This window comes from Acinonyx jubatus, chromosome B4 (genome assembly GCF_027475565.1).
Source record: "Acinonyx jubatus isolate Ajub_Pintada_27869175 chromosome B4, VMU_Ajub_asm_v1.0, whole genome shotgun sequence".
Lineage (NCBI taxonomy): Eukaryota > Metazoa > Chordata > Mammalia > Carnivora > Felidae > Acinonyx > Acinonyx jubatus.
The window spans coordinates 43,801,920-43,946,098 of record NC_069387.1 but is presented as its reverse complement, the minus strand read 5'-3'; the positions used below and the strand labels follow the sequence as shown (position 1 = coordinate 43,946,098).

The window sequence follows — 144,179 nt, the reverse complement described above, 5'->3', positions numbered from 1 at the left end:
TGCTTTAAAAGGAGCACAGTCAAACCTATTTAGTGTTTTAAACATGTCTCTTTCTTTCTGTCCTAATTTTTATTATGTAAAGACTCTGTTTCTTCAGGCAGTTTAAAGAGGACACAAGAAGTAAGTAGAAATGTGCTATTATTCAAATCATTTTTCTAAATTTTTATGTATTTAGATTTTCTGTAATATCTTAAGCAATATGGCTATCCTTAGGGCGTTTGTTAAAAATAGTCCAAAATTTGCACACATTTTATAATATTTATACATATAAATAGTAAAAATAAAGCTATTGGTAACTTAACTTCATTCTATAAAAAGAAAAAGTAAGAATCATGTCAGTTGAAGTGGATATTTCCCTTTTTATTTTTATAAATTTTTACATTTATTGTTAAGCATTACCTAACCTCATGAGATTTTGAGAATGCTTTTTTGTTTTTATGCTTCAAGGTAACTGCTAAAGCTCAGGTTTGTACTGATCCACAGAATGTCTGCAAACTTCAGCATTTGAGGTCTCTAGGACTCCTGTCTGACACAGAGTGCAGGAGTAAAGGAGACCCTGAGGCCAGTGGAAACCATGAGGGGGAGTATCTAATGTCACATGGCCGACGGCTATCTTTCTCCTGACACGGTCTCTCTGAGAGTCAGTCAAGCACGTCAACGAGTACCTTCTGGAGTCAAAGCAGAGGCGAGAGGCCCCAGAGCCAGCACATCATCGTAGCTGTGATCCTGACCAAGCTTTTTTCTGGCTGTGAAATCCCAGGTACGGATGAGGTATTGCAGCCAGCGAGGTTGGGTGACCCGTGCCTGTGCTGTCACATTGTCCAGCAGAGAAGGATAAAGTAGCATTTGCTATGGGAAAGCTGTGGACAAAGTTGGGAGGGCTTTGCATTGTTGCCCCAAGAACTGACTCCTGGATCCGTGTTAATCCATATGGAACGTTAACTTTATTCTGCAAATGAGGAAAGGAGTGGATCAGAATATTTCTGATGCAGAATATGATTTTTTTTAATCCTGAGGTGTTTTAAGGAGTATGTGATTCTTTTTTAGACAGTATAAATCTGTGATTTTTTTCCCCTCTTATCTCTGTGGGTGTTACCTAACTGGTTAGCGATGAACTATCCAAAGGTGAAATTCTCTCTTCTTTTAGTTAAGTGTAATACAAAAGTTTGAAGCTTTGACAATAGGAGTATTTTTCTAGCAAAATAAATCCGACTTTATATTTCCAAGTTTAGTTTCTTATTATTTTGTTATACAGATACTCAATTAAAATACCACTAAACAAAAACCAGTTAGCTAGGAATACACGGCCTTAAGACAAGATTTATAATTTGGCACTTTTGTAGAGAGAATATTTATTGAAAAACAAATGACAGTGTGTATATACATTTTATCATTATTTGATGATTGTTCAAGTTTCCCAACAGTATAATGTAATTAAATGGTGAAATATTAAGATCTTTTAAAATCCAAAATCCATATCTATTGAGGAGAACCAGTTATCTGATTCTTTCTACACTTACCAAATCTATTCTTTTGGGGAAAATGTTTCCTCCTCTTTAACCACTGTGTATTTTATTTCTAGGGGAGAGAGATTATTATGTATTTTTTGTGAAAATATTATTTCTATAAACCAAGTGTAGATGAAGGATCATATTTTTGGATAAATATAAATAAGCTATTTTTATGACATATATACTTGAACTAAGTATATATTTATATTTCCCATTTAAATATAACTTAATATTTTGACATATATTTACTTGAACTAGACTATCATTTAACATATTTTATGCATGTTTATTTATATATATTTATAATATAAGTTTATTTTAACTGAAGAGTATCATTTACAGTCTGATATTCCTTGAGGCTCAGTTTTCCTCATCCACAAACAGAAAAGAAACCAATCACCACCCTCATTTAATGTTACTTCCTAAACTCCCTTTCCTTGAATCTCATGATTTTCATATTTTCCTCATACTTGAAAAAGGAGTCATGATCCACTGACTCCAAAGTTCAAGGGATAATATGAATGAATGAGTGGGGTCTGACATAAGCAATGTAGCAGGCACAGTGTTGGCCAAATTGGTGTGTGTGTCCTTAGTAAGAAGGGCTTACTCTATTTGGTGTCAATATAATTGCCATTTGGGCATAACACAGGCACTAAGTGATCAAACATAATTTTCAAAAGGTGATATAAGCCTAGAGGTTTAGGTACATATGGAATATATCAATTATTAAATTTTGGCCATGAATTCAATGATTTTGAAAGAAGTGAATGTTTAACATAACAAGCTCATAAATGGCCATGGACCATTATTTAATTGTGTAGAATCTCTGTTGTAAGGCATTATAAAGATGAAAAAAAATTTTCCCTAATATTCCCAGATACTTGCTTTAACCTGTTTATTTCAGATGATCATGCTTATCATTCATTTAGCTGTCCCTGTTACGTAATGATAAATTTTGCCATTTTAATGCCTCAGGCCACATTGCACAGGATTCGAACTGTGTTCTTTGCCTACAGTCCTCAAAAATGAGCGAGTAGAGAGCGACGTGCATGAATCTGATATCACCCCTTTCAAGGAGACAGATGGACGAAAGATGTTCAAAGGATGAAAGGAAAGGTAAAGTTTTTTGTTTGCTTTCTTATTTTGTGAAAATATGATTTCAAGTAAGAAGAAGTGAAATCATGATAATTGGGTTTCTGTATATTTGACGTTATTTGTCCGGTTCTTCATAGATCAAGGGGTATATGTAAATGTAAAATTCAAGGATATTTGTAATCACAGTAAAAAGGGATATTCATTTCCAATTCCAGAATGAATTTCCATTTTGTTCCAACTCTGAGGGCTTTCCTAAGCTCAATGCTTACTATATATTTTGCTTTCTGAATCTGTACAGAATTTCCGCGGCGTAAGGTTGCATTAACCCTGGGAGTTCCATGTTTTTTCCTCCTGCTGGCAAGCACAGGCTTGAGATATATGCGTGAGTATCGGGCACACACATGTTTTTTTTTTTATGAGAACAAGGAGCAGCGTGAAAAATGAGATACCATAATTGAACTTCTGCTGAGCCTTTGTAAACTATAGAGTCCTATAGAAATGTTAGTAATCATGATGGTGTTTATAATATCGATGACGATGATTTTGCTATTTTGCCATCACTTAGCTTTTATACCGCACGAAATAGTGTATGTCATGGCTGTAATGGCACAAAATTTTGCTGAAATGTACAGTGAGGTTTACATATATATTCATCTTTATATTTTGTGAAGGAGGAAGTTTTCCATATGACCAGAGAATTGGAAAAATCTTTCTTTGAGTATTACACTCCTTATCATACTGCAATACTGCTTAAATCACAGAGGAATATAAGGTTGATCTATTTTTATATCACTTTTTATATTTTTCACATAGATTGTTGAAAATGTATAGAAAACACTTGTTTTTAATATCTTCTTCGTGAATTTTTAATCCTTTGGTTCATTAATTCCACAACAATTTTGAGTATCTTCTCTGGGTCAGGGATTATGTATAATAGATACTAAAGATACAGGAATTTTAAACAGTCAGCACTTAATGAGCTCAGTATAAAGGGGATTTTTTTCAAAATCAAAGTTATTCTTTTTTCAAGATGAGGTTTGTTTGTTTGTTTACTTTTGAGAGAGAGAGAGAGAGGGTATGCAAATGGAAGGGGCAGAGAGAGAGGGAGAGAGAGAGAATTCCAAGTAGTCTCCTCACCACAGATGCAGAGCCTGGTGCTGAGCTCAAACTCATCAACCGTGAGATCATGACCTGAGCAGAAGTCAGATGCTTAACTGATTGAGCCACCCAGGCACTCCTATTTATTTTTAATGTCTTAGTTATTTTTGAGAGAGAGAGACAGAGAGAGAGAGCATGAGCTGGGGTCGGGGGCAGAAAGAGAGGAAGGCAGAAGATCCTAAGTGGGCTCTGGGCTGACAGCAGGGAGCCTGATGAGCAGCTGGAAATCATGAACCCTAAGATTAAGACCTGAGCCGAAGTCAGACACTCGGCTGACAGCCTCCCAGGTGCCCTGTAAACAAAGCAGTTTTTAAAATAAAATATTATTAGTGCTGGGGTAATGGCTTCAAGATATCAGCTGAATAGAATATTTCATGCTGAGGGCCAGAAAACTTTCCTCCAGGAGATAATAATTGATATGATGTAAAGGATAGGTAGGACTCAATCAGGAAGCTTGGGGTAGAGAGACTACTTATCCAGGCATAGAAAACAAGAACCAAAGAACTGAATGCTTTAGGAGAATTAAGAAGTAGCTATAAATAGGTTTGCCTAGGTATGCACGTTTTGATAATTTTAATGTCTTAAGGAATTTTAGATTTGTTCTAAAAACAAAAGAAACCACTGAAAGGTGTTATGTGAGGGAAAAACATGACTCCTGTCCCATGAGGCGATAGGGATTTGAGAAAGGTCAATCTCAACATCCGGCAAGTGGGTGGAAGGGAAAGATAACAGGATGTTTCAGGAATCAGTGTTAGTTAGAATGACTGAATTAGTGTTATGAAGAAGTAATGAAGGGTAGGCACCATATATGAGAAATCTTCAATAAGAAGAATTGCTAGAATATGAGTGCATGAGGGAGACATTTGAATCGGTGATACCATTTGACATGAGGCTTACACACCTTGGTGAATGTATTCCACTAAATATTACAGAGAACACAAGAAGAACACTAAGTATGGTTCGGTGTTTGCGTAGGTGTGCTAATAACGGTAAGGAGTGAGGTGCTTGGATATATCAGTGGAGATGACCAGAAAGAATGAGATTGGTCTTGTGTGTTAGAGTGGGTTTTAACAGCAGACACAGACCATCAGCACGTACACGGTGGTATTAAAAGTCTGGAGATCAAGGAAGATGCCTGGATGAAAGATACTGGAAGATATCATAGAGGAAACTAGAAGTTGGACCATGCTCTACCTTGTGAAACCAGGGAGAGTAGATTAGGCTAGAAGAACAAGGGTGAGGTGGAGGATTCTTAGGGTAAATCAACATTTGGATGGAGGTAAAAGATGAGTAAAAACAGTGAAAAGCCACGAATCTTGGTTAAACAAGTAGGTGGGAGTCCAAAACATTATGGTATCATGGAGAGAAGGCAAAGGTAGTCAAGGGTTCCAAATAGTACAGGAGGATCAGGTATTATAATGGCTAGAGATATGCTTATTAAATTTGGCAAGAGAGAGGCCGAAATGATATTTTCTAGAGTAGCTCCTGTGGGATAGTGGGTATGGTCAAAGCCTGACTGTAATGGCTAAAACTCATTCAAACATTAGGAAGCAGAGAGGGTGAATACAGTGAATACAGATCAGTCAATTCACAGATCAGTGAATACAGAAAAGTATTTATTTTCATTGTGGCTAAGCGAAACATTTACCAAGACTTGAAAGTATGTGGATCTATATGATCTCCAAGGTTGTTAAAGGCAGTATAACCGGATACAAACACTTAGTGAGTTTGGTACTGTCTTCTACAGCTCAACATGATTCAGTAATTCTCACCCTAAGTGTATATCCAACAGACGTACTTGCACATACACAGAAATGAACTTCTACAGGACAGTTTGTAGCAGTGCCATTCACAACGTTGAACATCTCACAACTACTCAAATGATCATTAATGGGAGAGTAAATGAGATCTCTGCAATTGATTTACCAATGGAATTTATGTGATAGTCAAGACAACCACAATGGTATCCAGCAATATGCATGAATTTTAGTAAGAGCATATGAAATGGAAAAACAAAGCAAGAGCACAAAAGTTTGTGCATGTCACAATACACTTTTATAAGATGAAACAGTGCAAAACAAATACAATAAAGAGTAATATTTCAGGAAATACACAAAGAGGCAATAACACTGTATATAAAATGTACGGAGGGAGTAATTGAAATGTGTATTAGTTACAGAGTGTGAGAGGTGTAGGGAGATGAGATGAAATGGCTATCAAAGTAAATAAATGTAATGCTTAAGGTACTGGCTACAATGTGGGGTAGCTAACAACTTGCTAACTAAGGAAGAAAAACCAGTTCTGAGAGCAACGTGGTAAGTGTCTCATGAATGCAGGAATGTGAACAATCTTATGTTAGCACCCAATCTGAGAGTAAAGAAAAAAACTCTGTTACAAAAAAATATGAAAAAAGAGGACAGGAATTTTGTGGGAAAGCTGACTTGAGATGATCATATGCAAGAGAAGGGAACCACGAGAAGGAAACTGTGGAGGGTTCAAGAGAGAAGTTGACAGTAGGAGATCAAGATCACCAAAGATTCGATACGGGATGAAATCCAGACCAGGGGTGAGAGTTTCACACTTGTTCAATGCAAAGCCCATTTTTTTCTGGGGTAGAGTGAGAGATACCTGTGTATCTATAGGAGGAGGTGCAGGAAGGTGAGGAGAAGGTATCCATGCTGGTGACGGTTTCCATGCGAAGGAGCAGATGAGGCCATGTGCTGAGAGGGAGAGTCAAGGAGGTGCTCCAGATAATTTGGGCAAAGTATAAATGCTTGAAATAGCTGTTGAATTGAGAAAAGAGTGTGATTCAAGAACTATACTGTGTTGTAATGAGAGGGGAAATGGTGAAGAAAATCTAAGCGTTGGTCAGCATTAGTTTGTATGTGTACAATTTTGTGATCTTTTTTTGTCACTTGAGTTTCAGAAACTTGAGGGGAGATGAGATGGTGAATGACAAGTGTGCTCCAAAATTGGCTATTTTATACATAAAAAAAAAATTTTTTTTTAATTTTCAAGGAGGCTCCCCACCCAACTTGGGCCTGACCTCACGACCCTGAGATTAAGAGTGGCTTGCTCAATGCAGTGGTTAGCCAAGAGCCCCAGTGAAGCTGGCTATTTTTAGATGTGCATAAAGACTATGCTGCAAGCTTCTTGGAGGTCCTGCCAAAATTAGTTCTGTACTACGTGTCCTTGGATGGAGAAAAAGGAAAGGACAAGGGAATTGATTGGTGCCGAGAAATGGTAGTATTTAGGTACAGGAGGTCTTAATGTGGGTGGTTTTTTAAATGGTTGTTATTTATGGTTGAGAGAAAGAGAGAGAGAGCACAGGAGGGGTGGGGGGTGGACCCAGGGAGAGGGGGACAGAGGATCCGAAGTGGCCTCTGTGCCGATAACAGTGAGCCAGACGCGGGGCCCAACTCATGAACTGTGAGATCGTGACTTGAGCCCAGGTCAGACGCTTAACCACCTGAGCCATCCCGGAGCCCCTTAAGGTGTCTTTTCAATTCAGATCCAGTATAGGAACACTGGAATGGATGACTGAGTTGAACAGGGGTTATATTTATTGCAATGGAGTACATCAGGAGACTGTGAAATTGATGTTGGAGTTTTACAAGGAGACGTTGCATTTGGTTCAGTGGTGGGTGGTAGAGAGCTGGAAATGACGAATCCTAGCTGCCTAACAAATCCTTAAGGGACCTTTCTTTTCGTGTTTGTACACTTAAAGAGCCATATACTGCGTGATTTTACACTTTTTTATTTGTGAGTTTGGAGAAGATACTGCCAATTTGCTCAGAGATTTTTCACTTACTTTTTGCATATTAGAAGTCACCATGTGTGCTCTTCCTCTGTGTATATTCAGTGAATTAATTATAAGCTTGTACTAGAGGAGAGTCAAATCCCTGGTGTTTAGCTTCCTGTGCAAATACTACATGCTAAATAAAACACTGGCTACTTCATTTCACCAACTTTGTAATCATTATTTGAAGAGTAGGTGGCATAGAAACTAAAAGTATATTTCATTTCCTGTTTACATTTCTGTTTTATAGAAGTTGATTCCTCTCTCACGCACTTCCAAAATAATGTATAGCAAGTTACCATTTTATTTAAAAATCTGTTTTATGTTCTGACACTTCGACATATTTTAACCTGGCATTTTCTCTGATCGTACTTTCATGTAGTCAGCGCCAGTCACTGTGCCATTTAGAATTAGAGTAAGTGATTATAATAAAATGATCTATTGCAAGCATTCAAGACCTTATTTTTATAATATGAATTGAAGTTTTTCACAGGTGTTCTGGAGAAATCAGGCAAGATATGAAAGCGCCAGAAGACAAGAATGCTTCCTTAGCAGAAGTTGAAGATCGCTTAATTTTACTACCCACTACAGGTATGTACTGAAGGATTATAGTGATGGTTTACAGTTTTTTTCCTCCATGGAATTATCTCATTCTGTTCCATTTTAATGTATCGTTTTAAAACTTCACATTGTATTTTGTCAAGTCCTTTAATTGTTCTCACTTTTTAAAATTAAATCCATTGTCTTTCTTCTAGCTAATTGAACTCTTGACTTTCACAAAGTGATGTTGATTTGATTGAGTAATTTCTGCTTGTGGATGAATTTTCCTCAGTCTAGATCTCTTGGAATTAATAATACCATCCTCTTATATTCATTGAGGTGGATTTCTCCCGAAGGGAGAACTGGTTCCCATTGGAGCAGTGTATCTGTACTTGGGAAGTCAAGATTTCTCAGTGTCATCTTAACGATGGTCTGACGACTGTCAGTCTCTGGCAACACAATTTGACCCCAAAGCTATTCTCAACATGAGGCTTTTGGGACACAGGAGAACCACCTATTTTTTAGTCTTTCAGTCTGCTGTAAGAAAGATGTATGCATACATGTATGTATATATATATATATATTTATATATATAAATATATATATATAAGTGTGTATATATATTTATATATATATAAGTATATATATATAAGTATGTGTGTGTGTATATATATATATATATATATATATATACACACACACATAAAGCAAGCATACGTCTCTAAGTGGTCTTGTGGTTGAGGATCATGTGGCTTTGGTTTCAAGATAAAGACCATGACGCATTACTTTTTCAAAAAAATATTATTAAATCCCAGCTGGTTAACATATAGTCTGGTAATTCATTCAGGAGTAGAATTTAGGAAATTATCACTTATATACAACACCTAGTGCTCATCCCAACAATGCCTTCCTTAAGGCCCATCACCCATTTGGCCCTCCCCTCACCCAACAGCCCTCCAGCAACCCTCAGTTTGTTCTCTGTATTGAAGAGTCTCTTCTGGTTTGCCTCTTATGGTTTGCCTCCCTTTATTTTTTTAGCTTATTTTTCCTTATCTTCCCTTATGTTTATCTATTTTGTTTCTTAAATTCCACATATGAGTGAAATCTTATATTTCTCTTTCTCTGACTGACTGATTTTGCTTCCCACAATACACTCTACTTGCACCCACATTGTTGCAAATGCAAGACTTCATTCCTTTTGATGGCTGAGTGATATTCCATTGTAGAATATACCGTCTTTACCCATTCATTGGTGATGGCCATTTGGGCTCTTTCCATGATTTAGCTATTATTGATACTGGTGCAATAAACATTGGGGTGCAGGTGACACTTCAAATTAGCATTTGTGTGTCCTTTGGCCAAATGCCTAGTAGTGCCATTATTGTTTCTAATTATAGGGTAGCTCTATGTTTCAGTTTTTGAGAAACAGCCATGCTGTTTTCCAGAGTGACTGCCCCTCTTGCATCCCCACCAGCAGTGCAAAATCATTCCCCTTTTTCCACATCCTTGCCAACATCTGTTCTTGCCCAAATTGTTCATTTTAGCCATTCTGGCAGGTGTGAGGTAGGATCTCATTGTGGTTTTGATTTGTATTTCCCTGATGATGAGTGATGTGGAGCATCTTTTCATGTGTCTGTAGGCCATCTGGATGTCTTCTTTGGAAAAGTTCATGTCTTTGGCCCATTTCTTCACTGGATTATTTGCCTTTTGAGTGTTGAGTTCCATAGTTCTTTATAGATTTTGGATACTAATCCTTTGTCTGATATTTCACTTGCCAATATTTTCTTCCATTCCGTCCATTGCCTTTTAGTTTTGCTGATTGTTTCCTTCGTGTCTCAGAAGGTTTTTATCTTGATGAGGTCCCAACAGTTCCTTTTTGTTTTGTTTCCCTTGCCCCTGAAGACATGTCGAGTAAGAAGGTCTTGCAGGTGAGGTCAAAGAGGCTGTTGCCTGTTTTCTACTCTAGGATTTTGATGGTTTTGACATTTAGGTCTGTCATCCATTTTGAGTTGTTTTTGTGTATGATGTAAGAATGTGGTCCAGGTTCAGTCTACATGTTGCTGTCCAGTTTTCCCAACACCATTTGCTGAAGAGACTGTCTTCTTTCCATTGGATATTGTTTCCTGCTTAGTCAAAGATTAGTTGGCCGCACATTTGTGGGTCCATTTCTGGGTTCTCCGTTCTGTTCCGTTGATCTGTGTGTCTACTTTTGTGCCAGTAACATACTGTTTTGGTGCAAACAGCTTTGTAAAACAGCTTGATCCAGGATTGTGATGTGTCCAGCTTTGGTTTCCTTTTTTAACATTCCTTTGGCTATTCAGTGTCTTTTGTGGTTCCGTACAAATTTTGGGTTTGTTCTAGCTCTGTGAAGAATGCTGGTGTTATTTTGATAGAAATTGCATCGAATGTGTAGATTGCTTTGGGTAGTGTCAGCATTTTAACAATGTTTGTTTTCCAATCCATGAGCATGGAATGAAGAAGACACATTTCAAGGAAAATGGTACTGCCGTGGGAAAAGCTGTTACCACTTTTCAAAAGAGGAGAAAACTTGGGAGAGGAGCATGGTGTCATGCCAAGATCTGCAGTCTAGTCTCCTGAAGATTGATACTAAAGAGGAGCAAGTATGTCTACTTTCCTAAACCTGAGTAAATGCTTTGAGTATGCAATGCATGTCTGGAGTTCAGATAATTGTTTCAACTTTCCTCCAGTATTATTTGGCATGTTGTTTTGAAGCACTTTGTTAACTGGTGCAGATTTGTCTGTGGAAGAGACATAGGTGTAACAGTGACCAAGAAGAACCATTGATTTAAATCAAGAAAAACAGCCATTCTGGGCATGCCATGGAATGATTATCAGTCTTTAGTATTGTATATATTGCATCTTAACACTTACTATGCTTCAGACGCCTCAGCATTATCTTCTCAGGGCTAATACAGGGCAAAAGAACAACTGCTTCAAGGGTATGAGCCTTCTAAAGAGATACTTTCTCATTGTACTGAGTTCTTTTGTTCCTTCATCAGTATATTGGAGGGATTCAACTTCAAAGGAAAGATGAATCTCTCCCTTCATGACCATGGGAAAAGAGGTTGAAAAATGAAGAGGTTGAATGTATCTAGAATGATTTGTTTTTTTAAAATTATTTTTTTTAACATTTATTCACTTTGTAAGAGACAGAGAGAGACAGAGTGCGAGTGGGATATGGGTAGAGAGAGAGGAAGACAGAATCTGAAGCAGGCTCCAGGCTTTTACCTGTCAGCACAGAGCCTGACGCAGGGTTCGAACTCACATACCGTGTGATCATGACCTGAGCCAAAGTCAGACACTCAACCGAGAGAGTCACCCAGGGACCCTGGAATGATTCTTTGGAAATGATTTTTTTCTTTTGCTTATAATCCAGAATGACAGAGAAAGCCTCTCTTTTCTAGAAGAGAAAATGTAGATCACATTTGCCATTACTTTTAATATTTGGCAATATAAAGTCAGTAGAATGGATTCTGTGGGGTTCCTTCTAATGATTCCATAAATATTCCATGTAGGCACTGAGTTCTAGTTACACGATCTAGTTCTATCAGTGATATTTCTATTAGTGTCTTGTGAAGGATGAATTAAAAGCCCTATGTTTTCAAAAAAGAAGACGAAATAAAACCCAAACCAGGCCAATACTCAGGGGCATGTGGTTGGCCCAGTTGGTGGGCCATGTGCCTCTTGATCTGTGAGTTCAATCCCATGTTGCATGTAAAGCTTACCTAAAACAAACAAACAAACAAACAAAGTCCTGTGTTTCTTGTTTATAAAATGCTTATTAAAATAATGTATTGAATATGAATGATTCACTCATAAGTATGAGAAACAAATGAAGTACACATTAGCACATTGGTTCAAACAAATTTTAAAAATCCAGGACCTAATAATCCAGGACCTAATAATCCAGGACCTAATAAGTACCTTGATTAATTTCAACCTCAGCTGTTATGAATCAACTCAAATGGCTGGAGTTTTCTTCTTTCACAAATTAAGTTATTTTTAATCCGTATTTCCCCAGTCATTTCCAATTCAGTTTTCTTCAGTTTCAGTCCTGCCATTGAAGTTTCTGGACTTCAGAGTTTCAGTGAAACTTCTTATACAGTTATAAGAACAGTTATCCCTGTTTTTCCAGGAACTATCTAGAGCCTTTGAAATTTCCTGAGACTTTTGCCATTGTTCAGAGCAAAATCTGAGTTTCATAGTCTAGCACCTCATTTGATGAGGGCTTGGCTCTCAGTATCTTAACTGGGCTGCTGGTACACTCTCTGAACCGGAGATCGACTTTGCTACAGAACAGCATTACTCTGACACTGGTGGTTTAGGATTTGCGATGTTTTGCTGCTTTACCAAGCCCAGGAGTGTAATGACAGCGGAGCTTAAGTCCATTGATACTGCAAACTGAAATTGGGTTTGATACCTATGCATACCCCTACCATCTAGCAAAATTATGTGAGCGAAAGAATCAAGGGTCATTTAACATTTCTGTTTATTCGGAGACTTAGAAATGATAACATCTATTTTTGCCACACTTCTATAATTCCCATCCGTTTTCCTTAGGCATTCAATATACACTCTTCAAATTTTTCTGATACAATGTAATTACTGTGAAGAAATATTGATGCATGTGTGTATTTTTGGGTACATTTGTGTTTGAGAGAGAGAGAGAGACTGAGAGAGATTCAGTTATATTGCTTATAGCCAAGGACATTGATTTGTTACTTTCCATTCAATATGCCAATTGGAATAATGATTACAAAGAACTTACAGAATTTTTATGGTAGAGATATTTTAGACACTGCATGCATTATTCAGTGCCCACACTGTTAACACAGACTGTATGATATCCACTGCATACAGAAGGAAAATTCTCAAGGAAGCTTTATTTCCTGAGGTGTGTAGAGCAAATTAATGGGATACAGAGTTTTACCGCTTGTAGCTATAGTCTCTTCCTTTTCCCTGCTGTATAATATTCCCCAGTGTGGCTAAGAATCTCTACAAGATGGAAGTTTGGGTTGTTTCCACCTTTTGTGGTTAGGAACAGTCCTTCATGAATCATTCTTAGACATGTCTCAGTGCAAAAGTCTCTTGTGTGTCCTCACTTCTCTTGACCACAAATCATCGTAGGAGTGAAATCATTGGGGACAGGGTTCCTAAAGGTCCATTTTCATGTGATAATTTAAAATTACATTTCAATATGATTTTAGCAACATTTTGAAAGATGGATTTGATATCTACCATCCCACAAAGTTGGTGCTGTTATTTTTAATTTCTGCCAATTAAATACTAGTAAAATATATCCTGGTGGCTTTGATTTGAATTTTCCTGATCTCTAGTGAGCTTGGCATCTCTCTCTATTTCTTGGCTATACTCCCCATTTATTTGAAATATGTTTTCATTTGTTGTCCATTTTTTTTCTTATTGGATAATTTTTTTCCTTGTTTATTTCTAGAAATATGTATTTGTTCTGTAAATTATTGCATATATCTCCAGATTTGAGGCTTGTCTTTTCACAGGCTGTAAGGCGTCTTATGAAGAGGAGAAGTTCCTGATTTAGTGCAATCACATTTATCTCTCTACTTTATCATATACGGAGATTTGTTTTTTTCTAAGTCCATCCTGCCCCTTTGCTGATATCTTGGATCCAGTCACAAAGACTTGAGTGAGTCCTTCACTGAAGCATTTCCATTCCTGTGTCTTCTCTACCCCATGGAGAAATGAGCCTGCCTGTTCCATTTATCATAAAAGTGTTTGAAGATAAAAGTGCCCAGTGTTTTATTTATGAGTCCTCTGTGGGTAAGATGTTTTCACTGACGCTATGAATAATACTAATAATTCCAATTTTGTCACAGGTCCTTATTCAATCAAAAATAAAATACAATCATTGGATTGGATTAAGTAGAGTTCAAGAAAGCGGGTATCACTGGAAATGGCTGGATGGCTCACCCCTATCTCAGCAGCTGTAAGTTTTCATTTCATGGCCTTGCTTCCTTTCCTGCTCAGTAACGGATTGGTAGATTATTGGTGAAGAAGAGGAACACATCCTTGAGGACTTAGGGAATATCTTTCATTCCATTTGATTTCATTTCTTAGATAGGCAACTGAATGCAAATCTGAGACCTCAAGAGACCCAAAGAGCATGATTTATTCCATGTTCTTTAATGGAAGGTCCTTCCAAACGCAGTGAAATGGCATTTTGCTTTTGTATCTTGTATGTCCTATGATACAAGCACGTCCACAGATATGGTTGCAGGAAATGGTAAAAAGATAATGAGGAGAGAAAAGTGGCTAAGGCAGCCTCCTCTGTATGTGAAATTTGTCCCGTTTGCTTGGTATCATTCGAGAACAACAACAACAAAGAGCTTTTTCCAAAGGAGTCATTTAGTAATCTTACAGCTCTAATGTGGTGTTTAATATCATACATGTTATTGTCTAACACATGTCCACAAGAATTTCTGCTAGCCATGTTTCAATAATCAATCACATATGTTTGTCAGTTGATGTCTACGAAATGAGTTTAGAAAATGAAGAAAAGTGATCCGTTGTAACTAAATCTAGCTAACATGGGGGACAGTATGGGAAACATGGGCTACTTAACAGGCTGTTTATTGATGGCCCACAATGTGCCAGGCACCCTTCTAGCCACTGAAGCTATAGTGGTGAATGAAACACGCTACAGTCTTTTGCCGTTGTGGATAGTACATTCCAATGCAGGCTTGATGGAGCTCTTGGTGATGAGCGACGACAATCTCAACGTGCCAAGTGAATTTCATGGCACATTAGGGGGTGATATATGCTATGGAGTGATGTGAAATCTCTCACTTTTTGCTACAGTGCAAAGTGCCTTTTGTGTATGAAGGAAAGAGGGAGAGATTTCACTGCTTTCAGTGGAGTGGTCAGGACAGACTCCTTGAGAAATGAAGTTCGCACAGGATCTTGAATGAGCTTGGGATGTGGGTTAGCTGATACAAATGCATCCCAGCAGTAACAACAGCTGTGGTCCAGACTCAGAGGTAGGAGTGTCCTTAGCATTCCTGAGGAAATAGCAAGAGGGCCTGGGATGCTGGAGCAAGGGGAACGAGGTGGGAGAGAAGTAGGTCAGAGAGGGAACGACGGTGAGAGCATGTGGGGATGAGAAAAATGTAAGACCTTGGATTGGTTCATGAGGGTCATGAGAAGCTATTAGAGGGTTTTAAGCGGAGGAGGGACAAAAGCTGGCTCCTGCTTTGGAGACGCACTCTGGACAGTCTGTAGAGCTGAGATGGCCATGTGGCCAGATTCTATACTTTTTCCAAAGATGTGTGTGAGAAGGACAAATGAGGGATGGTGTCAAGGTTTTGGTCCAAAAGTGGTAAGAATGACGTTCCCATTAACGTTAATAGGGCATATTTGGAATTCAGGTTTAGATACAATGGTAGTAAAACTGTTAAGCATTTAGGTATGTACGGGGGTGTTGCATGGGCCTTGTGATAGATGATCATGCCGATCAGGTGAGAGGTCTGTGCCTGGGATCCAAATGTTGTGTGCAGCAGTGAATAGACTGTGTGACAAATGCGAGGCTGGGTTGATTCTCGGGAATCTAAGGGCTGAGCCCTCGGACACCCTCATGTTTAAGTTCATGTTAAGATAAGGGGACAAGAGGATAACCAGAAAACATCACCGAGAAAACTGCTTCAAGAGACAGAAGGAAACCCATGAAGGGGCAGTGAGGGCAATGGAACCCCCTACAAAAAGTTCTACTGAAACAACAGCTGAATGTAAAAAGTTGGGGACACCTCCATTTTATTTCTTGAAATGGTTACTTCCCATCAGATTCCTGAGGATTTGGGTGAAAACTAAAACTAAGAAACATTTTTTTTCTGGACAGTGTAGCCCAGCCTTCACATTTAAAATCCAGGTACCTCATTCTCATTGCCCAATTTCACCGAAGTCTAATGCTTCGTTTGGTGTGGAAGACATTAGGCTCAGTGGAGAAAAAGTGCACTCTATTTTAAGTGCAAATCAACACCTTTTTTTGCTCAAAGTGAGGCTAGCAGTGGAATTGCTTGCTCTGGGCACATCAATCTGAATTATAGGCGCTTGGAAATATGTTTATATGTAATTGCATTGTATCACTTCATACACATTCTTTATTTGATCACTTCCCAGATGTGTCAGGAGTCTTAGGAGCATATTTCAAGTGTATATGTATAACTCCCTCTACCTTGCAGTCTACACTACCCTTTGTAATACTTCACTAGTTCCAATGGTCCATTGGCAACATTTCATTAGGTTTAGATACAATTACGCTTCCTAATCTTCACGCTATATGACTCTCTCAACATTTGTAAGGCCATTGAAATAAGTGCACATATGTTTTCAATTTGTGATAAATTTTGCCTGAGAAATGTCTTTCTAATGAATTTATTTTCTGGTGCAGGAGTTTCCGACAGAGTTTATCTCGTGTGAAATGTGGACACATGAGACCATCAACAATTTATACTGCTGACTGTAGTAAACTCTTCCGTTACATTTGTGAAAAGGAGTTCTCTGGCCCTGATAATTAAAGAAGTGCTGTGACCAAATGATCACTATTTTCATTCTTTAACAGCGGTAAGGAAAAATACAGGGTATTCGCTCAAATTAGTCAACTCTGCATGGCGTATGAAGGATTATGATCTTTCACACATCCCTCAGCATGGATAAAAGAGTAAGTTTTAGAAATAGTAAAATCAACCATCCAGAAATGAAGCTTCTTTTTTTTTTTTTTTTGAAATTTCAAGAACCATTCCATCAGAGAATGTGAAAAAATTTTCAGGGTAAGACTTTACATTTAAAATATAACTAAAAGATCTTGATTTAAATAGGTAGTGAATACATTTGCAATGTTCACAGTAGAAGATGTCCTAAACGATGAACACATGCTCCCAACCATCTTGTCCTCTATTCACCTAGTTGCCACCTCAGAGGCACACATGTAACTGTTTTATATAGTATTCCAGAGGTATTCTAGTAAAGTACAAGTATACACAGGCCATCTGCTAAACAAAATGTTTTGTGGCTACAAAAGACAGTAACGATCCTTTATGTTTGTGTTGAAAATGTACCACGCGTGTGTTCCACATCAGTACATAGGTAGCTGCATTACTTTGTATAAATTTCTGCAAATGTCACACTGATAAATGTTTTATTTTCAATGGATGTTTAGGTTTGTCCCAGAATTTTAGAATTGTGTGAATGAAAGCACTTAGTACTGTATTACTTGCCATAGAGCGTATATATAGGGTAAATGTCTAGCAGTGTCATTTCTGTGTCAAAATGTGTTCACATGAAATTTGCATAGACGTTGAATTTACAATAGATGCTCTACATCTCTATCTGCAGTCAGCAGCATTCAAGAATTCCTGCTTCCTTACTTGGTTACCAGCGCAACGTGTTATCAGTCTGTTTGAAATGCCAATAAAATCTTCACCAATTAAAAAAATGTTTATTTGATTCACTTCAATTTACGATGTCCTGTTGTTTGTGTCTCTGAGCATGTGTTTATGGTATTTCTTTTCATTTAAAGTGTCTGTCCGTGTCTTTGTGGATTAATATCACAAACTTAAGTTTGAGCAAAATGAAACCCAGACACAAAATCGCTCCTCCTATAACAATCCAGTTATTTATAAGGTTCTACACCAGGTAAGTCTAACCTATGCTATTAGAAATGAGGACAAAATTTCCTGCCATATGGATTTATTCCTAAAACGAATGGTAATGGTAAATGACTAATCTTTAACATGGTGCAACGTTATGCTTGGAAAGAAACCATGTCCAAGGTGCATCTCAAGTGCTGATAATATGGAGTGTAACAATCTGGGTGCTGGTTACAGGGTGTTGTAGTGATCCCTTGGGCTGCCATGACAACTACCACAACCTGGGTGTCTTTGAACAACATACATTCATTTTTTCATTGTTGTGGAGGCGAGAAGTTTAAAAGTGAGGTGGCAAGGTCAAGCTCTGTTTGAAACTCTTTAGTTTACTCCTTTGGAATAAATTCTTCCTTGCCTCAGAGAAAGTCATGAAGAAAATTAAAAAAATGTTTTTGCCGTTGTTTGTTTTAAAGGATAAATTTGGCATAGTTTGAACTGGATGAAAGCAAATCATCAAGAGATCAAAATATGTGGAGGCAATCATAATCACAACTTCTGCCTTGAGAAAGTAGAATGAGGAAAAGACATAAAACCCAAATCAAATAAAGGTGGAGATCACAAAATGAAGAGCAGAAATCAGTGAAGTTGGAAATAAAAGAAATAATAAAACAAATATAACAGTGAGTTTTGCAAAGGCCGACAACAGTGATAAACCTCCGGCTGGACCGATCAAGAATAGGCATAAATGGCCAATTTGAAGCATGAATGAGCAGCATTATTACAGACATTGAAGGATTTACTGATGATCATAAGGGAACATGATGAAGAATTGTTTGCCAATGAATTCTAAAATCTAAAAGACATTGATTTCTGGAAAAAATTGATCTTTCAAAACACACTTAAGAAGAATTTGATAACTTGAACTCATTGTACATCTAAGATGAGCTATTCAATTTGTAGTTAAAACATTCTGGAGAGAACCACAGATGGGTTCTCTGGTGAATTCTGGTAAATATTTACTGAATAAAGAATAAAATTTAAAAAGGAAAAAAAAACGTGTTCCAGGAGACAGAAGAAAATTGAAAATGTTCCAACTTTTTCTGTGAGGCCAGTGTTACTTGGATAGTGAAACCAGATAGCCAAGAATCCACAGCCCATGTGCACCAAACAAGCAAAAATTCCTAACAAATAGTTGCACATTGAATTGCATAGAACAATTTATTGAGAAGATTATACATCATGATGGAGTGGGGTTTATTCCACATGTGCAAGATTAATGAATTGGGGTGATTTACCTGAATGACAGGCTGAGGAAGGAAAACCACATGATAGCCCTAGTGGATGCAGATAAAGCACCCCAAAGTAGCCATCATTTCATGATAAATCGTCTCAGTAAACTAGGAATAAGTAAAGTAGGAATAAGTGAGATTTTCCTCAATATGATAATGACATTAGAAAGAAACAAACCCTCCAGTTAGTAATCTACTGAGCAGTGAAAGATTGAGTGCTTTCCCTTAACACCGGTAAAGAAGCAAAGATATCTGGACTCATCACCCCTCTTGACCATCCCAAGGGAGGCCATTTCAGTTCGATACGCAAGAAATAAAAAAGGGATACAGATTGGAATGCAAAAAAGAACGACCCCCATTTGCAAAGGACATAATTGCCAACATAGAAAATCCCAGCGTTTCGCCTCATTCCTCTGACGTTAATATGTGAGTTTAATTTGGTTCCAGAACAAGGACAGTATGTTAAAATTCAGTAATGTGTCTATATGCTAAAAATAAGCTATTGGAAATTGAAATAAAAATACCATTTACAGTGGTATTGTCACATGCTAGACCCTAAGACCTGACCTTTACTGCCCACCAGCTTATACTCCCCGAACTTTGTCCCACATTTTCCCTTAAGGGCATCTTCTTTCCAGTTTCTCTCTTAACTCTGGCAGGTGGAAAGCAATACCACCCCCCAAGCAACAATGACTGTTCTGACAAAAGCTTCAGCCTGCTAGATCCCTCGAACCAGTTTGAGTGTTACCCTGACTCACACCTGCTCAGATGGACCATGGAGTGACCTCTAGAATGATTGATAATATCTGTACCTCATAATACTAAAATCTCCCCCCAGTGAAGAGAACAAACCTTATTTACACAACACACAGTGTGTGTGGAGGCCTGTTTCCTTAAGGTGCATGTGTGACCTCATGCCCTCCTCTACATATGGTGATGTGGATCCTGTTTTTCATCCTAAGTCTAAAAAAAAAGAAAGAAAGAAAAAGAAAGAAAAAGAAAAAAGAAAAGCAACCAATTCACCCTTGTTTGGGGAGTCACGACTTTGGAAGTTACTCCCCATGATCTCCTTATTTGCTGCAAATAAAGTTTCCTTTATGTGCCAACTCAGTGTAATTTCCTTTTATGACTCACCAAGGAGCAAACTCACATTGATTTGGTTACAGTATCCCATTAAATTAATAGTGTGTATGTGCCAAAATGTATGTACCATCTATATGCTGGAAATTAAAAAAAAAAAAACACTTATAAGAGAAATTAAGACAAGTAAATTGATAACTATACTATCTATGGCCCTGGATGGGAAGCTTCAAAATGGTTATGATTTCTCTTCTCTCCAAATTGATCTAAGATTTAAGGCATTCCAAATCAGAAATCCAGTAAGATTTTTTTGTTGTTGTTGTCACTTACATTCTGATTTTACTTTTTTAAATACACTTTATTTTTAGGACAATTTTAAATGCACAGGAAGAAGATGCAAAGATAGTACAGAGTTCCCAAATATTCTGCACTCAATCCCCTATATTAACATGTCATATTAGTATTGCATATTTGTTATAATTAAGAAGGCAAAACTGATATATTTTTTGTTATTTAAAATGCATAATTTACTCAGATTTTCTAATCCAGGATCTCATCCATGTTACCACATCACAGTTAGCTGTCATGTGTTCTTAAGTTCTTCCTTGGTGTTACAGATTTTCCTTGTTCTTGGTGATCTTGATAGTTTTGAGGAGTACTTTCCAGGTATTTAAAAAATATATCCTTCAGTTGAGATTTGTCTGATATTTTTCTCATGCATAGACCGAGGTCCTAAGTTTGGGGAGGAAGCCCACACAGGTACAGAGGCAGTTTTATTATATCAAGAGTGCATGGTATGGGGGCGCCTGGGTGGCTCAGTGGGTTGGGCATCCGACTTCAGCTCAGGTTGGGCGTCTGACTTCGGCTTAGGTGGCTTAGGTGGTGATCTCAGGGTTCGTGAGTTCAAGCCCCGTGTTGGGCTCTGTGCTGACAACTCAGAGCCTGGAGCCTGCTTCAGATTCTGTACCTTTCTCTCTTTGCCTCTCTGCCACTAACGCTCTGTCTCTTTCAGTCTCTCAAAAGTGAGAGAAAAAATGAGTTAAATAAAAAAAATAAAAAGAGTGCATGCTATGAATATGGCCTGTCACTGTTGATGATAACTTTCTTCAGTCCGGTACTATTTGTCAGGTGTTCCATGGTAAAGTTATTCTTTGTTTCCCCTTCCATATGATTCTATAATGATTTTTTGGAAGGAAATCATGATGTGCAGTGTGTACTTACAGAGCGAGGAGTTATGCCCCTCTCCTTGAAGCGGGAGTAAAATTATACTTGGAATTGTATTGGAATTCTTCATGCAAATTTTGTCTCATTGCCCCCATGTATTTATTTGATCAATTCTTTTATACTGTTATGGACTGATGGATATTTGTTTTATATTTTGGTTTATAGTCCAATAGTACTTTATTTATTTTGTTGCTTAAATTGCTGTTGCTTTAGCCATTGGGAATTCATTCGTCTGGTCTCTCGATCCCTTTGACACACCCCGTTCTTTGAAGTACTCCCCTATTTTCTAGCAGTACACATGCTCCAGGCTCATATTGTATATTCCTACCTCTCACTTAAAAGCAACCATTTCTACAAGGAGCCAAGATTCCTTTAACTGGGTATTGGAATTATAATAAAATTATGGCCACTAACTGACCTTTTTTTTTTTAATGTCAAAGAGAAAGACAGATACCATATGTTTTCACTCTTATGTGGATCCTGAGAAACTTAACAGAAACCCATGGGGGAAGGGAAGGAAAAAAAAAGAGGGTAGAGTGGGAGACAGCCAAAGCATAAGAGACTCTTAAAAACTGAGAACAAACTGAGGGTTGATGGGGGGTGGGAGGGAGGTGAGGGTAGGTGATGGGCATTGAAGAGGGCACCTTTTGGGATGAGCACTGGGTGTTGTATGGAAACCAATTTGACAATAAATTTCATATATTAAAAAAAATTTGAGAAAGGACAAAGTAGGAGAACTCATATTACCATACTTGAAGACTTCTACAAAGACACAATAATCAAGATATTGGTAGGGCACCTGGGTGGCTCAGTGGGTTAAGTGTCTGACTCCTGATCTCAGTCTAGGTTTTATCTCAGGGTTGTGAGTTCAAGTCCCACATTGGGCTCCACGCTGAGCATGGACCCCTATTTAAGAAAAAAAATGATATTGATGAAAGAAGATAGATACTCAGATCAATGGAACAGGATAGAGAGTTTCGAAATAGATTCACAAATAAGTGGTTGATTGATTTTTGACAAAACCGCCAATGATATTTCAGTAGGAGAACGCTGTTTTCAACAAGTGATACTAGAATAATTAGACATTTATATGCAAAAGTTTAAAGAAAGGAAACATGTCATATACAAAAATTAATTTGAAGTAGAGTGTACAATTCACTGTAAACTTACAGCTTTTAGAGACCACATAGGAGAAAAAAATTCAACTTCAGGTAAATTGAAATTTTCATAGGACCAGAAACCCCTAAGAAGTCATGACTCAAAAAAAAATGATTACACTTTATCAAACTAAAACTCTGCCCTTCTTTTCTTCTAAAACTTCTAAGGACAATATTAAGAGAATAAAAGATAAGAATGAGAGACTGCAAACAATATTCATAAAACACATGTCTGATAAAATATCAGTATCAAACATATAATGAACTTCCATTACTCATCAACAAGAAAACAATGAAATAACAGTAGGCAAAAATTTGAATCAATATTTTACCACAAAAGATACATGATTAACAAAAAAACACATGAAAATATGGCTAGAATTATTCATTAGAAAAATACAAATTAAAACCATACTTAATTATGCTGTACCCTTACGAAACTGGTTTTAAAAACTGGCAGCATTAAATGTTGGAGAGATTCAAACAAATGGAATTTCATACCCTGCTGATAGGAATGCAAAATGGTACAGCCACTTTACAAATGCAGTTTGTAGTTACCCACTGATGAGGAAATTATGACCCAGAAGTTTCAAGTTGCCAGAGGGCACATAGCTAACTGAGACTTAAATCTGATTCGAGATCCTATTGCTTTCTAGGATACAACACAGTCTTCCTCTTGAAAAGGAAGGAATCAAATAGAAATGCATACGCATTCATAGAGAATAATCCTTGTAATGACTGGTGGCATTGATTTCCAGACAAAACGTGCATGATGGTGACTGAAGTTTGCGGGATTCCTTCCTAAATCCGTGTGAGTTGTAGAAACAGTATGGAGAAGTTTCCTTCTTAATCCTCATCAGGAAAGCTGATACTCTCTTACTCCACCAACCTGTGCTCGTAACGTGGCTGTCTCCACGTGAAAGGGCAGAGGTGAGGGGTCTGATGTCGCTCACGCTGGTGCACCCAATATTCCAGCATCATCTATGCCAGAGGCTGGCATATTGGTACAGGCCATAAAAAAGCAAAGACATTCTGAAATGAGAGAGGAAGACTCTAGGACTTTAAGAAGTCTGGTTCTTTACAAGAAAAACTATCGTCCTTGTCTTTTGTTGTTCCTATTATGAGGTAGCCACACAGGGAATTCTCTTCTCACAAGTAAAGGGCAGGAGTTTGTAACAGTCAGAAGCAATCATCCTCATTTTTGTCATAATTGCACAGTTTCCACCTTTTGTCTCTTTCCAGTCACTTATCCTGAAATAGGAACATATAAATGATGTGAAATATACGCGGATGTAGACAGAATAGAAAATATTGGTCCAAAATTAAGGTGATGTGTCTTTTCTTTCCTTGTAGAAACTGTCCCTTTACACCCTAGGCTATCCCAGAGTAACTGATAAAGAAGAAAGCATAAAGTTGGAAAGCCTCTCTCTCTCTCTCCACATACTCATTGCCTGAACATAAGTCCTTTGGAAGTGTGTGTGTGTGTGTGTGTGTGTGTGTGTGTGACCTCTGTGTGTGTGTGAGTACACATATATGTGTGTATGTATGTATGCCTATATATTTATGTGTGCATGTTTTTCCTATATACTTTCAGAAATGTAAATGCACATCTGTGATTATAGAACCTACTAGTTACTATCTATTCTAGAAACTTACACTTGGAGAAAGGGATTTGAGTTATCTTCCCATTTCCATGACATGCTGGTTCCTTTACGGGAGAGCCCAATCCAAGTGTACAAGTGCATCTGACTTCGAATGAAGTTCTGTAATAAAAGGAACATATTTTATGACCAAAATCTTTTTATGTTCCTGAATATAAGCAACAATCCTGTTATTATTATTTTATTGTTGTGTATAACATAAAACAGAAAATTAACTTCATCCCGATTCTATTTAAATTGTAAAATAATGAAATCTCAGTTATTGATATTTTATTAAATACCGAGGCATGAAAGAAGACTCTCTTCTCTTCGCTATGTTTATTTTTTAATTTCTTTTCATAACTTATTCCTGTAGCTCAAAGATGAGTTCTGAACAAAGTCTGATTTTTACCTTGGAGTGCAGGTGTGATAGATATGACTTTCTTTTTTTACCAATGTTGTCTTATATTTTTGTTACACAAGCACCACATTTATTTCTTGCAAAATGGACATCTTGAGGAAGGAGTACTTACCCCATCAAATGACTATTTCTATAGCTGGCTGGAAACTACTTAGTAAGTATTAAATAATCGATATTCACCTTGTACTTTAATTTTTACAAAGCATTTGCACATGTATTGTCTTCCTTGATCTTCCTAATTGTATTGTAAGGAAAATGCAGTCTTTCACAGGGGGGTTATAATAGGTCACTCATTTCTTTTTTATTTATTTGAAAACAGTGGACACACAATTATTGATTTAAGGGGTACAGTAAGTATAGCAGTTCAACTTTCCACACGTTATGCTCTGCTCACTCCAGGTGTAGTTACCATGACAGCCAGTTTCATTGCCTACTCTCCACCTTTTCCAAGTGAGGAGACTGACGCTCTAGTTGATTTAGTCACACAAGACAACAAGTGAAAGGGGGTTAAATTGAGGGTTTCTGGCCGTACTTTCTATTTTTCTCCATTCTGCTTTAATTTTCACCCTCCGTTTTTATTTTTCTGTTTGTCTTCTACTCCTTTGGGAAGATGATGAAAGCTTAGTCACTCTACCCAGAGATGTGTGCATCTAAATACAAAGCTTTGGCATCAATTTCAGGGTTTGCGTATATATGGCATTAATTCTCAATGAAGATAACCTGTAGGAAAGATACAGTTTCTAGATCCTGAAACTCATACTTGGACCCTCTGTATAACTGTGAACCCCAAGTTGAGATTTCTTTTGTCAACAGATGCATCACCTGTGGGTAAGTCAAGAGAGGATTAATGAATACATCTTTTACAACGTTCTGAAATTTCTGTAAGCCTATGGAAAGGCTGAAGATGTACTCAGTTACGGAATACACACTCATAGTTAAAGCCAGAGTTACACAGGCTAACACATCTCACGTGTTTTCCAGTGCTTCTATAATAATTCTGGTTAGGATGAGTATAGTTATATAATTGTGAAAATGTGGTCACTATTCATGTATATTCTATAGTTCTCATCTAAGAAGATGATAATGTATTTTGTCACTTAATGTGCTTATTAATTTATGCTGAACAGATTTCACATTCACTTTTATCACTCTAACATCTTTTCAATATATTATATTTTTATATAAATTCTTTACCATTCTGTAATCAAATTAGGATTTAAAAATTTATCCTATTGGGGTGTCTGGGTGGCTCAGCCGATTGGGTGGCTGGCTTTGGCTCAGGTCATGATCTCACAGTTCATGAGTTCAAGCTCCGTGTCAGGCTTTGTGCTGACAGCTCGGAGTCTGAACCCTGCTTTGGATTCTGTGTCTCCCTCTCCTTCTGCCCTTCCCTTGCTCACACTGTCTCTCTCTCAAAAATAAATAAATATAAAAACATAAAATAAAAATAAAAATTTATCCTATTAATATTACAATTATAATTTTCTTTTTTTAAATCTGAGATATAATGGACATATAAGATTATATTAGTTTCAAGTGTACAACACAATGATTCACTATTTGCTTGTATTAATAAATGATCACAGTAAATCTAGTAAACACCCTTACCATACATGCAATTTTGTATTGGAGTAAAAAGGCGATTAATTCAGACTCTACAAATGTCTTCTTTCTGGATTCCACATTTGCTTGGTTTTGTTGATGATTTTCAAGTTCTTTATATTTTTATAGCTGTTTTAGAGCAGTTGAAAGCCAAGTATATGGACAGTTGGACTAGTACCAAAAACCGAGTGATTTTTACAGTCAATCTATATTTGAGAGGATATTAAATGATTACCCTTAATTTAGAATGTTAATATATATTAGCTCTTTGGTAGAAATAATAGTAAATCATTTCAATATTCAAAGCAAGGCATAATGATAAGGATTATGAAACATTTAGTTTGGTTTTTTGGAAGCTAATATGAGTTAATGTAATATGAGTTGGAATGAGCTGATCTTCAATTTTAAATTTATATAGAGGTTTTCTTTTACATCAAGCTCAGTGACAATGCTATATTTCTTGATTTTGTTAGAGGTATAATGATTTTTCTCAGAGAGGCTGAAAATAAATTTCTATGAAATTGTTGGTATGGGATATAGAGTTATCTGTGATAAAGTAATATCCTTTAAAGGTAAATAATTTCTGTTTTTAAAGTTTATTTATTAATTTTTAGACACACACACACACACACAGAGCATGAGTGGGGGAGGGGCAGAGAAAGAAGGAGACAGAGAATCCCAAGCAGGCTCCCCACCTGCAGCACAGAGCCTGATGCAGGGCTTCAACTCACTAACTGTGAGATCGTGACCTGAGAGAAATCAAGAGTCGGATGCTTAACCGACTGAGCCACCCAGGCGCCCCAAAGATAAATATTTTCTCATTGCTTCATGTGTGACTTTACATTTGCTATACTGTGGAAATTCTAACTGTGGATGAATCAGTTGAGTTACATGAACTTTTAACCTCATTTCAATTGGTATGTCTCACTTTAACATGACCACTGTCTGGATCCGAGTTAGCTGATGACTCTTCAAATCACTCGAATATTATTGAGCGCTAAGATTTAACCTACCTACAACTAAGGGCTAGACAAATACAGTGTGGGGTAGAAAACAGAACATATACATCACCAGTTCTTCTTCATCTTCTATCTTAACAAGTGTGGCGCCCATATTCTTGCAGATATTCTTACTGTCTTGAAAAGTGTTGAAATCACGTGAAAAATGGTAACATTTATCTCCACGGCATGACCATTGAGTTTTACATATGTTCCTCTTGTGTCCTTGAAAACAAAAGATATCGCCCGGAGACCACTCGGTAAGTACCCTCATAGGCACCCCTGGGCTGAGAGATTGAGTCCTAGTTAATTCTAGGAACATTTATTCTATGAGACTGATGGGCTTTATTTCTGCTTTCTGAAAAGAGCCATGACTTGGGAAGAGGGTCACATATCTTACAAACATCCAAAAATCTCTAGGAAAACCTTCTAAAAAGATTGGCATTTTCCCTCACAACCGCTGCCAAAAGGACTTCACAGTGGGAAAGTAACCTCTGTATTTTTCAGACAAGGAAAATCTGTAGGTACAAAGCTCATCGTAACATAGTACCTGACTACGTACCAGTATTAAGGGGTGTGATAATGATCAGAAAATATGATAAGGGAGATCTACAGGGTTTTTTTTTTGTAGAAAAAAATACCATTTTGAGAGATGGTGATATAGTACATACTGAAAAATCTAAGCTCTGGGAAAGACTGAGTTTTTTCAGTTGAATAAGATTGAAAATGGGGCTCTAGTTCGTTTAATCTGTGAGAAAATCTAAGTGAGCAGAAAAGAAGAAGATTGAGGGAAATAGAGAAGAAACCTGTTGGTCTTATTCTTCAATCCATTCAGATTCATACCTGTGTTAAGTGGAAACTCTATGATAGTCGTGTTTTTAAATGTGGACTCGTCTTGCTGGGTCCTATTGTCCAGTGGAAGCTTCTGCGTTTCATTTGTCGTATGACCCTGGAAAACTTTATTTTATATCATTAGCTTGAAGGAAACCATATGGGACTGAATAAAAGACAACATTATAATTTTAATATGTTAGTTAACGTTCAGGACTAAGGACCATTTTTATTACTGTGCTTTTTTTTGGGCAACTCTTCTCTGCATATGATTTACAGACTTACACCTCATTTAGGGAAAATACATTAATTGATGACAAGACAGCTTCCCACACCGTGATAAGTGAGAACAACAGCAACAGTGAGAAATGAAAAGTTTCTGCCTTCAAGGAACTCACTCACTATAATGGAGATAGTATGAGATTAGAGGACTTTATATGGTGGGTGATAGAGCAAAGAGCTACTCTTAGAATTCAGCAAAGGGTTGACTGGCTAAAGGTAGGTTCTAGAATAGTGTGACAGGTCAGCCAGACCTCCCATATTAGTGTTCATCTTAAAGTTGCTTTTTGTCTATGGATCATACAGAGATAGTAGAGTGAAAAAGGTAGACAATAAAATTCTAGATCTGTGCACTCAATTTTCTAAAGTAGACAAATGGTGACAAAATGATGCATTAACTTGGTTCAATTAGTCAGTACATCCAGAAGATATGCTGTGTATAAGGGATTTTAGGGGTATAAGGCTGTAAACGAAAACAGAAAGCGCATCATAAAAAACCCCTTATATGGACGTTAAGTTATTAATATAAGAACGGCAGTCTAAATGTTTTTAAGTTCCACAGTTCACTTGCGAAATATCAGTAATGTTCAATATTCTGCTAGTTATGTTAATGGCCTTAATCGTTATAACGACTGCTTCACTACTGCTCCTTGAGTGTCATTGATATGGGGGTTGTTTAGCTTTTGAGAGCCAGTTAAAAGGAAAGCCAAATAATCAGATTTTAAAACATCACTTGATTGCTAAGTAAAGGATGAGTACAAGTGCAAAGATATGGGAATCATGAAGAATAATTCAGAGGCACAATTTCTTTCCCAAATTTTCTTATGCTGCAACCCTACCACTATAACATTACTAACTCCATACTTGGCTGTTAGTCACTTTGAACTCAAAAGTTCTTATACAGCTCAATGTTTCTCATACAGAAACATTTTCTGACCAGTTCACTTCTGATTCTATCTAAGGAATATCCTTGCTATGCTACTATGATAAAAACTTCCCTGAACGGTTATGTGGTTTAGTTTTCATTATTTTTGTGTTTTGATTACAAAAGGATAAAAGCAATATTTGATTGTTTACAGTGCTACACAAACTGTTTGTAATACTTGATTATATGAATTCTTCGATATTTGCAACAACGTAGAATGTTGGTCCTGGCCACGCGATAAAAGTACCTTGACGAATTTATTAATTTTGTTCAATAATATTTTTGGTTGTGGTTAGCCCTACATGTCCCACTTACTGAGGTATGCAAAGGGTGATTTTCTACTAGAACCTTTAAAAATATTCATGATGAATGCTTACATTTTAATTTTTTAAATTTTTTTAATTTTTTACAACTGTTATTGAAATATTGTCGACACATAATTTCACGTTACTTTCAGGTGTTGACAATTCTATCCATTATGCTATGTTTACACAAGTGTAGTTACCATCTGGCACTTTGCAAAGCTAATATGATACCACTAACAACATTCTTTATGTTACACCTTTCATCCCCGTGACTTACTCACTCCATAACTGGAAGCCTGTACCTTCCACTCCTCTTCACCCATTTTGCTCTCCACCTACCATCTTCCCCTTTGGGAACCGTGAGTTTGTTCTCTGTATTTATGGGTCTATTTCTGTTTTTTGGTTGTGTGTACTTCTTTAAAAAATTCCACATATAAGTGAAATCATTTGGTATTTGTTTTTCTCTGGTCTTGTGTCAGGCTCTGTACTGGCAGCTCAGAGCCAGGAGCCTGCTTTGGATTCTGTGTCTCCCTCTCTCTCAAAAAAATAAATAAACATAAATATAGGGGCACCTGTATTCATTTGAATTAGTGTTTTGTATTTGTTACAAACCCCAGTCATTTATATGCTACATGAAAATTTTTGCTATATTTTTACTCAATCCATATAATTATATAAACAGTATTTTCTGTTAACTATTTTTCAACTTAAGTAAATTTACTTTAAAGGAAAAATTAATACCACCACCATAAATGGAGTCCTATATTTTTCGCCACAATGAATTTCAAGTAACCTATAACTAGTAAAAAATAAATTATATCCATTGATCTTCAAATCGTTTCAAGTTAAGGATGCATGCACTATATTTTACTTATTTTATTTTTAAAAAATGTGTATTTATTTATTTTGAGAGAGAAGAAGTGCGGGTGCATGTGAGTGGGGGAGGGCCATAGAGAGAGGGAGAGAGAGACTCCCATGCAGCCTCCATGCTGTCAGTGTGCAGAGCCTGATGTGGGGCTCAATGTAATGAACTGTGAGATGAGGACCTGAGCCGAAATCAAGAATTGAATGATTAACTGGCTTAAGCCACTCAGGCACCCCTATGCACTACATTTAAAAAAAAAATTTTTAATGTTTATTTTTATTTTTGACAGAGAGAGAGACAGAGCATGAGTGGGGGACGGGCAGAGAGAGAGGGAGACACAGAATCGGAAGCAGGCTCCAGGCTCCGAGCTGGCAGCACAGAGCCCAACGCGGGGCTCGAACTCAGACCGTGAGATCATGACCTGAGCCGAAGTCTGACTGAGCCACCCAGGCGCCCCGTCTATGCACTACATTTTAAAATGATCATACTATGATGTATTTACTAAGCTGAATTTGTGAAAAACAATAAAATAAAAATAACGTTGGCATGAAACTCATCTCTCAGAGCTTGAAGAAAGAAAAAAGTGGAAAAAAAATGTAGCTTGGAAATTCTTCTAGGTGTTCATTAATGAATAAGGAATAAAAAACTTGCATCATGGTATTGTGAGGCACTCTGATTATATCAGTTGAATCATGCCGAGGTTGTTTTTCACTCTTCTTTCTTTGTTCTTCACCCTTCTCTCTTTGCTGTATTTGTGTGAGATTGTTTGGATCTCTATTTCAATCCAGAAGATACTAGATAAGCATCCATTATGTGTAAGTTGTCATGAAAGGGGTTGTGTCTAAGGAATATAGAGGTTTTCAAAACTTCTAAAGAGTACATTAAAAATACACATAGAGGAGTGTTTCTGCCAGAATGGTGGCATGATTAGTTCCGTGGGACTGCTCCTTAGCAGAACAACCGTAATGAATGAAAACAATCATTAAAAAAATCAACCACTTGGGGTGCCTGGGTGGCTTACTTGGTTCAGTGTCTGACTTTGGCTCAGGTAGTGATCTCGTGGTCCATGGGTTCGAGCCCTGTGTCAGGCTCTATGCTGACAGCTCAGAGCCTAAAGCCTGCTTTGGATTCTGCGTCTCCTTCTCTCTCTGCTTCTCCCCGCTTATACTCTGTCCCTTTCTCAAAAATAAATATACCTTTAAAAAAATCAACCACTTAAAGTCTTTGAAACTTGTGTTAAATATTTATTTAAGAAAATGAACTAAATCTTGATAAGAGCGGTGAGAGTCTATGGCACTTGAGCTATGAACTGTAAAGCTTAAAATTATTTGGTTGAGGGGCGCCTGGGTGGCTCAGTCGGTTGAGCAGATGACTTCGGCTCAGGTCATGATCTTGCAGTTCGTGAGTTCGAGTCCCGCATCAGGCTCTGTGCTGACAGCTCAGAGCCTGCGGTCTGCTTCCGATTCTGTGTCTCCCTCTCTCTCTGCCCCTTCCCCGCTCATGCTCTGTCTCTCTCTGTCTCTCAAAAATGAATAAACGTTAAAAAAATTTTTTTTAATTATTTGGTTGAAATAAGATTATGATTCGTGGAAACAAAGGTAAGTAAGGAGGGAAATTTTAACATAAATCAGGAGTGAATAAAAAAACTGCTAATGGTTTCTTGGCACTTGGATGACATGATCTGAAATTTTTTGGCAGTTTCAGTAGGAATTTGAAAGTCTGTTGACTTCAGAGTTAATTAGCCGGCGATTGGAATAGTACAGGAGACATGTATTAATGATTGTATGAAACGTTTATGAGAATAAACAATTTAAAAAGTAAATTTGAGCTGCCAACCAGAGACATGGAGGTAAAGCCAACAGGACTGGAGAGTTCATTGAGAGGAGGTGTCATAGAGGAGAGAGAAATTTTCTCTACACCCAGCACGATTTATCATAAACGAAACCTCAAAGGCAACCTTCCCTGGAAACATCCTGAATACGATCCAGGCTTTAAGAGTAAAGCTTAGAGCATTTTTACTTTTGGCCTGGCTAGATTTTAATTCTTTTATCAACACAGAAAGGGATTTTCTGGTGTCTTCTATGCTTTTGTCAACCCAGCTAGTATTCTTATAATCGTGGTTTCAAATTCTAGTTCAGATATCCTACTTATATCTGTGTTGATTAAATCCCTGGCCATCATTTCTTCCTGTCCTTTCTTTTGCAGTGAGTTCCTCCATCTTGTCATTTTGGAGGATGAAAATAAAAAAATTAAAAATTAAAATTGAAAAAGTAAGAACAAAACACACACACAAAAGCAAATGAAGGAGGCTAGTTCCTAGGTATGCTTTGGTCTGCTCGTTGAAAAAGGCTATGTAGAATAGAGAAAAAGAGAAAGAAAAAATAAGTTAAAAAAATTGAAAAATTAAATGATAAAATAGAATAAAATAAAAAAATAAAAGTCAATTAAAAAATAAAATAAAAATAAAGAATTTGCTCTTTCTGTATCCAAGAAAGAGAAAGAAAAAAAAAAACAAATAAAAAAGAAAACAGCGTAAACAAAAACAGAAACAAAGAAAATGAGCAGATAAATGAACCAGTAAACAGAATGACCACTCGATTGAAGTCATGTCCAGTTTCCCCTAGTTCGGTTTCCAGAACTGAAACTGCAGCACACTGTAGTTTGTAGACTATAAGCAGGTGGAAGGGATTTTTGCCGGTCTTCTGGGGGATGTGCCTGAAGGGCACAGGTGGGCAGGGCTTGGTGTTATGACTCAGTTCTCCACTTGGTGGCTCTGCTTTACTTACTGGGGTCCATCTGTGTGCGCACCATTTCACTAGAAGTGAACATGGCTTCACCAAGCTTCATAATCTCTGGTGCAGGAACCACATGCCCTCACCGACCTGCAATCAAGCACACCTCCCCTTTGACTCAGGCCTCTGTCTGATCCTTGCGTCTCTCCTGTTCATGTCCAAGTTGTCCGCTTGCCATCCAGCACCTCCCTCCAGAGTTTTATCTCAGAGGGGGCTGTGTTTCAAAACCCTGAACTTCAGAGACCCCTGTGGCTTGGACCCAAGCCAACTCTCTGGGGGAGTGTCTCACCAAGCGATGGCCAGGCACCGGCTCTTCCCAGAAAAATGCTCCCGCAATCACACAGTGGCAGGGTCCCAGAGTTTATGGCAAATCACAACACACAGCCCGTACCAGGTTTTGCTGCCCTCCAGTGCCTTTGTTCCAATATCAGTAAATGTGGCTTACTCTCCACAGGGTCTGCCTGGACTTTTGCCTGTAGGGAGACCACATGGCCTCTACCAAATGAACTCCAATCAGGGGAACCACTTTTCCCGTTGTGGAACATGGATCCCTCAGATAGTGCTGCCTGCTCCTAGGGATTTGTCCTACTTCCTCATCAGACACTGCCAGGCACTGAGCTCAAGACCTCAGACTTATACTCCACTGTTTATAGGATCCTGGCAGGATTGAAACCCTCTCCTTTCTCCCTGTGAGTGGTTTGGGGGGACAGATTTTTTGTCCAGTCCCTTAGAAGTGTTTTCACCCTTTCACTCACTCTCTCTTTCTCTCCAACTACTTTTGGGAGTAGTGCTTTTCTTGCATGATCCTGATGTGCTGCATTCTCTCCCTTTCTCTTTCTCTCTCTCTGTCCTCTCTCCTTGAAAACGGCTCCTTATCCTTGGATCCATGGCTTTTCACTCCCCCAGTTCACCTCTCTGCACCACATACCTGCCAACTTCTCTGGCTCCAATTACTCAGATTGTTGCGTTCATTAATCTTCAAATCAGTTTCCTAGGTGTTCAAAATGATTTGATGCTGTATGACAAAGCTTTAATAATCATCAAGACAGTATGGTACTGGCACAAGAACAGACACTCAGATCAATGGAACAAAATAGGACCAGAAATGGACCCACAAACGTATGGTCAACTAATCTTCTACCAAGCAGGAAAGAATATCCGATGGAAAAAAGTCAGTCTCTTCAGCAAATGGTGTTGGGAAAACTGGACAGCGACGTGCAGAAAAATGAACCTGGACTACTTTCTTACACCATACACAAAAATAACCTCAAAATCGATATAAGACTTAAATGTAAACAGGAGACCATCAAAATCCTAGAGGAGAAAACAGGCAGCAACCTCTTTGACCTCAGCCACAGGAACTTCTTACTAGACATTATTCCAGATGCAAGGGGAACAAAAGCAAAAATGAACTATTGGGACCTCATGAAAATAAAAAGCTTCTGCACAGCAAAGGAAACAATCAGCAAAACGAAAAGGCAAGTGACGGAATGGGAGAAGATATTTGCAAATGACATGTCAGATAAAGGGTTAGTATCCAAAATCTATAAAGAACTTATCAAATTCAACACTCAAAAAGCAAATAATCCAGTGAAGAAATGGACAAGAGACATGAACAGACACTTTTCCAAAGAAGACATCCAGATGGCCTACAGACACATGAAAAGATGCTCCATATCACTTATCATCAGGGAAATACAAATCAAAACCACAATGAGATACCACCTCACACCTGTCAGAATGGCTTACATTAACAACTCAGGCAACAACAGATGTTGGCGAGGGTGCAGAGAAAGAGGATCACTTTTACATTGCTGGTGGGAATGCAAACTGGAGCAGCCACTCTGGAGAACAGTATGGAGGTTCCTCAAAAAATTAAAAATAGAACTACCCTATGACCCAGCAATTGTACTACTAGCTATTTATCCAAAGGATACAAAAATGCTGATTCAAAGGTGCACATGTACTCCAAAGTTTATAGCAATACTATCAACAATACCTACGTTATGGAAGGACTCCAAATGTCCACCGACTGACACATGGGTAAAGGAGAGGCGGTGTATATATACAATGGAATATTACTCAGCCATCAAAAAGAATGATATCTTGCCATTTGCAACAACGTGGATGGAACTACAATGTAGGACGCTCAGTGAAATCAGTCAGGCAGAGAAAGACAAATAGCATAAGATTTCACTCATCTGTGGAATTTAAGAAACAAAACAGATGAACATAGGGGAAGGGAAAGAAAAATAAGGTAAAAACAGAGAGGGAGACAAACTATAAGAGACTTGAAAATACAAAGACCAAACTGAGGGTTGCTGGGCAGGTGTTGAGTGGGGGGATGGGCTAAATGGGTGATGGGCATGAAGGCGGGCACTTGTTGGGATGAGCACTGGGTGTTATTTATACATACGAGATGAATCACTAAATTCTACTCCTGAAACCATTATTACACTATGTGTTAACTAACTTGGATTTAAATAAAATTAAAACAACAACAACGACAGAAAAAAACTAAAAAGAGTAAAGGATACATCAGAAGCTTCTGAGGAATTTTGTAAATGGCCAAGTAATTACATTAGTGGTGAAGGTAGAACGGTTTCCTGGGTAGAACTAGAGATCATAGCTATGGAACCCCCAGAAAAAGAAAAGCAGTAAAAATTCCTGGGGTATTGCTAGGAATGGCTACTGGTTCAGTCAGTTGAGTGTCTGACTCTAGATATTGGCTCAGGTCATGATCTCACAGTTTGTGGGATCGAGCCCCACTTCAGGATCTGTGCTCAGAGCACAGAGCCTGCTTGGGATTCTCTCTCTCCCTCTCTTTCACTCTGCCCCTCCTCTGCAAACGCGCTCTCTCTCTCTCTCTCAAAATAAATGAATATTTAAAAAATTCTGTAAAAGAAATAGTAATTCTTAAAGCAGGAGATATTCAGTTCAGGGCACAGATCCTGATTAACTTACCAATGGATCCCAAGACTGCAGTTGTTACAAGGAGAAGGAAACAGAGGATTCCAAGAATCACTACAGCGAGACACCAGACAAATGGCACTGAAGGCCCTGGCCAGAGAGAAAGTGAGACACTGAGGAGGTCAGCATAAAAAAAAAGACTGAATTAAAGACCAGGATTTTGAGGGAGACTTTCCCGTAAATTCAAGGCCCTAACTCTTGAACGTCCTCAAACTGGGAATTATAAGTTGAGGAGAACATTGATCAGTCGGAAACAATTGTGAACCAAGAGTAACACGTCTGTGTTCTCCTCCCTACTCTGTTACCAAGCATTTCTTAGGGAAGTCACTTATTCTCACTTTATTAAAAAAATCCCCTGATTTATCTCAATGGTTTAGGGATTCAAAGTGGAATATTAGATCTACACACTTGTTTTTTTTTTTTTTTCAACGTTTATTTATTTTTTGGGACAGAGAGAGACAGAGCATGAACGGGGGAGGGGCAGAGAGAGAGGGAGACACAGAATCGGAAACAGGCTCCAGGCTCTGAGCCATCAGCCCAGAGCCCGACGCGGGGCTCGAACTCACGGACCGCGAGATCGTGACCTGGCTGAAGTTGGACGCTTAACCGACTGCTCCACCCAGGCGCCCCTACACACTTGTTTTAAAAATGTAAAAATGCTTCTAAAATATATCACTTTCATACATAAAAGTAGAAATCCCTTTTATTGACCCACAATCAGAAGATATTTATTAGTTTGTAATATCATATGTTTTCATACATACATAAACATCCGCAGTTTCCTCACTGGAGTCTCACTACTGTTCTCATCATTAGGAACAACCATTGCCATTACGTAGAAGAAATCGTAGGGGCGCCTGGGTGGCTTAGTTTGTTAAGCCTCCGGCTTCAACTCAAGTCATGATCTTACAGTTTGTGAGTTACAGCCGCACGTGGGGCTCCTGAAGCCTGGAGCCTGCCTCAGATTCTGTGTCTCCCTCTCTCTCTGCCCCTCCCCTGCTTGCTCTCTCTCTCTCTCTCTCCCTCTCAAAAATAAATAAACATTAAAAAAAGAAGAAACTATAATCAGAGACGTGAATCAAATAATGTTAATCAAGTGTTATTTCTTGAAACATCATAGAATGAGTCAGTAGTGACATCAGGAGATTCAGATGTTTCCAAACAAACTGAAAAGAAATAATTTCCATCCTTGCCTCAGTAATGAATGTATGGCTATGGCACCCACATGACTTTAATTCTCTGGAATATACTAACCACGGGTATCGGTTTTTCAACACGGCTTTTTCTTTAGAGTATAAGACACAGTTGAAGCAATCTTGTGAAAGTGGGTAAGCTGACTCTTGGCACAGTGGCTTTTGTTTTATGTTACTTGAATCACATACACATAGGCTAAGCAATGGGAAGCTAGGTCCTCTACGGACACTTTACCTTTTTCTATAGAAGATTCCATTCTCATTACCTTTGTCTGATTGGAACTTGAAGTGTAAGTTTTCACTTTTGAGTAAACTGGGATGTGGTCACCACTTCATATTCTTATTATTTCTGAGAAAGCATGTAAGTTATGAATTCCTGAAGAGAGTTGGCAGGATAGGGTGTTTCCCAAATAAAGGAGATCGATGGAATTGTTTTCTGCTTACGAGGTAAAGTCCATCAGGTAAGTCTTTTAAATGACAGAATCTTGAAAATAAGTTAGACATAATGTGTCATATGCTACATTATAATGAACTTCTTTAGAAGAAATGCTTAACAAGGAACAGAAAATAATATCAGAATTCAGTAAGGCGGGGGGACTGGGTGGCTCAGTCGGTTGAGCACCCAACTCTCAGTTTCGACTCAGGTCATACTCTCACAGTTTCGTGAGTTCGAGCCCCACGTTGGACTCAACAATGACGGTGTGGATCCTGCTGGGGATTCTCTCTCTCCCTTTCTCTATCCCTCCTTCGCTCCCATTGTCTCTGTCTCTCTCAAAATAAATATAAACTTTAACAAAAATTTTTAAAAATCCAAAAGGATTTATATTAAAAAAAAAGAATTCAGTAAGGATTGGGGAAAAATACTCACTTTTTTTTGGCATCTGCTTCTTAGGAGGATGTTTGATATCCATATATGTTGTATGTGTTTCATTCATCTCAGAAATTTTAGGATACAATTCTAAAAGACACAAAAATTGGCAGTTTTTTTTAAAAGTAAGTTTTGAGGTTCTGCCCGTGGGTTTTCTCTAGACCACTGAAATTAGTGTTTCGTGCCATTTAACTGCTAATGCATGATTTTACCTTTGCAATGTTCTTCCAAGAAAGCTTTTTGCCTCAGATTATTTTTCTTATCAGTTATCAGCATCTTTCTTTGTTCATATTTATTTATTTATTTATTTGCATCTATCTTTAGATGCTTAGGTAATTGTCATTTTGCTTGCCACTTGTAATTTTCCGAATGTGGTGTTAAATTAATTTTAAAAGACCAACACTGTCACGATCCTTGAAATATGATCCAGTTCTCCTTGCAAATTTTTGAAGAATTAATGAATTTGTTTCAAGTATTTTTTTTTATGTCTATTTATTTTGGAGAGAGAGATGGAGTGCAAGCGAGGGAGGGACAGAGAGAGAGGGAGATAAAATCCAAAGCAGGCTCCAGGCTCTGAGCTGTTAGCACAGAGCCTGATGTGGGGCTCAAACCCATGAACCACAAGATCGTGACCTGAGCTGAAGCCGGAGGCTTAACCAACTGAGTCACCCAGGCACTCCTGTTTCAAGTATTTTAAAATCAAACAAAGAAATTTATATGAACTAAACTCCTGATTCCATAAAAACCTTAACATTTCTTATCATGACCGGTTTGCCAGCGTACCATCAAATTAAACACTTTTTATGTATTTTAATTTTTCAGAGATTTATGCTTCATTGTTATCTTTTATAATATAATTAGATATATATAGGTGTCTGTATGTTCATAGTATTCAGTTGATGATATTTAATAATTTCCAACGTGATAACTTCTCCCAAAAACTTATGATCATAGAGAAAAGTATTTATAATGCTTTACAATATGTTTGCCAAGTCTGGAGTATATCAGAATGTGGAAGCCCTATCACATAAATAAGCAAAGACAAGACGTGGATATGAAAGAGAGAAACATTGATTAAATAATTAATTATTCATATCCTACCTTCATCGATGTGCTCTTTTGCTCCATTAACTCACGTGGTTAATCCAAGAGATAAATTGAAATATTTGCCTGGAAAACTATAGTTGTATTCGATGGTAAACCATGAAAAATTACCGGAGATACTCCCCTTGAAAAGCAATTGTAAAATCTGAACTGGTTGGCTTGTGTGCTGCAAGGCTAGATTTACTGGACTACTTTTTAAAATTTCTATTCTTCGTGGGGCGCCTGGGTGGCTCAGTCAGTTAAGCGTCGGTCTTCGGCTCAGGTCATGATCTCACGGTTCATGAGTTCGAGCCCTGTGTCTGGCTCTGTGCTGACAGCTTGGAGCCTGGAGTCTGCTTCAGATTCTGTGTCTCCCTCTCTCTCTGTTCCTCCCCTGCTCGCTCTCTCTCTCTCTCTCTCTCAAATATAAAATAAAAAAAAAATTCTATTCTTTGTAATCTCTATACACAATCAAGTGGCCCTAGTAACGGTGAGATGTGCTGAGAGCAACAGCTATAGATAAGAGTTGGTGATACCTGTGTTAGTGCGGTGAGCTTCTGCTGGCACTGGAGTCCGATCCAAACAGAAGAGGTGAGCCCCAGTGGGCAAATGGAATAGATTCTTCTGGGCTCTAGGTACCCTCTGCTCTGGTCACCCAATAGGCTTCGGTGTTTGTCAGCTACATGTGAACATGTCAGAACACAGTTCATATTTGAACTTCTGGCTTCTCATTTGCATCTTTGATTACGGAAATAGGCGGTTTTTTTTTTTTTCAGCAGAGAAGATAAAAGGGCAAAATAATTTAAAGGGCCATGCCCATTTTGCACAAAATCCAAACACATCATTGTTAAAAAAAACAAAAGGCCACCATCACCACTAGACCATCACCAACAAATACTAAGCTTCTAAACCTATCTCTATTACAGACACAAACCTTTGGGGTTGCATTTAAAATTTTTTTTAACGTTTATTTATTTTTGAGACAGAGAGAGAAAGAGCATGAACAGGGGAGGGTCAGAGAGAGGGAGACACAGAATCTGAAACAGGCTCCAGGCTCTGAGCTGTCAGCACAGAGCCCGACACGGGGCTCGAACTCACAAACTGTGAGATCATGACCTGAGCCGAAGTCGGACGCTTAACCGACTGAGCCATCCAAGCGCCCCAAACCTTTGGGGTTCTAAATAGAAACTCTGCTTAACAAGACATTGAAATCTACCTTCTAAACTAGCATAGTATTAATTACGTGAAATTCCATGAACACTAATAGTCCATCATTCCTCACATTTATCTGGAAGAGACTTTGAATAATAAATTCTCAAGTCTTAAGGCAGATTGAGAGCCATTCAATCCCTGGTTCCTTTAAAAGACATCTCAATTCAATTGCTTTATGTTTTCAAACTTTTTCCCCCGTATCGTGGTATCTTTGCAGTGTGCTTTTCAGTTCGTTCCAGCATAAACACAGAGCATACTTGCACTAATTTTCAAGTCTTAATGATTTTTGGTGCCCTTCCCCTCGAGTCTGTAATTATAAAGAACAGAAATATGTTAGCTTCCTCCTTTGTAGTCTGAGGCAACATTCCCTACGATATTAAAAACAAGCGTTTACAGAAGTGTTCAAACAGAATGAGCGCAGAGGATAAATGGGGCAGCCTGGGAAAGAGTAATCCTATTTGTAGTCTGTCTATATGTTCCTTTTGGTTTTCTAACAGCCATTTCTTATGTTTGTCCTGCTCTCCCCAACCTCTAAAGATGTCACCTCAACAGCCATGACGCAAGCTCAGCACTCAACACCATTGTGACTGCAATATTAGACCCTGAAGCTATTTGCTTAAGGCTTTAGTTGCCCACATTTGTAAATCCATCAAATGTTTCCATTCTTCTTAGTCACTCCTCCTCTTAATCAAAAAGTCAATTCTCTGTCCCACTTGTTGATCATTGTCTTTTCATTACTGCACCTTTTTATAGCATTTTATCTTTTTTCAACCAATAATATACAGTCATAATTATTTTCATCACACAGCACATGTATCCCATTACTTCCAAAAATTTCACTGATTCTTTTTTTTTACTTTTATTTATTTATTTTGAGAGAGAGAGAGAGACAGAGAGAGAGAGAGAGCATGAGCAGGGGAGGGACAGAGAGAGGGACTGAGAGTTCCAAACAGGCTCCGTGCTGTCAGCACGGATCCCGAGGTGGGCCTCGAACTCAAGAACTGTGAGATCACCCATGAGCCAAAATCAAGAGCTGATACTTCACTGACTGAGCCACCACTATTTCTTTAAACTTTCACATCCAACATAGTTCTCTTAGTCTTTCCTATGATTATGCTTTACCTTACAAATTGCTTTCTCAAAGTTTTAAGTATCAATTCACCCAAGTTACTGAACACTTTATAAGAAGTCAGCACTGTGCTAAGCACTTTGCGGGTGTTATCACAATCCTGAAATAGTTTGAAGTTTCTAAAAAACAAATCACATTTGCTATCACTAGGTAATAATAAAAGTAATAGGCATTGTTAGCTTTTTGTTGGTTTTCTTTTTTGTCTTCATTTCAAGAATATACACAAGTAGAGAAACACAAAACAATCCTAAACTTAGAGTCCACTCAAGAACCTGTTATTTCATACAAGCCTCAGGTAGCTGTTGAATAGCATTAAGAACCAAAAAACAAGCTCAAAGAAATCAACGTTTAAAATACGGAAAAGAGGAGACTCTAAAGAAAATATTAACACTGGGAACACAATATTTGTCATCTCCAAAGCATACTTATTCTTAAAATTAATCAGTGGTATTACATTTTTCAAAATCTTTATGCTTTATTTCTCTGATTATAAAAATTAAGACTCAGTTTCATATTTTCTGACTTCCCTTGTACACTAAATATGGTGCAAGCTTTTTTACTTTTGTGTTATTTAGTATTTGAATAACATGAGCTAATTGGTTATAGCCATTAGTAGTAAATATTTTGCTTTTTGAAGAAAGAAGTATTTCTTACTATGTAAGTAGAGTACAAACAAAATTTTAACAAGACAATAACCACTCAATAAAACATTTAATTATTAAGCAAACAGAAAGACCTTTTTTATGACCTTTTGCAAAATTATTGATAGCTTTTATATCTTCTATTTTCTTCCAATGACTAGCAGGGCTAAGTGTTACACGTTGTTGTACAAGAGTATTCCTTAAGTGTTTTTTTTAAATCAGTTGTTTATTTTATAATAATTTTAGATTTACAGAAAGGTTACATAGTACAGTTTCCTTACAGTCCTCACCCAGTTTCCATAATGTAATCCTTTGTTACCACAATCAAAACCCAAAGTACTCAACCTTGATACATCGCTAATGAAGAATCTCCAGACTGTGTTAGAATTTCATCACTTCTTCCATTAATATCCTTTTTGTTTTTAAAGATTCAATTGAGGCTACAACATGACATTTAGTCACCATGTCTACTTTGAACTGTGACACTTGCCGTCTTTTCTTGTCGTTAGGTTGTACGTAAATGTCTCTCAATTTTGTTTTTCTGATATTTTTTCACATGTTCAGACTGGAGTTATGGGTTTCTAGAATGGCAGTTCCAAAGGTGAAATCAAATCTCACCACAGATACACGTTATCCACATGATATCACTGTGGATATTAACCTTATTGCTTGGGTAATTTAGTGTTTGCCAGATGTTCCCACTGTAAAGTTACTGTTCTCTGCCTTTCCTTTGTAAAAGGTCATCGAGTTCTGTCCACTCCGGGTGGGGTTAAACATGTTGAAGAGGAGTATTTGAAACATTTCCCTGAAGATTTGTCTTTCTCCCCTTTATTCCTCTTTCCTTTATTAAATCATTTATAATAGCATAGGCTCACGGCTATTAATTTTCTACTTCAGTTATGATTGAATGCTGCTTTATTTATTCTGTGGCTTACATTGTTGCCGTTTTGGCCATTGGGAAGTTTTTCAGGTTGGCTCCTTTGTTTATTCCTTTGACATGCCCCAAACTTTTTTTTTTTTTTTAAGAGAGAAAGAGAGAGAGAGAGAGAGACAGAGAGTCTCAAGCAGGCTACACAACCTTGATCTCACCACCCTGAGATCATGACCTGAGCTGAAATCAAGAGTCAGATGCTTGGGGCACCTGGGTGGCTCAGTTGCTGAAGCATCCGACTTCGGCTCAGGTCACGATCTCTCGGCTCGTGAGTTTAAGGCCCTGCATCAGGCTTTTTTCTGACAGCTCAGCCTGGAGCCTGCTTTGGATTCAGTGTCTCCCTCTCTCTCTGCCCTTCCCCCACTTGAGCCTGTGTCTCTCTTTCCAAAAAATAAATAAACATGAAAAAAAAAATTAAAAAAAAAAGAGTAAGATGCTTAACTGACTGAACCACCCAGGCACTCCATGACCCAATCTTTATTTACATACACACACACACACACACACACACACACACACATATATATATATATGTCTTTTAAGTCTTTTAAGAGTATAATATGAGAGGAAAATAGCTGGGCAAGGTAGTCTATTAATTAGTCGTTTGAGAATAATTTTCTAAGCAGTGAAACTTGAATAATAATCTCAAAAATTTGTTCAGGGTTGTTTTGCTATGTATGTACATATATGTGAGTAGGAAGAATTCATGTTAAAAGCAGCTCCAGTGTGTTAGACGTAACCTTAACGATACGGATTGGTTTGCAGTCTTTGTTTAACAAATTATACTTTTTAAGTTTGAGTAAAACCAACAAAAAGGATATGAGTTATATCTATAAGAGTTTGAGATTAAATTTAGTGTTAAAATGCAAATAATAAGTGAAAAGTGTCCTCAGAGACCGTGTCACTTGTATTGTATTGATCTTATATACGTACGGTGCTTTCTCGAGGTCGCAAGATCAGAATTATTATGTTTTTTACTGCATACATATCTAGCCAGTATCCTGTTGTGTATATGTTTTATGAATTAAAACGTTGCAGGGCATTTCAGAGAATGATTTACCAAATCAATTTAGTTTCTTCTCTTCAGAAAGAGGTATCCACAATTTGTTATAAATTTGTTTTCACCGGAAATATCATTTTGAAGTTGAAAGTTCGTGTATGTTTCTTTACCAAAGTGATGTGATGCTCTACTATTTTTCTCTTCAACACTGGTGTACTACTTTACTAAGGGTACTGTCGTCTTATGGTGTCCCTGGAGAAAATGGCAACGTGGTCTGGCAAAATCTCTTTTAATTTTGGAAAGCTGAATCAGCTGTCTCATACTTTACCTCAATAGAAGCAAACCAAAAATATGACAGTCAAAGTACCTAATTGGATGTTTAAATATTTTGCTGATAAAGACAAAAATTGGCCTTAGGTACATGTTAGCATGTACATGTTAGCATGTAAAATAGCATTTTAGCTATTTTCATAGTACAATAAGGACTAATTTCAAACATAGCCTTGACATGTTTTTGTTTCCCTCATTCAAAGTTGAAGGTTCGAACTGCCTTTTCCTGGTCATACCACAACAAAGTCAGTGACAGTGGTCTAAGTCTATTAATTTCAACATGTTTAGTCTACTCACCATTATTAAATATTTTTAAGTGCCTTCAAATGACACAGAGAGGATAAACATGCACATTAAGAGTGCATTTGTAATTTATGAAGGTAGATTTGAAGTGAAGCATTACCTCGAAATGCATTCTACTTTTAAAATTTTAAACGGTTGAAGGAGTTTCAGTTGAATTGACTTAATACTATATAAAAATGGCTATTTTACCTGATGGATTAAAATATCCCATGTCTTGGGGCGCCTGGGTGGCTCAGTCGGTTAAGCCTCCGACTTCAGCTCAGGTCACGATCTCACGGTCCGTGAGTTCGAGCCCCGCGTGGGCTCTGGGCTGATGGCACAGAGCCTGGAGCCTGCTTCCGATTCTGTGTCTCCCGCTCTCTCTGCCCCTCTCCCGTTCATGCCCTGTCTCTCTCTGTCTCAAAAATAAAATAAACTTAAAAAAAAAAAGTAAAAAAAAAATATCCCATGTCTTGTCCTACGTGAGAGCTAGTAACCATTTGGACAGAATTGAATTATCTCTATATTGGTCGGCTGAGAATCTGAGTCTTGTGATTCCATCTCCTCTTTCTCCATGTCCAATACTATAGCCCTAAGTTTTCTTTCTCCAAGGATACGTTCTACGAATTGGCCTATAATCCCCCCTCCTCTTTTTGCTTTTGTTTTATGGACCTCTGCAAAATCTGCATGTCTATTAGCTAATTTACAAAACAGAATCCATTTTGCATGCTACTATCAAGATGTAGATGGCAATCTAAGTCAGACACGTTGGCTGATCATAGGAGCATGTTGATGTAGAACCACTCTTAACTATAGTAGCGTTTAAGGCAAAACAATTTTGAGGCTATTTCCCCTTTGTTTACTTCGTGAAATGATGAAGGTTTTAAGATTGTGTGATGTTAGCCTTCCAATAAACTGTAAAATTACCTTAGCAGTTTGCTTAAAACCTAGGATAATTGTAGTAATAAGAGATTACAAGGACAACAACAACAAAATAGTTCTAAATATCCTGAAGAAAAAGTAACATTTATCTATTAGTAATTTCTTTAATATTTTCAGTTAAACTATCCTTAGATATTAACTTTGTATTAAATATTAAATATTAAATACTAAGTATTAAAATCTTAAGAAAGGTTTTATAAATCTTTTTAATTAGATGTATAATAAATAGATACTAAGTAGATATAAATATATATAAAATAGATATAAATAGATATAAAAATATTTTATAAATCTTTTTAATTAGATGTATAAATAAATAGAGATTAAATAGATATAAATAGATATAGATATAAATAGATATAAAAATATTTTATAAATCTTTTTAATTAGAGGTATAAATACATCTTCTCTGATGGATTTATAGGAGAATTTGACTGGCTTCCCGGTCACTTCATGGACAAGGAAAATTATACCTTCCTTTCCTTAATAATGACATTAAATAAAACCTAAAGGCCAAATGTCCTTTCCTTACAGTGAGTGTGAAATATCTACTAAAGTGTGATGTGAAACATTGAATATACTTTTACCCCTTTCCCACGTATTTTTTTTTTTTTTGAATGCAAACTTTTTCTTTTAGAATTAACCTTATGTCTGTTTCATAGCCCACATTCTCTGTGGTAAGACATGAATAAATGATTTAAACACAACGGTCAGGTAGAAAAACAGTAACAAAACACTGGCATTGGAATTGTCCCCAGGAAGAGAGCTTGACCTTGGGTGAGAAGATTCTCCTCAGAGGAGCCCAATTCCTGATAGGACCACACCCGTGTGCATCTACCTCTCAGATTGCTTTACCTACAGCGTCCTGAGTAACGTCTTCCGTCCTGAAGGGGAGATCTAGATGGTTCAGTACATTTGTGGCAGGTAGCAAGCCTATCCTTCCATCACCATTTAATCAACACTTAGTGTGTCAACATTTTGCTGAATTTTATGGTTAACTGTTGAAGGTGAATAAAGCTGTTTCCTCAAGAATCTGAAAATCTAGTAGGAAAAACCCAATGAGAAAACATAATGGCCTGTAATGTAATGAGCATCATTGTCTGTATTTATCTGCATATCATATAGATTTACTACTTGTGAAAGTAATGTGGTCTGAATTCCCTTTGATATTTCGTCTTTTATAGATTATTATCACAAGGACCGGATTGTCCCATGAAATAGGGGGAAGTTGCTGTACTTGGCAATTTTATTAACTGCATTTGGGGAAAAATATGCCCAGAATCTTGCTGGCTTTCTGATTCTGCAGTTCAGCTTTCTGAACTGAATTTGCTCTTCAGTAAGTCTCAGGGAAAGACTACACCAAGTGGAGGTGTCTCATAAAGGAAATTTTATTTGCAGCAAAGGAGATCACGGGGACTTACCCTCCAAAAGGGTGACTCCCCACGTAGGAGTCGGTGGGTTTCTTTTGTTTAGAGTTAAGATGAATATTCAAACAGGGGAGTTGTGTCATCAGCCTGTATGAAGGCAGGCATAAGATTGCCCAGGGGTACAGAGAGAACAGGCCTATACATGCATTCTATGTTGTGTTAATGAACCTTGTGTTCCTTTTTTGGGGGGAGCTTTTTAACATTATAACGAGGCAGAAGTCACTGTGGACAGACACCCTGTGGTCTATCTACACTGCGCAGGTGTGAGTTGGTGGTCAGGCTCAAACTGGTTTAGGCCGGAGCTCTGGTTGTTTGCCTCTAAAAGCTGAGGTTAACAGTCCCGTGAAGAAGGGGGTCAGTGGGCAGCTTGCTGGTGACACTTTTAACCTCATTGACTCTATGGCTCATGGTGGTAGGTGAGGGTGGAGGTTAGGAGATAGGCAAGCGAAACAGTATTTATTCCAAAATGACATCTTTTGTAAAACATATGCCCTATAGTTTTATGTGCTCAGGAGCAACAGATTTTATTAAGGAAAGCATCTCAAAATTCCTCTTGTGTTAACTTCTTCATTTATACATTCCTAAACTATCTCTAAAGCATTTGCTTTATAGATATATTGCTGTATTTTATTGAGCCTCATAGAAAGACAATGTAAATTAGAAGAGAGTTAGATAATTATACATTTTCTGACCTCTTAGAGTTTTAGACATCACTAATAGATAATATAGTGGATTTTTTTCGTGTGTTTTCCACAAAATTGAAAGTATTCTTTTCATCCCACAGAGGTTTTCCAGATGGATTGGAGGATGTGTAAGATACGGTCACATAGTGAAACACATGGGTGGAGATTTCAAGTAAATCTGATAGCATTTCTTAAGTTTACGGTGAAAATAAGGTTAAAATTCTTCCTATTTTTATTCAGTTGTACTATAATTTCACATTTCGTATATCCTAAGCAATTACAGAACACTGGCAAATAAGTCTTGCATCAAAAGGGGATGCAACTCATTGGAAAGAAGCAGTAATTTCAATTCATTTGTTCCATTTTTCTCAGCATTAAATAGTACCTTTTAAGCATCCTATTGAGGTTAGGGTAGGAATACCAGATAAAACGCAGAGGCCCCGTTAAATTTGTATTTTCAGATAAACAATGAAAATTTTTATAGTGTAAATATTCCTCTGAAAATTTTTTTATTTATCTGAAATTCAAAGTATTCTGTATTTTTATTTGCTAAATTCAAAAACCCTATAGTGACGTTATACTACAGAGATTAAGGGGAAACGTTACAACCTTTGCCCTTAAGAGGTGTATTTACAACATAGTCACATATGGCAAGTGTTATATAAAGATATGTGGGAAATTATCATCTTTGTCCTCTCCTGGTTCATAATTCAGAATATTTACTGATGAAAAAGAACTTTAAAATATTATATATAGAAAATTCCTTTTGGGGCACGTAGGTGGCTCAGTTGGTTAAGCATCTGACTCTTGATTCCGTCCCAGGTCATGATCTCACAGTTCTGAGATGGAGCCCTGCCTAAGGCTCTGTGCTCACGGCTCAGAGCCTGCTTGGCATTCTCTCTCTTCCTGTCTCACTGCTGTTCCCCTGCTCACTTGGGCATACTCTTTCTCTCAAAATAAATAAATAAACTTAAAAAAAGAAAATTCCTTTAACATCTAGTAGATATTGCAAAAACAAACAAAGAAATCTTACCTTAATATTATGTTACTAGCATTTTGTTCTGTGAAGAATAATGAAATGGTGTAATTCCAATGTCAAGACAAGTTTTGCTGAAAGAGTTGCTCTGATTACTAAAGTTAGCAAATACATCACAATAAAAAAAAGGGATTTCTAGTCATCCTAGAAACTTTTAAGAGAAATAATTCATAATTATTCAAATTCAGAGTTCACTGTAGGTCTGGCTGGAACAAAAATTAATTTAAAGTTAAGTGGCTTCAGAAGGACCACATATGCTTAACTTCAAGAGTATGTTAAGGATCATTTATTCTATTTTTTTGGCAAGTTTTTATTTAAATTCAAGTTAGTTAATATAAAGTGTAGTATTGGTTTAAGGAGTAGAATTTAATGATTCATCGCTTACATATAGCGCCCAGTGCTCATCCCAACAAGTGCCCTCCTTAATACCCATCACTCATTTAGCCCAACCCTTACCCACCACCCCTCCAGCAACCCTTAGTTGTTCTCTATATTTAAGAGTTTCTCATGGTTTGCCTCCTTCTCTTTTTATCTTTTTGTTTGTTCATTTGTTTGTTTTTAGGTGCAGGGCGGTGGAGCAATGGATAATGTATCTGACTATGGATCAGAAGGATTATTCATTCTAATTTATTATATTCTAGATGGAGAAGCGTGCTAAATGGCAATTGACTAAAACACTGATATTTCAAAGCTACAAAACTTGGATGAGAATTTAACTATGTTGACTCCAGTACCTATTTTAGGACTCTATTCAAAGTTTTTTTCTATTATATTATACATTTTTCAATTCAGTTCAATTTGGTCAGGTATACCTTAGATTTTCAATCAGAAAGTGAAGCAATTGTACTGTACGATTTAGGACTGCGTATAATTAGAACAAATGGGTTCTTACAGATGACATCCTTCACTGAATTTAGGTGGCGATTATTAAATACGAAAAGGTAAACAGGGAATAAAAACAAATATGTTATGCATCTATGATTTTGGAATGAAAAGAGAAAAAATGTACTAACAGAAGAAAAATTGGATAATGATGCCTGTGCTGAGATGAAAATGAAGGATGATGAAGAAATGATATACTGATTTGTATTTTATTAAACAATTTAAATAGTTTTGTTGTTATATGTTCTCACAAATGTAAAGCATCTTTCTTATAGAAAATTAAAAAAAATGATTAGACCGCAGAGAAAATAAGTGCCAGGCATGATCTACTGCCTAGTGGCATCTACTAGCAACATTTTCAAGTATATTCCTCCATTCCTTTCTATCCTTGTATGCTTTTGTTTCCCATCTTTTATTTTCAGCTTTATCGAAACAATCGTGGGGGGGGGGGGCGTGAAAACATTTAAGTCCCGTCTTTGCAAATTTCAATTATATAGTACAGTGTTATCAACTATAGCCACTGTATTACCATATTAGTTCCTCCGACCTTATTCGTCTTATAGCTGAAAGTTTGTAGCCTTTTAACAAGCTCTCCCTGTTTCCTCTACCCCCCAACCCTTGACAACCCATCTTCTACTTTCTGTTTTTATGCGTTTGATCTTCTTTTTTAGATTCTACATAAATGATGCCATGCAGTATTTGTCTTTGTCTGTCTGGCTTATTTCACTTAGCACAATGCCCCCATGGCCCCTCCATGTTGTGGCAAATGGCAGGATTTCTTTCTTTCTCATGGTTGAATAATATTTGTGCATGTGTGTATGTGTATGTATCAAATCTTCTTTATCCATTTGTTGGCAGACACTGAGGGTGTTTCCATATCTTGGCTGTTGTTAATAATGCTGCAATGAGCATGGGGAGGGCAGGTGTCTCTTTGAGATCTTGTTTTCATTTCCTTTGGATGTATCTCTAGAAGTGGAATTGCTCGATCATAGGATAGTTCTATTAATTATTATATATTTAATTATATATCAATATAAACAATATATCTATTATTATTTATATATTATATAATAATTATTAATTATATACAGAGAGAGAGAGAGAGAGAGAGAGAGAGAGAGATTTAAGGCGGTTCCATGCTCTGTGTGAAGCTTGATGCAGGTCATGATTTCATGACCCTAGGATCATGACCTGGGTCCCACTTGCCTATGATCACCTGTGTAAATCATTATTTATGCTCCTATGAATTAAATAAGTATATTTACGTATATTATTTCTTCTTTTTTTCCATCCTCTCCTTTTCTTCCTCTTGTTGCTCATTTTCCTTCCACTTTTCCTTTTCCTATGCCATGCAACTGCCCCCTAGTCTGCAACTTGATTTTTGTTTTTAAACAACAGAACATGTAGAACCTTCTTCTGGTTTATTCTTTAAAGAATTCTTTCTTTTATTAAAAAAATTTAATGTTTATTTATTTTTGAGAGAGAGAGAGAGAGAGATTACAAGCAGGGGTGGGGCAGAGAGAGAGAGAGGGAGGCACAGAATCTGAAGCAGGCTCCAGGCTTGAGCTGTCAGCACAGAGCCTGATGCGGGGCTCGAACTCATGAACCCCGAGATCATGACCTGACCTAAAGTCAGATACTTAACTGGTTGAGCCACCCAGGTGCCCCAAGAATACTTTCTTAAAAATGCATGGTTATAGGGGCATCCGGGTGGCTCAGTCGTTTAAGCATCCAACTTCAGCTCAGGTCATGATCTCACAGTCCAGGAGTTCGAGCCCCATGTCGGGCTCTGTGCTAACAGCTTAGAGCCTGGAGCCTGCTTCAGATTCTGTGTCTCCCTCCCTTTCTGCCCCTCTGCTGCTCATGCTCTCTCTCTTGCTCAAAAATAAATAAAAACATTAAAAAAAATTTAAAAAAATGCATGGTTATATAACTACTCATGTGGAGAGGTGATTAATCATATCAAAAGGCTATAGTGTAGTCAACTTTATTTCATTCTAAATAGAATGAATAGATCCATGAATGGAATATTATATATGCCCACATGATATTTTTCATATTTGCTTATTATAAGTGATATTCAAACATTAATGATTAATACTTTCTCTTTTTTCCCACTTATATTTATCTGAATCCTGATCCAATGCAATACAATGAGAGTTTTATATTTAGAGTCAGAGAGTAAACAAAATAAAAATGAATCACAGTATAGGCAGAAAGTTAATGTATGATATCTTTTGATTACGTCTCAACTCTCTCCATCCCGAGATTTACTGAGATCTTTGAGCGAACAGTAATGTTATAATATTCTCATTAGCCAACCTTGTATTTCATATACTAAAAGATAAAATGCAATATATTTTTAAGATTACTTAAAAGGCCATTCTGAACTGGACATAGAAGAATGGAAAGCATGACAACCGCCTGTGTCTAAGGTATCTTGTGTGGTTTCAACCAGACTGGCCTAAATATATATTCGTTTCTGTGAGGTTGTAACACCAATGATGAGAAAGAGTCTTATGCCTATTTTTATTTATGTACAATATCGATTTCTACGCACTCCAGGTATTTTTTTTTTCATCTGAGTTCAATAAATAGCACATGGTAGATTGTTAGTGGTTACCCAATTTTATTTCTATGAATAGAACTTGTTTTTACTTGAAAAAAAAAGTGGCAGAGGGACTTAGTACCAAAAAACCTTAAGCCAAACTGTCAATATCTTGATCTATAGATTTTATTATGCGGTCTAATTCCTCAATAGGTATTTATTATAGGGTGTCATTTAAATGTCTCTTTAACTGATATCTGTTATTTCCAATATTTCCTTCTTATCCCTCTAGTTGGCTAGACCCTTAGTTCCATGGACCTATGTCTTTCTTTAGTACATACCCAATTCTCACGAAAATTTTCACTGGGGACTACTTATTTACAAGTTTTTGTTATGACAGTGACTTTTCCTAATTTATTTTCAGACCATTACTTGCACAAACCAGATGCAATTAAAAGGCTTGTTGTACATAATTTAATGAAGTAGGAACAATTTTTATGTTTCAAAACTGTTAGAAATATATCCAGTTGCTTTCACATTTCCTCTGTGGTTTTTACCAAAGTAAGTTAGTATCATACACTGTAAGTAGCCTCCCATTTAGGGTAGGTCCGTACTTTTCATCAACTCTAGGGTAGTGGCAGAACAAATCTCTTCATTCACTTACCACCATCTTTGTGGATTTCTTTTCAGCACGGGGCTCAAGGAACTATCCAGAAGGCTTCATCATGTCCAATGCTCCAGACTCTCAGCAGCCTCCAGGTATTTTTTTTTTCATTCAAAATCCTATACCATTTTAATGAAAATAAAATTTTCATCATCTTTGTCTATCATCATTGATGGTTATGATTATAACAGGGGCATAAAGGCCTTATATTTTCTTTAATATGTTTCAGATATACTGAAAGGATGTTTTTAAATAAAATTAACAGAAATAATGATGTAGTTCCCGGCTCAACCAAAAGCATAATCAATCATTTAAATAGTTTTAGCTGAGTGGGCTGTTAGATGGAAATGTGATTTGACTGTTTCTGATTTCAGTACTACTATAATCATTTTTTTAACAATTTTTGAAAATAGTCATGAATCTCTAAGTTAAGTTCTAATCTTATTTGCTTTACAACAATATAAATTAATGGTGGATGGGAGAAAGGCTAGATGGGTGATGCGTATTAATGAGGGCACCTGTTGTGATGAGCCCTGGGTGTTGTGTGTAAGTGACGAACCTCTTAATTCTACTCCTGAAACCAATATTGCATTGTATGTTAACTAACTAAAATTTAAATACATTAAAAACAATTAATTATGTATTTTCTATGCTAAAGAAATCACAGAGCAGACAGAGACAATTGTGGACTTGAACCTTCCTCTTCCTCCTCCTCCTCCTGCCCCAGAGGATGAATGGGGCCCAAATCCTGAGCCTACTCACATGAGTGGTACAGTATATATACCAGATTTTATGGATCTGTGTTTTCTCTTTCTTATCTTAAGGTACTTCTTCACCTGATTTTACTTTTCTCTGGCTGTTACTATTTTGGAATTTTACAATTTAGAGAAAATATAGAGATTAAAAGTTTTTCAAAATGTATATAGTAATTAATCAAAAGCATATTTTCTCACAAAGACATTTGAAAATTTCATACATTAAGGAGAATATTCAAATACAAAAGAAGCCATTTGTCCAAATTTTGACTTGTTTCCTGGCATGAAACGGGGAGACTTAAACATGATCAAGGTGCAAAATTTGAAATGTGATCATGATTTAAAATTCAGCAGATTTATAAAACGACGAGAAAGGTAGAGCCCTACTATATGATTGCATCCTTTTGATCATAATGAAACATTAGTAGAGCACGATCTCTCAGCTTCAGCACCACTGACATTTTGGGCTAAATGACTTTTTGTTGTGGGGGATGGTCCAGTAATTGTAGGATGGTTAGTAGCATCTCTGGCTTCTATTCACTAGACACCAGTCACATTGCTCCTCAGTAGCCCTTGCCCCTCAGTTATGACACCAAGAATGTCTCCAGACAGTTACAAATGCATCTGGTCGATAACTGCCATTACATTATTCAGAAAGTTAGAGAAGTGATTTGGACAGTAGTTATTAACATAACCATTTTCTTTATGGCAGCGTTTTGCCTCATTTCAGAAGTGCAATTCTTCAGAAGTATAATGTTTTTTTTTTTTTAAACTAGAGTCTATAAGTTTATTTCAGAAGAAATAAACATACCAAGAAGAGGCTATAAACCACGATGGCTAAAAGTTTGGTTTCTAAAATGTGGCGATGTAGCATCTTATTGTTGTGAAACTGAAGAAATTATAGATATTTGGCCTAAATCCAAAATAGTCCCCAAGATTTATTATAAAGTAATTCTTTCTAAGAAGAATGTACCACTAGTGAGAAAGATCACAGAAAGAATTCTATTTGAATAACAGAAGATATTTAAAATAATTAACCATTTCTCCCATCTGATTATATTAATGAGAATAAGGTAATCTGAGCTGAAATTTTATACCTGTTGTTTAAGGGTATTTAATACCTGTACGTAAATTTTTCATCTGACCATGACTAAACCAAGATCATGCTCAGGTTTGATGGTTGACTGGGAGAACTCACATAGATACTCATACTTATAGCTAAGATTCATGGCAATGGAAGGATACCAAGCCCAAACAGCAAAAGGAAAAGGTACATGGAATAAAGAACGGGGGACACTAGACTCAAGCTTGCAAGGGTCTTTTCTCAGTAGAGTCACACAGGCCAGGCAAATTCCCCCTGCACGTTGTGACAATGTGTGTCAAATGTTGCCATCCCAAGAAACTCATTAGACTATTGGTGTTCAGGGTCGTTATTGGGGCTGATTACACAGGCAACCTCTGGCTGGCATGTAACAAAACTCCAGACTTTCAGAAGGAAAGCAGGAGATTATCATGAACTACATGGTGTGCATAAACAGTTCAGGAATAGTGAGCCACTCTTATCAATAACTGTTGTGGAAACCCTCTTGAAATCTAGGTTTCCAGAAGCCAGCCAAGGCCAACCTTACAAGCAGACCTTTCAAAGGATGGTAGTCAGGTCTGCTATGTTAATTCGTTTCTGCACATCCTCTTAAGTAGATTTGTTCCCTTCTCATTCAGCCTAAAAGTTCATTGGACAATGTGTTTCAGAAAATTTGGGATATTTTAAGAGCAATAGCCAATGGCTAATAATGGTATTAATCTTTCAAACAATAGGAGCTCAGAATATCTCTGATTATCACTCACTCTGTTTCTTAGCTTCTTCTATTCCCTTTTTTCTGTATGGAATCATTCCTGTGGTCCTGGGAATCTTCAGCTTGCTGCTCTTGGCATTATGTGGATTCTTTGGTTATCAGTGTAAGTCTGATTTATTAGGGGAAAAGATTTCTCAGATTATCATATTGTTTTAAACCGTTTTCAGATAATAGTTTTTGGTGAATGTTTTAATGCCATAAGTGAAAAAAGAACAGGTAAAAAATGACATGAAATTTATCACAATTTTTACCATATGAAATAATTTCACTCTGTGAGCTCTCAGTAACTGCACCTGTTTTTCCAGGGAGGTGATATTATTGCAATTGCTGTAGAGATAGTAATAGCAATGATTATTATTGTTATTTGAAAACTACAACTAGCTAAGAAATAAGTTCAATGAATTTACGACTGTATTTACTTTGAAGACAGAAAGTAATTTCTTCTGTAATTTGCTTAAATTGTCAGTGTCTCCAGCAGCCTAAATTAGATTGGCAGGCAGAATGTTTTTATTGCTACTAAAATTATTCACAACTAGTGATTTGAAAATAAGTGTTCCTCTTTGATAACATCAGCTCGAAACTCAAAATTCTGTAATTTTGATCAGGAAGTGAAATTCTACACATTAAATCAACCATTCATGATGCCAAAAGATTTATTCAAGACTATGTTTATTGTTTTTGTTATCTGTTTTGAATTGTACCATTTTTCTATTAATAGAAACGTGCATTCAAACTTCTAAGGAAATTAGGTTGATATTTCAGATTTAGTCATAGACTTTAGAAATGATAGTGGATAAATGAAAGTGTATTTAGCCATAGATCTTTTTAAAGTCTTGGAAAATATTTATGGAGACCTTTATTAGGGAGGAAACTATAAAAATTATACCTTATAATTGAACACACTGCTACATCATAATTAAGAATGTGGTTTATATGTATTGGGAATTCTTGTTCTTAGACTTTCATACTGTCGAGGCATCAGCGACCAACATGAAGAGCCTTAACGCATTGATTGAGTCTTTTCAAAGCAAAGCAGACAAATTTCTTCATGTCCAAAATGTTCTTGATCAAAATAAAGGTAATATGAAAGCTAGAACAAACTCTTTTTACAGAATGCTAGATTGTTCTTCTTGTTGCGGTCCTGAAATGGTTGGTTGTATAACGTAACAGGAGCCCTCTGACACAACATCATGGCTGTTTTGACGACTTCTTGCCTCTTAGTTCCTCACATAATCTTCTGAAACTGAGTGAGTCACATATTTATGAGACAAGGCTTCCTATATTAATTAATTAGCTCATTCACTCATTTATTCATCCACATTTGTTCAATGCACACTAAATGCCAGCCACTAGGCTAGTGATCAGTATGAACCTTACCATTGGGAGGCTCAGGAGAAAGCATATAAACCAAAAATAAATCAAAATGTCCAGGTGTGCATAGAGGTGTGCAAGATGTTCGTGGAGCATAGAAATGGAAGAATTTAAATACCTGAAAAGTCATGGTGTTTTCATAGTTTCAAACTCCTAAGAATAAGAGTTGAAAATACTAGAGTCGTCATAAAGCGTCTTTTATGTTAAGTAATTGTAATATACAATAGTCTATATTTACAATAAATATTTTAAAAGGCCATGCATTAGAATGTTAGTTTGTTTCTTGTGAGGTACCAAATCTATCTTGAATACTTAAATCAACCATGTGGGAGCCCTTAGTGACAGGCTGTGATAAAAGACTGGTTTCTTTCTATCTTTTTCTTTTTTTTATTGAGATATGCTTAACATCTAACCCTGTGTCTGTTTGAGATGTATGAAATGTTGGCTTAATGCATTTGTATATTGCAGTATGATTACTACAGTACCATATCATGTTGCATAATTACCATTTCAATTCTGTATTGAGAACAATGAAGATTCAGTGCCTTAGGAGCTTTGAATTTCTAATACAGTATTGTTGATTACGATCGCTAAGTTGTGCATTTTAAAAGGCTGGTTTCTAAGCGATTGATTATTTCAGCTAAAGGTAAACGTAATTCAGAAGAGAGGGGAATTGACCAAAATTATTTATGTATTTTGCCGCATGGTAATTTCATTATTGTGACTTGGTAATTTTCATTATTATAATTTCCCTATTGTGACTATATCTGATGTAATGTGTCTTCTCGTCTATTATTAAGCCTTATTGTCCTATGCAGAAACCCTAGAGTGGCTGCAAAGCCAGGAGTATCTCCTTGAGGCTTTACATGAACTAAATCAGAAACAAGGTAATTTGGAAGTGAAAAAATTCTGAGTTGATAATAATTCTTAATAACAGTCTTATTTATCTGAAAAGGGAAAGGTATGAAGCAATAAGGCCTTGTTTGTGGGTTCTGAGGGTCTGTGGGCTCTGAGTTGTAAATATTTTCTTTCCTGGGCACATACACCCCAATGTTTATAGCAGTGCTATTAACAAGGCCAAATTATGGAAAGAGCCCAAATGTCCATTGACTGGTGAATGAGTAAAGAAGATATGAGGTATGCGTATGTATGTGTGTATGTGTATATACATACATGTGTGTGTGCGTGTATAAATACACGTGTATATATATATACACAGACACACACATACGTATGTATATACGTGTGTGTGTGTGTATGTATGTATGTGTATATATATATATATATATATATATATATACTTCACAATGAAAACGAATGAAATATTGTCATTTGCAAAAATGTGGGTGGAACTAGAGGGTATGATGCTAGGCAAAATAAATCAGGCAAAGAGAGACAGGTATCGTATGATTTCACTCATGTGTGGAATTTGAGAAACTGAACAGATGAACATAGGGGAAGGGAAGGAAAAATAAGAGAAAACCAGAGAGGGAGGCAAACCATAAGAGACTCTTAAACACAGAGAACAAACTGAGGGCTGCTGGAGGGGAGGTGATGGGCGGGGGATGGGCTAAACGGTGATGGGCATTAAGGAGAGAATTCTTTGGGATGAATGCTGGGTGTCCTAGGTAAGAGACGGATCACTGGGTTCTCCTCCTGAAGTCAAGACTACTTTGTATGTTAACCGACTTGAATTTTTAATAAAAAATATTTTCTTTCCTAGGAGTCAGGTGTGGACGTCCTCTGAAACACTGGGTTCAATCCAATGACCACTGCTACCACCAAACCATGGAAATGGTTTCTTGGTTAGACTGTTTCGATATTTGTGTCTCTTTGAATGCTACATTTTTAAAGACAGAAGGGAGTAGGTTAAAGGTGAGATTGTATTTTCTTCTTTACTTCTGGGATATGAATATATGGTAGATACCAGTCACAGGAAGTGTTCACCTGTGGCTCTAAAAACAGAGAAAGGAGTACTCTCTTGCTTCGTTTTTCACTCATCTTTTCCTGGCCTGCTCCACTTCAGCAAGCCGTTCTTTTCGGTTTCCTGTAGAAACGTTGCATTTGCTGCTCCCTCTGCATGCAATGTTCTTTTCTCATGTGACCATGAACTATTTCACCTCCTTCAAGTATGCATTCATTCAGGTACCACCTTCTCAATGACCTGCCCTGACACCCCCATTTAAATTTGCAACTTGTACATCAGTGTCCACCCCTAGTCTCCCACAGATGCCCTTCTCTGTACTCCTAGTCTAACCTGCTTTAATTTTTTCCTTTTCCTTTCCTTTCCTTTCCTTTCCTTTCCTTTCCTTTCCTTTCCTTTCCTTTCCTTTCCTTTCCTTGCTTTCCTTTCCTTCCCTTCCCTTCCTTCCCCTCCCCTCCCCTCTCCTCCTCTCCTCTCCTTCCCTTTCCTTTCTTCTTTCCTTGCCTTGCCTTGCCTTTCCACTTCTTATTTTAATTGCAATATAGTTAACATACAGTGTTACAGTAGTTTCAGGTGCACAGCATAGTGATTCAACAATTTTATGTATTACCCAATGCTCATTATGATAAATGTACTCTTTTTTTTTCCAAATTAACCTTATTCTATTGAATCCAGGGGCTAAAATAAGGAAATCATTCTTTATCTTTTGATAAGCGTACCTCTTGAATCCCCATCACCCATTTCACCTCTCACCCCATCCCCCACCTCTCCTCTAGTAACCGTCAGTTTGCTCCTTATAGTGAAGAGTCCATTTTTTGGTGTGTCTGGTTTTATTCTTTGTTCATTTGTTTTGTTTCGTACATTCCATATATGTTGGAAATTATATGGTGGCTGTCTTTCTCTTGCGGATTTATTTTACTTAGCATTACACCCTCTAGATCCATCCATGCTGCAAATGTCAAGATTTTATTCTTTTATGGCTGAGTAACATCATGTTATTCATACCTACCACATCTTCTGTATGTATTCATCTATTAATGGATAATTGGACTGCTTCCATAGCTTGGCTATTGTAAATACTGCTGCAATAAAAATAGGGGTGCACATACCTTTTCAAATTAGTGTTTTTGTATTCTTTGGGTAAATAACCAGCAGCGCAACTACTGGATCATAGGGTAGTTCTATTTTTAATGTTTTGAGGAACCTCCTCTACTGTGGCGGCCCCATTGCATTCCCCACTAACAGTGAAGGAAAGTTCCTTTTTCTCCACATCCTCCCCAACCCCATTTCTTGTGGTTTTGATTTTAACCATTCTGACAGATCTGAGATGATATCTCACTGTGGTCCCCTGCTCTAGTTTCTTTTATAGCTGGTGTCACCTTATGTATCACTTGTATGTATGTTTATCTCTGTCTGTACCCAATCGCCCAAAGCAGGAAGCGTTCTCATTTTTGTTCAATGATATGTCTCCTGTGGAAGAGTAGACACAGAGTTGGATTAAGCAATAGAATGAGTAAATAGAAGAAATTCATTTTTGCTGTGTGGTGCCCTCTTGAATATAAGATTTTCTATTAGCAGTCTTTCTTTTTTTCTTTGTATGTAATTCCTGGTTTGAGAAAAGCACGGGCACTGAAGAACTGAAATATATTTTTTTTATGTTTCTTTTATCATTGGATATATATATATATTTTTTTTTCTTTTTGTGATTCTTTACTTCTCACCTGACACAAATTCCATATTTTTGGTCTGTAATGTGCTTTTAGTATTAATAGCTTTATATTTTTTGCTTCCGTGCAGAATGTCATGGAATTAATTGCAGTAGGTCCTACTTGGCTTGGCCTGTCTTACAGGGAGAAGGACAATGAATGGAAGTGGGAGGATGGCTCCTCTCCTTCTCCTGGGCTGTAAGTTTCCAATATATAATTTAGTTCTCTTTTCCTTTCTCAATGGCTTTTGCTGAAAGAGCTTGAGGAAATAGAGATGACTGGGGACAAAATTTAGACTTTTTTTTCCCTTGCCTTTGTTATTTCACATTATACCGTCAGCAATATTATAAACCATAAAGTCACGTAAGTATTTTATAATTAATGTAAATATTCCTCTCTAATTATAGAATCTGATTCATTACAATATTAGATAAGAAAAGTAATATGGACAAGAATATGATTATATGTAAATTTTAAGACTTCTATGTTGCTCTTTTGGGAAGAAGTATAGAATTGCCATTCCCTGGCCAAAGAATTTGAGTCCTTTTTATGGTTTTATTTTTTTTTATTTTTCTTTCTTTATTTTTTTTCCTTTTTATGGTCTTAAGCACATACTGGTCAATTGTGATCAAGAAACTTTACATTCGATAGCTATTGAAAAAACATGTATATAAATCCACTTCAACACTGTATGACAAATGTAATATTTCAAAGTTTTGATAATTTTGATAGCTGACTATTTTTATTTTGTCCTTTTATGTTATAGTCTTCTGATATTTAGTGAGACCATTTTTCCTACAACCTATAATAACACTTTTGACCATTTTATCATATTTATTTATTTATTTATTTATTTATTGGAATGGTTTCTTATATATTAAGTGTCTAACCTCTCTTTCAGACATCTTACTAGATTTTCCCTTTAGTAATTTGCCCTTTAAGTTTATTTGCCTTTATTACATGAACGAGGAGTTAACATTTAGGTGTACAGAGATTGTCTTTATTCATTTGAAATTTGTTTTGACATATAATGGAGAAAGCTCCAGGTACACATGTACCTGGAGAAGCAGGTACATGTGTGTTTATGTATAATTATAATTATATCTGTTCCTAATATGTATATTTCAGTTAGGTAACTAATTGTCAGAGTACTGTTTAAATGATTATTTTTTCATCACTGAATTTAATGTCACATTTTTGATACACTAAAATGTAATATTTAAATAATTTAACTCATTTAATATGTCATTTAAATATTTCATAGTAAATGTTTTAATGTGTAAAAAACCATGAATATTTTTCTGGTCTTGCCTGTGCTATTATTTCAAATTATGAATCTATGCTTATTTTCATGGTTGACAATTTTATTTATTACTTTTTTTAATGTTTAGTTTTAAGAGAGAGAGGGAGAAAGAGTGTGAGCGGGAGAGGGGCAGAGAGAGAAGGAGACAGAATCTGAAGCAGGCTCCAGGCTCTTACCTGTCAGCACAGAGCCTGACGCAGGGGTTCGAACTCAAGAACCATGAGATCATGACCTGAGCCCAGGTCAAGAGTTGGATTCTTAACCGACTTAGCCACCCAGGCGCCCCAGTTTTTATTACCTTTTCTGACTTTAAATATGAATTTTATTCTTCTTCCTTTGCCAAATGAAACATCATATTTGTTTTGAAATAACACTCTTTCATTTGGAACTATTCAGAAAGGCAAGATATATCTCTGGCATATTTTTATTCTAAGTGGCCAGATAATTTTGCCTTATAAGCAATGTCATTTTCAAGTTAAAAATTATAAAAGATAAAGGGCTTTACTATTTCCATCACAAAGTTGGCTTAAGTATGCTGTTTTTTTATGAAGGCTTTGGTATTATTATATCAGGTTTCTTATGTGATCATGATCTCTTTATATAGTTAAATCACAGTCCCCCAATCACAATAAATTTCATCAGTCTTCTGGAGAACGATGAATGTTGTAAACATTATGACAACAAAAACATGTTTTAATAATTTTAGTAACCAGACTCAGGCTGACATGGGATGGCTTTGGTTGATCTTTACAGTTATTAGAATTTTGGGACTTGAATGTTTTCCTCTACTTCAAGCCTTGTACAATGTTTGGCACATAGAATACTCAATATGTATGTGATTAATGACTGGAAGAAAGTATAAAATATTTCGGCAATTTATTTTTCCTACACAGTTCAGAATTCTTTTTTTTTTCTAATTTCGTTGGCAATGTGCATCTAATGTTTCAGTAGACAGACTTTACCTTTTTCCAGACAATATTAGACAACCAATTTTGCTGTAGAGTTGACGAGAGGTAGTTTTATTGGCAATGACCTAAAATGCTCTAGAACTTTAGTTAGGGACTAAACTCAACCCGAGTATTAGATAGCATCTACTGTATGGCATTAAAGTCAGTGGTGATTTTGTAAATTGAAGTACACATTAGAGCAGAGAGAAGCATCCTGTAATATCACACACACAGACGCGCACACACGTACATATATGTATATATACATTCTACATTTTATTACTAATATCGGCTGGCTATCTAATGTAATGTATTTACAAGCAAAATGTCTCTCCTCCAACTGCAGCTGTACATGCATAGCTGAATGGTTTCCATCATACCAATCTGTATTAAACCATAATTTTATATCCCAGGTCATATGTCCTTTCATGCTATTGCCATGGTTTTCCAGCCAGAGCGTTCTCTTTCTTTTTACACTGGTGTGTATTTTCCCACTTGTAAATAATTGTCACATCCTGCCTATCTTATCTCCTCTGTAAATGCATGAGGTCTTTATGCAAGAGGGAGAGTGTCTTTACTGCCTTGAGTTCTTGACAGTGCTAAGTGTGGTGAATTTCACATAGTAGTTCTTAAGTAATGCTATTTAGTATACACATAATGAGTATGGCTAGTGACCTGTGTTTTCTAAATTTCTCAGGGGTTTACCAGAGCCAAGTCTGGATTTCCAGGGAAAATGTGTGTATGTAAAGGCACACACTCTTGGTACTGATAACTGCACCATACCCTCTTCATGCCTGTGTGAGAAGGCTGTCCACTAAAAATCAGAAGAAGAAAGTTATGAGAAAAGCTATGAGGGTCACATCTCAATGACATTACAGACGCAAGACCTGCTTGTCTTTGTTCTATTGTTTTTGTCATGTTATTTGTAACCCTTTTATCTCATAGCAGAAACTGTCAAATGACTTTATGAGAGACGAAGGCAAAGCCTAGAGTTTTAGCGGAAATATCAGAGGAGCACCAAAAAGTTACAAATTCAGAACCTGTTTGATTTCATGAGAATTGTATAAATGAACTAATAAACATTATTTGTCATGACTACTTAGTCTTTTTGGCTGTCTTTTACATTTCAGAGTCTATTTATTCATTTATAGTTGTGACCCTATGGAAATAAACCTTTAGAACAAATACAGTGGGAAATATAAGTATTAAATAATTTAACACATAGCATACAAAGGATGTGAAAACTACAGAGGAGTATCAATAGTAACAAAAACATAAAATTAAAAAAAAATAAAATAAATTTCTGAAGTCACCTATTTTCCCAAATTGCTTACAGAAGCTTTCCTAGCAGATTTAAATACCAATTTCACTATTATCTTCAATTCCTTGCTTCTCTTCTCGGTGAAAAGAGTATTTTCTGTTAAAGATTACTTTTGGGGGTGACCGGGTGACTCAGTCGGTTGTGTCTGACCCTTGATTTCAGTTCAGGGTCGTGGGATCGAGCCTGGCATTGGGCTCTGTGCTGAGGGTGGAGACTGCTTAAGATTCTCTCTTTTTCTTCCTCTGCCTCTTCCCTCACTCACTCTCTTTCTCTCTCTCTCAAATTAAAAATACTAATAATAATAATAATAAAATTTAAAGAAAGGAATTGCAGGACAAATTTGGGTAAGAGGAAAAGATCCACGTGGCCCTGAATATCTTAACACCTAAATAAAAACCCAGTTATTTCAAATCCTGCTTGTGTACACGCTGTTCTCTCTCACTCTAAACAAATACATAAATAAATAAATAAATAAATAAATAAATAAATAAATAATACTCTTGAGCAGACTTTGGATCAACTCCTGACTACTCCTCAAACTGTTTCAAGTTTTTATGCTATTAATTCTCCCATCACATACAGGTAACCACTTCCATTTAAAATATGTTATCCAAATGTCTATCGACAGATGAATGGATAAAGAAGATGTGGTGTATATATACAATGGAGGATTACTCAGCAGTCAAAAAGAATGAAATCTTGCCACTTGTAACAACGTGGACGGAACTAGAGTGTATTATGCTAAGTGAAATAAGTCAGTCAAAGAAAGACAAACATCATATGATATCACTCATATGTGGAATCTAAGATACAAACAAAGGAACATAAGGGAAAGGAAGCAAAAATAATATAAAAACAGGGACGGGGACAAAACATAAGTGACTCTTAAATACAGAGAACAAAGTGAGGATTGCTGGAGGGGTTGTGGGTGGGGGGGATGGGCTAAATGGGCAAAAGGCATTAAGGAGGACACTTGTGGGGATGAACACTGGGTGTTACATGTAGGGGATGAATCACTGGATTCTACTCCTGAAATAATTACTGCACTAATGCTAACTAACTTGGATGTGAATTTTTAAAAAATGAAACAAATATATTACTTTCCAGGGGCACCTGCGTAGAGCTCTGTTGGTGAAGCATCCGACTCTTGATTTTGTCTCAGGTCATGATCTCATGGTTCTTGTGTTTGAGCCTTGCATTAGGTTCCGTGCTGACCCTGCGGTGCGGAACCTGCTTGGGAGTCTGTCCAGTCTCTCTCTGCTCCTCCCCTGCTCGCTTTCTATCTCTTTCTTTCAAAATGGACATGAACATACCTGTGCATCTCTTCCCATCTGCTTCTACTCATGTACCCTTTCAATTCACACCTTATATAGGTTTCTTTTCAAAGTAAATGTACTTGAGGGAAGAATCTATATGGATTATGTACTTTCTCACATTCCAATACTCACTCAGAACATTGTTGTTTGCCTTTTCTTTTTCTCTTCTTTATCAAGACTGCTTTTGTTTAAAACACTAATGGTCTATTTGTCATTCATTGACTTTGATTTTTTTTTTTATATATGTTTCTGTGTTAGGCAGTCTGTTTAATCCATAAATCCAGTTTACTTCAATATTTATATGATTTGTCCTATGGACAGAATTTTTCTATGTTACTTATTTCCTGCTTCTTGACACTTTGCTGTCGTCGTCGTCATCATCATCATCATCATCTTTGGATGTGGTATTTACTTTGAATGGTTCTGCTCTCTCTTGGTTTTCTTCCTACCACCCAGGTCCTGTAGTTTTAGTCTCCTTTATGGATCTCTAATTTCTCCCTCATCTTTTTCAGCTTTAAATTTTCATTAAAGAGCATTCATTCCATTTAGGACGACATTTGATTTATTGACATAGGTGTGTTTTGTCTCAGTTGGTGGCTATCTCCTCACTGGTTCTCCGACTCCCTTAACGCCTGCCTCATCCATCTTTGCTTTTGTATAAAATAAATGAAAACATCTGAGAATCGCTTATATGTTCATATGTAAATGTATAGCTATTAGAGCTCATTCATTCTTGTGATGGGTGTAAGATCTGTGTTTAAAGTCTTTTTCTTTTGTCTTTGTCTTTGTTTTTGTTTTTGTTTTGTTTTGTTTGCGTGTGGATGTCCAGTTGGTTTAGCATTATGTGGTGGGAAGACTACCCCTTCTCCTTCGAATTGCCTTTTTCTTTCTCAAAGATCAGTCAGCTGTACTTACGTGGACCTACTTCAGGGCTCTCTGTTTTGTCTGTTCCCTCACCCATACCACATTGTCTTGAGTATTAGCGTTTTCGTAAGTCTCGAAGTCAGAGAGTCTTGGTCCTCCACCTTTGTTCTCCTTCAGTAATGTGTTGGCTATTCTGAGTCTACCTTTTGGGGGTTTTGTCTGTTTGTTCCATTAGTTCTTGAGAGAACTGGGTTGAAATCTTGCAGTGTTTTGTATACATCAGTTAAAACTTGGGCGTGTTATGTTTTTCAAATCTTATATATATCCTTACTAAATACTTTTTTTTTTTTTTAATCTGTGGTAAAGAAACCTTTTGCTGTAAGATAGATAGGAGGCCTGGGCTCAAATATCTTCTATTACACCCTTTATATATTTGCCATCTGGCACGTTTTTCATCTGTAAGTCTCAGTTTCCTGATTCATAAGATTGGGATGATAATAGCTGTAGCTCCTAGCTGTTTTAGGATTAAACAGGATCGTATGTTTGAAGCATTTAGAAGAATGGCTAGATCAGAGTAAGTGTTCCATTGAGGTTAGCTATTGTTATAGACGAGAAGAAAAATCTTAAGCTTCTTGTAAACAGTGGAACATTATATGACTTAAAAGTAGTCTTATTATAAATAATGATGATATGATGTAGAAATGTTGGCGATTGAAATGCATACTATTCATACGTATAAGATTAACTTCTTTACCTCCTTAATCTATTTTCCTTTTTATGTCTTTAACCCTTTCCTTTTTTTTTTTGTAAATTTTTTTAAATGTTTTTAAATTATTTTTGAGAGAGAGAGAGAGAGTCAGAGCACAAGTGGGGGGAGGGGCAGAGAGAGAGGGAGACACAGAATCAGAAGCAAGCTTCAGGCTCTGAGCTGTCAGTACAGAGCCCCATGTGGAGCTCGAACTTATAAGCCGTGAGATCGTGACCTGAGCCAAAGTCAGACACTTAACTGACTGAGCCACCCAGGTGCCCCTCTTCCACACTGTTCTATTCCCTTCCTTTTTCATCCAATTCTCTACACACTTTCTTTATGATCTTCCTTTCTTTTTGCCTGTTCTACAAGTCAGGTTGACTTAATTGGTTACAAGTAACAGAAACAGAATTCAATCTGGCTTGGAAAAGTGGGAAAACTTTTGGAAATATACTTGGTTATTATGTATAATTGAGGAAGAGTTTGAATAAACAAACCATAGGAAAGTTAGCGACAGAGCTTAGCCACAGGGAAAATGAGCTATGGAATTCAAGTCTACCAGCTGCCTGCACTGCTTTTCTCTGCCTTTCTCTTTCCATGTGGGTTTTATTCCTTTTTTTTCATGAAGATAGATTCCTTCCATATAATTGCAAACACTGACAACAACTACTCTCAGGCCTTCATCTTATAGCTTTTATTATAGGAGAGGTTCTTATCTAATTTTTACTAGAAAATATAATAAATAAGGTCTAGCTAGGGAAGACTAAGCCCTCAAAATATGGCCACCTTAGCTATAAGTGTATATTTTGAAGGGTCAGAAGTTTTCAGATGGAAGGATCCATGCTGGCTGACAAGAGCATAGATGCCCCTACAATTATTCACTAATTTTGCTGCACAAACAAAGGTGCCACAAATCAAATATATTCCTCAAGAAAGCATAGAGATTTTTTTTAAAAACCTGAACAAAATAATACCAAGCACATATTTAAAATTCACTCTTTGTCAAGTGCTATTATAAGTGATTTGTATGTGTTAATCAAATCTATTCTCAAACCAACAAGGTAGATGGCAATATTTCATATATTTCATAGAAGAAAGAAGAGGCTAAGTGAAGCTTTGCAAAGTCGTGGAACTTGTCAGTGACAGAGCTGGAATTTGAACTCTGACACCTTAATGTCAGAGTCCATGCTCCCAAACACACTAGCATACGTATCTTCTCACATACCTGCTCATCTAATGGCAGGTAAGATTATACTAGAAGCCTTGGAAAATAGTGAATAAAAAAAAAATTAACGACTCCATATTCATACAAAATATTCTGGAATTCAGAAGACTATATAGGCATATATATATACATATACACACACGGTATGTGTATATATATATATATACACACCCGATATATATACCCGATATATATATATATATATAGATAGATCTATATATATGATATATATATATCATATATATAGATATATCGTATGTAAACTATACAGTTTTGTGGTAGAATTGCAGTGACAGCTAAAGAACATGTTCTTTGGGGAGTATATGTAAGGGACACAACTCAGATTTAAGGCCGAACCAGAAGAGCAATTCCAGTGGATTTCTAGAATTACATCTTGATATATAGCAGAAGTCTCAGATTGCTTTTTGAATATGTTGCAAATCAGTTTCCAAGAGAAATAGTGTCTGAGACAGAGATTATTGTATCAAAAATGCTCTTGGGACCAGCACTCTGTGGGAAAAAAAGACTGTATTGGATCCAACGAGCTGCAGTGAACTCACAACCAACCTCAAGCTTTAGCCAACTTCATGGGAATCTCTGAAGCTGGGAAGGTCCTTCAGAATAATCCCCAATGGGGGGTGAGTGCCAGGTCTTTATCTCTCTCATATCACCCAGACAAGGGATGTAGCTATCCAGTAGGAAGAGTAGTGATCCCCGGTGAGGCAGATGTCTTTAGCTGAAGGCAATTCTTCTGGGTGGAAATCTCAGGGATGTCATGCATCAACATTCCTGAAAGGGGAATCAGGGCACAGCACATGATTCATGATAGAATAAAGAATTCAGAGCCAAAGCATAAGAGACTCTTAAAAACTGAGAACAAACTGAAGGTTGATGGGGGGTGGGAGGGAGGGTAGGGTAGGTGATGGGCATTGAAGAGGGCATCTTTTGGGATGAGCACTGGGTGTTGTATGGAAACCAATTTGACAATAAATTTCATATATTAAATAAATAAATAAATAAATAAATAAATAAACATTAAGAATTCAGATCTGAAGGATTGAGTTAGAATTGGTCAGAAGTCAATGTTATGCATAAGAAGTTTTCAACAGAGAAAACAGCACATAGAAAGGAATACTCACTAAGTAATCACTCAACTTTTGACTGAAAGGAGATGGAATAAAGAGGGGCTCTTTTTTTTTTCCTATTTGAATCGGGTGATTAGAATCATGGACTAAGTCCAGTGATATGGCTGGACATCTAGTTGGCTGATAACTCCACTCAGTGGGGAATACAGGAGGAATAAAAGGTTTCTGGAATTCCAGAATGACAAATTTTTGGTATAATAAATTTAGTATATCTGAAATATCCAGCTGGTAACATGCTCTAAAATCAGAGTCCAGTTGGTTTAATGAGAATAGAATGCTCAGACCCTTCCGTTTTATAAACTTCTCTTTTTAACTCAACAATAGAGCAAACGTAGCTTAAACAAAAATTTTCATAAAATTAGTTCTGCAATTGTACTTTATTTTTACCTGTAAAAATAGCTTCTAAAAAATACTCCCAAATGAAATAGAAGGGAATGAGGAAAAAAAACCCACTATTGAAAAGTCCTCTCCTACAAATTCAGATTCATGTTGCTGTTAATGCCTCTCAGTCTGTGAATGGACCAGAGAGAAAGTAAATAAACACACACACACAACCGACAGCATGGAATTAAGAGAACATATGATGATGTAGTTCTTCCTAGGGCCTACCAAGGTGTTTCATTGTTACAAAAATGTCTGTGGAAAAGATAGAAGAAGGAATGTTGGGGGATTGTGAGAGACTTATACCGACTTAGCCGTAAATCAAAAGACATTTTCTCTTCTGCATTTCATTTCTCTAGTCCCAGCCAGTGATATATTAAACGTTCTGATAAAGAAACTTACAATCTACTCTCCTTATAAACATTAAAAAAACCCATTCAGCAACAGTGTTACTGAAAATAGAACACAGCAACAAGTAGCAGAGTGGGTATGAAAAATTCGTGAGCATAGAAACATCATTTTGCCTATATTTACATAGTTTGCACACTTGGAATGGAGTGAAAAGCAATCACGTTTCAATCAGTTGGAGACCAAAATAAAAGCCACTATAACTGTCATATGTCACTTTCATTTCTCTGTGACGAGATGTCAAGATCACACCCACTATCTGCTTGTGCAACTGATAACTATTTTGCTGACATATTGTACAGGTATAATACACATTTATATACGATACAAAAATACAAAGTCAGCAAAATATAGCTGACAATCTCCTTTCATTGGTAAAGGTTAGTAAAGGAGGATCCTGCTGGAGAAGAAGATCCGAGCAGCAGCAATATCGAAATGAGGCATATGGACAAATGGAGCCACAGAAGAATGCATTGTTATATAGTCCTGTAGAAGGAAAGAAGGAGGAAAATTGATATCTTAGGAACTTTTGGAATACAGTATTTCAAGAATGATGGAATGATAAATATGGCGAATGCTAAAGAATATCCATTGGATTTAGCCACAGGGATACGATTTGTGACCTTGGCTTTACCAGTTTTAATGAGACGGTAAAAGAACAAAAGTTAGGTCCACCCACGTTGTTGCAAATGGCATGATCTCATTTTTTTTTTTTTAATGGCTTGTAAGTGAAGTAGGTCAGACTGAGTGAAAGATACGGTTTCACGGATACGTGGAATCTAAAAAAAAGCCCCCCCAAAACAAACACCAAAACAAAACAAAAGAATAAATAAACAAAAAGCAGAAACAGAGCCGTAAACACACAGAACAAATTGATGGTTGCCAGAGGGGGGGGGGGGGAGTTGGGGAGATGAGCAAAATGGTGTAAGGAGAGTGGGAGATACAAGCTTCCAGCTATGGAATGAGTAAGTTACAGGGATGAAAGGCACAGCATAAGGAATATGGTGTTGTAATAGCATCATATGGTGAGAGGTTGTGGCTCCACTTATGGTGAGCACAGTACGTTGTATAGACTTGTGGAATCACTCTGTCAAATACCCGGCACTAATGCAGCATTGTATGTCAACTACACTCAAAAAAAAATGTTTTTAAAAAGAACAAAAGTTAGGTTACAGTGGCTTATGAGATGGAGAAAGGAGGTTTAGATAAGTCTCCCCCCCCCCCCCCCCCCCGCCCCAGGATGTTTAAATATAAGGAGAGATTGATTGGGCAATACCTTGAGAAGGTGATGGGTTTGGGGTAGATTGACTTATTGGTCACCCAACATCCTCTCTAGTCAGCAGACTTCTAAACCAATATGGTCACAGTGGTGTCTTTGTTTTTCTGTTGTGAGATAGTTCAGGGCTTAAATAGCTTCAAGGCTTTGGTAAGGAGACAATATCAATGACGTTGCAAAGTATGTGAACAAAAAATGGCTATTTTAGGTGGAAATTATAGTTTGCATGTCAGTATGGCTGACCAAATATTTTAACTGAAAAACATTTGCAACACTTAGTAGTTTGTCTTCCCTTAGAATTTTAGAGAAAGATAGTTGTAACAGCATGGTCACATTCGTCCTCAATTCTGGACTTGTGCTTGCTTTTGTTTAATTGAAGAAATATTAAATGAATATGTCTGAGACCTTGGTTTAACTCAGTGCCTATCATGGTATCTTGTAGATGATTCAAACTGTCTTATTTACTCCTACGTGATTAAGCCAAATATACAGCTTTCATTTCTGTTTCTCATTTTTCTCTTACAGCAAAGATCATAGCTGCAATTCACACAGTAAAATTAGTTCTTGATTGTATATGAAAGAAAGAAAGAAAGCCAAGAAAATTAATGCATAAATGCCATGAAAGTAAGACATAGTCAAATTGCCCAAGGATTTTTTTTTATATTAACCCAGTTATATTCAGGTGAACTCAAGGAATAATTTTATAACCCATGTTATATATTTGGCCTCTACTTTTAAGGATCTATGAATATATATTAGTGAATAATAAGGTTGCTCTTCTCTATATGTTGGTTATGTGGAAGGTAAACTCATGGAAACTAGAAAATTGTAACTTCAAAAAGAAGACCCAAGTCAATGAGTAGATCCTCTCAGACTCCATTTTGTTTACCTTCGCTTTACAAGGAAATATGGAAGATGTCTGGGAACCGAGGCTATCATACTGAACTAGCTGATTGTCACTAAACAAGTAACAACACTTAGGGATCTTCTCAGTTACTTCCTCAAAAACATTGATTGAGGGCTGTCAGTCAGGAAGAAGGGAATGCAAAAAAGCCTAGTGCTGTGGGGACTAGACACACACTTAAAATAAAAAATACTTTTAGGGACATATAAGATTCTTCAAAAATGGCCAATCTCAATGTGAAATTGAAGCTAAAATGGTAGTGGTGGGCTTTGTGGAACAGTAAAATTCTCGATATTTTGGTGTATCATTTGCCAAGGAAAACCCATACCATTCAATCTATTCTCTCTCTCTCTCTCTCACCTACAGTTTTCTATCTATCTATCTATCTATCTATCGTCTTTGTATCTACTTATCTATCATCTATCATGTATCCACCATTAGCATCATCTAAGAGCTTGGAACATGTCTGGCATTGAATGCTGAGTAAAGGTGGTTAAAATAATAAGATAATAAATCTTAGAAAGATAAATAAAGATAATAAATTTATTATCTCTTACATTATTATGCTTTCCCCACTATATTCCTTACATCTAATACTTACTGTAATGTAAGCATAACACTATATTTAATTTCCTCTTTGTTTTGAACAAATTGAAGGTGTCTCAATGATGCTAAACTCTTTGCCTTTCTTTTATCATTTTTATTTTATTTTTCTAAGCCCTAGAACATTCATGTTCTGTGCTAAAGGATAAAAAATCCTAGAACTCATGGTTCTGGAGATAGAACAGATTGACTAATTAAAATCATCCCACTAAAACTGAATGTCTAATATGTAAGAAACATTTTTTTTATTCCTATGTGTGCTTTCAATTAAGAAAGGGAGATAAATAGGGAGCCAAAATCAAAGCTAGAAAGCCAGTGTTGTAGTTATTGATGGATTAAGACTCGAGTGGGGGCTATGAAGCAGTTTTCATAAGTTTTAGTTTAATGAGGGCTGAGAATACTTACCTAACTCTTAATAGGTAATGCACTGCATCAAAGTGATTGAAATATTTCTTATCACTCAGGAAGTCTTCTGATAATTGATTATGCACAGTCATAGCAGAATGTGAGGAAACATGAAAAAAATGCATTGAAAAGTGTTATTTTATATCCTCATGTAGTCTCTTGCTGATTCAGTGAGCCCATCTTAATTATGTTGTTAGAGAACCTTTACTAGACTCCTTTATCATGTTACTAAAAAGTTAAGGAAAAGATAAGGATTTTATGTAGACAAATCCCACATTTGGGATTTGGCTTTCATTCCTTAAATATTCATTTAATATAAACTAGTTAGGAGTTTGGTGTAGAGTCTATCTGGATGAAAGTGAAATAAGTAAGAAAACTTTTTATGAATAATAATAACTGAAAATTTTACTGAGTTCAGCTTTTACTGTCATATTTTAAAATAACACACAAACTTATAAAAATATGAATCGTCATTCTCATTCAAATGACATTGCTTTTTTTCTTTTCTTTCTTTTCTTTTTCTTTTTTTCTTTTTTAATTTAAATTTTAGTTAACTTACAGTGCAATATTGGTTTCAGGAGTAGAATTCAGTTGATTCATCATTTACATACAACACCCAGTGTTCATCCCAACAGGTGCCCTCCTTAATACCCATCACCCATCTAGCCCATCTCCTACCATCTTCCTCCATCAACCCTCAGTTTGTTATTCGTAGTTAAGAGTGTCTTGTGGTTTGTTTCCCTCTCTTTTTCAAGTGACATTTCAAATAATCTAAGAAAAGACAGTTTGTTTTATAATAATTTTATAATTTGGAAAATTATAGAATTGCGTATTCCCTTCACACTATATACCAACATATACCCAAAAAGGAAAATAAAATGAGAAATATAAACTGAAAAAAACAATGAAAATGCAGTAACAGAATCAGAATGTGAAGGACTTTTCAAAGCAAAAAAAGGCTTTTTTTTTTTAAAGCAAAAAAATGTGAAAGATTTTTTAAAGCAAAATCTTTTCAGGAAATTTGTGATGGTTTATCATTAAACTCTGACAAAAATTAAGTTTTAAAAAAGGAAGACAAAGATACACTGAAAAATATACTTATAAGCTACATGATAGACATGAGTTAATATCTTAACATCTAAATATGTCTTGTACATACATAAAAAAATAATGAAAATCTCAAAGTCATGTACAATTCACCCTTATCTGTGGGAGATAAGTACAAAATCCTATATATACTGTTTTCTCTATATATACTACCACTAATTAAGTTCAATTTATAAGTTAGACACAGTAAGAGATTAATTACAATAACTAATAATAAAATGGAAAAATTATAATAATATACTATAATAAAAGTTATGTGAATGTGGTCTCCTCAAAATATCTTGTAGGGTACTCATCCTTCTTTCTTTTGTTTGTGTGTGTGTTTATGTTTGTTTTTTTGTTGTTTTTACTTATTTTGAGAGAGAGAAAGCACGAGTATGGGAGGGCAGAGAGAGAGGGAGAGAGAGAATCCCAAGCAGACTCCATGCTCAACATAGAATCTAATGCAGGGCTAGATCTCATGACCTTGAGATCATGACCTGAGTTGAAATCAAGAGTTGGACACCTAAGCAACTGAGCCACCCAGGAGCCCCTCATTCTTGTGCTGATGTGAGATGGGAAAATGCCTATGTGACGAGATGAAGTGAGGTGATTGAGGTAGGCACTGTGACTTAGTGTTAGGCTACTTCTGACAATGTCAGATGGAGGATCATCTGCTTCCAGACTGCAGTTGACCTTGGACAACTGAAACCACAGATGGGGGGTTGGGGGGGGGTGGCGACTGTATATACTTTCTGAGGCGCCGGGGAAATATTGTGAAGGAACAGACAGTGGCATAAAATGATATTCTAACAATGATAAGAATCTTGATAAGAATCTCACAATAGTGTAGCTTTTAATCTTTCTTTAAACATTTAAAAGAACTATATAACAATGGATATAGAGAAACAATGGAGGACTAAAAACTGGATAGGGTACATAATGCTAGAATGACGCTTTCTGGTCAAGAAGAAGTAATGAAAGAAAAAGAGATTAATGTGTAACTTTAAAACCCTCTGCTTGGTAATATTGGCAAGTGTTTTTGTTATTCTGTCACTGAAATAAATGCTGGACAGGGACCAAATTTTTAAATGTTTTCTCTTACATTTTGCAACAGTGGAGAGATAATACCTGTTTCAAACTGTATTTGAATTCAGATGAGACGTGATTCCACCAGATGTATAAGTAAAAGGGATTCTTTACCTCCTCCTAGATTCCATTCTAGAAAACTAACTGAAGTTGAACATAAAACCAGTGAGTTCATGCTTGTTTGGGTACAGAGAAGTCGTCAATGGTTGTTGGCAATAAAAATGCATTTTGTAACCCTAGTTAGCTGATTCAAAAAAGAAGCAGATAAATGCACGTGAAGCGGGGAGGGTGTTATAATATGTTAGACAAAATGACATTTAAAAAACAAAACAGGGGTACCTGGGTGGCTCAGTTGGTTTAGCATCTGACTTTGGCTCAGGTCATGATCTCGCAGTCCATGGGTTCGAGCCCTCTTTCAGACTCTGAGCTATCAGCATAGAGCCTGCTTCAGATTTTCTCACTCTCTGTCCCTCCCCTGCTTGTGCTCTCTCTTTCTCTCTCTCTCAAAAAGAAACATTAAAAAAAAACCCACAAAAACCCTTTTCTGTCTCCCAAATCCACTCACTAAAGGTGCTGCATTGCATTCTCTTGACAGAAGAGGCCACTCTTGACCTAGGAACCCAAAAAATCAACCAACTACCACTCCACTCTTAAAAAGTGTGTGTCACGTATTTTCAGATATTACAGGAAGAACATAGAAAATGAGAATTCAGACATTTAAGCTGATGAAAATTCTCCCACAAAAACCAAACATGAAACATAAGAAAACCGTAATACAACACTCTAACCTGATTTAAACACCCTAACAAACAAAAATTACACAATTGAATAAAAAAAATCACAACTTTAGGAGCAAACTAACATAGAAAAAAGTGCCACAATTCTCCCTTCTCCCATTGTTATTCATGTATTATTATAGGGAATTTTATCATATAAATAACAGAGTTTATCCCTACAAGCTTCTTCCTCATAGCATCCTTTATTTTATTCTCTTTCAGTATCAGTGTCCCCAAATAAATATTTATTACACTCACTTTTTATCTTCATGTAAAGTTTTTCAGAAAACATACAAGGTTGGATAACTTCTAACCTCAATAAATTTTCACTTCCCAGTTTTTATTTACATCTGTCATATCAAAGGACACATTTGCGTTCTTCTGACCATTAAACTCTACCTAGTTTCTTCTTTTTATGTGTATTTTCACACATCTGGATACTTTGTCATGTAATTGATGCTGGCTGAGCCCTTTATAAAATGTTAACAGAAGTACTACCTCTGATGATCATAGACTTCAGAAAAATTGACTTCGGGAAAAACGGACCAATAAAATAGAAAAAGTCCCAAATCAGATGGTGAAGATTACATCAACTTAGAAAATAAAAGTAAGAAGTAAGAATGTGGCTCTGAAGTTTGAGGAACTAATTGTAGTTTTGATTCCTGAAAGAATTTTCAATAAAGTTACAGCTGATAGGTGTTCTGTTTCTTTTGCTTTGACAACTAAGCAATTTTTAGTTTTTTTCTTAGATGGCTTTGACTATCTATACTTTTAACAAAATTCAGTTTAATTGCAACTTACCCCCTGCAAAAGATAATAGGCGTGTAGACCTATACTTGCTGTCATAAGAAAATTATTTCTTAGAAGAAGAAATTTCCAAATATAACCAAGTATAGAAGTGCGATGATTGAATTTTATTGGGTTTTTTGTAACATTGATGCCAAAAGAACAATCAAAGATTCCCAAAAGACAAAGAAAATAATTAAATAAAAAAATAATTACCTTTTTAATACTTGTTAACTGAATTCACTAATGTGACTGTAATTTAAAACGAGCAGTTTTTAGTTTGAATTGCAGATGGTTGAGTCTAGTGTTGAGGAGGGCTGCCAGTAAAAGCAGAAAAGACAGGGGCGCCTGGGTGGCTCAGTCGGTTAAGCGGCCGACTTCGGCTCAGGTCATGATCTCGCGGTCTGCGAGTTCGAGCCCCGTGTCGGGCTCTGTGCTGACAGCTCAGAGCTTGGAGCCTGTTTCAGATTCTGTGTCTCCCTCTCTCTGACCCTTCCCCGTTCATGCTCTGTCTCTCTCTGTTTCAAAAATAAATAGAAGATTAAAAAAATTTTTTTAAATAAAAAAAAAGTAGAAAAGATGGAAATCCAACTCTATTAACCATTAAAGTTTTTCCATTGTGTTTATTTAAAAAATACTGGATTCTAATTGCTTGTATTTTATTTCTTCCACAAACACTTCTCTCTTTTTTAAAAGCTTTTTTTATTTAAATTCCAGCTGGTCAACATACAGTATAATATTAGTTGCAGGTGTACAATATAGTGATAATACTTCCATACATCACCTGGTGCTCTTTTTCTTCATTCACTTTAAAAATTATGACCGTTAGAAAAGTAAAAAAAAAAAAAGATACTTACCTTGGTTATCCCTTAAACACTATTTTGTGCTCTAATACCTGTGATAGAGAGTAAGTAGAAGTTCTAGGAAGTAGCATAAATTCTACCCCACTTACTTATTCACTGAACTAACATTTAGTAAGTTAGTATATGCAGCTTATTACTGTGTTAGTCCTATGTTGCAAAGATAAGTAAGCATAGCTCATCAAGACACTTGTGGTCTTTGAGAAAATAAGGCATAGACACCATGGTGTAGTGTGATAAGATATGGGTTAAGGTGAGTCCAGGCTGTGTTAGCAGCATACGTCACACAAAGGCAGGCTGTGGAAAAGTATTCTGCAACTAACTTTCTGTAATATTGAAGATTTAACCACATGGAAGGGAGTAAAGAGTATTTCAGACAAGATACCGCATGTTCAAAGATACCCTGTTTTCTGTCTCGATGTTTTTCATAGGCTCTGTCAAGTAACAACAGCAGAAGGATAAGATACTTGTGGATTCTCAGGGCATAAGAGGCATTGAAAAGAGGGGGTGTAACTCCTGTACTCAGAAGCACTTAGAAGTGAAATGTGACCAATAGAGTCGAGTGTATGCAAAAGCTGAATATGTGTATAACAGAAGAGTAGATAGAGAAATCACTCTGAGCGTGAGTTGGTGGGTGTGTGCCACAGCATGCCTGCTCACACCTGTAGGTACAGAGCAAGCACTAGCACTGCCAAAGCTGTGATGTGGTAGAAACTCTGTGGCTTTCAGGGACGTGTGGCTCAGCCTGGGAGGTCAACATTGTCAGAGGGGCTGTTTACTGACTATGCAGTTGAAATAATGGCCTGAATGATGCGTGGATTGCATAATGGAAAGGTCCGAAGTGAAGCTGGTTCTGTAAATATATTTCTTGACAACAGAAATCCTACAAAGAGAGAAATGAGGAAGTTTCAGGGCAATGGAGTCAATAAGACACTAGCAGAGAAAATGGGATGGAACTAAAGATATTCACAAATATATTGTAAAAGAGGAAGGCTAACCTTCCATTTTTATGAGCATACAAAATTTGGCCATGCGTACATATGTGGAGGGGATCAGGAAGTTTAGGGATTGTGTCGATAGGGCTTGTGTCAAAATTCAATCACTTATTAAACATAATATTAAATCCATGAATTAATGTTTTATCATTGATTTCATTTATAAGGACAATAAAATAAATATGAAATTTGGAATCACAAACTGGATTTGCCAGAAAGAAATTTAAATATATTGTGTGAGCCAGTGACTAAAGGTGACTTTACAAATCTGTTGAAAACATTGAATATCTTCCTCCTCTGAGGAAAGTTGTTTTCTTAAAAAAAATTAATGACACCAGTCAGATGGCCAAAAATTAACAACTCAGGAAGCAACAGATGTTGGTGAGGATGCAGAGAAAGGGGAATCCTATTGCGTTGTTGGTAGGAATGCAAACTGGTGCAACCACTCTGGAAAACAGTGTGCGGTTCCTTGAAAAATTACAACTAGAACTACCCTATGATCCAGCAACTACACTGCTAGGAATTTATCCAAAGGATACAAAAATGCTGATTCAAAGGAGCACATGAAATGTGTATAGCAGTAGGCAATACTGATGAATGGATTAAGAAGATGTGGTATATATATGTGTATACATACACACACACACACACACACACACACACACACACAGAATGGAATACTACTCAGCAACGAAAAAGAATCAAATCTTGCCATTTGCAACAATGTGGATGGAACTGGAGGGTATTATGTTAAGTGAAACAAGTCAGTTAGAGAAAGAAAGATGCTATAGGATTTCACTCATATGTGGAATTTGAGAAACTTAATAGATGAACATAGGGGAAGAGAAGGACAAATAAGATAAAAACAGGGAGGAAAGCAAACCATAAGAGACTTTTAAGTGCGGAGAGCACACTGAGGGTTGATGGGGGTGGAGGGGTGGGTTAAGTGGGTGACAGGCATTAAGGAGGGCACTTTTTGGGATGAGCACCAAGTGTTATATGTGAGAGATGAATCACTGGGTTCTACTCCTGAAGCCAAGACCACACTGTATATTAGCCAACTTGAGAATAAATAAATAAATAATAAATAAATAAATACCATTTAATTAAACATATGAGATCTATGTGTGCACATGTTGTGGGTTTTCCTGTATGTATAAAATTTTATATGTTTTCATACTGGTTTTGGTAGTATGAAAACAGTATTAAAAAGACTAATTTCTTTTTCTTTTTCTTTTTTTTCCTGGTTGAAAGTGATATGTTCCAAAAGTAATTTGTATTGCTAATTAGCTTTTGCATTATAGAACCAGAGAAGTATGTCTTACAATTTGAAATTTGCTACATAAAGGTAAGATTTGTGGGGGATTAATATATAAAAACGCTATTTACTAAGTTTTTGTATTTAAATGATGTGTTTAATGTTTAGTTTTTTGTTTTTTAGTTCTTGTTTTTTAGTTCTTTGTTTTAGCTCTTTTCATTTTTGGAAAATGGGTTTATCAAAACCCTTTAGTCTAACAGAAGTGAGCGTCTTTGGCATACCAGATACAAGATCAACTACAGATTCGCTGAGAAAGGAAAAGGAAATACAAGACTAAATTCCTAAAAGCTCTCACAGGCAAGGTTTTCTTGAAGATGTAGTTTAAAATCTTGCTAAATTCTAGAAAAATCCTGACTCAAGATTATATAAATTGGCATTTCAATTCTTTGGTGTGTGTAAACTTGGGGAATTTGGGAAAAATCTTTGCTGTTTTAAAGAACTAATAATAAAAGATGAAGCCTAATGGAATGGTATGTGCCATTATAAACCCAGAAAAAAATTGCAAAGCACCCTATACTCTCATAATGAAGGGTAAATTGTTGCTTACCTTTGAATGATTGTACTAGGACCTAGTAAAGTGGGAAGTTTAACTCATGAATTATAATTCAATTGGAGCTCTATTGATATTTCAATTAAATCTAGTCTTATTGGGAAATTTATTTGCTAATGCTTATTTGAAAAAGAAAAAAATGTAATTATTGAAATACATTTTGTTACAGAACTGACTTACAGACCTAACTATATACTTAGTCATCTGAGTGGTCAGATTTCAAAGACCTTTTGTGGAATTTTCTGTTTGTCATTTTTCTTCAGGAAATACTGCAGAGATCTTAGCAAGGTTTAAAATGGGGCTTATATGAAAATAATGAGAAAACTGATGTGTTAGTTAATTTAATTTATACTGATGTATTTAGCAAAAGATTGCTAACTTAGAACCTTTGTATCTGTTCTAAGTCAGACTTAGCAAACAGGAAGCCATATAGGTTTGTCTTGTTTCTTTAAAAGCAGGCCTTCTGAACAGATAGATCCCAGGCTGGAGTCAAGAAGGCTTGATTCAACATCTTTGTCAGGAACTCAGACAATTTGTTTTCTAGACAACAGTGTGGGTCCACACTAGTCATTTGAAAGCTGTCCTTTACCGTTTTAAGACTCCAGGTTTTTGTAGGATGAATTCCCAAACTCTGGGGATGGGCACCTCATGTTAAACATGTGCAAATGTTAAGTAATCTCTACCTCCATTACTAAATCAGTTCCCAAGAAATGCTTGTGTGTTTCTTGATTTTCCCTATCCTCTTTCCTTGTCACCTCCTAAAGTTCAGTCATTTATTAAACCCTGTACTGCATCACTCCAAAATCTATTTTTATAAATATTATTATTAATTATAATTATTATTTGGTACGTTTTATATTCCCATCATGATGTCTCTTATTAAAACTCTTATCATGCATCTCTTGAATTGCCTCTAGTGCCTTGTAACTCTCTCACATCTTCCTAGCATTTCTTTCTTTTTTTTTTTTAACGTTTATTTATTTTTGAGACAGAGAGAGACAGAGCATGAACGGGGGAGGGTCAGAGAGAGAGGGAGACACAGAATCCGAAACAGGCTCCAGGCTCTGAGCAGTCAGCCCAGAGCCCGACGCCGGGCTTGAACTCACCGACCGCGAGATCATGACCTGAGCTGAAGTCGGCCGCTTAACCAACTGAGCCATCCAGGCGCCCCTCTTCCTAGCATTTCTTAAAGGTCGGTTTCCTTTCTCTATAACAGACAGTTGCATATTTAAAACTCTAAATCAGTCAATATCAGGTGATATATGCAACCCAATAAGCTTCCATTGCCTATGGATCATAACGAAGCTGCTTAAAGAGATACAGGGTTGTTCTTTATCCCTGCTCTCTCTCCAACTTCATTTCCTCTCACTGCCCTCCTAACATTGAATGCTGCCATGAGGACCATAATTGTTTATTTGTGATTTCATGTGGTTTTCTCTGGTCTGCTTTTCCCCTAAGTTATGTCATTAACGCGTAATACTTCTTTAGGACTCAAATCAGATACTCTCTCTCAAAATCAAATTGTTCTTAACCTCCTCCCTAGGTCAACCCACACCAGAATTTGATTTTGTGGTTCTCTTTCAAGTTGCACATCCCTGTCATTGCTCTTACACTATTGTAATTATTTCCATTTTTTTCCTCATGTCAAACCACTGTATTCCAGCGATTGTCTCTCTTCACTGTATAACAGAAATCTGGGTACCTTATAAAATCTTCATAATTATGTTTAGTGAATCAATTAATGCATATCAAACAACACACATTTGATTAAGTCTCGTGCTTTTACTTCTTGTACCTCTCATAGGTCTGGAGGAAACGTTTGGTATAAGTTATAAGTTGTTAGTCATAATTGGGTGATGAATTAATGAATGATATAATGACTAGTTATATTTAATATTTCAACCTCTGGCATGGTGATATAGTTTAATATTATTTGTGTTAAATCTCACCAAGGGACATTTATTTTTACCAGAGGAAATCTGCACATTAAATTATTTATTTAAAAAGAATGAAACTGAATGCAAGAACTGGGGCGGAGGACTAGAGATGTTATGTGGGGAACGTTTGATTTTGTGCTAGGTATAATATGGGTGGGAATGTAATAACTCCTCAAAATAAGTAGTAACAAATATCATTAAATACCTGTTGATGATAAGACTATGATTTTTAGAAAATTTTCTGTGATGATAGAATGCAATAATGTGGATATGAGAAAAAGATATATGCAATGCCAAGATTCAGCAACCTAGTTCTGAAAGCTAAACTTGAGATAAATTCTAAGCTTGCAGGGTTTGTGACTGAGATAGAAACAACCCCACCATCCTTCCAAATCTTGTACGTCAATGAAGATATTTTTTCAGACGCATTTAAAAATGGAGAATCTGAATGACTCACTTAGAGGCCCATTTGCCCTTTCAATCAGAGCCCCAAGTGTCCTGCATTCTGAAAGTGTGTGACAAGATAAACGGACTTCAAATAGCCCAGATGTGAGAATTTCCTGTTCAAACCTTAATTGACGCATTGATGGGAAATCTCTTTTTTTCCATGCTTGCTTCACTCTGGGATTTTCCAGGGCAATCTGTGAAGGTCACAGAAAATATGTATTCTTGTCCTGGATTTGGGTTGTCAAGTTTCTCCTTTTATACCCCCGCTATAGCAGGCCTCTATGAGAGTAATCTGGCCTTCCCCCCAAAGGATCCACAGCTTTCTGGCCAACAGAAGGGATGGTCATTATCTTCTTTTCTCTCCATTAGCCACCTCATTCAGGGGGAGATTACAAATGCTAGATGGGGTGCACTGGAGGCACAACTAATATATAATCAAATTATGGAGAATATTGGTGTTTTTCTTTCAATAATTCAGCATAAAAATATCTGTAAAGTATAAAAATATTTCTTAAAATATTCAAGTTATTGCCTGTAGAAAATTAGCTGAATACATATACACACTCATATTTGGGTTTGTAAATCAATATAATTTAAAGTGAAACCCACAAACATCATAAGGAGCATTTAATTTTGGATTTTATAATCAGTACAAGGTGTTTTTTATATACTAATATGTTGAATTATATCTCGTTCAACCTTTATAAATAAATTCTTGCAAAGAAGTTTGCTGCATGATAAAGGCCAAACTTAATTCCTTCTACACTTATGTGGATTGAATAAAAGCACCTTGATTTTTTTAATAAAAATCAGGATGCGTTGCTTCTGTAAAATGCTAATTTAAGCTTAATAATAGACAAAGAACTTAAAAAAATGAACAAACATTGCAAACAAAGTGTATCATCCTGGTTAAAGAGATTCTACTTAATAAACCATTTTATAGAATTTGATATGAACCTGAAATAATAACATGGACTTGTAACTAATAATTAAAATAGGTAATATTTATTGAGAGCTTATCAAATCTGCAGGAAGAAAAATCAAACACTGAGAAAAGATGGATGAACACAATTGTTTAGCACTCAATTCCAGTTGAGCGCTAAGTGTTACAAACATTATATTTTACACGTTCTTATTACCATTTTAGATTAGTAAACTAAGATCCTAGATACTAAGTAACTTTTCAAAGGTCACACATTATATGTTTCAAGGCCAGAATTAATTCCAAATCTTTTTGACTGAGAGCCCATTGATTGAATTATTAAATCATATTATCTGGATTATTACAATTACTTGTACAGTTGGCCCTTGGAAAACATGGGTTTGAACTAGATATGTCCACTTACACACATTTTTTTTTAACAATACAGCATCATAAGTGTATTTTTTCTTCTTTAAGGGATATGTGAGGTGAAGAGAAGTTCCAGGAAGCTCACTGCCGTGTCATTCCTCAGGTCTTGAGGGCTGGGATCTGCCAATTTTCTCATTACCTTTCTGAATCTTCTCATGTTGTCTTATTATATATAATGCCCAGGAGTTCTAGCTATATTTAGTGGGATGAATAAGGAAAAGTCTGTTTCTTTAAGAAATTTAGAACTAGATCTTTAGATTTTTCAGTTTCAAATGAACACTAATTCTCACCTGCCACCCTCCCCCCAGTTTTATAGAACTAGGTATCTCTGCATTAGATGTACCATTTATTGTCAAGTACTCTTATCTTGGACCACAGTCCCTGACTTTGCTTAGCTGTAGAGATGAATAACCAAAGAGTAACTTATGCAGAATTGAATGTGGCTAAATACTCAAAGAGGCAGCAGATAAAACCTAAGGGCACTAAAACTTCCATTTTGGTAACTGAGCAGGAAATAACCTATGCAGAACTAAACCCTCAAAATGCTTCTCAGGATCTTCAAGGAAATGATAAGAACTAACACTGCAAAGGTAAACCATTTAATAGACACAAGAGTATAACTATTCTAGCATGTGCAGTTGGGGTGCCAAGTTATGGGGTAAGCATAGAGAATAAGTTCACATATTTTTCATTTGAGAGGATCAGAGCTTAAAGTTGGAATACGGTATTCTGATTGAAATCTGAGGACTAACTTTGTTCAGGCGTTGTTATACTTCCTCATCTTTACCAACATCTCATGGAGCATTATGCAATGGCATATTTTAAGAGAAGATTACAATGGTGGATATGAGTTTGGAGTCCAAGTTTATATATATGATATCTTTTGCATATGGGTTCTTTTTCTAAACAATTGTGTTCATCCATCTTTTCTCAGTGTTTGATTTTTCTTCCTGCAGATTTACCATCATCTCTGAAGAAGCTCAAGGCTGGGATCCTAGGAATCATCCGCCTTATCTTGATAGCCACTGTGGGTAACTGATAGCTATTATTCCCTGTAAGTCATTTTTGAAAGATGATAAAGGAACTTTTCACTTTAATGATTGTCAGTGCCTCTAAATATTTCACAATATTACACAATAGAACTTACATTTTAATGTATTTTTTTGGACTAAAATTATTCTGAATTTTTCCTAGGTATAATAACAGAATGACCATTGAGAAAATCATATATATGAGAATATTATATATATATACATATATATATGTATATATATATAATGACTCAAAGACATGCTTTAGGGGACTGAAAAACCTTTGTGAAAAATACAAATTAATTTCTGAGATTGGCTAAAAATTATATTGTAAGGGATGGTGAAGTTTGGTCCTTTGGGCTTTTGAAATATTTTCCCTCCACATCTTCATTTCTTTATTAATTTTTCTTTGAAATATCTATTTTATTTCAGATCATTCTAATCTACAACAATACATCAAATATCAAACTAAGAAACTAAAATTATTAAGATCTATTTAGATCAGTATTAATTTTTATGAGGACTACTTTAATTTTTTTAGGTACTGTAATACCAGAGCAGAATAATTCTTCCCTGGTAACAAGGATCTATAAACATATACAATGATTTTCAAAGTTCTGATATTAGTAAAGTTTATATTTTGTGTTCATCTTAGGGTAGACAAAATGATAAATATTTTTTGAGGGAATGTAAATTATAAAATTAGGCAATCCATGTTCATAAACACTGATTAGAGAAAACTATTTCCTCTTCACTAACAATGTGAAGAAATATTCATTTAAAATTATTATATCCATTGTTGCCAATTGGCTCAAATTTCTTCCTTCCCATTATAAGTGATAAAAAATTTACTATTCTAAAAATGTGATTTTGTTCAATGACTTTCAGGACAAGAATAGATGGGTATTTTTGTTTCTTTCCTTTATATGGACACATAAAGTAGGGGATACGAGACTAACCCTTCTCTGTGAGTGTGTGTGAATGTGTTTTGTTGTATATTACCAGCTTATGAGTGTGCATAGCTATGTTATGTACATGTAATGTTTATAACTATTACAAATAGGTAAATTAATTTTCATTTCAAAAATTCAAGCTGTTTTGGATAATAATTTATAATCTTTCCTCAGTGTATCATTGTAGTTATTGTCCAAAGGAGTGGTTAACATGTCCCAACAATTTTTATTACTTTAATTTTGAAGAAAAAAACACAACACACATGGAATGAGAGTTTGAAGACCTGTGCTTCTAAGAGCTCTAACCTGCTCTACATCGATGATGAAGAGATAATAGTAAGATTTCAAATGTTTCCAGCATTTTGTTAAAAGCTTGTTTCAGTCAATATTATATTTTTGGTGTATATTTGCAGTTTATTATTTAAAAGCCTATTAATATTCCATTATTTGGCTTCATGATATTTTATTTATATATTTTTTACTATTGATGCATGTTTGATAATTTCCAGTTCTTCCTTTTTATAGAAAACCATGCTTCTGTAATTTTTTTTTGTCTAAAATAAACTTTGCTATTTAATTGACCAGACATCAAAGAAACTAAACATGATTACGCAGACTGATGCAAAAGTGAATTGAAGCATGTAACTATGAATCAGATCATGAACAGGACTTCCCCTCTCCAGCAGCCCTGCTCCTGCCTCTTTGTATTCTCTTATCATTCCTCCTCCTCCTTCCTTTTCAACCACTGTCCTGACTTTTTGTCTCTTGGTTTGGTTTTGAACTTCACATACATGGAGTCACGCAGCATGCATTTTTGTTCCTCTTTTCATTCCCGTATGCTATTTCTTGGAATTCACCAATATTATCCCATTTATCTATAGTGTGTTAACTCTTACTTCTAAACTAACATTTTAAAATATTACATTAATATTTTATAACATTTAAAATACATTCTACTGATGTGTCTTGGGAGTGAGGATGTGAGTCTTATGCCCACAAGAATACAAAGGTTTCCTGGGTCTAGTATTTTTATCATGGGATGTCTTTCGCTAGTCCTACCTTTCTCTGGTAGGATTAGTGATTTCCAAGGGCTAAGGGGAGGTAGGATAGGAAACAACTGTTAATCAGTACAGTGTTTCCTTCTGGGGTGATGAAATTTTCTAGAGTTGGATAGTGCTGATGTTTGCAAGCCGTGTGAATATATTAAAATTCATTGATTAATCACTTCAAATGGATGAATGTTATGCTGTGTAAATGAAACCTCAATAAAGCTGTTAAAAATAAACTCCTGAAATTGTGTTTGCATTTAATCTTTAATCTGTAAAGATTAGTCATTTTTACAATATTGCCTCTTCTGATTTGTATCGTGTTGGATCCTTCCATTAAATAGGTTTTCTTTAATTTCTTCCTATTATAGTTTGTATGTTTCTATACTGAAGTCTTACAGAAATATGAGTATTTCAGTTATGCTTTTGTAAATGGCATCCTTATTTTTAAATTTTTAGAAGCTTTTGCTATTGTAAATAGAAATACAATTGAAGTTTACATGTTGGTATTATATAGAACGACTTTACTGATTTTATGTATTAATTCTACCATTTCAAATAAATGTTCTTCTGGGTGTTTTATATACACAAGCTCTTTCAGCTGTAAATAATCACAGTTTTATTTCTTCTTTCCAGGTGTAATTATGTATTTTTTTCTTGACTTATTTTAACAGGCTAGGGTTTTATCTCCAATGTTGAATAGAAGATACAGTAAATGTTCTATATGCAGCATTCCTTATGTTAGGGGTTAATATTTCAATATTTTATCTTCAAGTATGAGGTTTGTTTTAAGGTTTCTTTGTTTAAATCACACTTTTCTCATGTTAAAGCAATTCCATAATATTCCTTTTTTTCTCACAGATTTTATAATCGGTTACATTTATATTATTTTTCCATCAATTGGAATGATGTTTTCTCTGTATAGTACTTATAAAGTAATTAAATTATTCTTTAAAATATTAAAGTCATCTTACACTTCTGAAATAAAACCACAAGGATAATTCTGTATTGTTCTTTTTTAAAAAATCAGTGCATATATTATACTAAACTAGTCACATTTACATAGAAATGTGCCATTTCCAGCTTCACAGAAAATTCTCTAACTATAGTTTGCTTAAAATAGAAGTCAGTAACCAAAAATCTGAAGATCCTCATATAGTTTTAAATTTAGTAATATATTCCTAATTAACACGTCAGCCAAAGAAATGAATATTCACAATGAATATTCACTATTTTTATATGAAGTACAAGGAAAACATAACAGCAAAAATCTGTCTTGTGAGATATAATAGTGTATATAAGAATTTTTTTCTTCACCCATTCACAAAGAGATTACACTGAGTTTTCATTGATAGCTATGTTTTGTTATCAAGGCTATATTGGGAAGCATATCTCTTTCCCTAGAGCCTGAAAGATTTTATATCCATATAGGTAAATCTTCAACTTTCTTTGTGCAAGAGTACTGCTATAATATATATATTACATATATTATTACATATTATTATATATTATTATTCCACATATCATTCCATATACATTATCACATATATTACATATATATTATATTTATATTACATATAAATTTATATTACATATATAATATGCATATGTATATTACGTATACATATATATTACATATACATATGTATATGTAATATATTACATGTATTACATACATATTATATTACATATACATGTGTATTTCAGATTACTATATATATTATTATATATATTATTATTACATATATTATTACATATATATTATCACATGCATATTATTACATGTTACATATATTTATATTACATATAAATTTATATTACATATAAAATGTACATATGTACACTACATATACATATCTATATTATATATAAATATAATATACATGTAATATATATAAATATTTAATTGAAGTATAGTTGACATATATTAGTTTCAGGTGTTTGATATAGTGATTTGACAATTCTGTATATTACTCAATGCTCACGATGATAAGTGTAGTTACTCTCTGTCACCATACAAAGTTATTACAACATTATTGACTATATTCTCTATGCTGTACTTTTCATCCCTGTGACTTATTTATTTTGTAACTGGAATTTTTGTACCCCTTAGTCTTCTTTACCTATTTTGTCCTATCCACCTCCACCAAGCAACCACCAGCTTGTTCTGTGTATTTCTGATTTCTTTTTGGTTGTACAACTGTTTTATTTTAGATTCCACATCTAAGTAAAATGTATGGTGTGTTTGTCTTACTCTGACCTATTTCATTTAGCATAATACCCTCTAGGTGTATTGATGTTGTTGTAAATGGCAAGATTATATAATATATATATATATTTATATATGTAAAGGCTATATATATATATATGTACGTATGTAAATGTTTTATATATATATGTAAAGGTTATATATATATGTAAAGATTATATATATGTAAAGATTATATGTGTATATATACATTATATAAAGATTATATGTGTATATATATAAAGATTATATGTGTATATATACATTATATAAAGATTATATGTGTATATATATAAAGATTATATATGTAAAGATTATATGTGTATATATATAAAGATTATATATGTAAAGATTATATGTGTATATATATAATCTTTACATATATAATACATATAGTATATTATATATAACACTATAATAATCTTTATATATATATATATATAACATTTTCTTTATCTATTCATCTATTTTAGACATCTATGCTGCCTACATATTTAGGCTATTGTAAATGATGCCACAATAAACATACAGGTGCTTATATCTTTGGAATAAAGGTTTTCATTTTTTTGGATAAATAACCAGAAGTAGAATTTCTGGGTGTTACGGCATTTCTATCTTTAATTTTTTGAGGAACTGCATATTGTTTTCCATAGTGGCTGCAACAATATGATTATGTTATATTTTTAAGTGTCATTATTCACTACTAATGCCATCTGAGTTTACAGATTTTTTTTGTATGAAGGTTTATATAATGAATTCAGTTACTTTAATACATGTTTCAAATGAAAGAACAAGACAAAATCTCAGAAAAAGATCAAAATGAAATGGAGGTAAACAATCTACCTGATAAGAAGTTCAAAGTAATGGTGAAAGAGATGCTCACCAAGCTCTGGAGAAGAAAGGATGAGCACAGTCAAATTTCAAAAAACAAATGGAACATATAAAAAATCAATCAGAACTGAAGTGTATGATAACTAAAACTTAAAAATACACTAGAAGGAATCAACAGAAAATTAGGTGATGTAGAAGAAGGGATCAGTGATCTGGAAGATGGGGTAGTGGAAATCATAGAAGCAGAAGAATTTTTAAAAATGAGAATAAGAAAATTCTGGACAACATCAAGTTTACTAATATTTGCATTGCAAGAATCCCAGAAGAAGAAAATAGAAAAAGCAAAAGCACTTACTTGAATAAATAATAGCAGAAAACTATACTGACTTGGGGAGGCAAACAGATATCTGGGTCTAAGAAGCACAGAAAACTCCAAACAAGATGAATGCAAAGTGGTCCACAACAAGACACATACTAACTAAAATGGCAAAAATTAAATACAGAGAATCTTAAAAGCTGAAAGAGAAAATTAACTAGTTATATACAGGAGAAGCCCCATAAAACTGTCAGCAGAAACTTTATAGGTCAGAAAGAATTGGCATTGTATACTCAAAATGCTGAAAAGGAAAAGCCTAAACCAAGAATTCTCCACTGGCAAGATTATTCAGATTTGAGAAATAAAAGGTTTCACAGACCAACAAAAGTTAAAAGAGTTCATGACATCTAAACTGGACTTACAAGAATGTTAAAAAAACTTTTTAAGGAAAAAGAAAAAGTCATAAATAGAAGTGTGAAAGTTATAAAAGAAGAAATCTCACTGGCAAAAACCAAGCATATATTAAAGGTCATGGATCAACCACTTATAAAGCTAATATGAAGATTAAAAAATCAAAGTGGAAATAGCAACTAAACATAATTGGTTAAATGACACACAATGTAAAAAGAAGTAATACATTGTGTCAAAAGCACAAAATATGTTGGGGGAGGGTAGTAAAAATGTAATGCTTACAGAATGTGTTTGAACCTAAGCAACTATTAACTTAAAATAGACTGTTATGTACATGTGTTATATCTATGAACCTTACTGGAACCACAAACCAAAATATTACTATAATCACACACACAAAATACAGAAAGGAGTCAGAACATAACACTAAAGAAAGTCATCAAAACACAAGAGAAGAAAGCAAAACACAACACACCCTCAAACCAAAAAATAAACAAGCAAACAAACAAACAAACAAAAAAAACCCAGAAAAAAAGTACAAAACAACCAGGAAACAATTAACAAAATGGCAGTAAGTTCATACCTATCAATAATTACTTTAAATGTAAATGAACTAAATGCTTCAATCAAAGGACTGAATAGTGACTGACTGGATAAGAAACAAAACCCATCTATATGCCCTCTACAAGAAACTCATTTCAGACCTAAAGACACATACTGACTAACAGGGAAAAGATGGAAAAAAAATATCCCATTTCACATGGAAATAAAAAGAAAGGTAGGGTAGCAGTACTTATATCAGACAAAATAGATTTTAAACAAAACTGTAACAAGAAAGGAAGAAGGGCATTACATAATGATAAAGGGAAAAATCCAACCGGAGGATAGAACAATTGTAAATATATATATGCAGTCAACATAGGAGTACCTAAACAAATAAAGCAAATATTAAGAGACACAGGGGAGAAATTGACAGTGATGAAGTAATAGTAGGAGACACTAACACCTCTCTTGAATCAGTAGGTAGACTATCAAAACAGAAAATCAATAAGGAAAGAGAGGCACATTAGACTAGATGAACTTAATACATATGTACAGAACATTACATCCCAAATCAGCAGAGTGCACATTCTTTTTAAGTGCACTTGGAACATTTTGCAGAATAGATTTCATGTCAGGTCACAGAACAAGTCTCATTAAATTAAAGAAGACTGAAATCATATCATGCATCTTTTCTGAGCATCAAGGTATGAATCGAGAAATCAATTACAAGAAAACAATTTGCTAAAACTCAAACATGTGGAGGCTAAACAACATGTTACTAACCAAAAAATGGTTCGATGAAGAAATCAATGAGAAAATAAAAAATTCCTGGAGAAAAATGGAAATTAAATAATAATGTCTCAAAATCTCTGAGACACATCTAAATCAGTGTAAAGAGAAAAGTTAACAATGATACAGGCCTATCTCAATAAATAAGAAAAAATCTAAAATAAACAGTCTATCTTTATATCTAAGGGAATTAGGAAAAGATATCTATCTATTTATATATGTACATACACACATATCTATTAAATATACTAGAAGGAAATATATGAAAAAGTAATATATGAAGAAGATGAGAATGGAAATAATTGAAACATAGACTATAAACACCACAGAGATGATCAAGGAAACTAAGAGCTACTTCTTTGGAAAAATATAGAAAATTGGAAAATCTTTAGCTAGAATCATCAAGAAAAAAAGAGTGAGGGCCCAAATAAATACATTCACAAAAATGAAAGGGATAAATTACAACAGACACCTGACAATACAGAATATCATGAGAGACTTAGGGTGAACAATTATATGCCAACAAACTGGATAACCTAGAAGAAGAAGATAACTTTCCAGAAATATACAATCTTTCAGAACAGAATCAGGAAGAAAAATAAAATCTGAAAAACAATTAATAGTAAAGAAATTGAATTACTAATCAAACGACTCCCAACAAACACATATCCAGGACCAGATGGTTTCACAGGTGAATTCTACCAAACTGTTAATGAAGAATTAATACCTATTCTTCTCAAATTAGTTCTAAAATTGAAAACAAAGGAAAGCTTCCAAATTCATTCTGTGTGGCCAACGTTTCCCTGATATTAAAACTAGATAAGGACACCAAATTCAAAAATATAATATGCTCATATTCCCAGTGAACATGCAAAAATCCTCATCAACATATTAGCAAACTGAATTAAACAACACATTAAAAGGATCACACACCATGATCAGGTGGGATTTATTACATGTATGCAAGGATGGTTCGATAACTGCAAATCAATCAACTTGATACATCACGTTAACTACATGAAAGATTAAGATCATATGATCATATGATTAAGATAAAGCACTTGACAAAATTCAACATCTGTTTATGATAAAAACTACAAAGAAAGTGTATAGAGAGGGAATGTACATCCACATAATAAAGGCCATATATTACAAGCCCACAACTAACATCTTTCTCAACAGTGAAACACCAGAAACTTTTGCTTTACGACCAAGATAAAGACAAGATACCTATTCTTATCATTTTTTATTCAACACAGTACTATAGGTCCTAGCCACAATAATCTGAAAAAACAAAAAAAAAATAAATAAAATTTATAAGGAAAAAGTAAAACTGTCACCATTTGCAGATGGCATGATACTGTAGATAGAAAAATCTAAGGACTCTACTAAATAACTATTAGAACTAATAAATGAAATCAGTTAAGTTGGAAGATACAAAATTTAAATGTAGAAATCTGTTGCATTTCTACACACTAATAACAAACTATCAAAAAGTGAAATTAAGAAAACAATGCCATTTGTAATTGTATCTACAAGAATAAAATACCTAGGAATAAATTTAAGTAAGCACAATAAAGCCTTATATCTGAAATAAGACATTGATAAAAGAAATTAGAAGATGACATAAATAAATGGGAAGATATACTGTATTTATGGCAGGATGAATTAATATTGTGACTATATCCATGCTCCCAAAACAACCTACAGATTCAATGCAATCTTTATCAAAATGCCAATAGAATTTTTCCAAGAACTAGAATAAATTATCCTAAAATTGTTTGGAACTACAAAAGACTCAATATCCAAAGCCATCTTTAGAAACAAGAACAAAACTGAAGATATTATTTTCTTACATTTCAAACTATACTAAAAAGCTATAGTAATCAAAATAATATGGTACTGGCACAACGATAGACTTATATAAATCAATGGAACACAATGGAAAGCCCAGAAAGAAACATGTACTTATATGGTAAATTAATATGACAAAGGATGCAAAAATATACAACGAGTTAAAGACCATCTTCAATAAATGGTGTTGAAAAAATTGGACAACTACATGCAAACAAACAAACAAAAAGAATCTGGACAACTTTCTTACACTGTATATAAAAATAAACTCAAAGCTTAAAGACTTGAAGCCATAAAACACAAAAAAGGAAAACCCAGTAAATTCTTGTACATAGGTCTTAAACTATTTTTTGGATCTGTCTTCTCAGGCAAAGGCAACAAAAACAAAAAAATAAACAAGTGGGGATATATATATATGTATATATATCAAATTAAAAATCTTTCACACAGCAAAGGAAATCATAAACAAAAAAGCGCAACCTACTGGTGGCACATGATACTTGCAAATGATATATCCACAAGGGATTAATATTCAAAATACACAAAGATTTCTTACAACTCAAACCCCCCCCCCAAAACCCCCAAACAATTAAAAGATGGGCAGAGAAACTGAATAAACATTCTTTCAAAGAAGATGTATAGTGGTCAACAGACACATTAAAAGATACTCCACATCTCTAATCATCAGGGAAATGCAATTCAGAACCACAATGAGATATCACCTCACACTTGTTAAAATAGATAGAATCAAAATGACAATAAATAACAAGTGCGGGTGAGGATGTAGACAAAGACTCCTCATGTGTTGCTGGTGGGAATGTAAATTACTGTAGCCAGAAGAGAAAAGAATATGGAGGTTACTCAAAAAATTAAAGGTAAAAACACTTTAAGATACAAAAATTCCACTTCCAGGTGTTTTTCTGAATAAAATGAAACCATTAACTGAGGAGTTGTAGGCACCCTATTTTTACTGTGGCATTATTTAAAATATCCAGGATATGTCAGACCAAGAAAGACAAACACTGTATGATTTTACATATATATGGAATAGAAAAAGGAAAGCAAAGCAAAACAAAACAAAACAAAAACAGAAACAAGAAACCAACTCATGCAGATAGAGACCAAAGTGCTAACTGCCACAGGGGGGGGGAGAGGAGTGATGGGTGATATAAGTGAAAGGAATTAAGTGGTACAAGCACTCAGTTAAAAATAAATAAGTCACAGGAGGAAGGAGGAAGTTGGTGGCAGAATAAAAGGAACTTAGGCTTGTCTTGTTCCAAAAACACAACTAGATAACTATCAGATCATCCTAAATATCCCAGCAAGTGACCTAAAAACTGACAGAACAAACTCAACAACTAAAGGGACAGAAGAGGCCACATCAAAGAAAGAAGGAAGTGCAGAGATGTGGTTTAGGGAAGAAAGGGATCATGAGTGCTGTGGAGGGAAGGGAGCCATGGTCACGGATAAGGGTGAGAGACAGGTGCACACAGGAACGCAAAAAGAACCTTTCCCCAAGGCCATGGCTTGGAAAACAAGAGGCTGAATTTCATGAGTTTTTGCAACTATAGGGCTTAATGTCTGGAGTTTTAAGGGTCCATGAGCTTGACTAGGATAGAGCCCTGAAGGCACCACCCTGCTCCTGGAGAGAAGGCAAGCAAACAACATGGGGGCAGATGACATGGAAATAGCAATCTGAAGAACACCCGGGGCACACGCGGGGGTGATTATTCACTCTTATCGGAGCACACCCCTGAGAAGCAGTGTTGACTGAAATGCCTCTGCTGGCAAAAAGGAGGGGGCTTATGCCATTTCCCTCTCCTGTATCTAGCATAAACACCCACCCACCTGCAGGAAGCATTGCAGTGAAACACTGGCTGCCTAACTTGTTTACACCAAGCCCATCACCCCTGCGTCCTGGCAGGACTGGCCTTTTCAGTCAAGTTTATGTCAGTCCCAGAGTGGTGGACCCCTCCGCTAAAGACCAGCACAAACCCCTGCCCACACCTCTGACCAGAGAGTTCTTCAGGGTCTCAATTCTGGTGGCGTTTGTGTTGAAAGAAAGAGAGAAAGAGAGACAGAGAGAGAGAGGAAGGAAGGAAGGAAGGAAGGAAGGAAGGAAGGAAGGAAGGAAGGAAGGAAGGGAGGAAGGAAGGGAGGAGGGAGGGAGGGAGGGAGGAGGGAGAGAGGGAGGGAGAAAGGAGGCAGGGAGGGAGGAAGGAGGGAAGAAATGTCTTATACTTTGAGAATAATAGGTATTAACTCCTCTTTAAATATTTGATAGAGTTCACCTGCGAATCCATCTGGCCCTAGAATTTTGTTTGTTGGGAGTTTTTTGATTACTGATGATTTTTGTTGCTGGTTAGCCATCTGTTCAAGTTTTCTATTTCTTCCTGATTCAGTTCTAGGAGTTTATATGTTTCTAGGAATTTGTCCATTTCTTCCAGGTTGTCCGATTTGTTGGTTCATAGTTTTTCATAATCTCTTATAATTGTATTTCTGTGCTGTCGGTTGTTATTTCTCCTTTCTCATTTGTGATTTTATTTATTTGAGTCCTTTATCTTTTCTTTATGATAAGTTCCTGGGTGGCTCAGACGGTTGAGTACACACACACACACACACACACACACACACACACGTGCGAATATCATTCAATCAAAAAGAATGAAATCTTGCCATTTGCAACAATGTTGATGGAGCTACAGTGTATTATGCTAAGCAAAATAAGTCATCCAGAGAAAGGCAAATACCGTATGATTTCACTCATAGGTGGAAATTAAATAAAACAAATAGTAAAGGGAAGAGGGTGGGGAGAGGGGCAAAGCAAGAAACAGGCTCTCAACTATGGAGAACAAACTGATGGTTGCCGGAGGGGAGACGTGTGAGAGGATGGGTTAAATAGATGATGGGGATTAAGGAGTGCACTTGTGACGAGCACCGGGTGTTGCACGGAAGTGTTGAATCCCTATATTGTACACCTAAAACTAATGTTACACTGTTTGTTAACTAACTGGAATTTAAATAAACACTTAAAAAATAAGTAAGTCACCGGGGTATTAATTACAGCGTAGGGAATATAGTCAATAATATTTTTATAACTTAGTGTGCTGACAAATGGTCATAAGATTTATAAGGGTGAACATTTCATTCTGTGTAGAGTTTGACTCACTGTGTTATACACTGGAACTAATACAATATTGTATGTCAACTATGCATCATTAACAGATAAAATTATCCCCCACTGTTGCAAAGGAAAAACTACAGACCAGTAGAAACCTACATGTAAAAATCCCTGTTTACAAGGATTTTGGGGGCACCCAGGTGGCTCAGTTGGTTAAGTGGCCAACTCTTGATTTCATGTCGGGTCATGATGTCACATTTTTTTTTAACATTTATTGTTGAGAGACAGAGTGTGTGCAGGGAAGGGGAAGAGAGAGAGGAAGACACCGAATCTGAAGGAAGTTCCAGGCTCTAGGTTGTCAGCACAGAGCCCGATGTGGGGCTTGAAATCACAAACTGTAAGATCGTGACCTGAGCCGAAGTCAGACACTCAACCGACTGAGCCACCCAGGTGCCCCCATGATGTCACGTTTCATGAGTTCAAGCCCCGTGTCAGGCTTGGTGCAGACAGCACAGAGCCTGCTTGGTCTTCTCTCTCTACCTCTCTGTCTCTACCTGCTTGTGCTGTCTCTGTCACTCTCTCAAAAATAAATAAATAAACATTTTTTAAAAAGTACTTTTTCTGCCCTCACTGAATTTTTAAAAATTACCATCATTTTTCCCCTATGGACTTAGACTCAGGCTTTTGTCAATGAGAACAAATATATTGATTAAAATACAGACAACTAGTTATCATGAGAGGATGAATCAATGAATAATATGAATAATTATTTAATGTTTCAATTTCTGCCATGGTGTTATTGTTCAATATTGTTTGATATTTTCTCCTTTCCAGAAATTTCTCGTTTTCCGCAGAAACCTAATAACTCATTTATGCATGACAAAATTGAATGAAGGTATCTTAAAACTTAGGGCAGAAAAATTGAGAAGAAAAGTTTGGAAATTAATGACTTTGTGACAGTGACAAGAAAGCCAAAAATATAGCAAGTCTTCAGAATTAGTGTCAAATAACATTAAATACTTGTTATGGGGATGATGGTTTTAGAATATTTTCAGTATAATAGAAATGACATAGCAATGGCATAAGAGAAAGAAGTATGTAATATTTAGCAACTTTGTCTAAAACGTAAACATCTAAGGTATTTCTCACAAGGCCTTAAGTCCTCAGCATTTGTGATTCAGATGGAAGCAAGTGAACAGCCTGGGTGGTCAAGTTTCTGATCCCAATATCTTGTGGAACCTAAACATTTCTCAAGGGCATTTGCCAATGGACAAATTAAACGACACAATACAGGCTGCAAGTCTCTGCATTCTGGAGGCGTGTGATAATATAAATGGGCTTCAAAATAGCCCAAGGGTAAGAATTTCCTGTTCAAATTTGAAGTGACACATTGATGAGAAATCTACTTTTTCCATTATTGCCTCCTTCTGAGGTCACACAGGGCCAACAGGCTGTGAAAACCACCTGGTTCCCTCTGGAAGATGCATGAGTGTCTGGGCCACAGAAGTCATGTGTCACAACTGTCCTGTCTCTTTACTCTGTCACCCCAGTGAGTGGGAGATTATAAATGCTGGTGGGATGCATCTGAGGCACAGCTAATATACAATGAAATCACAGAGAACATTGGTATCTGTATTCCAACAATTCAGGGTAACAAACAAGAATGAATATGAAATACATTGGAGAGTTTTTAAAAATATTTAATCTTGCCTGTGGAGAAGTAATCATGTACACACACAGACGCATATAATGGGGTTTGTAAGTTAATATAATGTTGAGTGAAATCCCATAAGCATCATGGCAAGAAACACTTAATTTTGAATTTGTCATCAGTATAGATATAATTGCATGTATGATTTGATATTTAGCCCAGCCTTTAAAAATAGATTCTTAAAGTGAATTCATCTCATCGTGAGAGTCAAACATTACACACTTACTTAGGTAAATGAAAGCAGTTTGGTTTTCATAAAAAGCAGGATGAGCTACCTTCCATAAAATGCTAATTTAAACTTAACTGTAAACAATCAAAAGACCTTTTAAAAATTAACCAAAACTCAAAAAAAAAAAAAAAAAAGAATCCATACTGAAAGGCACTACTGTGTAATGAATAATGTTTTATGCTCTAACAAATCAGTAGTTATGATGTGACTATGGTGTTAAAAATACTTAAAATAATTAATATTGAGAGTTTATAAAAGCCAGATTGAATAGTGAATGCTTTATATGTGTTATATTTTTACATATTTTGCTCCAAGTTTACATTAGTAAACTAGGTAGTTATACACAAAGTAACTTTTTAAAGGTCATACTTTGTAAATTTGAGAGACAGAAGTAGGTCCAGATCTCACTGACTACAGAGCTCATTGGCTGAACTATTAATTTACATTTAATTTCTGTTTATTACACCTGCTTACACAACTAAGACTACCCTCACAACTTTTAACATTCACAAATCTTTCTGGAAGTTTGTACCAAAACAGTTCTTCCACAAATGATCTATACTTTTGTAATTTTATCATTTTATGGTTACACATATTACAATTAATGGCAGTTTCTGGTGTTAAAAAAGTTCTTTAAGAAAGTCATTTTTTAAAATTTTGTTTTCAGGATTGTTCAAGTTTTGGATAAGTTTAGTGTGTCACATTAACAGTTTTGAACATATACGTTTTTTTCTTTTAAAATTTAATAATTTCTCAGAACTCCACAATAACCCAAAAGATCATTTGATAATAACACATCACCTTTTAATAAATAAGTATGTCACCAAATAAAAGTAATTTGTTACAGGAAAGTTCTATATGTGTTAAAACACAATTCCCCAATCAGAATACCCAACTTTTAACCAATAATGGATTTAAAACTTGTCAAAAACATTGGTGCAACATTTTCTTTCTAACGCAGCATTTTAGTTTTAACCCAGTTATTCTAATAGTGTTGAAATGTTTCTGTGGAATCTGGCCTTATATTAATGAGGACAGTGTTATTCATGAATTCCTTTCTTCTTCACTAATCTATTGCTTTACATTTTTCCAACCAATACTACTGTGTCAAACATAGAATATCAGAGTAAAACCCATTTATTCTATCATGACACACTCCTTTAAAGCTCTTAGGAAATTAGTACCAGATTTCACATTGTTCAACTGCAAAAGAGTAGTATCACTTACCCCGCACTCCACCCCGTGTGAGCAATCTTGTCCTTACATTACATACACTATTTATCAAGACCTTCAGTACAGTTTCATACAGCACTGTGCCTGACACGACTCAGCTGCAGACATGAATAGTCAAGAAGTTACTTATGCAGAACTTAATCTGATGAAAGACTCAAAGAGACAGCAAATGAAACCCAAGGGCACTAATATTTCCATTTCAGTAACTGAGCAGGAACTGCTCTATGCAGAATTAAATCTTCAAAATGCTTCTCAGGATCTTCAAGGGAATGACAAGAACTATCACTGCAAAGGTAAAACATTTAATATGCACACAGTATAACTGTTCTAGGATGTGCAGTTAAGGTGCAGGGGTGTAGAGAATGAGCCGGGAATGAGCTCATTGTTTTCATTTGTGAATATCAGAGCTTGGAGTTGGATAATGGTATTCTAATTGAAATCTAAAGACTAACTTTACTCAGCTATTGTAATTTGTAGTCTTTGACCAAAAGCTCATGGAGTATTACCTTTACTTAAAATGCAATCGTATATTCTGGAAAAAGATTATGATGGTAGATATGGGCTTGGGGTCCAAGTGTTTATTTGTGACTCCCTGTGCATCTGTAGTTCTCTTATATGTAACTTTCCTAAATAATTATTCCCTTCCATCCTTTCTCAGTGTTTTTATTTCTCTTCTAAATATTTACTATTATTTCCAGGGAAGCTCATTGCTAGGATCCTGGGAATCATCTGCCTTGTCTTGATGTCCACTGTGGTAACAATAGTAGTTATTACCCGTAAGTGTTTGAATGACTATTTGGGAACTTTTCATTTTAATGACTGTCAGTGCCTCAAAATGTCTCCTACTATTATGGAATAGAATTTCCATTTTAATGCATATGTGCTCTGAATGTGCAATGGTTATTCTGAATTTGTCAAAAATATAAAAGAATAATTGCAGACAGCATTACACATGTGTTCAGATGTCATTACCCAAAGAGATGATCTAGGAGAAATGTTGTTGAGAAATACAAATTAATTCTTGAGATCGATTATGCCAAATACTGTAAGAGATGGTGAGGTTTGGGTTTGTAGGCTTTCGAAATATTTTCTCCCTAATCATTACTTTATTAATATTGCTTAGTAATATAAATTTTATTACAGTTTTCTAATTCTAAACAATACAGAAAGTTTTAAATTGAGAAACTCAAATCATTACGATGTATTTGGTTTAATATTAAATTTTTATGAGGCTTCATTTAATTTTTTCAGCTACTGAAATACCAGAGCAGAAAAATTTGTCCCTGACAACAAAGATCCAGAAAGGTACAAAGTGATTTTCAAAATTCTAATATTAACATAGTTTCTATTTTATCTCTACCTTTGGCTGGGCAACAATGGTACTGGAGTTTTGGAGGAAAATTAATTACAAAACTGGGTAATAATGGTTCAGAAATGATGATTATACGAGAGTATTACTTCTTAGGCAACAATATGAAGAGATACTCATTTAAAATTGTCATACCCATTGTTACCAATTTCCTCAATTTTCTTCTGGTATAACATGATGAGACATAAATCATTTTACTATTCTAAAAAAGTGGCTTTGTTCAGTGATCTCAGGGCATGCTGAGATGGATATTTTTGTGTGTTTCCTTTATATGGACACATAAGTTAGGGAATGAGAAGCTGACCATTCTCTCTGTGTGTACGTGAGCATATTTTGTTTTATTTGTATGGGTCTGTGAGGGTGCACAAATATGTACGCATGTATATCCATATACAAGTATGTAAATTTACTAGAATTTGTTATGTTCAAAATGCTTTTGGGTAATGAACAAATCAGGAGACTATAGATGCTGGTGAGGACGTGGAGAAACGGGAACCCTCTTGCACTGTTGGTGGGAATGCAAATTGGTGCAGCCACTCTGGAAAGCAGTGTGGAGGTTCCTCGGAAAATTAAAAATAGACCTACCCCATGACCCAGCAACAGCACTGCTAGGAATTTACCCAAGGGATACAGGAGTGCTGATGCATAGGGGCACTTGTACCCCAATGTTTATAGCAGCACTCTCAACAATAGCCAAATTATGGAAAGAGCCTAAATGTCCATCAACTGATGAATGGATAAAGAAATTGTGGTTTATATACACAATGGAGAACTACATGGCAATGAGAAAGAATAAAATATGGCCCTTTGTAGCAACGTGGATGGAACTGGAGAGTGTGATGCTACGTGAAATAAGCCATACAGAGAAAGACAGATACCATATGGTTTCACTCTTATGTGGATCCTGAGAAACTTAACAGAAACCCATGGGAGAGGGGAAGGAAAAAAAAAAGAGGTTAGAGTGGGAGAGAGCCAAAGCTTAAGAGACTGTTAAAAACTGAGAACAAACTGAGGGCTGATGGGGGGTGGGAGGGTGGGGAGGGTGGGTGATGAGTATTGAGGAGGGCACCTTTTGGGATGAGCACTGGGGTTGTATGGAAACCAATTTGACAATAAATTTCATATATTGAAAAAAAAACTTAAAAAAAATGCTTTTGGGTAATATCTCATAATCTTTCTCCAGCACATCACTGTGGTTGTCCAAAAGAGTGGTTTGTGTATTCCAACAATTGCTATTACATTAGCACTGAGAGAAAATCATGGAATGAGAGTTTTATGTCCTGTGCTTCTAAGAACTCTAACCTGCTGTACATAGATGATGAAGAAGAAATGGTAAGATTTCAAATATTTCCAAATTTTATTAATAGCTTGTCAGTTAATAGAATATTTGTAGAGTTCATTCATAGGTTTGTACATATTTATAGTTTATTTCAAAGTCTATTAATATTACCTAGTTTGACTCTATGATATTTTATTTATATTTTTATATTTTAAGGTACACTTGATAATTTCCACTTCTTGCTTTTCATAGAAAATTGTGCTTCTATAAATGCTCTTTTGGCAGAAATAAACTTTGCTATTTAATTTTACCACACATCAGGCCTTTGTCAGCCCTGCCAATTTCAATATTATGAAATATCTTCGCTTATTTTTGGACTTTATGTCAATGGAATCATGCGGTATGAATTTTTATATGTGTTTCCCTTCGCCCTCATGTATGTGTAATCCATCTATGCTATCGCATTTGTCTATAGTTTGTGAATTTTCACTGCTGTCTTATATGAATATTGTGGGGGGCCGGGCCCCGGTGCCAGGCTGAGACTGGGTGGAACAACGTTCCCTGTTGACTTAGCCAACCCGGTGGTTCCCCCTCCCATTCCCCCACTTTCAAGGGCATACGAAAGCCTTGTCAAGGCTGAGAAAGTTAATTCCTGAAGCCTGTGGTCTGCAGGTGTTGGCAGTAATGCTACCTCCCTTCTTCTACCCCGAGTCAGATAGAAACAAACATGGGAACTGTGTTTTGCTAGCAATCTTACCAACAAGGTCTTGTGACCCGTCTAGAAAATGCACAAGAAACACAGAACTAAATGTTTTGGTTGGCAGCGATTATGTGAAACCTGATTATTCTTAGAATGACCTGATCCATAAGAGTCTTACATTATAAAAGATTGTGTACAGCAACAATAAAGCCGTCACTTGGGCCATCAGCCCAGGGGACCCTCCTGTTCCCAAACTTTCTCTTCTCTCTTTTTTCTTGCATTCTCCTACCCTCAGGACCCTGACCTCGGTGTTTGTCACGCTGGTCGCGACAGAATATGATATTTTAAAATCTATTCTCAGATACAACTTTAGTTTACTCTTAATATGTGGTGAGGGCACTATGAAGAATTATTTTATGGAAAGCCTTTTGGGGCACCTAGTTGACTCAGTTAGTAGAGCATGCGACTCTTGATTTTGGGGTTCTAAGTCCAAGACCTACACTGTGTATAGGGATTACATAAAAATAAAACCTTAAAAAAAGAAAAGCCTTTACTGTATCTTTTTTACATATTACTTTGTAATTATAATAATATATATGAGGCATAACAATATAGTATATAATATATTTAGGCATGTCAATATTATATTTATCACAATAAAATAATAATGTAGAAATATAACACTATCATGGTATTTATGAGTAATCATAACACATTTTCCTCTAAGCATTAGAATGAAATTTCACCTTCACAGGTATGTGTGTATTTCAATTTATTAGATTATTCCAACATTTTTCTAGCTTATTGCGTGAATACATGTTGTACCAAATGGGTTCTTGATCCAAAACGCAGTAGTCTGACAAAATTAATATAATAAGCTCTGAATGTTTTATAACAGTACCATTTTCTGGGCTGTAACTCATTAGGATCGTTTCCTTTGTGTTAGTGAGAAGTGCTCAAGTGTGACTTGTCCATTTCTCCTAGATGGTGTCTTCTTTTCCCTTTTTAGAAGTCCTTGTCATATTTTAGATAAGAGCTCTTTTTTGAGTTTTAAGATGCAAATGGATCTTTGACTCTTGTGACTTGCATGTTTACTCTTTTAATGACCAAAATTTATTAATGTTACTATAATTCAATTTATCATTTTGGGCATTGGTGCTTGTTTGGGACCCATTTCAGAAATTAGTTAGAGTTCATGAATATAATTTCCTATATGACTTTCTAGGATTTATTGATTTATTAACTTTTAACTAAGGTTTATGATCCATTTGTGATGCTGTATTTGTGATGCTGCGAGATAAAAGTGAAGGTTATACTTTTCTACATCACTACGTAATTGATGGAACAAAATTTATAGCAAAGTAGATTCTTTTCTTTACATTTAATTTTTATATAGAGAGTTATATATGTAAGTATATAAGCTCTAATATGCTTTATAAGATAGTAATCTATTATATATCTTTGTAAAATTATATATACATATATCACAACTACACAGTCTATCACAACCCACAGCAGCTTAAGTAAAATGTAGAGCCTTACTTTTCTTTATGTCCCTCTGCTGTGTCCCATTTACAATAGAATTGTCTTAAATATTTCTCTATTTATGTTGAGAATCACATGGATGTTATAATTTTGCTTCAACTGATAAGTTTGCTTCAAATATCAAACAATTTAGAAAATACAAGAGATGAAGGAAAGTCCGTCCATTAAGCCTAATGGTAGTTTTATTCTTTCTTTTGTTCCCTCTTTCTTCCTGATGATCCAGGACTCTTTTTATCATTTAACTTCTGTTAAGATAATTCCCTTTAGCAGTTCTTTCAGAGCGGATCTGGTGGTGGTACATTTTCTTAGTTTTAATTTATTGGAGAATCTCTTGATTTCCCCTGCAAGCCTGAGTTATATTTTTATTGGATAGTCAATGGTTTTGGATTGGAATAATGCAGTTAGTATCAAAAACTTTTCTGTCTTTCCAGCATGCTTTTTCCCCGTTATTTTGACGGGAGAGAAAAAATATTTGGGGGATTTTTGTGTGTACCTGTTGTGTCTGTGGTTTGCTGGCCTCTCAGGCACCAGTCTGGGATATGTGAGGTGAAGAGAAATTCCAGGGAGCTGACCTCCCTGTCATTCTCGGTTTTCCAGGGCTGGGATCTGCCAGCTTTCTCATTACCTTTCTAAATCTTCTTATGTTGTCTTATTATGTATAATGTCCAGGGGTTCTAGCTATATTTAGTGGGATGAATAGGGAAAAGTCTATCCTCTATATTTTTCCAAAACAGGAAGTCTGGTCTATGGTGGTTTTAATTTGAATGTTCCTAAGACAAACAGTTTTGAGCATCTTTTCCTGTACTCATTTGCCAATCTTCTGTTTCTTGGTGATGTAATTCATGAAATATTTGATTATATTTAATTTTTGTTATTTGCATTTTGAGAATTCTTTATGTAACCTGGCGGCAAGTCTTTTATTAGATGTATGATTTACAGTTATGTCCTTCAAGTCTGTGATTTTTCTTTGTCTTCAAAAAGCAGAAGTCATTTATTTTGATGAAGTATACTTCATCAATTTGTTCTTCTTTGGATCATGTTTCTGGAGTTCTGTCTAAAAAGTCTATCTAAAAACTAAAAGAAGTGGATAGTTTACACTTCGGTTTACAATCAGTTTGGAGCATTTTTGTATGGAGCTTAGGGCATGTAATTATTAACATTATTTGATAGTTATTTCCACAGCGTTTGTTGACAAGACTATACTTTCTCCAGTGAATGACTATGCATCTTTGTTGAAATCTGCATTCCCTGTATGTGTGGGTATAAATTTTCACCTCCTAATCTGTTTCATTAATCTAGTTATGTATTATTTTTAATTTTTTTAACATTTATTTATTATTGAGAGACAGAGAGAGGCAGAGCATGAGCATAGGTTGGGGGGGGGGGCGCTGGCCAAGAGAGGAGGAGACACAGAATCTGAAACAGGCTCCAGGCTCTGAGCTGTTAGCACAGAGCCTGATGTGGGGCTCAAACCCACAAACTGTGAGATCATGACCCCAGCCGAAGTCAGATGCTTAACCAACTGAGCCACCCAGGCGCCCCAGTTATGTATTTTTATTTCAATTTCCTGTTTAAAAAGCTATTTTTTAAAAAATACATATATATTAATTTTGCTTTGTTGTCTTGACTACTCTAGATATTTGAGAGGTATTTTCTCTTATTTTTATGTTTTTAAAAGTTATTTTTTTCAAATAAGAATATTAGTTTTATCAAATGCCTTCTGCAACAGAGAAGTCATATTTTTTTTGCAATTTATTAAATTTCAGTTAGTTAACATATAGTGTAATATTAGATTCAGATGTAGAATTTAGTGATTCATCACCTACAATATGCAGTGCTCATCACAAGTACCCTCCTTAATACCCATCACCCATTTAACCTATCTCCTCCCCCACGCCCCTCCAGTAATCATCACTCTGTTCTCTCTATGTAAGAGTCTGTTTTCTAGTTTGTCTCTCCTCTTTCTCCCCTAAATTCATCTGTTTTGTTTCTTAAATTCCACATGAGTAAAAGCATACAGTATATGGTAAGTGTCTTTCTCAGTATGACTTAGCATAATACTCTCTAGCTCCATCCACATCATTACAAACAGCAAAAATTAATTCATTTTTTATGTTTTGGCTGAGTAGTATTCCATTATATATATGTAACACCTCTTCTTTATCCATTCATCAGTCAATAGACACTTGGGCACTTTCCATAATTTGGCTATTGTTGATAATGCTGCTATAAACACTGGGTTGCATGTATTCCTTCATATCTGTATTTTTTAACCTTTGGGTAAATACTTAGAGATGGAATTGCTGGATCTAGGGTAGTTATCTTTTTAACTTTTTCAGGAACCTCCATATTGTTTTCCAGAGTGTCTTCACCAGTTTGCATTCCCACCAACAGTGCTAGAGCATTCCCCTTTCTATGCATCCACACTAACATTTGTTGTTTCCTGTGTGGTTCATTTTAGCTGTTCTACCTGGAGTGAGGTGATATCTCATTGTAATATTCCCCGATGGTAAGTGATGTTGAGCATTTTTTCATGTGTCTGTTAGCTAGCCATCTGTATGTCTTCTGTGAAAAAACGTCTATTCATGTTTTCTGCCCATTTTTTCACTTGATTATTTGTTTTTTGGGTGTTCAGTTTTATAAGTTCTCTATAGATTTTGGATACTCAGTCTTTATCAGATGTAATTTGCAAATATCTTCTCTTATTCCAAAGATTGACTTTTAGTTTGGTTGATTGCTTCCTTCTCTATGCAGAAGCTTTTTTATCTTGATGAAGTCCCAATAGTCCATTTTTTATTTTGTTTCCTATGCCTCAGGAGATATATCTAATAAGAAGTTGCTATGGCTGATGTGAAAGAGGTTATTGACTGTGTTGTCCTCTAGGATTTTGATAGTTTCCTGTCTCACATTTAGACCTTCTATCCATTTTGAATTTATTTTTTTGTATGGTGTAAGAAACTGATCCTGGTTTGTTTTTTTTTTTTTTTTTTTTTTTTTTTGCATGTTTCTGTCCAGTTTTCTCAACACCATTTGTTGAAGAGACCATCCTCTTTCCATTGGATATTTTTTCCTGCTTTATCAAAGATTAGTTGACCATATAGTTATGGGTCATTTCTGAGTTTTCTATTCTGTTCTATTGATCTGTCTATTTTTGTGCCAATGCCATACTGTCTTGATCACTATGGCTTTGTAATACATCTTAAAGACCAAAATTGTGATGCCTCCAGCTTTGCCTTTCTTTTTCAAGATTGATTTGGCTATTCGGGGTCTTTTGTGGTTCCATACATATTTTAAGATTGGTCTACCTCCTTGAAAACTGCTATTGGTATTTTGATAAGGATTGTATTAAATGTGTATATTGCTTTGGACAGTATAGACATTTTAACAATATTTTTTTTCCCAATCCATGATCATGGAATGTTTTTTTCATTTATTTGTGTCACCTTCTAATTTCTTTCATTACTGTTTCAGAGTTTTTAAGTACAGAGCTTTCACCTGGTTGGTTACGTTTATTCCTAAGTGTCTTATGGTTTGGGGTGCAATTTTATATGGGATTGATTCTTTAATTTCTCTTTCTGATGCTTTAGTTTTGGTGTATAGAAATGCAACAGAATTCTGTACATTGATTTTGTATCCTGCAACTTACTGAATTCATGTATTAGTTCCAGCAACTTTTTGGTGGGGTCTTTTGGGTTTTTTATATAGGGTATCATGTCATCTAGAAGTAGTGAAAATTTGATTTCTCTCTTGCTGATTTGGCTCCTTCTTATTTCTTTTTATTGTCTGATTGCTGAGGCTAGGACTTCCAGTACTATATTAAATAACAATGGTGAGAGTGGACATCCCTGTCTTATTCCTGACTGTAGAGGAAGAGCTCCCAGTTTTTCCCCACTGACGATAATATCAGCTGTGGGTTTTTTGTATATGGCCTTTATTATGTTGAGGCATATTCCCTCTATCCCTGCTTTGTTGATGGTTATTATGTTGAGTCATCATGGCTGGATGTTGTATTTTGTCAAATGCTTTTTCTGCATCTATTGGAAAGATCATAAGGTTCTTAGCCTTTCTTTTATTAATGTGCTGTATCACATTGATTGATTTACAAATAATGTACCACCATTGTAGTCCAGGAATACATCTCACCTGATCATAGTAAATGATTATTCTAATGTACTATTGGATTCAATAGGCTAGTAGTTTGTTGAGAAATTTTGCATTCATGTTCATCTAGGATATCAGTCCATAGTTCTCTTTATTGGTGGGGTGTCCGGTTTTAGAATCAGGGTAATGCTGGCCTCATAGAATGAGTTTGGAAGTGTTCCTTCCATTCATATTTTTTGGAATAATTTGAGAAAAATAAGCATCAACTCTTCTTTAAATGTTTGACAGAATTTTTAAACGTATTTGCATATTTTCATAATATTCTCTTATAATTTTACTGAAGTATTATATACATACAGATGAAAACACATGTCATCCATGCCAACAGATGGCAGAATTTTCAAGTGTCACTGTCACATGGAATGAGGAAATGAATTTTACCAGCACTGCAAAATACCCCTTTCATGTCCTTTTCTTCATTAAAGAGCACATTATATAAATGAAATCATACCATGTGTATACTTTATATTTGGCTTTTTTGGGTAAAGCTAAACTTGTGAGACCCATCCCTATAATTGCATGAATTTGTAATTTCTCGACACTTCCTTGCTGTTCTATTGTCTGATTCTGCTACAACGTATTTATCCATTCTATTGATGATGCCCTTGGAATTTGGTGTATTGTTCCATTTGAGGCTACCACGAGTTCTTCTACTATTCATATTTTAGCATCAACTTTCAAATAAATATATGTTTATCATTTCTTCCTCCCTTCTATGACTTTAATTAACTTCCATATCCATCTATATCTATATCATCTATATCTATATCTAATCTATATCTGTATCATGTCATTATACATATCATATCTTCATAACCATTTATCTGTTGGAAGACAGTTTGTTTTCATATCTTGGCTACTGTAAGTAATGTTGTATTGAGCATGGCTGTACAGAGATCCCTTTGAAATGCTTATTTCAGTTCCTTTTAATATATACCAAGAGTGAGATTACTAGATCATTTGATAGTTCTATTTTTAATTTTTTGAAAAACCACTATACTATTTTCCATTGTGGCTGCACCAATTTACACTCTCACCTGAATTTTTCCCATTCTTCACATTCTACCAATATCTTTTCTCTTTGTGATAAAAGTCATCTGAACAGATGTGAGGTGATTATCTCATTACTTTATGCTCACTGATTTGTATTTCCCCGATGAGTCATTTGTTGGGCACCTTTTCATGTACCTACTGGCCATTTATATGTCTACAGAAAAATGTCTACTCAGATCCATTCCCCATTTTAAAAATTGGATTAGTTTCTTTTTTGTTATACTGTTGGAAAGGTTCTTTTTATATGTTGGAAATTAGCCCCTTGTCAGATGTATGGTTTGCAATTACATTCTCTCATTCAATACATTGTATTTTCAGCTTATTGATTGTTCCCTTTGCCGTGCAAAAGCTCTTTATTTCAAGTAGCCTCACTTTTTATTTTATTTTTTGGTGCCTGTGCTTGTGGTGACATATTCTAGACATTATTGCCTGGACCACTGTCAAGGATCATTTTCCTTTTGTCTGTACCAGTGATTGCATACTTTCATACATTTTTATGTTATGATTTTTTTGGTTGCTGTTTCAGTTTGAAGAATTCCCTTTAGCATTTCTATGGGATAGAGGTCTAGTACTTATGATGCATGGCTTTAACAGATCACCAGGGGAGTCATGTTGCTGTAATCCTGTGACTGCCACCTACGGCCAAAGTAGAAACTGATCCAATCCACCATCCCTTGGGATGGTGGGAAGTTCTTTATCTCTCCTGTATTGCGGAATGATAGCTTTGCTGAGTAAGGTATTCTTGGTTGAGAGTTATTTTTTGCCTTTGATCACTTTGAAAATAGTATCCCAAATTCTGGGGAAGAGGCAGAGTAAGAAGGTCCTAAACTCACCTCATCTCATGGACAAAACTAGATAACACCCACATAACTGTAAATAACCTAGAAAATGACCCAAAGACTTACAGAACAGACTCTGAACAGCTGAATGTAGAAAATAGGACACATCCAAGAGCGTAGAAAGTCCAAAGATCCAGCCACAAGCTAGGCAGACCCTGAGGACCGTGCATGAGAAGGAGGGATGCCATGAGTGTGGAGAGAGGAGAAAAAAAGGCCCTCACACAAAGCACCCCAGACATGGGGAACACACTCAGATAAGATGAATTTCCATTACATTTGGCTTCAAAAACCAGAGGGGTCTTATTTTGTGAATTCTTATAATCAACCTGGCTTAACTCCTGGAAATTTATTTATTTTTTAAGACTTTATTTAAATCCAAGTTAGTTAATTTTTAGTGATACATATATATATATATATATATATATATATATATATATATCAGCATTTTTGTATCCTTTGGATAGATACCTACTAGTGAAATTGCGGGGTCGTAGGGTAGCTCTATTTTTTGTTTTTGTTTTTGTTTTTGTTTTTGTTTTTGTTTTTTGAGGAAACTCCATACTGTTTTCCAGAGTGCCTGCCACCAGCAGTGCTGAAGGGGTCCCCTTTCTTTGCATACTCACCAACAGCTGTTGTTTCCTGAGTTGTTAATTCTAGCCATTCTGACAAGCGTGAGGTGGCATCTCATTGTGGTTTTGATTTGTATTTCCCTGATGATGAGTGATGTTGAGTATCTTTTCATGTGTCTGTTTGCCATATGGATGTCTTCTTTGGAAAAGTGTCTGTTCATGTCTTTTGCCCATTTCTTCACTGGATTACTTGTTTTTGGGAGGTGTTGAATTTGGTAAGTTCTTTATAAATTTTGGATACTAGCCCTTTATCTGATATGTCATTTGCAAATATTTTTTCCCATTCTACCAGTTTCCTTTTAGTTTTGTTGATGGTTTCCTTTGCTGTGCAGAAGTTTTTATTTTGATGAGGTCCCAATAGTTCATTTTTGCTCTTGGTTCCCTTGCCTCTGGGGACATGTATAGTAGGAAATTGCTGTGGGTGAGGTCAAAGAGGTTGCTGTCTGTTTTCTCCTCTAGGGTTTTGATGGTTTCTTGTCTTACATTTAGTTCTTTCATTTATTTTGTGTTTATTTTTATGTATGGTGTAAGAAAGTGGTCCAGATTCATTCTTCTGCATGTCGCTATCCAGTTTTCCCAAAACCATTTGCTGAAGAGACTTTTTTCCATTGGATATTCTTTCCTTCTTTGTCAAAGATTAGTCAGCCGTACATTTGCGGGTCCATTTCTGGGTTCTCTATTCTGTTTCTTTGATCTCAGTGTCTGTTTTTGTGCCAGTACCATACCATCTTGATAATTACAGCTTTGTAATTCAGCTTGAAGTGTGGAATTGTGGTGCTTCCAGCTTTGGTTTTCTTTTTCAGGATTACTTTGGCTACTTGGGGTCTTTTGTGGTTCCATACAAATTTTAGAACTGTTTGTTCTAGCTCTGTGAAGAATGCTGGTGTTATTTTCATAGGGATTGCATTGAATGTGCAGATTGCTTTGGGTATTATCGACATTTTAACAATATTTGTTTTCCTAATCCATTTGCATGGAATATTTTTCCATTTCTTTGTGTCTTCTTCAATTTCTTTCATAAACTTTCTATAGTTTTCAGCATACAGATCTTTTACCTCTTTCGTTAGGTTTATTCCTAGATATTTTATGGTTTTAGGGACAATTATAAATGGGATCAATTCCTTGATTTCTCTCTCTGCTGCTTCATTAAGGGTGTACGGAAGTGCAACTGATTTCTGTGCATTGATTTTTACAACCTGCGACTTTGCTGAATTCCTGAATCTGTTCTAGCAGGTTTTGGGTTGAGTCTTTGGGTTTTCCACACAGAGTATCCTGTTGTCTATAAAGAGTGAAGGTTTGACTTCTTCCTTGCTGATTTGGATGGCTTTTATTTCTTCTTGTTGTCTGGTCACTGAGGTTAGGACTTCCAACACTACATTGAACAGTGGTGGTGATAGTAGACATCCCCGTTGTATTCCTGACTTTAGGGGGAAGGCTCTCGGTTTTTCCCACACTGAGAATGATATTAGCTGTGGGTCTTTCATATATGACGTTTATGGCCTTGAGGTATGTCCTTTTTATTCTTACTCCCTTGAGAGTTTTCCTCGAGGAAGAGTGCTGCCTTTTGTCTCATGCTTTTCTGCTCCTATTGAGAGGACTGTGTTGTTCTGAATCTTTCTTTGATTAATGTGAACACCTGCATCTTTAAAACCGAGTAGTTGTAGCTCTGGGAGAGCCCAGAGAGCATAGAACACTTATTCTTCACCCTTAAAGAGACAGCACAACAAAAACATGAATTGAAAAACACCTGGGATATACAAGAAAGAGATATACTTACTAATCTCAGAGCGTGTGCTGGAGGGCAGGGATCTTTAGGATATTCTTTTCCAAGAACAAAGGAGCTGTCTGGTGCCATCTCCCTCTCTTGCTCTCTAGCATAGTGACCAAGACACCTGTGAGAATCAGTGCTTTGCCGATGATCTCCACCCAACTTGATTACACCGTATGTTACTTCTGTGCTACCCTGCAAACCCACCTATTCTGCCAAGCGCCTCCCTAGGTCTCTTCCCACAGCAGACCTGAGTAAGCCTTGTTAATACCATGTTCCTTGCCTCACATTCTCTTTTGAACCTGCCCCTTTCAATATGCCCTTGGCCAGAGCCTATCCAAAGTGGTGCCACAAGCCTGGTAGTAGGCAAGCAGCCACAACAGGGGCCAGCACCACTCCAGAGGTTTCCTGCCCTGGGAAACAAGGGAACGTACCACACATCCAGGTCCAAATGTGGCCCAGTAGAGGGCTGAGGTCTGATATCTAGTCTGACTGCATGCACTGCTCACAAAACTTCTCATGGAAGAACATAGGAATGATGCCCTGCCATTCTGTGCTACCGAATCTTTGGCAAATGCCTGGTCTGACTCAACTCAAGCTCAAGGAAACCCCAGGATGTCCCACTAATAACACTAGAACCAAACTCTGCTCCCAACAGACTCAGAGAATCATTGCAGATGACTGGAGTGAAAGCAATAGCAGCTCAGGCACAACAGTGGGGCTCACACAACACACAGGAGACACCCCTGTAATGCCAGGTTCTTCTGAACAAGTGACATTGCATAGCAGGGCTCTACAGGAACTCTTCTTCATAAAGCTGCTACTTTCAAGAACAGGGATGTAGCTGCCTTTCCTAACACACAGAAATGGACACAGAGTTAGGCAAAATGTGGAAAGAGAAGAATGTTTCAGTGAAAGAATAGGACAAAATCACAGCAAAATATGTAAACGAAACATTGATAAGTAGTATGTTTGATAGAGAATTTAAAGCAATGGCCATAAAGATACTCACTGACTTTGAGAAAAGAGTGGAAGACCTCGGTGAGACCCTCAACGGAGAAAGAAAAAATACACAATAACTGAAATTAAAAGTAAACCAGAAGGAGTAAATAGTTCACTAAAGGAAGTAGAACACATGAGCAACCTGGAGTACAGAGTGGTGGAAAGCAATCCAACTGACCCTGAGAAAGAAAATAACAATAAATGAAAATAGAACAAGGAAGTTTGGAGACACCATCAAATGTAATAACATTTGCTTTATAGAGATCCTAGAAGGAGAAGAGAGAGAAAAGGTGGTAGAATATTTACTTGAAGAAATAATAGGTGAAGTAAGTTACCTTAAGGAGATCTACACCAAGACACATAGCAATTAAAATGACAAAAAGTAGGGATCAAGAGAGAATCTTGAAAGCATCACGAGAAAGGAAAACAGTTACATACAACAGAGACACCATAAGGCTATTGGCTGCTTTTTTCACCAGAAACTTTGCTGGCCAGAAGGGAACCGCATGATACATGTAGAGTGCTGAATGAAAGAAAAAATCTGCAATGAGGAATACTTTTTCCAACAAGGCTATCATTCAGAACAGAAGGAGAGATAGAGTTTCCCAGATAAACAAAAGTTAAAGGAATTTACGACCACTAAACCATCCCTTCAAGAAATGTTAACAAGGACTTTTTGAGTGGAAAGGTAAGACCACAAGGAGGACTAAGAAAAACAGGAAGCACAAAAGCACTCAAATTAAGTATATCTATAAAAATCTGGCAAGGGATTCACAAAATAAAAGGATATAAAGTATGACACCATACACCTAAAATGTGTGGTGGGAGAGCAGTAAGAATGGGTTCAAAAGAGACTATCAACATAACATAGACTGCTATAATATGCAGAAGATGTTAACATAAACCTAATGGTAACCAGAAATCAAAAACCAGTAATAGATATGTAAGAATAAAGATAAAGGAATCCAAATATGTCATTAAAGAAAGCTAGGAAACCATGAGAGAAAAGAGCAAGAGAAGAAAGGAACGGAATTGAATGGCAAAAACAACCATAAAATAAGTAACAAAATGGCAATAATTACATACCTGTCAATAAGTACGTTGAATGTAAATGAACTAAGTGCTCCATCAAAAGACACAGGGTGATGGAATGGATAAAAAAGCAAGACCCATGTATATGTGCCTTCAAGACACTCACTTCAGAGCTAAAAACACATGAAAATGAAAGTGAAAGGATGGAAAAGCATTTATCATGCAAATAGAAGCTAAAAGAAAGCCAGGGTAGCAATACTCATTTCAGACAGACTTTAAAACAGATTGTAACAAGAGACAAAGAATGGCACTCTATAATCATCCAACAAAAAGATAAAACAATTATAAATATTTATGCAACCAACATGGGAGCACCCAAATACATAAAGAAATTAGTAGCAAACTACAAGGAAGTAACTGATAGAAATACAATAATAGTAAGGGACTTTAACACCCCACTTATACCAATGCATACATCATCCAAACAGAATATCAACAAGGAAACAGTGGCTTTGAATGACACGCTGGAACAGATGGATTTAACAGATATATTCAGAACATTCCACCCTAAAAGAGCAGAACACACATTCTTTTCAAGTGCAGATGGACCATTCTCCAGAATAGGCCACAAAGCAAGACTCAGCAAACTGAAAAACACTGAAGTCATACCATGCATCTTTTCTGACCACAATGCTATAAAATTAGAAATCAGCCACAAGAAAAAAATATGGAATGAACACAAATACATGAAAGTTAAATTTCATGCTACTAAACAGTAAATGGGACAACTAAGAAATCAAAGAGGAAATAAAAAAATAAATAGAGGCAAATGAAACTGAAAACACAACAGTGTAAAGTGTTTGGGATACAGCAAAAGCTCTTTAACAAGAAAGTTTATTGCAATACAGGCCCACATCAAGAAGAAGAAAAAATCACAAATAAACATCAAAAACTTACACTTAAGGAGCTAGAAAAAGAAACAAAAACAAAGGAAAAACCAGAAGAGGAATGTAAATAATAAAGATTAGAGCAGAAATAAATGATATAGAAAGTAAACAAAGAATAGAACAGATCAATGAAATCCAGAGCTGGTTCTTTGAAAAGATTAAAAAAAAACCCTGGTTCTTTGAAAGATTAAAAAAAAAACCCTGATAATCTTCTAACCAGATTCACTGAGAGAGAGAGAGAGAGAGAGAGAGAGAGAGATAGGAATCAAATAAAATTACAACTGAAAGAGGAGAAATAACAACTGACACCACACAAATACAAAGGATTGTAAAAGAACATTATATGCCAACAAATTGGACAAGCTAAAAATAATGGATGAATTCCTAGAAACATATAACCTCCCAACACTGAACATGAAGAAATGGAAAATTGAATAGACTGATTACCAACAATGAAATTGAACAGTAACAAAAGACTTCCAGGACCAGATGGCTTCACAGGTGAATTTACCAAACACTTAAAGAAGAGTTAATGCTTATTCTTCTCTAACCATTCTAAAAAATAGAAGTGGAAGGAGAGCTTCCAGATTCATTCTATGAGGCTAGCATTACCCTGACACCAAAACCAGATAAAGACACTAGAAAAACAACAACAACAACAACAACAACAACAACAAAACCCAGAACTATAGCCTATTATCTCTGATGAACCCAGATGCAAAAATCCTCAATAAAATATTAGCAAACTAGATCCAACAATACACTAAAAAATTATTCACACTAATCAAGTGGAATTTATTGCTGGAATGCAAATATTCAGTATTTGTAAATCAATCAGTGTGATGCATTACATCAACAAGAGAAAAAATAAAACCCATATCATCACTTTAATAGCTGGAGAAAAACCATTTGACAAGTACAACATCCATTTTTGTTAAAAATCCTTAACAAAGTAGGTTTACAGGGAACATACCTCAATATAATAAAGGCCATATATGAAAGTCCACAGCGGGCATCATCCTCAATGGTGAAAAACTAAAAGATTTTCCCCTAAGGTCAGGAATAAGAAAAGGTTGCCCACCTCACAATCTTATTCAAAATAGTACTGGAAATCCTAGCCACGGCAATCAGACAACACAAAGAAATAAAAGATATCCAATTGGTAAGGAAGAAGTAAAACTTTAACTATTTGCAGATGACATCATACCTCTATTTAGAAAACCCATGAGACTCCACCAAAAAATTGTTAGACCTGATACGTGGGTTCAGTAAAATGGCAGGACACAAAAATCAATATACAGAAATCTGTTGCATTTCTATACACCAACAATGAAGTAGCAGAAAGAAAAAAATCTCAGTCAGTTGGGCATCCAACTTCGGCTCAGGTCATGATCTTGCAGTGGGTGGGTTCGAGCCCCGCGTGGGGCTCTGAGCTCAGAGCCTCAAGCCTCCTTCAAATTCTGTGTCTCCTCTCTCTGCCCTTCCCATGCTCATGCTCTGTCTCACTCTGTCTCTCAATAATAAATAAACATAGAAAAAAATTTAAAAAAGGAAAACAATCTCATTTGAAAGTGCATGAAAAATTACCTAGGAATAAGTTAAACCAAGAAGGTAAAAGACATGTACTCTGAAACTGTAAATCATTGATGAAGGAAATGAAAGACAACACAAATGGAAAGTCATTCTATGCTCATGAATTGGAAGAACAAATATTGTTAAAATGTGCATGCTATCCAGAGAAATCTACAAATTTAATGTAATCCATATAAAAATACCAACAGCATTTTTCCACAGAACCAGAACAAAGGATCCTAAAATTTGTATGGAACCACAAAAGATGCCCAATAACCAAAGCAATCTTGAAAAAGAAGAGCATCTCTGGAGGTATCAAAATTCCAAATTTCAAGATGCACTACAAAGCTGTCATAATCAAAATAGTGTGATACTGGCACAAAAATAGATGCAGAGATCAATGGAACAGAATAGAGAGCCCAGAAATAAACCCAGAAGTATATGGTCAATTCATCTTTGACAAAAGAGGCAAGAATATGCAATGGGAAAAGTCTCCTAAACAAATAGTTCTGGGAAAACTGGACAGCTACATGCAAAACAACGCTAACTAATGTGGATGTAAATTTAAAAAAATAAAAAATAAAATTAAAATTAAAAAAAAAAAACAATGAAATTGGACCACTTTCTTGCACCATACAGAAAAATAAACTCAAAATGGATTGAGGACCTACATGTGAAAGCTGAAACCATAAAAATCCTAGAAGAGAGCAGAGGCAGTAATATCACTGATATTGTCCACAGCATCATTTTTGTAGATATGCTTCCCGAAGCAAAGTAAACTATTTGGATTAAATCAAAATAAAAAAGCTTCTGCATAACAAAGGAAATAACCAAATTAAAACACAGCATACTATATGGGAGAAGATATTTGCAAATGACATATCCAACAAAGGGTTGGTTAGTATCCAAAATACATGAAGAACATATACAACTCAACACCAAAAAAAAAAAAAAAAAAGCCAAAAATCAATAAAACCCTCCAAATACTGCAATTAAAGTATGGGTAGAAGACATGAACAGACATTTCTCCAAAGAAGAAACACAGATGGCCAACAGATACATGAAAAGATGCTCGACAGCACTGATCATCAAGGAGATGCAAATCATAACTACTATGAGATATCATGTCACATCTGTCAAAATGGCTAAAATAAAAAAAAACACAAGAGTGAAAACATATGGTACAGAAACCCATGGAGGAGGGGAAGGAAAAAAAAAAAGAGGTTAGAGTGGGAGAGAGCCAAAGCATAAGAGACTCTTTTTTTTTTCAACATATGAAATTTATTGTCAAATTGGTTTCCATTTGTATGGTTTCCATACAACACCCAGTGCTCATCCCAAAAGGTGCCCTCCTCAATACCCATCACCCACCCTCCCCTCCCTCCCACCCCCCATCAACCCTCAGTTTGTTTAAGAGTCTCTTATGTAGACTGTTAAAAACTGAGAACAAACTGAGCACTGGGTGTTGTATGGAAACCAATTTGACAATAAATTTCATATGTTGAAAAAAAAAGTTTATGGAAGGCATTAAAAACAAACACAAGAAACAGCAAGTGTTGGCAAGGATGTGGAGAAAAAGGAACGCTTGTGCATGACTGTGAATGAAAACTGATGCAGCCTACTGTGGAAACAGTATTGACATTCCTTAAAAAAATTAAAAATAGAACTCTCCTATGATCTATAATTCCACTACTGAATATTTATCCACAGAATATAAAAACATTAATTTGAAAAGGTATAGACACCATTGCAATGTGTTTATTGCAATGGAATATTTCTCAGGCATAAAAAGTAATGAATCTTGTTATTTGAAAAAACTTGGAAGGATCTAAAGAGTATAATGCAAAGTGAAATAAGACAGTCAGAGAAAGACAAAGACTGTATGATTTCACATATATGTGGAATTTAAGAAACAAAACATGTGAACCAGGAAAAAAAGAGACAAACCAAAAACAGACTCTCACTATGGAGAACAAACTGATGGTTACCAGAAGGGAAGTGGATGGGGGATGGGTGAAATAAGTAAACGGGATTAAGACTATACTTAAGATGAGCAATGAGAAACGTATAGAGATGCTTAATCACTTTATTACATACCTGAAACTAATAAAACACTGTAGTATGTTAGCTGTACTGCAAGTAAAAAGAAGAAAGAAGAAAAAGAAAACATTCTACCCTCTCTGGGCTTGTGCATGGGAGAAGGTTTGGCTGAGGTGACCCTTCTTGGCATGCTGGCACTCAAACCCCTCCAAGCAGTATTGGAGCCATAGTGCTAGGAACAAGTGCAAATGGAACTTCCACGGTGTAGGGTCCTGGGCAGTTTCACTTGCTGTCACTCTGGAACTGATGGCTACGGTGGAGGCATGTGCCGATATCCGAGGGATACTGTAATTACATCTCAGGGGATAGATAGTCATTGTGACTCTGGCTGGTGAAGCAAATGCCTCAGTGACACAGATTCTGGGATTATGAGGTTCAGGGATGCTTGGGCACAGAGGCAGGGTGTAGTAGTCCAGGGACAAGGTGGCAGTCTGGGAATGCTTGAAAATTTTACATATGCATTAATGATAATAGCTTATTCAATTTACGCCATTTCAGCTTACGGATGATTTCATAAAAGCGCTCTACTTTCAGATAGGGACGGAAACCTGTATGTACTTCTGAAACAGTGCTGAAGCCAGCTAATACTGGTTTCTGACCACTAATTATGCATATCTTTTTCAACACCGTGCTCATGATTTCACATTGGTGACTTGAAACTTTCGCAGTGACTGTGCACCACAGAAATCAACAAGTGCTAACAAAATAAGGTTTTCTTTCCTCTCTGATGTGCTCAATTACCAGCACAAGGTTGTATCCATATATGGTATAGACCCAACTATACAGTGTTATAATTGTGGCTTTAAATAATCTTACCTGTTAAAAAATTGAGAGAAGCAAACACACACAGAGGCTTTTAAATTTACCCACATATTTACCATTTCTATTGATCTTTTTTCCTTCTTGTGGACACCATCCCTTGTCATCTACTTTTAGCTTGAAAAACATTTACGGAGAACAGGTCTGCTAAGAAACTCTGTTAGGTCGTCATGCACCTTCTGTTTTGAAAGACTGTTTTGCTGAATTTGGAACGTTTGTGTGACAAGCTTTCTTTGTCATGTTTTGCTTTGTTGTGGGGTTTTTTTTTTTTGAGGGGTTTTGGTTTGTGTCTTGTTTTTTTTGTTTTCTTCAGCACATTCAGCTCTTTGGTTTTGACCTTCCCTGTCTTTATTCTTCATGGTTTCTGGTGAGAACTTCTCTATTAATCATATTATTAGTTGTAATTAAATGTAATTAGTAGCTTTTTCCTTGCTGCTTTCAAGATCCCCTCCTTCTGTTTGTTTGCTTTTTATTTTATTTTTAATTGTGGTAAAAAAAATAATAGAAAATTTACCATATTACCCATTTATATAAAAAATAAACTTTATTTCTGAGAGAAATTTTAGGGTCATATCAAAGCTGAGAGAAGGCACACAGGTTTCCTATATACGCTTACTGTCTACACATGCATAGACTTTCCCATTGTTAATATCTCCCACCTTAGGGTTACACTTGCTACAACTGATGAAAGTACATTGACACATCTTTATCACCAAAAGACCATAGTTTAAATTAAGGTTTACTCTTGATTATGTACATTTTATGAGACTGGAGAGATGTGTAAAGACTTTTATCATCCATTACATATTTATATAATATAGGCTCACTGCCCTAAAAATCCTGTCCTTCACCTATTATCAATCCTTCCCTTCTTGCTCAGCTCTGGCAACCACTGATCTTTTTACTGTTTCAATAGTTTTATTATTTTTTTTCCAGGACATCATATAGTTCGAATCACACAATGTCTCACATCTTATCCACTACACTTTAACAGTTTCATGCATCTTACCCAACTCTCAGCATACAGTTCATGAGTGCTAACTGTATTCACATCGTTGTCCAACAGATCTCTAGAACTTTCACCTTGCAAAACTGGAACTCCATACTCAATGGACAGAATGAACTTCTCTACTTTCCCCCGAAGCCTTAGCAATCACCATTCTACTTGCTGTTTCCATCAGTTTGACTGCTTTAGATACTTCCTAGAAGTGGAATCGTATTCTTGTGTGTGTGTGACTGGCTTATTTCACTCAGCATGATGTCCTGGAATTTCAACCATGTTGTAGCATGTGATAGGATTTCCTTCCTTTTTAAGGCTGAATAATAATATTACACTGTTCTGTGTATACTGTTTTTTTTTTTTTTTCTCCTTTCTTCCATCAGTGGACATTTGGGCTGCTTCTACTGGTTGACTTTTGTGAATAATGCTGTAGTGAGATGGGTGTGCAGGTATCTCTTCGAGATCTTGGTTTCAATTCTTTTAGAAAATTTCCTACACGTGGGATTGCTGATTCATAGGGCAATTCTATTTTTAATTTTTGGAGGGAGCTTTATACTGTTTTACATAATAGCTGACCAATTTGCTTTCCCAATGACAATGTGCCAGGGTCCTCTTTTTCCACCTCCTTTTTCCTAAATAGTATCCATCCTAGTAAGTATGAGGTGATATTTCATTATGGTTTTGATTTGAATTTTTCTGACAATCAGTGATATTGAACACCTTTACATATGCTTTTGGACCATTTGTATATTTTCTAATGTCTATTCAATTCCTTTACCCATTTCTTTTAAAAAAATTTTTTTAACGTTTCATTTATTTTTGAGGCAGAGAGAGACAGAGCATGAACGGGGGAGGGGCAGAGAGAGAGGGAGACACAGAATCTGAAACAGGCTCCAGGCTCTGAGCCATCAGCCCAGAGCCCGACGCGGGGCTCGAACTCACGGACCGTGAGATCCGTGACCTGAGCCGAAGTCGGACGCCCAACCGACTAAGCCACCCAGGCACCCCCTACCCATTTCTTATTTGGGTTATTGGGTTTTTGTTTTTATTAGTGACATTGTATTCCTTATATATTTTGGATATAAATCTTTGTTTTGATATATGACTTGCAAGCATTTTTCCACTCTATCTTTCATTCTGTGGATCATGTCCTTTGATGCAAAGAAATGTTTTAATTTGATGTAGCCCATTTGTCTACAATGGTCTTTTCCTTTGTAGTCTGTGCTTTTGGTGTCATATCCAAGAAGCCATTGCCAAATTAAATTTTATGTACTTCCCCCCATGTTTTCTCCAAGGAATTTGATAGTTTTACATCTTATGTTTGTGTGTTTAGTCCATTTTTTAAAAAATTATTAAAAATTTTATTAAAATTTTTTAATGTTTATTTTTGAGAGAGACAGAGTGTGAGCAGGGGAGGGGCAAAAAGAGAAGGAGACACAGAATCTGAAGCGAGCTCCAGGCTCTGAGCTGTCAGCACAGAGCCCCACATGGGGCTCAAATTCACGAACTGTGAGATCATGACCTGAGCTGAAGTCAGATGCTTAACCGATTGAGCCAAGCAGGTGCCTTGTGTTTAGCCCGATTTTTTAAAAAAGTTTATTTATTTATCTTGTGTGTGTGGGAGAGAGAGTGCACACAAAATTGGGGGAGGGGCAGACAGCGAGGGAGAGAGAATCCCAAGCAGGCTCTTGCACTGTCAGTGTGGAGCCCGATGTGGGTTCGAACTCATGAGCCATGAGATCATGACCAGAGCTGGGGTCAGATGCTTAAACTGACTGAGCCACCCAGGTGTCCCGATGATATTTAGTCCATGTTGAATGAACTTTATTATGGGGCATAAACCTAACCATCCACCTTCATTCTTTTGTGTGTGGGTAGTCAGTTTCCTGGCACCATGTGTGAACGATGCTACCCTTTCCATACTAAATGGTCTTCTCACCCTTATCAAAAATGATTAGCCTGACTACACATGGGTTTGTGTCTGGATGTATTTTTAAGTTATTGTTTCCACAGGGGATTAAGGGCCTGGGGCTTCCTATTGTTTTCTGTTGCTGGTGTCATTCCCCCTCTAATCTGAACATAGATCAGATCTGGATCTAATCTGTGGATTTTGTGGTAGAAAATGTGGTTTAAGTCTGCTGGAGGTGGGAGATATGCCACCCATTCCCTGATTTTCATACTGACTTAAGTCACCTCATAATCCACCCTGTTCCCTCAGGCTTATTTTTTTGTCTGTGTTCGCAAGTGACACTTAATGGTCACTTAATGGTCATTCCATTATCATGTCGTGAGATGTGGGTTTCTTGTGCTCATTCTGTTAGTAGTTTGCTGAGCCACTGGGTTCCACAAATATTTTTAAAATGCTATTTAAGAAGTTATTCTTTCACTGTGTGTTAATATTGCTTTTCTGTTTGTTTGTTTGTTTGTTTGTTTGTTTGTTTTTCTTCTGCTTCTTTTATCCTCCTTTGATTTTATTCAGACCCATGGTGGTTTTCTGATTATTGAAGATCTCTGAACTCTGTTATTTTTTCTCTCTCATTCTATGGGATGAATAAATTCTGTTACCCCTTCTTCAGTTTCATCAAGTTTTTCTTTTGCATCTCCAATTTTCTATAGAGCCAATTGAGTGAATTTTTCATTTCAGGTATTTATAAACTCAGAATTTCTCTGTGTTTTTTTCACATAGTTTCATTTTTCTACTGATATTTCCTAGTTGTTATGTTGCTGCCATATTTTCATTTAATTATTTGAACATAGTTTCCTTTATAACTTACAAATATTCATAAATGTTACTTTAAAATACTTTTTTTTTCAGTAATTCTAACATCTTTCCCAGGAAAAGTTTCTATTGACTTTAGTATGGAAGACATTTTCTGGTTTCTTTGCGTGTTTTAAAAGTGTTTTAGGTACACATTTCTGATAATGTAGTTTAGTAAACATGCATTGTATTTCATTTTTCTTAGATTTCTTATTTTTGGAGCTTGTATAGCTTTTACTGCAAAATCAGTTTTTCCTAATTCTTATCGTTTGTTTGTTTATTTATTTATTTACTTACAGCCTATTTTCCTAGGGATTGCCCTTGTGATTTTGCAGCTTAGATGTCAACCACTGATTTTTTAAAGGTCGTGTTCAAATACTGCAAATCAGTAAGGCTTCCACCCTCTGCCATGTGATGGATGTGCAGGTGTATGTGTATGTGTGTGGGGAGGGGTGGGGGGGTGTGTGGGAGGGGAGTGCTCATAACTTTACTGTCAATTCTCAAGTCTCAGCTTTCGCTTTTATCTGGGTCTCCTCTACATGTGGGCGCATTTTCCCCATCAGCTAAAAGTGTGTAGAGAGCTAATATCATCTCTTCTGTTGTACTTTTCCCTTCAATATCTTCCCATTTTACTTACTGGGGGCCTTGAGCTCAGATAAAGGAAAGTGTGAGTATCCCTCATTCATTATCAAGCAAACTCACCACTTTGAGCTGAAAAAGCAATGGTTATTTCATCCCCTTCCCCACTCTTACTCATGTCTGCCCTTGAGGCAACTGCATCATGATTTTTTCAGTCTTCCCAAATTGTAAATAGTACAATTCTTTTTTTAAAAAAATTTTTTTTAAATGTTTATTTTTAAGAGAGCTCGAGTGGGGAAGGATCAGAGGGAGATACAGAATCTGAAGCAGGCTCCAGGCTCTGAGCTGTCAGCACAGAGCTCAACGCGGGGCTCGAGCTCATGAACCGTGAGATCGTGACCTGAGGCGAAGTCAGACGCTCAACCCACTGAGTCACCCAGGTGCCCCATAAATAGTACAATTCTTTTTTTTTATTAAAAATTTTTTTAATGCTTATTTATTTTTGAGAGGGCGAGAGAGAGGCAGAGTATGAACAGGGGAGGGGCAGAGAGAGGGAGACACAGAACAAGAAGCAGGCTCCAGGCTCCGAGTTGTCAGCACAGAGCCTGACGCGGGGCTCGAACTCATGGACCGGGAGAACATGACCTGAGCTGAAGCTGGATGCTCAACTGACTGAACCACCCAGGCGCCCCAATAGTACAATTCTTTTTGATCACTGCACTAGGGTGGGTAGGTGGAGAGGCATGGGAGCAGTCCTAGGCAAGAAGATTACAAAGGTACTTCTTATTTGAATCTCTAGGAGTTTTTAAAATAATAAATATTTCGCAAGTTATTATTATTAACCTCAGGGCAATTGTCAGAACCCCAAATTATTATCCATGGCAGTGTGTCTTCTTCACTTAGTCCTACTAAGATATCTTTACAATGGGTCCAGTGCGTAGCACTGTATTACAATTTGAAAGATTCTATAAAGTCACAAAGAATGAGCTTGACTTGTTACTACAAAGTTCACATGAGTATAAGAGCTTTGATGTGACTTCTAATAAAATTTGTTTTCTCATAGTATATGTTGGACTTCTTCATTCGTTCTTCATGGTGTAGAGTCTCCCAGACAAGAAATAATAGTTCATGGCTGTGGCCCAAAGGCTTAACTTTCCTTTCCAAACCGTAAGTTTCTTCACAACTCCTTTATTTTATGCCTCAAAGAATTTGTCATAGGAAAAAAAAAACAGCTTTAATGGAACAAATTTATTTATTTATTTATTTATTTAAGGTTTATTTATTTTTGAGACAGAGAAAGACAGAGCGTGAACAGGGGAGGGTCAGAGAGAGGGAGACACAGAATCTGAAACAGGCTCCAGGCTCTGAGCTGTCAGCACAGAGCCCGATGGGGGGCTCGAACTCACGGAGTGTGAGATCATGACCTGAGCTGAAGTCAGATGCTTAACCGACTGAGCCACCCAGGCGCCCCTTAATGGAACAACTTTAGAAACACCATTGTTGAAGTGTTTCCATATAAAAATAATATGGAAAATACTCAGATTTAGATACATAACTCTTAGTCCAAATGGATTGCATGTTCATTAAGATTTAAAATTATGTATTACCAAGATTAATTAGATATTATTTTCTATATTTCAGGTTGTCAGTATCTTCAGAGTGGGACCACAATTGTACATTTTTATACGTTCAGGCCAAAAAAATTTTAATTGAATCCTGCTTAGAAATAAAAACATATATTTGTAAGCACCAGGCACTTCAACCTACCTAAATCTGATATAATGCTGCTTCACCGTCTATAAAGAACATATTTCTCATTTCTTCAAGCCATATGATTATTTTCTTAGAGTTATTTGTTTAAGATTTTATTTTTTACAACAGTTTTGGGTTCACAGCAAGATTCAGAGAATGGTACAGAGATTTCCCATAACCCTCCAGTATGCACATATGCATGCTGCCTCCCATCATCAACATCACTCATTCGAATGCTTTATTTGTTACCCAGGATTAATCTTCATTGATATATCATAATCCCCCGAGGTCCAAAGAGTATCTGAGGTTTTACCTTTAGGGTTGTAGAATTATTTTTAAATCTTTATTTATATTAACATAAAAAATATATACTCAGGAATATATCATCCATTTGTTAAACTTTTTTTATTTATTAAAATAAATTACATATACATTATAAATGATAATATCAAGCATTATTATGATAAAGCCCTTGGTAGGGTGAAAAAGCCCACTCATATTTCCAAATTAATTGATTTGTTCTAGCCCTAAAGGGGCTGCATGTGAAGGTTGAACGACCCAGAGTGGCAAGGTTATCAGTCAGTGTTGAGGTAGGAGACAGAAACCAGGAGAAGTTTGATATAAAGAATTATTAACTATATGGGAAAGCCTAGCATGAGGGGATGAAACAAAGTTATAAGAATACCTTAGGCTTAAAGGAAAGTACCGAAAGGAGGGATCACTGGGAAGCCAGGTCCGCTCTCTGAAGATGGGATTTAGATGTCATCGAGGACAATGTGGGTGCACACAGCTTCATGGCCGACATGCTCACTGGATTGACCTGGGGCAGAGCAGCTCCACGGTCCCCTGGCTGAACTTGGTGAGGAAGGATCTCGGTCTGAGACTGGCAGGGAGGAAGAACCCCCTGCCAGAGTGTTAGCAGGTAGAGGCTGGAAGAGGAAGCTTTAACTGGCACTGGCCACAGACACTCGTGGAGGCTGAATACACAGGACTTCCTGCAAACAGGCAGCTGGCAACCAAGCCATAGGATAGAAACCAAAGGAGAGAAAACACCAAGGAACCAGGAAGAAGAGCCCTTTCTGCTGCAGTGTCTCTCGATGGCCTTTTACCAACAGAAGTCAACCTCCTGTGAGATGACAAGAGAGAAAATTGATAGGATCTTGCACCGTTATCTGAGAAAAGGCACTGAGGGATAGATTTGGAGCTGAGAGTACTAAATTGATAACCAGGCACTCAGGGTATCCTGCAACAATCCCAGGGTTGCCGTCTAAGAGCCATTCAGATCTGCCCACTTCCTCAGAGAATGGAACCAAGCTGTACCTTCTGAATCCGTTTTAGTGCAGCACTAATCAAAGATTAGATTCATTTTTGGGGAGAGGTTGCTTTTTCAATGAATAACAACCAGTGTCCTTTGGTACTTCTTGTCTACTGTTTTCCTCACCAGGATTTCAGATATTTTGGAAGGTATCTTGTTTTATTAAATTATCTGTGTCCTCACTCTGTCGTTCTGTGCCAGCAAATTTAAAAATATACTTTGGCAGGGGCACCTGGGTGGCTCAGTCAGTTGAACGTCCAGCTTCGGCTCAGGTCATGATCTCACAGTTCGTGAGTTTGAGCCCCGCGTCGGGCTCTGTGCTTTGGATCCTCTGTCCCCCTCTCTCTGCCCTTGCTTTGTTTCCACTCTCCCAGTAAATAAATAAATAAATAAATAAATACATACATACATACATACATACATACTTTGGCATGAAAAATAAAATAGTAAATGATGAAGAAAACAAGAATTAAACATGTACAGATATTTGTGTGGGTAAAACAGCTAGTTATTGCCAGATCCCAGGACAAACTTTAGTAATTTGATAGTGATTCAGAGATTTTTCTACTGTAATTCAGTGACAAGAGGAAGAGAGATAAAACTCAAAGTCGCAAAATAAATTGGCATTTCATATGCTTTGATCTCTTGAATATAGACATATTCTTTATATTTATTTCCCATGTTCATACAGAGGAAATAGATGGATATTCAAAGTTAATTTCATATAATAGGTAAGTGGCAGATGTACTAATTGCTAAACTTGTGTTACAAACAACCCAAATTTCATTGGCATCTAAAAATAAGCCTTTATGTCTCGTTCACCCATTTGTGGTTTGGCTGCGTTTTAGTTGATGAGCTTGGGTTGCATGGACTTGACTGCAAACCACAGATGCAGCTCAGATCCTTTTGTATTGTTTATTCTTAGAACAGTGGGCTATGTGGTATACGACCTTTTAGAGCAGAGATTAGCAGCTGTCAGAGGGGCCAGCAGAAATGTGCTTCTTAATGCCTGCACTCTGAGCTCAGAAGGTATCACTTTCCCACTCACACTATATTGTGAAAACAAGTCCTATGGTCAAACCTGTCATTCATTGTCTGCAAAGTATACTGTTTTCAAAGTGGTCAGTTACAGGAAACGTAAGTTCACTGAAAAACAACCCAATTTACCATAATAACCATAGGAATATTTTTCTCATTGTGTTTCATGAGATAGATATCTTTGTTTGTAAAAAATAAACATGAGAAATAAAAAAAAAAAAAAGAACGTTCCTAACTTCCATCTAGATTTTTCTTTCCTCTGTACCAAAAATTCTTGTAAGGTGGTTTTGTATAACGGGAAACAACAGCATGCAGATGTTTTCACCAGGGGCCTTGATCAACTTACAAATGTGGAATAAGCAGTAAGGTATAAAGTTTAAAAACATCGGCAATGAAACCAGGTCATTTCAATGTAATTCTGAATGCACACTCTTAGTCGTGTGAGTCAGAAAACTGATCTGTCTCGCTTGCCTCTCCCATAAAATATGACGCAAATAGTATCTTATTCATAGAGTTGCTTGAAGATTATTTGAAAAGCACCTTTTGACACCTAAGTATTCACTAAATCTTGGTCATTTTTACTTAAAAACTTGATGCTTCAGTTCCATCACCTGTGACATGATAACTGTATATGTAGCCAACGCCAAGGGCTGAGGAATAAATTACATAATGCCTAAATATCCTTAAAATATAGCCAAGCCACAATAGGTTCTTCCTGTATGTGATCTCTTTATATTTTGCTTTTCCAAATAGTTCATAAAGGCTGATTTCTAAGAAAACCCAAGCTCTAAAACTGTCTTCTTCCTTCCACTCATCCAAAGCTCTATTGTTACAATATATTTGTTTAGCTGGGTATGGGAAATATAATCTGACTTAGGAGTTTGATCATATATATCAAAGACATTTTCAGTTTGAAAATGGTTTTTGAGAAGGGCACCTGGGTGTCTCAGCCAGTTGGGCGTCCGGCTTCAGCACAGGTCATGATCTCATGGTTCGTGAGTTCGAGGCCCGCGTCAGGCTCTGTGCTGACAGCTCAGAGCCCGGAGCCTGCTTTGGATTCTGTGTCTCCCTCTTTCTCTGCCCCTTCCCTGCTTGTGCTCTGTCTCTCTTTCTCTCAAAAGTAAATAATAAAACATCCAAGAAATGGTTTTTGAGAAATTTCATACACATCATCTATGGACACTAAATGAGTAATTTTTGGGGGACATGTGTTTCCATTTTTGAAATCAGGTTGCATTTCCTGTTCTGTCTCGTTGGCCAAAAGCCCAGTCTCCTCACCCACTACCAACACCTCACACTGTCTCGTTGGGAATTGAAGAAATTTTGAAAAGCATTGTCAAGGCTTGGCGAGCAAACCTGTTCAGCTGCTAGATTTGGGGAACCTACAGGGGCCCAGGGAAAGAAGAGGCTCAAGTGCCCCTTTCCTTTCAATGTTGGCATATCCCATCCACACCTACCATGGAGAATGGAGAAAAGGAAGAGAGGAGCTGCTTAATGTATTTCTGGTGTAGAACCCCTCCCAATTTTCTCCCCAAATACACATCTAAATACATGCATAATAAGATGCCCAAAGTTTTATATGTACCCATAATAAGCCAGGAGAATTACTTGGTAAAGTGCGCTTGGGTTAGGGAGTCCACCGAAACCCCTGGGGAAGAGGTCAACTGCGCTGGCTTACAGTCAGACCTGTCCTCCTAAAGATGTCCCTGTAGGGTGCAGGGGGTGGGTTTGGTGTAAGGGTGCTAGCCTCTACTGGAGATGCTGGATTGCTGTCTGAAGTTTGGCCATGCTGGTGGGTGGGGGAAAAAGGCATCACCCAGCTCTGTCATCCCCGGCTAGCGGAGCCACTGTTCAGACAGCCCTCACGGGCAAGCAAACCATCTCCCCTCCCGTGCCCCAGGCTTCTGTCAGATCCCTGCCCTCGACCCTTCTGTGCCCAGTCCTTCCACACACTGTGGTGCCACAGTTCTCCTGTGTTTTATCTTTGGTGTATGACTGGGGTTCAAAACTCCAGATCTTAAAGGATGCGGCAAGGCATAGAACCCATTCCCCTCCTCCAGGGGAGAACCTCACAGCACTGCCCCTGGCGCCGGTCTGTCCCCGAAAAGCAGTTGCATGGCTGGGCAGGCTCCTGGAGTTTATGGTGAGGCACAGGAAAAAAGCTGCGATCACTTCACCCGTTCTTTTCCTGTACCTCTGTGCCCTGCTGTTGAATGCCCACTCAGAGGCGCCAGCTGGGTCTTTTATCCTTGGAGAGGATAAGTCTCCCCGTGCAACCCAAGGGATGGCCACCCCACCCTGTCCACGGTACATTCCGGGCCTCCTTTTCTTCTACCCAGGAGCAATGCCACCCCCCGGCCCCGACTCTACTCCGGCAAATGGCACAGACTTCCAAAAACTCAAAATTTCAGCTTAACTCTTCGCAAAAACTTGGAAGAGTCAGTTCCTCATAATTCTCCTACCCGTGGTTTGGGGAGAGTGCTTTTCTTACATGAACCGAATGCATTGCTTTCTCCCTCCTTCTCTCTTACTCTTCTCTGTGTAAAGGGCTCTGACCCTCTGCAGCAACACTGATTTTCTCTCCCCCCAGTTCCCCTGCTCCGCCTACCTGCCACATTCTCTACCTTGAATTGTGCAGCTTGTTCTCTTATCTATTGCCTTGTGATCAATTTCCGAGGCGTTCAGAGTGATTTGATGTTGATCTAGCTGTGCTTGAGGCATGAGACAAGCCCAAGGTCCCCCCTACTACTATGGTATTTTTAACTCTGAAAAATACCATATCTTTATCCATTCATGAGATGATGGGCATTTGGGCTCTTTCTATAATTTGGCTATTGGAGATCATGCTGCCTGAGTAAGGTATTTCTGGTTGACAGGTTTTTGGTTTTTTTCTTTCCCTTTGCTCACTTTATTTTTTTAAAAAAATTTTTTAACCTTTATTTTTGAGATAGAGAGAGACAGAGCATGAACGGGGGAGGGGCAGGGAGAGAGGGAGACATAGAATCGGAAGCAGGCCCCGGGCTCTGAGCCATCACCCCAGAGCCTGACGCAGGGCTCGAACTCACGGACCGCGAGATCGTGACTTGGGCTGAAGTTGGCCACTTAACCAATTGAGCCACCCAGGCGCCCCTCTTTGCTCACTTTAAAAATATCATCCCAGGGGCCACCTGGGTGGCTAAGTTGGTTAGGCGTCTGACCTCAGCTCAGGTCATGATCTCACGGTTCGTGAGTGGGAGACCTGCATCAGGCTCTGTGCTGACAGCTCAGAGACTGGAGCCTGCTTCAGATTCTGTCTCCTCTCTCAGCCCCTCTCCCACTCTCACTCTGTCTCTCTCTCTCAATAATAGATCAATATTAAAAAATTGAAAAAAAAATAGCATCCCATTCTCTCTTGTCTTAATCGTGGGAAGATCTTGCTGAGAAGATCCTTTTTGGTGTCTGATGTGACATGTTGACCTCAGAGGCCTCAAAACAGTGTTGGAGCCATTGTCCAAGATTAGGCACCGATGGACCTACCATTGTGCCTGGGTCATGGCGCACAAGTTCATTTGCTGTGGCTGGGGCACTGAGGTCTAGGATAGAGACATGGGCAGATACTCTATGCAAACTGTACCAGGGTCTCAGGGGCACACAACTGTGGCTCTGGTTGGTGAAGGGAATAAAACAGAGACACAGACCCTAGAATGACAAGTTTCAGCAGGGGCTTAGGCAGGAGAAGCAGAGTGTAGAAGTGGCATATGCTGGGGAGGGTGAGGCAAAGTTTCAACTCTGTCCCAAGCAGCAGTCACAAGATAGCAGCACCGCGATCCAGTGGTAGTTTCTTAAAACCACGTCTCATGACCCAGGGACCTGGGCGCAGAGCTTTAGCAGCCCAGCCCCCAGTGACAGTTCAGGCTGGGACCTGGGAGCTGAAAGTGTGTCTTGGATGGAGCAGTACAGCACCAGCAATGAGGTTTCAGAACCCTGATATGGGACCTAAGCGATGGGGCTGTAGGCAGTGGTAGGTTGGCCATAGAGATGATGGGTCAGAGCCTTGAGCTGCCATACATGGAGTGAAGGGTCCAGGCAGCAGCAACCTGGTGCGAGCCATGGCAGTTCAGAGTCTAGGCTTCAAGTAGGGGTGGGGTTCAGAGCAGCAGGAGCGCCCTTTACAACGAAGACCCAGCGTCATGACATGGAACCCAGTGGGTGGGGCTTACGGAAGTAGCCGCAGGTACCCATACTGGGAGCCAAAGCATTCTTGGAACCTGGGGACGGGGCTCAAGACAGCACAAGCTTTCCCAGTAATGTTGAAACGGAGCCCCAACCAGGGACCGGGAGTGGAAGAACTCAGACGCAGCTCTAGTCTTCTACCTGGCGAGGTGCTATGGCACCCAGTCCCCAAATGCCTCAATTGGCGCCCCTGAAGGCAAGTCTCACCATGGCAACAGCTCCAGCCTCTAGGGGTAGCTGCAGAGGGGGCTCTCTGGGCTGTTCCATCAAGTGGGATCAGTATCAGTGGGGCACCTCTGTTGCAAAACCTGCAGATGGCCACAAAGCTAAACCTTGCTGGGTTCTCTTGCCCCCCTTCTCTCCATGAGGTGACTTCCCCTGAGGGGATTCCTCCTGCTGCCAAGCGGCTCCCAACTAGCTGGCTGGGTGGTGCGGGCAAAATGCTTCCTTTACGTTCTGAGGAGCCACCCTGAATTTTCGAGTTCTGCCCAGTTTTTGCTGCTCTTTGTTGTGCAGAGCTTTCCCTGAACAGTTTGAAATGGTTTCGTTACTGTTCTTACTGTTTTCTGTAGGGCAGATGAGCATTGGTACCTCCTAGCCTTTCACCTTGTGGATGGGACTCTTTACTCATATATCATGAAGTGGTTTCCATCTACTTCAAATTAATTCGGACAAAGTACATTAAATGAGGGGTACCTGGGCAGTTCAGTCGGTTAAACATCTGCCTTGGGCTCAGGTCATGATCTCACAGTTTGTGAACTGGAGCCGGGCATCTGGGTCTCTGCCGTCACCGCAGAGCCTGCTTCAGATCCTTTGTCCCCATCTCTCTCTGCCCCCTCCCCCACTCACACTTGGTCTCTAAATAAATAAATAAATAAATAAATAAATAAATAAATAAACATGTAAAAATACATTAAGCACAAACATTGCAATTTGTCCTCCCCCCGTTACAGCTTTCCAACCGTTTGTATTATGTCACTTTGCTTCTATGAAAGACCTGGATTAGTACCATCTTTTTTTGGTGAACAACAGAAATGGGAAGGGGAGTTTTGCTTTTCTGAAAAAAGAGATGAAAAGTGAAAAATGTGTTCAGTGCTGGCTTTGCTGTTATAGAGGCAGCGCACACCCCAAGCAGTGAGTCTGGTCCTGTCAGACCAGCTACTCAGCATCTCACTGTCAAGGGTAGCTTTAAACTGTGGTTTTCAGCGTCTGTACTTCATCTCAATTTATTTTGTGCATCCATTAGCAAGATATTTCTTAAGGTATCCAAAAAAAAAAAAAAAAAAAGAGAGGTTGTTTTTTGGGTCAGGGAATGCTCAGGAACTCTTCCATAGAAGTTAATGGTAATTGTTTCTTTAATTTACATCATTTCAGCTTAGGAAAGATTTCATAGAAACACTCACAGCAGGAAACCTGTGATTCTAACAATGTTGTACTGAACCCTGGTTTCTGAACACCAATTATGCATATCTTTACGTTCTCTACATTCACAATTTCACATTGGAGACTTGAAATGAGCCATTCATGATGATTTTGCACCACAAAAGTTGACAAATACAAAAAAAAAGTTTTCTTTTCCCTCCCGTGTGCCCATATACCAGCATAAGATTGTATAGTACAATCCAACCATATGGTGTTATAATGATGATTTTAAATAATATCATTTCATAGATCACTTACAAGAGGAAAATACATACACAGATTTAAATTTTTTTTTAACGTTTATTTATTTTTGAGACAGAGAGAGAGACAGAGCATGAACGGGGGAGGGTCACAGAGAGGGAGACACAGAATCCAAAACAGGCTCCAGGCTCTGAACTGTCAGCACAGAGCCCGACGCGGGGCTTGAACTCATGGACCGTGACATCATGACCTGAGCCGAAGTCTGCCGCTTAACCAACTGAGCCACCCAGGTGCCCCAATACACAGATTTTAAAATTTACTGACATATTTATCATTCTGGTGATCGTTATTACTTCTTGTGGAAATGAGTTAACTCTAGCATCGTTTACTTTTAGCTTGAAGAACATTTTTGGACGGTGGGTCTACTAAGAAGAAATTCTGTTAGGTGTTGTGTTTGATGTGGGGTCTTTATGCACCTTCTTGTTTGAAAGACTGTTTTGCTGAATTTTAATTCTGGTTTGACATGTCTTTTTGTTTTTTTTTTTGTTTGTTTGTTTTGTTCTGGGTTTTGTTTGTTTGGGGGAGCTGATTTGTTTGTTTTTGTTTTTGTTTTTTCAGTACTTTCAGCTCTGTGGCTAAATACTTTTTCCTTTTTTTTTCTTTTTTTTTGCTTGTTTCAAGTTTTTGTTTAAAATAACTTATGGTGTGATACTGGTTTCAGGAATAGAATTCAGTGATTCATCACTTAACATACAACACCCAGTGCTCATCACAACAAGTGCAGTACTTTTAGCTCTGATTTTGACCTTCACTGTCTTTTATTCTTCATTGTGTCTGGTGAAAACTCATCTGTTAATCATATTATTATTTTTCTAAACGTAATGAGTAGTTTTCTCTTGCTTTTGTCAAGATCACCTCTTTTTGTTTGCCTTTTATTTTATAAGTTGTGGCAAAAAAAAAACCCACATAACATAAAATTTACCACATTACCCATGTGAAAAAAAAATAGACTACTTTCTTAGAGCAGTTTTAGGTTCACAGCAGAACTCAGACAAAGCACAGGGATTTCCTGTGTTCCCCTACTTTCTGTCTATGCACGAGTCGTGGATGGAGTCTCTCACTGTCATTATCTCTCAGTGTAGTGATTCATTTGCTACAACTAATAACCGTATGTTGACAAATCTCTATCATCCAAAGACCATAGTTTACATTAAGGTTTACTATTAATATTGTGAATTTGATGAGTTTGCAGAAATATGTAATGACATGTATTAACCACTATGGAGTTATATAGCATAGTTTCGCTGTCTTGAAAATCCTCTGTGCTCCATCTAGCCATCCTTCCTTCTCCCTAAACCTTGTCAACCACTGATCCTATTTCCTGTCTCCATAGTTGTGTTTTTTCCAGACTGTTGTAGTGGGAAGCATAAACTTATCTCACATCTTACAGAACACTTACTATATCATGTGTCTTAACTGACTTTCAGCGCACAGTTTAGAGAGCTAACTGTATTCAGTCATTGCCTAACAGATCTCTAGAACTTTTTCACCTTATAAAATTAGAAATTCATACTCACTGAACCATTATTACCCTTCGCCACTTTCCCCTCAGCCCTGAGCGATCACCATTCTACTTTCTGTATCTGTAAGTTTGGCTACTTTCAACAGTGGAATCATACACTTCTATTTTATTGATTGATTGATTGATTGATTGATTGCATGTGTGTGCCTGCCTTATTTCACTTAGAACAATGCCCTGGCATTTCATACACGTTGTAGCAGGTGATAGGATTTCCTTCCTTTTTAAGGCTGAATAATATGTTGTTATGTGTATACTATGCTTTCTTTCTCCATCCATCCATTAGCAGGCAGTAGGCTGCTTCTATCACTTGGCTCTTGTGAATAATGCTTCCCTGAGCATGGGTGTGCTGATATCTCTTTGAAATCTTGCTTTTAATGCTTTTTATATATTTTCCTATAGGTGGAACTAGTGATTCACGTGGCAATTCAATTTTTAATTTTTTGAAGAAGCTTCATACAGTTTTTCATATGGCTGATCAATTTACATTCCCAATGATAGCGTGCAAGGATCTTCTTTTTCCACCTCCTCACCGACACTTTCTTTCTCTTTTTTTTTTTAATAGTCTCCATCCTCATGAGTATGAAGTAATATCGCATTGTGGTTTTGCTTTGTGTTTCTCTGGTAGTTAGTGATGTTGAGTACGTTTTCATATGCTTTATCGCCATTTATATATTTTCTTTGGAAAAAGTATTCTATACTTTTGCCCATTTTTCCATTGGGTTATTTGGTTTTTGTTGTTGTTACTGGCTTATAGGATTCCTTATATATTTTGGATACTGTATATATGTATATTTGTATTTATTTCCAGTTAATTAACATGCAGTATAATATTAGTTTCAGTAGAAGAATTTTGTGATTCATCACTTACATACAACATCCAGTGGTCATCACAAGTGCCCTTTTCTTAATACCCATCACCCATTTAACCCATCTCCCTGCCCACCACCCCTCCAGCAATCCTTAGTCTGTTCTCTAAAGTTAAGAGTCTGTTTGATGGTCTTCTCCCCGCCCCCCACAATGTTCATCTGTTTTGTTACTTAAATTCCACATATGAATGAAATCATGTGGTATTTATATTTCCGATTGACATATTTTGCTTAGCATAGTACACTCTAGTTCCATCCATGTCATTGTAAATGGCAAGATTTCATTCATGTTGGTTGTTGAGTAATATTCCATTTTATATAAATACCACATCTTCTTTACCTATTTGTCAGTTGATGGATATTTGAACTCTTTCCATAATTAGGCCATTGTTGATAGTGCCGCTATAAACATTGAAGTGCATGTACCCCTTCAAATCATTTTTTTTTTAATTATTTGGATAAATAGCTACTAGTGTAATTGCTGGGTTGTAAGGTAGTTCTATTTTTAACTTTCTGCTGTTTTCCAGAGTGGATGCACCAGTTTGCATTCCCACCAACGGTGTAAGATGGCTCCCCTTTCTCTGCATCCTCACCAGCATCTATTGATTTCTGTATTGTTAATTTTAGCCATTCTGACAGATGTGAGATCATATCTCATTGGAATTTTGATTTGTGTTTTCTTAATTATAAGTTCCATTGTGCACCATTTAACACATCTGTTAGTCATTTGTGTGTCTCCTTTGGAAAAATGTCTATTCATGTCTTCTGCTTGTTTCTTCACTAGATTATTTGTTTTTCGGGTGTTGAGTTTGATGAGTTCTTTATAGATTTTGAATACTAACCCTTTATCAGAGATGTCATTTTCAACTATCTCTCCTATTCCAAAGGCTGCCTGTTAATTTTGTTGATTGCTCCTTTCACTGTACAGAAGAAGCTTTTATCTTGATGAAGTCTCAGTAATTCATTTTTGCTTTTGTTTCCCTTGCCTGCAGAGATGTGTCTAGCAAGAATATATTGTGGCCTGAGTCAACAAGGTTGCTGCCTGTATTTCTTCTATAGAATTTTTATGGTTTTCTGTCTCACACTTAGGACACGAATCCATTTTGAATTTGTTTTTGTTTATGGTGTAAGAAAGTGGTCCAGTTTCATTCTTCTGCATGTTGCTGTCCAGTTTTCCCAATACCACTGGTGGAAAAGGTTGTCTTTTTTTCATTGGGTAGTCTTTCCTGCTTTGAAGAAGTTTAGTTGATCATATAGTGATGGGTCGATTTCTGGGTTTTCTGTTCTATTCCATTGATTTATGTGCCTGTTTTTATGCCAGTCCATACTGTCTTGATCACTACAGCTTTATAATATAACTTCAAGTCCAAAATTGTTATGTCTCTAGCTTTGCTTTGCTTTTTCAAGATTGTTTTTATGATTAGTGGTCTTTGTGGTCCCCCACAAATTTTAGGATTGTTTGTTCTATTTCTGTGAAAAATTCTGATGGTATTTTGATAGGAATTACATTAAATCTGTAGATTGCTTTGGTTTGGGTACTATAGAGATTTTAATAATATTTCTTTTTCCGATTCATAAGCATGGAATGTTTATCCATTTTTTTGGGGGGGGTGTCATCTTCAATTTCTTTCATATGTGTTCTATAGTTTTCAGAGTAGAGACCTTTTACCTTTTTGGTTAGGTTTATTCCTAGTTATTTTATTGTTTTGGGTGCAATTGTAAATGGGATCTATTTTTTCAGTTTTCTTTCTGCTGCTTCATTACTGGTGTATAAAAATGCAACAGATTTCTGTAGGGTGATTCTGTCTCCTGCTACTTTGCTGAATACATGTATCAGTTCTAGCAGTTTTTTGGTGCAGTCCTTCTGAGTTTCTACCTACAGTGTCATGATGTCGGCCAATAGTGAAGGTTTGACTTCTTCCTTGCTGACTTGGATGTCTTCTATTTCTTTTTGTTGTCCAAATCCTGAGTTAGGACTTTTAAATCACAATCGTGAGAGTGAACATACCTGTCTTGCACCTGGCCACAGAGTAAAAGCTGTCAGTTTTTCCCATTGAGGATGATATTAGCTACGGTTCTTTCATATACGGCTTTAATGATGTTGAGGTATGCTCCCTCTACAGCTATTTGTGAGGTCTTTTACTGAGAATGGCTAGTATACTTTGTTGAATGCTTTTTCTGCATCTATTGAGAGAATCCTAAGGTTCTCATCCTTACTTTTATTAACGTGGTGTATCACATGATGGATTTGAAACCACCCTTACAGCCCAGGAATAAATGTTGATTGTGGTGAGTGATTCTTTTAATGTACTGTTGGATTCAATTTTCCAGTATTTTGATGAGAATTTTTTGCATTCATGTTCGTCAGGGATATTGACCTGTAATTTGCTTTTTTAGCGTGGTCTTTGTCGGGTTTTGGAATCATGGTAAACTTGGCCTTGTAGAATGACTTTGGAAGCTCTCCTTCTGTGTATATTCTTTGGAACAGCTTGAGAAGAATAGGTAGGTATTAACTCTTCTTTAAATGTTTGGCAGAATTTCCTTGGGAAGCCACCTGTCCCTGAACTTTTGTTTATTGTGACATTTTTTTAATACTAATTTAATATCTTTGCTGGTTATGGATGTGTTCAAAGGTTCTATTTCTTCCTGTTTCAGTTTTGGTAGTTTATATTTCTAGGAATGTATCCATTTCTTTAAGATTGCCCAATTTGTTGGCATATAGCTTTTCATAATATTCTTTTATAATTATTTGTATTTCTGTGGTGATGGTTGCTGCTGGAAGCCGAGCTATCCCAACCTGAGTGGCAGGGCCCCAGCTGTGGACGGATTGGTGACTGCAGGGAGGGCCACCGACAGTGAAGCTTCTTGTACTCCCGTTTTTAGGTAATTTGGCCTTAAGTACTTGGGGTATTGTCTGTTGGGGAATTGCCCTCGACAGGCCCCCTGGGAAAAGAACCATTGGGGAAGAAAATAAGGTTCCGCAAGAAATTGTGTGGCCTTACGTTTAGCCCTCACCATCCCCTATGGAGACGACTCTACTTACAGGAAGGATAGCCTCATACCTTTGCCAGCAAAGATGGCCTGTAAAGGAGACACATATGGATTTGAAAGCCTCACTCCGGCAACTAAGGAGTGTATCTCTGGACACAGGTGACTTCAACCCCAGGCCCACCTGGCCCCCAGAGGCATTCCAGATGATGACTGAACCTAGTCGGTTAAGGTACAGAATGGTTCATTGGTTCCTAGGTGCATTGTGCCTCTGAGAATGTGTGAGGCATGGGTTTCTAAGGCTTTTTCAGCCCCTTCCTGGCACCTCGGACTGAGGCAAACACATTGTTCTTTTGGCCTCATGTGGTTAGGAGGTCATGTCCCTGTAACTGTTCCACTTGAGGTGTTGAGACATGGAGGGCCTTTCACGAGAACAGCAAAGCAAATGCTTTGTAGTTTATAGATACACGCAGATGCATCATGGGATAATGTAAGAAATTAATCAATAATCCAAAGGTATGCGGGAACATTAGAGGAAAATCGCCATGTTATTTCTTGAAGGTTGTTTACACATAGGAACATTTTCAAAATTAGGTAATGTTAGAAAAACATAGATGACATATGTTACAAGGAAATCACTAGCATATGTAATGCCACGTTTGCTGCAATAAATTGGCCAGTTCAACACGCTGCTGTTGTCTGTGTCCATTTTTATTTTAGTTTTAGTTTTTTATTTTCTAGTTTTTTATTTTAGTTTTGTTTTCTTTTTACCGACGCCGTTCTTCCTTCCAGAACCCCTGGTTGCTGGAACTGGCCTCTGGCAGGTTGCGATCTTTCTTCTCTCATTTATGATTTTGTTTACTTTGGCCCTTTCTCTTTTCTTTTTTTTTTTAAAGTTTTTTTTTTTTAACGTTTATTTATTTTTGGGACAGAGAGAGACAAAGCATGAACGGGGGAGGGGCAGAGAGAGAGGGAGACACAGAATCGGAAGCAGGCTCCATTCTCTGAGCCATCAGCCCAGAGCCTGACTCTGGGCTCGAACTCACGGACCGTGAGATCGTGACCTGGGTTGAAGTCGGACACTTAACCGACTGAGCCACCCAGGCGCCCCTCTCTTTTCTTTTTAATAAGTCTGGTTAGGGGTTTATCCATTTTATTAATCCTTTCTTATAACCAGATCCTGGTTTCATTGGTCTGTTCTACAGTTTGTTTGTTTGTTTGTTTATTTGTTTGCTTGCTTGCTTGTTTTTTTCTATATCCTTTATTTCTGTTCTAATCTTTATTATTTCCCTTCTCCTGCTGGCTTTAGGCTTCATTTGTCGTTCTTTTTCTAGCTCATTTAGATTAAGGTTAGGTTATTTGAGATTTTTCTTGCCCCGATGTTTCTTGCCCCTGAAGTAAACTTGTATTGCTCTATACTTCCCTATTATGCCTGTTTTCACTGCATCTCAAAGGCTTTTGGACTGCCATGCTTTCATTGTCATTCATTTCCATGTATATTTTTATTTATTCTTTAATATCTGGGTTGGCCCATTCATTCTTTAGTAGGATATTCTTTCACCTCCATCTATTTGTGATCTTTCTAAATTTTTCTTGTGATTAGCTTCAAGTGTCATAGGGTTGTGGTCTGAAAATATGCATGGTGTGGTCTTGATCTTTTTGTAGTGGTTGAGTCAGTACTCATATAACAATACAACCATACTGTAATCCAGTATGTGACCTCTTCTAGAGAATGTTCCATGTGCATTTGAATAGAATGCATATTCTGTTACTTTAGGATAAAATGTTCAGAATATATCCATGAAGTTAATCTGGTCCAGTGTGTCATCGAAGCCATTGTTTCCTTGTTGATTTACTGCTTAGATCTGTCCATTGTTGTATGAGGTGTTAAAGTCCCCTACTATTTTTGTATCATTAGCAATGAGTTCCTTCATGTTTGTTACTAGTTATTTTATATATTTGAGTGCTTCCATGTTTATGTGGGGCATCAATATTTACAATTGTTAGATCTTCTTTTTTGGATAGACCTGTTTATTATGATATGGTGCTCTTCTCTCTTGTCTTTGGTTTAAAATCTAATATATCTGGTACAAGTATGGCTACTTCAGCTGTCTTTTGACATCCATTGGTATAGTAATTGGTTCTCCATCCCTGCACTTTTCATCTGCAGATGTCTTTAGCTTTAAAATGAGTCTCTTGGAGGCTCCAAGGTGGCTCAGTCAGTTCAGCATCCAATTCTTGGTTTCAGCTCAGGTCGCAATCTCACAGTTCATGAGATTGAGCCTCATGTCAGGCTCTGCACTGACAGCATGAAGCCTTCTTGGGATTCTCTCTCTCTCTCTCTCTCTCTCTTTCTCTCTCAAAATAAATAAACATAAAATAAAATAAAATAAAATAATAAAATAAAATAAAATAACTAAAGTAAAATTCTCTTGTAGGCAGCATGGAGATGGGTCTTGGTTTTTGTATCCATTCTCTACCCTGTGTCTTGTGATTGGAGAATTTAGCCCATTTACATTCAGAGTGATTATTGATAGATATGGATTTAATGCCATTTTATTACCTGCTAAGTCATTGTGTCTGGACATTTTTTCTGTTCCTTTCTAGTTTTGTCACTTTTGGTCTTTCTCTCCCGCTCAAAGAGTCCCTTTTAATATTTCTTGGTGGGCTGATTTAGTGGTCACAAAATCCTTTAGTTTTTGTTTATCTGGGAAACTC

At 36.6% G+C, this 144,179-nt stretch overlaps 4 protein-coding genes and 1 pseudogene across 8 annotated transcripts; 4 read left to right on the top strand and 1 right to left on the bottom strand.

The window, feature by feature from the left end:
- Positions 1-10,586: 10,586 nt before the first annotated feature.
- On the top strand, positions 10,587-17,569 carry LOC128311037 (NKG2-D type II integral membrane protein-like). The gene is made up of 3 exons (XM_053199643.1): positions 10,587-10,724; positions 13,977-14,086; positions 16,544-17,569. The coding sequence occupies exons 1-3, from the start codon at positions 10,665-10,667 to the stop codon at positions 16,668-16,670; spliced, it is 297 nt and encodes a 98-aa protein (XP_053055618.1). The 5' UTR covers positions 10,587-10,664; the 3' UTR covers positions 16,671-17,569.
- A 5,375-nt stretch (positions 17,570-22,944) lies between these two features.
- LOC128316349 (C-type lectin domain family 1 member B-like) lies at positions 22,945-40,071 on the bottom strand. Of its 2 annotated transcripts, none has more exons than XR_008300110.1 (7): positions 39,797-40,071; positions 38,178-38,267; positions 36,111-36,206; positions 27,993-28,106; positions 27,223-27,374; positions 24,145-25,371; positions 22,945-23,739 (listed from the first exon to the last, which is right to left on the bottom strand). XR_008300110.1 is itself a non-coding variant. In XM_053225820.1 (7 exons), the coding sequence occupies exons 2-7, from the start codon at positions 38,242-38,244 to the stop codon at positions 23,607-23,609; spliced, it is 669 nt and encodes a 222-aa protein (XP_053081795.1). In that variant the 5' UTR covers positions 38,245-38,267; positions 39,797-39,956; the 3' UTR covers positions 22,945-23,606. The 2 variants fall into 2 exon arrangements, 1 of the variants encoding a protein (XP_053081795.1); XM_053225820.1 differs by having other exon boundaries at positions 24,145-24,251; positions 39,797-39,956.
- A 12,833-nt stretch (positions 40,072-52,904) lies between these two features.
- On the top strand, positions 52,905-63,921 carry LOC113597882 (C-type lectin domain family 9 member A-like). Of its 3 annotated transcripts, none has more exons than XM_053225809.1 (8): positions 52,905-53,062; positions 53,626-53,736; positions 55,580-55,678; positions 56,534-56,653; positions 57,765-57,833; positions 58,670-58,821; positions 60,668-60,774; positions 63,524-63,921. In XM_053225809.1, the coding sequence occupies exons 1-8, from the start codon at positions 53,029-53,031 to the stop codon at positions 63,642-63,644; spliced, it is 813 nt and encodes a 270-aa protein (XP_053081784.1). In that variant the 5' UTR covers positions 52,905-53,028; the 3' UTR covers positions 63,645-63,921. The 3 variants fall into 3 exon arrangements, with proteins under 3 accessions (XP_053081784.1, XP_053081783.1, XP_053081785.1); XM_053225808.1 differs by having other exon boundaries at positions 57,747-57,833; XM_053225810.1 differs by lacking the exon at positions 55,580-55,678 and having other exon boundaries at positions 57,747-57,833.
- A 21,099-nt stretch (positions 63,922-85,020) lies between these two features.
- Positions 85,021-86,970, top strand: LOC113597879 (NKG2-A/NKG2-B type II integral membrane protein-like; annotated as a pseudogene).
- A 13,982-nt stretch (positions 86,971-100,952) lies between these two features.
- LOC106965694 (NKG2-F type II integral membrane protein-like) lies at positions 100,953-127,906 on the top strand. Of its 2 annotated transcripts, XM_027055025.2 has the most exons (6): positions 100,953-101,226; positions 101,632-101,709; positions 102,185-102,238; positions 103,486-103,634; positions 127,149-127,252; positions 127,727-127,906. In XM_027055025.2, the coding sequence occupies exons 1-6, from the start codon at positions 101,040-101,042 to the stop codon at positions 127,854-127,856; spliced, it is 702 nt and encodes a 233-aa protein (XP_026910826.1). In that variant the 5' UTR covers positions 100,953-101,039; the 3' UTR covers positions 127,857-127,906. The 2 variants fall into 2 exon arrangements, with proteins under 2 accessions (XP_026910826.1, XP_026910827.1); XM_027055026.2 differs by lacking the exon at positions 101,632-101,709 and having other exon boundaries at positions 100,954-101,226.
- The last annotated feature ends 16,273 nt before the right edge of the window (positions 127,907-144,179 follow it).

Coding starts and splice junctions, on each gene's coding strand:
- LOC128311037 (XM_053199643.1), top strand. CDS start 10,665: ATGGTGTCATGCCAAGATCTGCAGTCTAGTCTCCTGAAGATTGATACT. Junction 10,725..13,976: donor TTGATACTAAAGAGGAGCAA/GTATGTCTACTT, acceptor ATTTTGTCACAG/GTCCTTATTCAATCAAAAAT. Junction 14,087..16,543: donor TCACCCCTATCTCAGCAGCT/GTAAGTTTTCAT, acceptor TTTCTGGTGCAG/GAGTTTCCGACAGAGTTTAT.
- LOC128316349 (XM_053225820.1), bottom strand. CDS start 38,244: ATGAATGAAACACATACAACATATATGGATATCAAACATCCTCCTAAG. Junction 36,207..38,177: donor GAAGCAGATGCCAAAAAAAA/GTGAGTATTTTT, acceptor CTCTCTGGCCAG/GGCCTTCAGTGCCATTTGTC. Junction 27,375..27,992: donor AGAGTTTCCACTTAACACAG/GTATGAATCTGA, acceptor TTTGTTTTCAAG/GACACAAGAGGAACATATGT.
- LOC113597882 (XM_053225808.1), top strand. CDS start 53,029: ATGTCCAATGCTCCAGACTCTCAGCAGCCTCCAG. Junction 57,834..58,669: donor TGAACTAAATCAGAAACAAG/GTAATTTGGAAG, acceptor TTTCTTTCCTAG/GAGTCAGGTGTGGACGTCCT. Junction 60,775..63,523: donor TCCTCTCCTTCTCCTGGGCT/GTAAGTTTCCAA, acceptor TAAATTTCTCAG/GGGTTTACCAGAGCCAAGTC.
- LOC106965694 (XM_027055025.2), top strand. CDS start 101,040: ATGAATAGTCAAGAAGTTACTTATGCAGAACTTAATCTGATGAAAGAC. Junction 101,227..101,631: donor CAAGAACTATCACTGCAAAG/GTAAAACATTTA, acceptor TATTATTTCCAG/GGAAGCTCATTGCTAGGATC. Junction 101,710..102,184: donor AACAATAGTAGTTATTACCC/GTAAGTGTTTGA, acceptor TAATTTTTTCAG/CTACTGAAATACCAGAGCAG.